Genomic DNA, 144,179 nt, shown 5'->3' on the forward strand with positions numbered 1-144,179 from the left:
GTTATTGAGTAGTCTTACTTACAGACATATATGAAAGAAAAACTAAGTGAGATGTGAATTAGAACAACATATTTGATAACAGGCTTTGGGCAAGGAAAAAAGGTGCAGGCTTTGGTATCTAAAAATGAGAGCAAAACATATTCGAAATGGAAGTAACTTTAATACATGAGGACTCAGAAGCAGAGTGGTAGGGATACTACGGTGAGCTTCACTTTTGCATGAGCCTTTTCCCAGTCTCACCTATGAACAATATAAGTCTTAGGCATTTATAATCTTTGCTGAACAAAGACAAGGGATTTGGACTCCTGTGAAGGAACACGGATATGAAAGGTTATGTCTCCCTCTGCCCATGATGTCAATGAAATACTGGTGGGGGCATTTCCTGTGAATAGAGGCAGAGGTTTTATACCTCATAGCATCAGCTGTTCAAGGGAGACAAAAGCCCATTGGTGTTAATTGGGGGGGGTAAAGGCTGTCACTTAGTAAAAGATGAATCTCAACTAGTCCAAAAGGAACTGTGCCCCTCAAGTAGCTAAATTCTTCCTGGAGAAGACAAGAGATGCTAAATAGGTCACAGGCAAACAGCAATCTCATAAACCCTTCAGCCAGATGAGCATGTTGAAAACCTCCTCTTTATCTGAGCCAGAAAGGAGCAAATGAGCATTCCAGAACTGTGTCCTCTTAGTCCCAGTCACCTGGATAGTAGGTGCAGAACACTGACATAAGAGTGATTAAAAGAAATATGGAGACACTGTCTCACTCCAACATCTCTTATATCCAATTTTTGAAAAATAGACAATCATCTCAAAAGCCTCTTCACCCAATACTGCATTCTTAATTTTCTTTACTTTTCAGTCACTGAAAAGAATGTGCTGTTTCCTACTTTTAACAGAATTGTGAGATTATATAGAAATTTCAAAAAGTAGAATTGTTAAAGGTTAACATTCACACCATGAGCTTTAGCATTAACTAACTTAGTAATATTAAAGCTTCAGTTTTCTTATCTATAAGTTGTACTTTAAGGTTTCCCTTAGTTATAAAATTCTATAATTGTGCACATATTTTCAAATACTCTTTTTTAAACTTTGAAAGAAGTCCAAGTGTTCATGTTTTGATACATAACTATTAAGCTGAATTAAAATTAGGAGTTCACAATTTAGGACACAATTTCAAGAAAACTAAAGTGTAAATAAGTAAAATTGGAAACAAAACTAGAGAATGTGTAAGTTGTTAAGTAAATAAATAAACATAAATATATAATTATTCTTATTTTTTGAATCAATCATCAAAATCTGAAATCAAGTCACAAATATATAAATATAAGAAAGCAAGTACTTCCTCAGTGTGAAATATGCTAGATTAGAATATTCAATATTGAGAATGAATAAACCATTATTCTTCTAAAAAATTATTAATAATCTCCCAGTTAGAACACTACCTGAATCACCTTAAATTCATAAAACATGTTTATGGTGTAATGTCATTTATCTAAGTGGAGTTGAGAATAAGCAGTGCATTAGCCACAAAATAACAATAATAATGGTAAAACGTGTGTATTTCATTCTCACAAAAACCCTAAAAAGAGGAAATTATTACCCTAATTTTAGAGATGAGAAAACCAAACTTAAAGAGGCTTCCTCAAGGCTTTTGTCCAAAGTCATGTAACTATAAATTCGGGACATATTTGGATTTCAGAAGTAAGTCTATTTCAGAAGTAAATCTATTTCTTACATGTGATACTATGATAGAATGTAATTATCTGTCATTTAATTTACTAAGGATGGATGAAATCAGTTTTTCAAGAGACTTCTATTACAAGAGTGGTTTGATTAATAATTCTCTGAATATCAACTCTCTTAAAATCTAGAAACACAGAGGTAAGTCTGGCATCATAACAGGTTCATGACCTGTATAATAAAACTAATATTGATTTTAATACAATAGCCCTGACTTATCTGCAGTTTTGCTTTCCATGGTTTCAGTACCCACACAGTCAACCCAGTTCCGAAAATATTAAGTGAAAAATTCCAGAAATAAATAATTCATAAGTTTTAAATTGTGTGCTGTTCTGAGTAGCATGATGAAATCTCATGCTGTCCCATATGATATGGGAATCATCTTTTTGTCCAAGGGGTGAATATTCTTGACTAAATAAGGAAAGAAAAAAATTGTATGCCGAGGTTGCAATCTACAGTAAGAATGAATCTTCTATCCATGAAGCTGTGAAGAAGGAAAAAAAATCCATGCTAGTTTTGCTGTCACACCTCAAACTGCAAAAATCATAGCTACAGTGCATGATAAATGCTTAGTTAAGATATCAAAGGCATTAAATTTGTTGGTGGAAGACATGAATCGGAAACATGTTCCAATTGATGGCAATGTGTTGCGCCAGGAATCACTGGGCCTATATAAAGGCTTCAGCAAAAGATCCTCTGAAATGAGAGATATGAAGCCATTTAATACAAGTAATGGATGGTTACAGAGATTCAGGAATAGCTGTAGACTGAAAAAGATACAAATTGCTGGAGAGGCTGCATCTGCTGATAAAGAAGCTGCTGCCACATATCCAACAGAGTTGAAGTTGATTAAGGTGGAAAAATGCTATCCAAAGCACATCTTCAATTGTAATGGAACCAAGGTCTTTTGGAAGAAGCTGCCCAATTGAACCTACATTCATAACAGGGCAAAAAAGACATCAGGGCATAAAGTATGCAAGGACAGATTAACTCTCATACTATGTGTCAAGGCTTATATAAAATTTGGTACCACCTGCTATTTCAGGCATCCCCTGGGGGTCTTGAATAAGTCTCCTGCAGATAAGGAGGGTGCTAGAGTTAACAAATACCTAAAAATGTGGAGTAGCTTTGGAATTTGGCAATAGCCAAGGCTGAAAGAATTTGGAGAAATGTGATAGAAAAAGAATGCCTTGAAAAGAAAAGTGTGATAGACAAAGATTGTTCATGAACATAGGGATGTCAATGACTCCATTGGTCAATACTCAGAAGTAAAGATCATAGAAAATAAGTACTATCTCAGAGAATATCTATATCATCCTGAACAGACTGATGGTAGAAAGATGAAGTTAAAGGAACTGAAGGTGAGGGCTCAGATGAATATTAAGAACATCTTACTGGAAACTAGAGCAAAGGAAATCTTTGTTATATAATGGAAGAAAGTACCTTTATAGGATTTAATGCCTGCTATTAAGTGTACTAAATTTGATTCCATTCTGTTGGTATGGTAAAAATAAAAAAAAAAAGAACTACATTGTGGGTATATCGTGAAAGTCAGGCCACAGAAATCATTCTACTACTGCCTAACAATTTCTGCCATATTGTAGGCATGCAATAATTGTTTCAGAAATAATCATAAGTAGGTCATTTTCATTCATCTTGTCTGGTTTATGGCAAATCCATTCACCTAAAGACTACAATGTAAATTGATTGCAAATAATTTTTTTGCCTTTTTTTATTGTTCTCTTGAATCTATGTGATTTCTGCTTCTAGAATTCTTACTATGTACAAATTGAAATTGATGTACCTGTTCCTTAGGTCTTAAGTTTTCTCTCTATACTTAGTGTTTATGTGACTTCTGGAAGAATTTCCCAAGCTTATTTTTAAACTTATTGTGTTAGCTTTCTACTTTATGCAAATTGTTGTGCTGGTGTCTCCACCATACTTTAAAATGTGGTCATTATTTTCAACATTATTAAAATCTGGCATCAGAGTGTTCCTTTTTCTCTATGCTGGTTCCAGAAACAAATATGCACCATTCCCTAAAATCTCACTGAGATAACAAATTAAGATTTTTTGTGTAATTCCTGGTATTTTTAAGATTAAATTGCTAATTTTTAATGTTTGATGATTTTTCTCAATGTAAATATTTAACGACTGAGTCAAAGTCATATTGTAAAAAAAGATTTAATGAGAAGACATTTGTCTAGTATTTGAACTTAAATGGATTCTGCACAGAGCATACGGATTTCTGCTCAAATCTTCCTTGCACAGCTGAAGAAGGAAGGAACTGTTTAGATCAGTTGTAGTTTTACTTTGCTTAACCAGAGATCCAGAATCCTAGGTAGGGCAGAGAGAGAGAGAGAGAAGACATGAAAGTAAGATATAGCTGTCACAGAGCAAATGTCAGTACCTTTAAACTTCATTTAGGGTTGGTTTTGGCACCTGATGGCCAGCTTGGAAAGCCCTTCACCTTCTCTTACTGGCACAACTAATGCCACTAGGATCCAGCTATTTAAGTACGCCCACTTTACTTGGTATGCCGTCTGTACTAAGCATATGCTAGAGGGCTATGCTTACACCATAGCTACACCTCACCAGTGGAATCTGGCACCTGGTGAATTATAATAGCTAAACTTCTGGGAGGTCTACAGACTTTGCTTTTCCTGTAGCTGACCTGCCATACCAATATTATCCTCATTTGCCATTTGGAGCTACTGGTGTTGAAGTTCTACAAGTGTTAACACTCACCACGAGGAGAGTGGCTATTGGAGGCATTCTGCTGAAGATGAAAGGGGGTTCTTCCTCCATTCCCTTATTTCCTAAGCACACTTTTCCTTTGCATGAGGTAAATTGTGGGTTGTTCATCTCCTCTCTCAAGTAAATCTTCCCTACAAAACAATTTACAAAATTCCTTTAAGTTAATGACAAGTGGAAATCCTAGTTTCCAATACCAGTGTAGATTTTACTATAATGTATTCTATGCCTTTGCTTTTTTTAAAGTAGATCTTAAAGGGCTGAGGAGGTAAATGTGAGGAGTCTAAAATACCACCTGAATTGATTATCTACATTTTGTTCAAATACAAAAATCAAAAATATAGTATCAATAAATTTTTATTTTAGGTATTTGATTACTAGCATAAATAACCTAAGACCATGAATGAAGTATACTCTGTGAAGGTATACATATGATTTATTTACCACCTGAGTAATCTTGTAGCTAATATATTCTGGGAATGGTAGAATACAGAATCTAACAATTTTACATGGAAGTAAATAATTCCAAAAATGATAATATCAAAGTTTTAGAGTGAATGACTCTTTCAAATGTATCCTTCCAACAGACTTATGTCTTTCTTTATTCACTGAAAACCATCAAAAACTGCTAATTTATCATATATTAATTATGAAAATCTTATAAATTTATAATTGTAGATTAACTTATAGGAGAAGTTAAATATGGTGTGCTTTCCTGAAGTTAAAAAAGATATACATTTACTTTTATTTGCAAGTGTGAATATTGATATTTAACATGGTAAAGGAAACTGAAATTATGTTAATTTTTAAGTTTCTCAGTATATAATATTTATACAATATTAATTTTAAATATAAAATAAATTATAATTGTATTTAATATAATATAATTATATATTAAACTACTTTAACAAGGCTTTATTTTTTGCTTATAAAATAGAAAATCAGACTATGATTCAAAGTAATTTTATAAAGGAATTTTCAGATCTAAATCAAAAAATTCCTATTTCCTTTCCCCCAAGTATACAACAAACATTTATAAATCAGTGATAAAGAAAACAAACTCTATAATTTGAAAGTGAAAACATACTTGGAGCTGCAGACATCACAGCTTAATTCACACAGGTATAAGTAATTTCAATAAAGAAAATAAAAATCACTGAGTTTTCCTTTTAGATAATCCCAATCAATAAACACATTCCAAATTTTCTGAGGAAACTTACATTAATTCACTACCACACTCCTATATTCTGACCTTTGCCTATAGTGCTTTCAAAAAACATGTAGTCCTGGAAAAAAACAAAAATATAGAAATGAGTTTTCAGCCACAAAACAGAGATTAATTTTCAGATGTAGAAATGCTAAGGTATCTGATGAAACACGGTGACATGTTTTTTAAATAAGAAAAGTTAACTGTAACAAGTAAAGTTGAGTAAAGTCCACAGCTATATAAGCTCTATCTTCAGCTTTCTATTTTAATAGCAATTAAATCCTGTAATGATGTTCATTTATTGACACTGCATGCATTTAATTAATCCTCTGGTAATTTCTCTAAATGTCACTTTTTCTCATCCCACTTGGAATCTTCCTCTTTCAATCTTTTTTCCTTAACATTTTATAGTTCTTCTTCTTCTTTTTTTTTTTTTTTGAGACAGAGTCTCACTCTGTTGCCCGGGCTAGAGTGAGTGCCGTGGCGTCAGCCTAGCTCACAGCAACCTCAAAATCCTGAGCTCGAGCAATCCTCCTGCCTCAGCCTCCCGAGTAGCTGGGACTACAGGCATGTACCACCGTGCCCGGCTAATTTTTTCTCTCTCTACATATATATGTTTTTAGCTGTCCATATAATTTCTTTTCTATTTTTAGTAGAGATGGGGTCTCGCTCCTGCTCAGGTTGGTCTCGAACTCCTGAGCTCAAACAATCCACCCACCTCGGCCTCCCAGAGTGCTAGGATTACAGGCGTGAGTCACCGTGCCCGGCCTAGTTCTTCTTTAGTAAAAAACTTTTCTTGTTGCTGGAATTCCATTAGAACAGATTAAGAAAACCGTCCCATTTATAAAAGCATCAAAAAGAACCAAATACTTATGAATAAATTTAACCAAGAAGGTGAAACATTTGCACACTAGAAACTGTAAGACATTGATGAAAGAAATTGAAGGCACAAATAAATATCCTTTGTTCATATACTAGAAGAGTTAATATTGCTAAGATGTCTATACTACCCAAAGTGATATACAGATTCAATGAAATCCCTATCAAAATTCTAATAATGTTTTTCACAGAAATAGAAAAAACATCCTAAAATTTGTGAGGAATCACAAAAGAGCTGGAATAGGCAAATCGATCTTGAGTGAGAAGAACAAAGAGGGAGGCATCACACATTACCTGATTTCAAAATATATTACAAAGGTACTAAAACAGCTTGGCATTGTCATAAATACAGGCATACTGACCAATGGAATAGGGTAGAAAGCCCAGAAATAAATCCACACATTTACAGACAATTGATTTTTGACAAAGGTACTAATATCACACAATGGGGAAAGGACAGCCTCTTCAATGAATGGTGCTGTGAAAACTGGACATCCACATTTAGAAGAGGGAATGTAAATCCTTATCTAACATCACATACAAAAATCAATAAAAATGGATTAAAGACTTAAATGTAAGACCTGAAACTATAAAACTACTAAAAGAAAATATAGGGAAAAGTCTCCATGACATTGGTCTAGGAAATGATTTCTTGGATATGACCCCAAAAGCACAGCAACAAAATAAAAAAGAGAAAAAGGGAATTGCATCAAACTAACAAGCTTCTGCACAGCAAAGGAAATAATTATCAGAGTAAAGAGACAGCCTGTTCATCGGGAGAAAATACTTGCAAACCATACATCTGATAAGGTGCTAAAATCCAAAATATATAAGGAACGCAACTCAATAGCAAGAAAACAAATAACCCAATTTAAAAATGGACAAAGGACATAAACAGACATTTCCCAAAAAAAAAGACATAGGAATGGCCAAAAGATATGTGAAAAAAATGCTTAAAATCACTATTCATTAGGGAAATGCAAATTAAAACCACAATGAGGTATCACCTCACACTTGTTATAATGGCCATTATCAAAAAGATGAAAGATACATGTTTGCAAGAATGTGGAGAAAAGGGAACCCTGGTACATTGTTGGTGGAAATATAAATTAATACAGTCATTACAGAAAATAGCGCGGAGGTTCCTCAAAACTGAAAAAAGAATTAATATATAATGTAGCAATCCTATTTCAGGGTATATGTCCAAAGAAATTTAAATCAGTATATCAAAGAGATATCTGCACTCCCATATTCACTGAAGCATTATTCATAGTAGCCATGATAAGGAAACAACCTCAAGGGTTCATCAATGAATGAAAATAAAGAAAATATGGTATATATACACAATGTTACACAAAGGAATACTATATAGCCTTAAAAAAGAAAATTGTGTTATTTTTAACAACGGGGATAAACCTGGGAGACATTAAGCTAAATAAAATAAGTAGAGCAGAAACAAGACTGGACAATTTCACTTATATGTGGAATCTAAAAGAAGTCAAATTCATAGAAGTAGAGAGTAGAATAGTGGTAACCAGAGCCTATGGTTGGGCAGGCGGGCGGGAGGCATTGCAGATGAGGGAGGGGAGATGTTATTCCAAGGCTCCAAAGTTTCAGTTAGGAAGAATAAGTTTTAATGGTCTATTGCACAGTATGGTGACTATACTTAATAATAATGTATACTTCAAAAGTGCTAAAAGAATATATTATAAATGTTTTTATCACAAGAAAATAAGTAGGTAAAGTGATGAGTATATTAATTAGTTTGATTGAATCATCTCACAATGTATACATATGTTGAAACATCACATTGTACCCCACAAATATATACAAATGTTATTTGTCAATTAAAACTAAAATAAGAACTGTGGTTATATTTAACATTTTATTACAGAAAATATTACACCTATCCCAAATTAGATAAAATAGCATAACAAAGTCCCAGTGACCCTTCTCTTAGTTCAATAATTATTGACATGACCATCTAGGTTGAGTAATCTCTTATGTGAAATGCTTGGGACTAGAAGTGCCCCAAATTTTGGACTTTTTCAGTTTTGGAATATGTGCATTTATACTTACCAGATGAGCATTCTAAATCTGAAACCCAAAATAGTACAGTAAGCATTTCCTTTGAGTATCATGTCAGTTCTCAAAAAGTTTTGGATTTAGAGCATTTTAGACTTTTGGATTTGGGCTGCTCAACTTTTATTTGTTTAATCTTTTACACCATGCCCTAGATCCTCCCTGTTCTTTCCCACATTATTTAAAAGCAAATCCACTGAAATACCTCAGTCTGTGCCTCTGAAAGATTTGGATACTGTTTTGCTCTTACATAACCACAATATCATTATCACTTCTAAAAGTATTAATAAGTCTTTAATATCATCAAATAGCCAGTCAATGTTCAAATTTCCCTGAATGTTTTGTAAATGTCTTTTTACATTGGTTTGCTCAAATCAATATCCAAACATAGTCCATGAACTGTATTAGGTTGAAATCTCTCAAGTCTCTCTCACTTTCTCCTTCTCTCTCTCTCTCTCTCTCTCTCTGTCTGTCTCTATTCTCCTTGCTATTGGTTTGTTGGGGGGGGTTGGTGGTGGTTGTATATTTTCTCACCTTCTATTTTTTTTTTTTCTGACTGCATCCCCAAATCAATGTTTAAGATATTCATCTAGTGCTTCCAAACCTTGGTTGTATTGAAATCATCTAGGAGCTCTAAACAGCTAGAAAGCTTGCTCCCATCTCCAGAGATTTTGGTTTAATAGATTTGGGTGCAATCTGGACACGGGGAGTTTGAAAAATTACTCAGGTGCTTCTGTTGTGTAGCTAAGGTTGAAAGCCATTGCTCTGTCCCCATAACCCTCAACTTTGGCTGCATTTTGGAATCATCTGGGGCACTATACAAATCTGATTCTGAACTTCTGATTTAATTGAACTGGGGCATGTCCTGGTATTTGAGGATTTTATTAACAAAAGCTCCCTTGGTTATTCTAATGTGCAGTCAAGTTCAGAATCACAGTTTTATCCATGTATTTCCTGTAAATTGGTAGTTAGAGCTAAAGGCTTGATAGGATGTATACTTTTATCTCAGTTTACATTTCTATATTAGATAATTTAATTTAGCAATGAGTCAAGATGAAATCTCTGTTTCAATGAGTTTTATTTCATGTAAGCCTAAATTCAAATTCTTCTCTTAAGCACAATCTTTGATATTTTTTTAATAAAAATCCTCCAAACAAGGGCCTCTCCTTAACATATAAAGTCTTTCTCTTGCCATTTGAAAGTGCATAGACTCTTCAGACCTGAACTAGTTACCTGTGAATCCAGAGTGTCAGGATCAAATAGAATTTCAGAGCTAGGATTAAATGGGATCCTTGTATAAAACCTATAAACTATAGGAAGTAATCTTAAAATGTAAAATTTACTGATATTTCAGAATGATATTAGAGACACTATCTATAACCAAGGTTAGCAAGAATAGACTTACAACAAGAAAACAAGCACCAAGCATCACTGCTTTCATTTTAATATCAAGGTCTCTAGGGAATTGTATTGCAAAGTTGTCAGCATCTGTAAATGCCTCTCTGAAAATCCCAGTCCACTTCTTAGAAATCTGGCCAACCACAATTTGTTCATCTAGAGATTTAATCTAAAGTACAAAAACAAACAAAAAAATTCTTAAAGATTTCTATAAAACCTATAACAAAAGTACTTTCAAAGTTGGAGTAAAATGAAACAAATATTATATTAAAATTACGCACCATATATAACTATATATTTAACATTTTTATTTTATATTAATACAGTAATAAATTATTTTAATTGATCCAAAAAATTTAAGTATAAAAGGATACACATATAAAATGCTTCTTTGATAAGATTTCTGGAAGCCATCAGGATGGTAATAAACACAACTCTGATTAGATGTCCTTTAAGAGCAACACAGATAATTTACATAGGCTTAAATTTTAAACATGATAGGAAGGCTTATTACCACCTACTGTCATTTGGAAAGCATAAAATGCTAAGATCCTAGAAAGAAAAGATTGGTTGTTATGAGTGAAGGAAAATAAACAATAAGTAAATTGATGGAATACTCCAGGTCAAGGGTTGGGATAAGATTGCATAACTATTGGAGTGTGAATAACAACGTACTAAAAGAAAAGATGTGTGGAAAAAAACTCCAATATAAAAAATTTCTCTTTTTGTGGAAAAAAAAAAAAGGGTAAACATTCTGTCTGAGGAAAGCTGAGGGTCATCATACAGAATTGAAAAGAGTGTGCCCTGACAAAAACATCTAGCCAATTGGGCAGGTAGGGGGTCAATATAGTCAACATTCATCATCCTATGTACATGGAAGGGTTATGTCAACCCAGGGAAGGAGATTTTTGTCAAATTTGAGCAAGGTACCACTTTTCTTAGTGACACCCTTTGAAGTCCTTGCCTCAGGATGGCCCCAAATAAATAAATGTGGGGAAACTAAAAACAATGGATTCATTTTATTTGAGTGTTGGTGGATGGCTTCTTAAAAACCCTGAAATAAATTTCTAACATGAAACTGTGATAGCAAAGATTACTGTTCATCAAATATTCATTTCATTCTCCCTTCCATTGTAATCTGAAATATTTCCCTGTTCCTTCATAATTCAGCTTTGCTTGTGGCTTGTTTGACCAATGGAATATTGGTAGATGTGACCTTAAACATGGCTAAATGGTTTGGTCTGGTTTTTGGTCTCAGGTAAACAGCCCCTAGAAAAACAAAACTTAGGTAGCCTCTGGTGCTACAATTTCGGGGTAAACACACCTAGATCAGACCTAAAGCCAGTTGTAGCCTAAATCAAAGCCCTCTAAATGAGTCTAAGTGTATCCACTGAAACAGAGTTGACTTGCAGACCAATAAGCACAAAAATAAATACTGGTTGTTTTAAGCCACTGAATTTTAGAGGTTCTTTGTATATAACACTATTGAGGCAAAACAGATTAACAGAAATCCCATCTTGTACATCTTAGTGCTTTTTCTGCTAATAGCTGTCATCTATGCATTTGAAGCTAATAATAAAAAGCTTACATTTAAAAAAAAAATTGAATTTTGAAATATTTATAAGAATGAAAAATGCAGACAATAACTTATCAGCCACCATAAACTTACCACTAGACTAAATAGATAATATTATGATATTTTCCATTTTGATTCCTACAGCCAGAAGTTTAAAAATCCACCTAAATTTATATAAGAAGTAGAAAACATATTTTATGGAGTATCAGAAATATAAATAATGACCTACAACTGAAAAGTTATAAGGTCTAGATAATTTTTAGCTAAATTCTAAATAACATTTTAAAAACAAAAAAAAAATCTCTATAGTAAAATGATCTAAACTTCTGGAAATAATAAATTGGTATTTGTGACACAATAAGAAATACATATTTAGCTTTTGTCCCTGCTTCCTGGCATAGGGCTTCTAAAACCTCTCTAGCTTTCTGAGTGATAGGGGTGATAGGAAAGTCTTTTTTTCATATTTGGTCTTTCTCCCAGGTTCCTTCCACACAGGTTCAAAATCCTTGGACCCTTCTGCATGATAAATCTTGTATACTGAGATGCCTGCTGGTTGGGGGCTCCTGACAGTTTTTTAGTAAGGGGGAATGGACACCAGAAAAACCAAACAATGGTTAGAGGGTTGGATCTTTCAGTCTCAACCTTATAATAAACCAGCAAACATAAGTAAAGTGTATTTCTAAATTTTGTAAGCCGTTTTAGCAAATTATCAAACTATTGTGAGAACCCCAATTTTTAGCCACTTTGTCAAAAGTAAAGAAGGTCCTGAAATAGGGGACAGTTTTATGGGACTGAGAGCATAAACTGTGGGGTGTGCATTAACTCTAGGGGTGAGTGTCAGAATTGAATTGAGTTGTAGGGCACCCACTTGGTGTCTGGAGAGTTGGAGAATTAGTTGATATGGGCAAAACAATCCACAGATTTGGTATCAGAAGTGTGAGTAAAAGAGTCATGGTGTATTATATTAGTACCAAATTTATAAATCTATAAATTTGATACCAATAATTGGTAAAAATATTCAAAATGAAAACTACAGACTCACTTGCAATGTAAATATAAATGCAAAAAATTCAAATAAAGCAGTAGCACAAAGAATCTATGTATCAAAATATTTACACCCCCATAATTTCATGAAATAAAAAATAATAAATAAATAAATAAAAGAATATACTATGATAAAGTGTAAAATACTAAAAAGTCTATATAATTCAGAACATATGATGGTATTAAGGTTGCTAAAAAGGTATTTTTTAAATTACAAATTTAACGTTTATATAAAATTTAGTGTATGCATTACATATAAAGGCTTTATCATTATTAATTTAAACCTCATAACAACCTTGCAAGTTAGGTACTATAATAATATCCAATTTTCATATAAAAAAATCAAGCAAAGAGGTTAAGTGATTTGTCCAAGGTCACATGGGTAAGAAGTCATAGGGGTGGGTTTGAAACCCAGATATTCTGGCTACAGAGTCTGTGCTTTTGTCCATTATGATTATTTTGTCTTTTAGAAAGTTAAGTCTTGAACTCCTGGCCTCAAGCATTCCCCTGGCCTCAGCCTCCCAGTAGCTGGGACTACAGGAGCACACCACTGCCTGGCCTCTCCTATAAGGACACTTGTGATTATATTTAGGGCCCCATAGATAATCCAGGATTATCTTCCCATTTCAAGATCCTTAATCATATCTGCTAAATCCATTCTGCCATATATGGTGACAGTCATAGGTTCCAGGTATAAGGACCCGGATGCTTTTATAGGCCATTACTCAGCCTACCACAAAGTGGAAAGGCAGTGCTGACCAATTCCACTGGCGAGTTAAGACTTTGTGTATTGAGGCAGATTCAATGAGACTTTTTTTAAATTGTAGTAATATGCACATAAGATTTAGCATTTTATCCACTTTTAGGTGTAAATTCAGTGGCATTACATATATTTATATTGCTATGCAACCATCACCACCACCCATCTCCAGAACTTTGCCATCTTCCCAGACTAGAACTCTGTCCCGATTGAATATTAACTCTGCAATCTCCCCGTCTCCCAGTCCCTGGCAACCTCCACTCTACTTTCTGTCTCCATGAATTTGCCTACTCTAGGTGTCTCATATAAGTGGAATCATATAGTATTTATCCTTTTGTAGACACATTTTCAAATGATTTTTTGAACTTGTAGATCTTAATACCAATATTCTCAAATCATTTAACTTTTGGTATATACAAGAGTCAGGACAACATTGAATGCGAAAGTTAGATGCCACTAAAAACAAGCACCAACATTCTTGGCCATTGGAGTTTCCAGGGATCATTGCTAGAATCAGCAGGAGGCCCTGCCTTCTATTATTCCAATAAAGAGCAGGAATATTAAAATTTCCTTTTGAAAAAAAGGATGGATGTCAAGATGTCAATGGAAAATACTGTTTGTGAAAACATTTCCAGGTTCCTCATACTCAACTTTTACTTTCTCTGATAAAAGAATTGCAGAAGGATGGGATTTACCTACGGCACAGGTGCAGAAAAAATAGCCGCAAAATAAACATACACTGCCCCATGTTCTTCGCACTCAATAGAAGTTTGGAATAATGATACAAGTATACATGTTCATGACAACCCGTGACAACTGTTTAGCTGGTGAGAAGAGAGATGGGCAAAATTCGCTTATCTTTTGACTAAACAGGTAGACTGAACATGTTTCCCCCACCTTGCCCTGCCCAGCAGGGCAGGCTTTAAGTGTTAAAGCTCCACAATAATCTCCTTAAAGCCCTGGGCAAGCCCCACCCCTGTGGCTTTGCTGGGCACAACCCACATGGCTGTTCAAATGGGCTGGAGTCTGGCACCTGTGGTTTTTTTAGGTTGAGGCTTCAAGCTGCTGATGGCTCTACCATTCTACGGTCTGGAGGGTGGTGGTTTCCTCCCCTTCCCATATATCCTCTAGGCAGTGCCCCAGTAGTGATTCTGGGTGGCGGCTCCAACACCACATTTGGCACTGCCCTAGTAGAGTTTCTCTGGGGGAGGCCTCTGCCTGGACACCCAGGCTTTCTCAAACATCCTCTGAAATTTAGATGGAAACTACCAAGCTTCCACTACTCTTGCATTCCTCATGCCTGCAGACTTAATTCCAGACTTAACAACATGTGGAAGCTGCCAAGGCTTACAGCTTGTACCCTCCAGAGCTCCTGCTAGAGCAGTACCTGGGGCCCTTTGAGCCTTGGCTGGAGCCAGAGTGGCAGGAGGAGGGAGCAGTCTCTCAAAGCTGCAGGGCAGGGAGATGGTGCCCTGGACTTGGTGTCCCACCCTCAAACCATTCAGTCCTCCTAGGCCTTGGGGCTTGCAATGGGAGAGGCAGCCTGGGAGATTTCTGAAATGCCTTTAGGGACTTCTTTCCATTGTCTTGAATATTAGCACTAGGCTCCCTTTTAGTCATGCTAATCTCTCTAGCAAAGGTTGCTCTGAAGTCTGCTTAGATTTCTAGCTTCTTATGCTTTTGCTTTCTTTACTACGGTCCAGGCTGTGAATTTTCCAAGTTTTTACACTCTACTCCCCTTTTAAGTACAAGTTCCAACTCTTGTTCATTTCTTTGCTCCCATATCTAATCATAGGCTGTTAAAAGTAGCCACATCATTTCTTCAACACTTTGCTACTTAGAAATTTCTTCTACCAGATACCCTACATCATCACTTTTAAGTTCAGCCCTCCACAAAGCCCTAGGGCATGGACGAAATGCCACCACATTCTTTGCTAAGCTGTAACAGGGGTGATCTTTGCTCCATTTCCCACTAAGTTCCTCATTTCCATCTGAGATCTCACCAGCCTGCCCTTTACTGTCCATATTTCTATCAGCATTTTGGTCACAACCACTTCATCAGTCTCTAAGAAGTTCTAAACCTTCTCTCATCTCCCTGTCTCCTTCTGAGCCCTCCAAACTCTTCCAGTCTCTGCCCATTACCCAGGTCCAAACCTGCTTTCATATTTTAAGGTATCTTCATAACAACACCCCACCTCTAGTACCAATTTATTCTTATTAGTCCACTTTGCATTGCAATAAAGAAATAACTCAAGCTGGCTCATTTAAGAAGAAAAAGGTTTATTTGGCTTATGGCTCTGAAGGCTGTATAAGAAGCATGGTGCCAGCAGATGCTTCTTCACTCTTCTGGTGAGGGATTCAGGGGGCTTCCAATCAAGATGGAAAGTGAAGGGGGAGCAGACATGTCACACGGCAAGAGAGGGAGCAAAGAGGGGAGGTGACACACTCTTTAAACAACCTGCTCTCCAATGAACTAATAGAGCTAGAACTCATTCATTACAAGGAGAAAGCACCAAGCCACTCATGAGCGATCTGCCCCCATGACACAAAGACCTCCTACTCGCCCCCACCTTCAACACCGGAGATCGAATTTCAACATGAGATTTGGAGGCGACAAACATCCAAACTATATCAGTGTCCATTATCTAATGAGTCAGGAGAGAAAGAGGTTTCTGTGCTTACATGTAAACTTGTGACAGGATAGCTCTGCAGAAGTTACAGGTGAAGAAGGTAGTTAGGAAGTTAGCCACAATCCATCCATATGAAGGTCACAGTGGCTGCATTGTGTACTTGGAAGACTTTCTCAATGACACTAACATAGGTAGCTGTTCTCAGGAGCAATCTCAGGTTATACTTCATGGCTGTGTGCCTAATTTCCCTGGCAGAACACTCCATCATTTATGCTAAGCCAGAGTGGCTAATGTCTTTCTCAGAGGCACCTGATAGCCTGTCTTGGAATTTTGCTGTGGGTACAAAGGGAATAATTCCATCCTGATTTCCAAATTTTCTGTCTAAACTCTCTTGAACAGACATGAGCAAGTAGAAATTAGAATCCCCTTCATATTTGAAGGGGAAATGGCCATAGCTGACATGATTTAGATTCTTCAGTCACTCAAAGTAAGATGGTCACTCCTCTGGCATTCAAGTAGAGATCAAAAATAACCATAATGTTCCTCTCCAGACAGATCATATCATCTTCTGAAGCTGTCGGCCTATTGGCACCTTCAGTGATGATCTTGGCTTTGACTCTGGGTGCACTGGATTTGGTCAAGTGCTTCTCGCTGGCAGCAAAAATCAGTATGTCACAGTTAGCCTCCAAGATGCTTCTATAACCAGCTCCATGTACAAATTTCAATGACCCCTATATGTTTTTTTTATAATCCTCTCCCTTAACTAACTACTTGATCTTTTGAGTTATTTCCCAGAAATGGTGAGTTTTCTGCAAGACAAAGGAGTTGAGATTCTGAAGGCCTCAGTGCAGACTTCCTGACACCAAGAGTCGCCATCCCCTTAGACCTGCCCCAAGTCACATGGCCCCACCCTAAAAAGCCCATGATCTCCATTAGTCAGAGAGATGGATTTGAGGCAGCTTCTCAGTTCTCACAACAAGATGTCTTTCATGTTAAAAATTCCCTTCTTCCTTGGATATGGTCCTTGTCTCAATAACTGGATTTTTGTGAAGCAAGCAATTGGACCTAGGCCAAAATACTCTTACAGTTTTGAAAACATTTCATTCATAGGTCTTTTTGCTTTGGAGAAGCCCAGAATTTATTCGTCAATTTCAGTCTTCCAATTCCTTCAGGTCAGTCATCTGAATTCCATACACTCCTGTGAGATTCACCAACACCAACCAAATCCCTGAACAAAAATTGCTTTAGCTTCAGACCCTGATGTCATTCCTAAAAATCTCATGTAAGAAGTTTCATTGATGAATTTTTCAGTCCTATGGAAAACATCACAGCCAGCAGCAGAGATGGCCCATAGATGCCTCCTTGACTGATGGGTTTACCAGTAACACAGTTACGTGCACTAATATCAAGTGCCCTATGGTGCTGGCATAGGTGTCAGCAATGCAGGACATCTCCTGCCCACCCATGCACATGTCCAGGGCAGGCACATTAATACCAGGACCAATAAAATTCTTGTTTCTAGCTTCATGGTGAAGCGCCTTGTGATCTTTTCCAATTCATTATCAGGTACAGTTTTGGGGCTTGATCTTCTTAATACTAGCTTTAGTGCCCCCAAATGACACATTAACCACTGCATACTTACATGTCATCAGAGAACCCAAAGCCTTTCCTTCATCTACACTCACATCAGTGCAGGGCATGCAATGCTGATTTTGCTGGGCCCCACAGCCCTGGATAACCTCCCAGGAGCCGTCACTGTGCTGGATGGGACGGGGAGGCTCAGCACATGGTCGCAGGGTTTGGTGATCCGCAGAATGCCACACACAAGGTTCGTTTCTCCTGTCCACTCTTTTGGGTCCTCAGGTCTTCCATCAGCTTATTCTCCAAGATGATGACACCACGGTCAAATAAGTCCTTCACTATCTTGAAGAAGTTAGGGCCGTCTCCTGCCTTGCTATAGTGGTGACTGGTGGCTGGTGTGAACCCTGGCTACAGTAAGTGATGGGCAGCTGGTGGGCCCAGCCCAGCAGCCTGGCCAAGTTGGCAGCCTCTGAGGCCAGGGCAGCAGGTCCCTAACAGCAGCAGCACTTTGTCCAGGTAGCAGGATGTGACAGCGGGTGAGGTGCCTGCAGGCTGCGGAAAAGGCCTGCTTAGGAGCCCTGCAAAGGAGGGAGCTTGTGTGGATTTTTGACAAGCATGCAAGGAGAACTATTTTTACACATATCCCAGTATAAACTCTTTATACAAACACAGTACATACACACACGCACACTTCACATATACCCACACACACATACGCATGACATAATATATATATCCCTTTAGAAGAGCCTTTTTAAAGTCCCTACATCACATGTGTTTTCTTAGAATTGCCCTTTTCTGTCATTAGATTACAAAGTCAATAAGGGGAAGGATTCATCTCTGTATAACCAGATTCTAACAGAGAAATTGAAAACCATATGATTAGAAAAGGCAGACAGATAATATAACAGAATGAAGCTGCATGGTGCAAAATTTGGGGAAGATGTGGGGGGATACTGCCAGAGTTCCCACATCTTATCATAAGGGTATAGCCCTGCTCAGCTTTAGGGTAATTTTTTCCCCATTCTGTGAAATTGTGGGCTCAGTTTGCCAGATTTACTAGATTTCCAAGAGCATCAAAAAATCAAGATTAAATATAAAATCTCCAGAGTTTGGATTATAAGGCTAGGCCATCTGTTGGAGAACTGCTATAATGAAATTCCTCCATGAATTAAATATACAGACATATTATGGTTTCCAATGACCTAATTTAATAAAGAGACAAAGGAGAGAACATTGAGCAGCATAATTGGGTATACAAATTATACAAACTTTCTCAAAACTATCTTTGCATAATTGGGCTTTTTATAGGAAGTCAAAGATGTCAGACCTTCTGAACATGGCCTACAACACTGGCAGCCTGTATTTCATATTAAGAAAGCATCCAGGCTTTGGCAATCACTTAGATGACAAGTTTAATGGTCAATTTAAAATGGATAATATACAGTGTCACCATACAGAAACCACCATGTTTAAGTGTTAGATATTTTACTTATTTTTATTTGACATAACTCAGCTTCTTTTGTTCTCATTTACCATAATCAAAACTGACCTTTAATCAGTGTAATTACTACCTCTCTGACCAAATATATGAGCATATTGTCTCCCTCTTAAGCTAACAGTATACAAATACTTATTTAATGCATCTGCAACATCTTGATAAATTATATTCTACTAACATTAGGAAAGCAAATCCTATAAACATTATGACATTTTTTACCTTAAAATCGATATCTCCAGCACAGGTGCACACAAAACACGGACCAGTAATTTTTAGTACATCCTCCCTTTTCTCATTTTGAACTGCAAACTTTGGCAGATATGGATGCCAGATCTGAGTAACATAACCTACTGGTACACCAGGAGGAGCTTGGATTTCTATCTACAAGAACAAAAGAATATATGTAAATGGAATAATCATCATAATAAAAATGTCCAGTAACAGCTCTCATTTATTGAGCACCTTCTAAATGCCCGACATTGTTCTAAATGCCACTTAATTCACAACACATCCTTACACATCTAAATTATTAAGAAACTGTTTTCTTAAACTCCTTTAAAAACAGTGGTTTATATACATGAAGAGAGCGCTGACCGCTGGTACAGTTCTTACATACGAGTGCCAATGGTGCTATAATAAAAAGAATACGGGCCTGAAATCTGGGCTCTGCTATTTATTAGCTGTGAAACCTTGAGAGTGTCTAGGTATGTTCATCTGTAAATGAGGACTTCCTAGGACCTCTATTAAAGACTAAATAGTGTAATGTATGTTAATGTGGCACTCAAGTTGCAGAGAATTTCCCATCAAAATCTCAGTTTTTCCTCAGGTATTTTTATGACTACATAATAATACCTAACCTAAATGGAAAACAAAGTATTTCATTATAAATAATTTCATTTATCCTCTCAAAATAAGTACAGTATTAGACTATAAATAACTATGTGCCTGTATCTCTATCTGTGTCATGCTGTCACAGGAACCTGCATGGGATGACTGAGCTACCCAGGCACAGCTAGACTCCAGCCAATGGGATCCAGGCAAAGCCAACTTTCCTATAAAGTCTCTGTGCTTTGGTGTCTCCTCTGAAATCCATATTCTCTAGGCTGCCAAATAGTATGAAACAGCGGCAGCTGGTCTTTACAGAGATAAAGATACTCTCACCTCAAGTATCCCTATTTGGATGACACAGATAATATAAGTTTTTATTTGAAAAATAGAAATAAAAAACACAGGAGATGCAATTTTTTGGAGAGGGATTTTCCTAGGTTTACCCCTTAGTAGGCTGGCCAAAATTGTGAGGTGAACACATCTGTTCTTTCCCTCATTCTTCTGTCCACATGCTCCTAGAAGAGCATTTTAGGATATTCTCAACTGTGTAACTCCGCTGGCTTTGGCCATGTTTCTCACAGTCATTTGCAGTAAGTGATTAGGCTGAGATGCTCTATCTGACCTTTCCTGAACGGCAACAATTCTCAGACCTTGTTGCTCAACCCCAGGAGGAAGACTACTCAGGGACTCGGGGCTAACCATTAGCTACTGTTCACTTGCCTTCCTTCCTATACAATTGACTCAGAAAACTAAATGTATAGTTAGTTGATTCATTTTCCTTTAAATCTAAATTGATTATATATATTCAATGAAAGGGAGAAAATTCTTGCTGAACTACTTTACATAGTGCCCTGGTAATTGCTCACAGACCTCCTGAAGGCAGCAGGGACAATAACAGCTGGAACATCTTAGTGGTCTCTCCAGAGTTATGACTTCTCGACACATATTATCCAGAATGTTCAAGGTAAAAGGTCTATTTGGCCCACAGCAATTTCGGTTACAAAAATTAGTATCTTCTGCTGCAATGTAAATCCTCTGTCCAAACTTGTTCTTGATTTCATACGTGTTATTGCTTTCAAAACCGAATAGGACTAAAAACAAAAAGAGGAAATCAGTCACCTCTATGCTAAAAAAAACATTAACTCTATTCCAAGATATTATAATATCTAGCTATATCAGATTTAGATGATATTTCAAAAAGCATAGGAAGAAGGAAAAAGAAAGGTGTTTAGAGATGATCCAGACCAGAAACAAAAGGCAAAAGCAAAGGAGGAGAATCTATTAAGGTATCAACAAATTAGGAGTTCTTACTTGAGACACGGAAAAGAAAACGAGTCATATCTTCCTTATTCCATAGAATTCTGTCAGAAAGGGAGACATTGCTGCTAAAGTTGGGGAGATGCTATAGGTAGAAACATTGGTACTAGGTGTATGGACAAAATGTCCACTTATCTGGTAGAATTTTTATAACTGGTTCCATGAACAAATTTCAATGACCCCTATATGTTTTTCATAATCCTCTCCTTTAACTAACTACTTGACCTTTTGAGTCGTTTCCCAGAAATGGTGGATTTTCTGCAAGCCAAAGGAGTCGAGATTCTGAAGGCTCCAGGGCAGACCTTTTGACACCAAGATTCAACATCACCCTGGACCTGCCCCAAGGCATGTGGCCCCTCCTTAAAAAGCCCATGATCTCTGTTAGTAGAGGAGATGTATTTGAAGCAGTTTCTATGTTCTCCCATCAAGACATCTTTCATATTAAAAATTCCCTTGTCTCAATAATTGGATCTTTGGGCAATGAGTAACTGGACCTAGGATGAAACCTCCTTGCAGTTTTGATAACATTTTCATGCATTATGGAGGGGAATATAAGAAGATTGCTATGCTTTTGATCTATGAAATATATTAAATAAAGTGGTTTGAGATTTTTGTTTCACAAGCCATACTTGTCTTATTTTTTACAATGTGTTTGAATGAAGGCAACAAGAGGGCTTACTCTGAATATGGTACTTTAAGGGAAACAGTGAAAATGGAAGGTGAATTAGAATATCACATTGGGCCCAGGGCACCCTTGCTTAGCTCAGAAGTAGTGCAGAAGTGGGAGATGGGTATCAGACAAGAATAGGGGGTGTTTGGTAACCAGACCTTCAACTCATAGAGTATCTAGACCACAGACATCTTAAGTGAACTCTGCACCTTAGATGCGTTAATCTCTTCATGAGGGAAACAGAAGGATGCTTAATTTTGACACCCACATGGTATCTTACCAAAGGGATTGGCATATTGATCTATACATTGGAACCCTTTCCTTGTTTAGAGCCAGGAAGGAACAATGAATGCTCCCATTTGTTTATAGAAGGGCATGATACATATATGTCCTTCACAATGGAAAGGAAAAATAAAAATCTCAGGATGCCCCAAAATTCATTCTGGCAAAAGAGAGAGCTGAGCCTAGGAACTGAGTTGCACAAGCACTACCATCCTCTCCCAAGTGAAGTACAGGAGTCTTCTTTTAAGAAATGAAAGTGTTAGAGGTAGATAGCAAGTGATTCCGGGTGTCCTAGGGACAAAAGTGGGTGCTATTGCCCGCATCTTGGTCCTGCTCCACCCTAATCCTCCCCTGAACTACGGTCATACCTCGGGGAGCACGGAATACCCTATGAATTTGCCAATCAGAATGTAATGCACCACCTGCAAAAGAATGCAGAGGACTCTCTAGCCCATGGCCAAGCAGCATAGGTACCACAGAGTCTAGAATTTGACCTAGAACAAATCGCATGCATAGTAATGCAACTTCCAACTGTCCAGTCAAAGTGGTTCCATGGTGACATCTGAGCCACTAGGGAGGTCCCAATCTAGGCACTATAAAACAAGATACAGACCATAACCAAACCCCTTTTTTGGGACCTTCATTTTGCTCTCCCTTTGCTGTGACAATGGGTCTGCTCGTATGTGTATATGTATCCTGCTCTGTAAACCTATATCTTGCTTTTGCCCTATAATCCTATCTTTCTCTCCTCAATAAACCTCATTTTTGTGTTTGTCTTACTTTGGTGTGTCTGGTCATTCTTCAGCCATGAGCACACTAAGAATCAACATTTCAGACTGAAACCTGACAAAAGGGCTTATAAAATGACTAAACAAGGTTTCTTTTTGGTGGACAAGGTATGTAAGGGAGAAAGAATGCCTGGCTGGCAAGGTGGTCTTATTATGCAGATAAACCTCATGATAATAGCCCTCAGGAAAACGTTTTTGTTCAGAACTTTTAGGGTGTCAGACTCTCAGCAAACCTGTCCCAGATCAAGTCGTCAGGGCCTGGCTGCATTTAACAGAGATTCTCTACAGAAGCAAATTTCTCCCCCAGCTCCTCACTTAGACAGCCTTATAGTATTATTCCTGTTTGCCCACAACCATCTCAAAATATCTCAAAGAAATGTATTTTGGGGTAAAATATTTCTTTATTTCCTTCAGCCCTAAAATACCCTTCAAGATACATAGCCCCTATAAAATGAGTGCATGCCAATTATAACCTTAGGACTGTAGCCTAAATAAACTCTTAAATGTTGATTACAAGTTTATCTCCACAGATGCAAACCAAGGAGGAGACATCATCACTCTTCTACCCACCCTGAGAATATCACAGCATTGACTCTTTCCTCCACCCCCTATTTTGAATGTTCACCTTATTGTATGTAGATTTTCTGAGTACCAACTAGAACTTCACAGCAATATCATCAACTGGCTCACTGCTCACCTCCTTCACCCCTCACCTTTTTTCTGTGTACCCTTTTTTTCCTTTAAATGTGAAGTTCTCAAAACCTTCTCAGGAGAGCCCAGTCCACAACAGAGACTTTGCAGGCTGTGCTTTTCCTAGGCACCTGCTTAAAATCTTGGCTTAATAAACCTCAGTTGAGTGTGACTCTTGTTTTCTTGTTACTGAAAGCTCGGCACCTGTCCTCGAAGCCACATCAGAACAAGAACAAGCAGTTTGAGGAGAAAGAAAGAGAAGTTTATTAATTTGCTGGCAAATGAGGAAGATGGAGACTACTGTCTATGATGCCATTATCCTAATAATAAGCAGAAATACAGAGCTTTTAGAAGGAAGCCATTCAGCTTCAGGCAATTGTTGTTCAACTATAGCTGATGGCCCTGATCCTTTTATCTCCAGAATCTGCTGGGAACTCTACCACCTGGACCTCTGCCAGGATGGCTCTGCTGGGCCATCCCCTGCAGTGCAAAGAACAAAAGATACTCCTTTGCCTCACTTGACCACTGGCCTGAGGATGCAGTCTCCAGTTACCAAAATGAGTGGGGGAAGCTTCAAAGAGACAGAAAACATTTTTGTGTTTTTTTTTTTTTCAAGCTATTCCCTGTGTTACATGTTGTTACTTACTGTTTAAGTTAACGACAAGTTATATCACCACAAACTCTCTTAAATGTCGCCAGTGGGACTCAAACAGGGCCTGGACTCTGCTTTTATAGGAACTATACTTGACTTCAATATCTGCCACAGCCAAATGTTTGTGAAAATATTTTAAAACTAATTAAAAAAATGAAATTGATTCCAGAGAGGGCATCTATTATCTGTCTAATTAATTATATAGCTTAATCTTGAAAATCTTAAACTTATTTATCTGCCAAATTAGATCATTGGGCTTATACAATTTCAAAGTTCCTTTACCATTACTTGAAAAATAAAAACAAACAAAAGAATTCTATGGTTATATCTTTAGCATCTATTAATTTTTCAACCGGGGGAAGGTATAAGTGCTTGTCCTAGTCCCACATGCTAAAAATAGACCGAATAATCTTTATCTTTTCATATTACTCAAATGTTAAAAAATAATATAAACTTTCAACTCAAGAATTAAAAAGTACTAACTGTGAAATTTTCCATTTCACAATGACACATTTATATTGCACAAATACCTAAAACTTAGAAGTCTAAAAAATATAAATGGAGTGCTATATAATATTTAGTATCTGGTTTTTTGGATTTTAAAATCTCAATAATGTATAACATATAATAAAGTATTTTAAATAATTTAGTATAAAAATTAACCAAAAAAATGCTCCTTTCCAGAGAAAATTTAGTTTAGAGAAACTACACAAAATCAAGACATTATAAATATCCAATAACGTACATATAAGCAATTTAAATGTAATAGTGACAATCACATTGTGAACTAAAATAAAATAATAAGCCCTTCCCAGCTAACTGAATGGACCACCTCTTGGCCAAGGGGACACAAGAAATATTCTAAAGCTGAGTTGCTGGCCATGAGAAGGGAGGTCAGACATGCCTCATCATGCTCCCTTCCCTTCCTGAAGATACCCTTTGTAATTCATTAACAGGCCTAAGGCTATGCAAGACAAAGCTTAACCCACACCTGCAGGTCCTCAATTTATGTAACAAATCACTTGAGTCTTGGTATATGGCCATGGCTTGTCCTTGGTTAACAGACTTCCTTATCTTAACTTAAAACATTCCAAGCCTTTAAACAAAGCTTCATTTCTTTAGCCAATTACAAATCAAAGAGTCTTTAAACCCACCTATAACCTGTAAGTCCCCACTTTGAGATGTCCCCCCTTTTTAGGACAAACCAATGTATGTCTTCCATGTATTGATTTATGACTTTACATGTAATTCCTGTCTCCCTGAAACATATAAAACCAAACTGTAACCCAACCACAGCGAGTCTACTTGCTCAAGGCTTCTTGAGCATGGCTCCAAGACATGGTCCTCAAACTTGGCTCAGAATAAACCTCTTTAAATTATTCTACAGAATTTGGCTTCTTATCCATTGACAATATATTTTAACATAATCTATTTCTCTGCTTGTACAATCATGTTCTAATTTCTACCAGTGAAAGAAACTACATATAGGTGAAAATGGATTTAACAGATATAGTCTAAAAATCAGCAGTTTTCATTATACCTAGCAGGAATATCTTAATTATATCTAGAAAGAAGAGACAGTGGTTCATAAATCTACCCAGGGTATCATTCCCTTGGCAGCTATTCTGAATCATTTAGTGCTTTCCTATGTTTATTTTTGCACCTAGGGAACACTGGACCCAGGAAAGCATCTGGTAGTATCCAGGCTTTCAGCAGGAGTAGCAGTGTTCTTCTAGGAAGCCAAGCCTGCATCCTTCATCCTTCAACACTCCCTGCATCCAAACTGGTAATCTACAGCCCACGGAACAAAGTTTTTATATAGCTCATCTGGACTTCCAAAAGAAACTCTAGGCATGAACAATAATTTTCCAAAACATTCCCATCCAAATTCAAAAAGTTCACTTGCTTTGTAAATGTACTAAGGTAACTAAACTATTACATGTGATTCTGTGCCATTTTCAAGATGATCACAAATTGGAGAGAAAAGAACTGAAGTGGTAGAAGTCAGGTAAAGTGATTAAATCACTCACAGTGACTTATAGAGAGAGGAGCAAAAGTAAGAAGTCTTGATCGTATTCCTTCTAAGTTAGCATCATAACATAAGGAAAGATGTCCATCATAATAATGCAGCCATTCCTCAGTGTCTGTGGGAGATTGGTTACAGAACCCCCTGTAGATTCCAAAATCCCAGGATGCTCAAGTCCCTAATATAAAATGGCATAGTATTTGCATATACTTTGTGTACATCCTCCTGTACACTTTAAATCATCTCTAGATTACTTATAATACTGTAACAGAAGTAAGGGCCTGAAAAGGGGCAAGACGTTTTATGAGTTGTTTCTTTAAAATCCTTTACCCTCTTTGGGAATTAAAACCTGCTTCTTGTCTGAGGCCAGTAATCAGAGGAACAAAGGAATGTTCTTTGTTGTCTAGCACCTTAAACTACTGGAGATGGTTCAACAGAATTGCCAGAGGTCACGAGATCATCTTCACAGGAGATGCTATAGTTAAATAGCAACAGCTCAAAGCTGAAAACACCTTTAAAAGCTCTGTGTTTCTGCTGAAAGAGAGGGTGATGGCTCTTTAAGATGAGAATCTGCTGTCCTCCTCATTTGCCAGCAAATGAATAAAATTTTCTTTCCTTTTCCTCAAACCACATGTCCTCATTCTTCATTCGGCCACAGGGACAGGTACCGAATTTTTAGTAACAATACCAAATATAATGTATATAGCTGCTATATTTGGATTATTTGAGGGAATAAAGACAAGAAAAAAGTCTGCACATGTTCAGTACAGATGCAATTTTGTTTTAACATAGGTGATCCATGGTTGACTGAATCCTTCCCTATAGAACACCAGGAGAAGGAGGGCCAACTCTGCTTTACCATTTGATTTCTGATTTTCAGAAATGAACTGCTGATGTCATTATTGTGAAGAAAGACATTTGTAAGTAATCAGGTTTACCACAGCACATCACTCAGTGTGTTATATTTGTGGTATTTGATGTGTCTTTACCTGTTTAAATCTTTTATTTCTAGAAATAAGATCAATACAATGAACACATACCTTCTGTAAGCTCAATTTGCTGATGAATCAGTATCAGATCAAGCTATCATAGTAAAAAGAAAATTAAATTGTATGTTAAATGTTTTTTAGCCAACTAAATTAATATTCATGTTTTTGTTTAATACTACATATATTCAATTATCAGCAATTATAATTATCAAATTTTAATAATAGTTTATATTACTTTTTAGTGTAAAACTACAGTTAACATATTTTTAATTAAAAATACTGTATGTCTATTGAGAATATTCACTATTAAAGTGGGAAAATTTAGGTCAATCCACTTATACTGGAATCTCTTTAAAAATCAGAAGATAACATTCCTTCTAAATGAGGCTTAGGAAGTATAGAGATATTTTTTACTCCATTTTACCACTTCTGCAAGTCTGAAAATTATTCTTTTCAAGTGTACTTAATATCATCATTTGTGTGGTAAGTAATAACTTCTTTGACATATTTTTTGAGACCCTGATTTTTTAAAATACCTATTTAGGGCATTTCTTAGAAAAATATGGACTACTAAATATTCTTATAGTGTACACTGCCCAGGTGCACTGTGGGAAATTAAGTTACAGAGAGTGTAGGAGAGAGAATTCATTGACTGAAAACTAGTTGAACATCATAAAAATATTTGTTTATAGATTGGACCCACAAAAACTTTATATTCCTATTTTATTTACCTGATCTCTAACACAAACCAAATATTAAACCTCACATTGCTGAGGAAGTCTATCATGTAGTATAGCAAAATCCAGGACTTCTTTTCCCCTTATTGGTGACATTTGTAAAATTGAATCTTCCAAAGAACAGAAGTGATGTCATAAAAATGTAGTTTTAATAATTATACAAAAATATTAGTCACCTGACACACAAAATATTAACTCTTTTTTGGGTACCACATACTAAAGCTGAACTCTATGCTTTACTAACAGTTTCCTTCACATGTCAAGGAAATTATTCAGTATTGAAATTTAAAAGCACAAAATCCAGAATAAAGGTACCAGGATTAAAAAGCCAGCTCTACTTCCTTAAGTTTTTATCATTGAGCAAGATATATAGCTTCTCTGGACCTCAGCTTCTTCTTGTGTAAAATGGTGATAATTATAGCACTCATGTATCATAGAGATTCTATAACCATTAAGGGAATTAATACATGTATCACGCTTTCTAGGACAAAGTATAGAAAATTGTGCTTAATAGACATTTGCTTTTGACTATTAACACATTATATTCAAGATCATAGAAAACAATTACCTATGACATTTATATTTTGAACTTAACCCAGAAGAATTAAGGATCTGTTAACAGAACATGATGTTTACCATTTCTGACTTTAATTACTTAATAATAGTAAGTAAATAGGTAATTACTTAACTATAATTCATCTGGTAAGTAAACTGGAAGCACAGTTCTGTTTTTTTATGAATATTTTATGTATTTAAGATTACCTGACTTAAATATTCCAATCCAAGTGGACAGTTTAATGGACGTGGTGGTGCTGGCATCCATGGTACTCCTGCAGGTCCACCTGCCCGATTATATACAGGCTGATTCTGAACAGCGAAGCCAGCTGGGCCAGCATGCGAATAGCCAGGCGGTGGGACTGGGTAGCCAGCCAGTGGGACTGGGCAGTCAGTTGGTGGGACTGGGTAGCCAGCCTGGGGCTTAGGGTATCCAGTATGTCCTGGGAGTCCTGAAATAGCAACAGGTAAAATAATTTGTTACTGCACAGAAAAAATTATCAACCCTTTTAGGATTACCCTAGCTATCTACAAACTGACTTCTCAGGTCAGAAATGCTGCATTTGTGAAGCTTAACGTCTGCTTTTATCTTCAGAGACTTTTCAATGAAATATCTACGGTTTCCTATCTACTTCCATTTTGAGGGTAGTGGGCTGTGAATAGAGTTCACCCACAGACTTAAACCTCACCATTCAAAATGCTTTAATACCTGAGAAAATGATAGTAAACCAACCATAATCTAGAGTCACCTAACATAAAGATTCTGGCATGCCTTCATGGAAAAGAGAGATGGCATGAGGTAGAAGGCCCAAAATAAAGGTTTTGAGCCAGCATTTTTAGGGCCAAGGCACCTGGGAAAAGTGATAACTCTGGAATTCTAATAAATGGAGCCTCCTGTATGTACAGAAGTAGGGGAGGTTTTGCCAGCCCCCATCCCAAAGGACTAATTGACAAGGTCTAGAGATTCATTTCTTGGTCACAACTGGAGGGAAGGATAATAATGGCATCTGTTAGGTAGAAGCCAGGGATGCTGCCTAACATCCTAAAATGCCCAGAACATTCCCCTGAAAACAAGGAACTGTCCAGCCCAAAATATTATAGTTCCACAGTTGAGAAACCCTAGTACAGTGGTAAAAGCATGTCATTTCTTCTTATAGGTTCCAGATATTTGTCTGGGTTAACAGTTTGCCTGGAGCTTTAATCCACGGTGTCTTAAGTTCCTCTCAATATTTTTCTTAAAACTGATTATGATATTTAGGTTACAAAATTAAATTTTACAATTTAGCATTCTCAGCTCTCTGGAATATATAATTTGAGAAACAAGGAAAGCAAAAGTTATAACGGTAAAAATTATTTATTAAGCACAATAGAGGAAGAAATTTAATAAATGTAATTTTTATGTTCCTTGTAAATGTGCATTGCAGTTAAACTTTGTGAACTTATTCGTATAGTCCAGAGTAATGGTTCCATAAAATGGAATATAATTTCAAGAGACTGTGTTCCACAATATTTTAACACTAAAAGCCATGAAAAATTTAATACTTATAATAGGCATTACCTTTAATTGGAACACTGATGACAGGCTCATACACCATTAAAAACTAAGATTTAGCAAACAGATTAAACCACATACAAATGACTTTAAATACAGTTTTTATCATTTATTCCTTTCACAATGAATGAATATACATAAATGATCTATAATGTGACTGGATCCATTGTAGAATCAGAGGATACAGCTATGCAAAAGGCAATCTGCTCTCAGAGAACTTACAGTCAACTTCTGAGAGACAGAAAATAAATTTTAAAAAAAGATTTTGTATTGTTGTAATGGAGAAAATATATGAGGGAGAGGGAAGAGTACAAGGCAGTTACTTTAGGTTGATATAATTTATGCTGAAATCTAAAAGATGAGAAGAGGAAAGCTTTATGTGAAGATCTGTTGAGAGATGCTCCAAGAGGAAGGAAAAGCAAATGTAAGAACCCTGATTTTGGAATGAATTTGGCATGCTTGTGAAAGAAGAATATCATAAGAGACACAAAGACTAGGAATGACTGTCAGTAAAGCAACAGGAAGCAGTTCATCTAGGGAGGCCCTTAGTAAGAAGTTCGTATTTTGTTCCAAGTGTGATTGGCAAGCACCGGTGGATTTTAAGCAGAAGAGTGAGTTCCATGGTCTCATTTATATCTTACAAAGTTTTTAGAAGTGCTGAAATTGGGATTTACAATGGGGAAACACAGATACAAATAATATTCTTTCATAAACTAAAAAAAATGACAAAGAACAAGTGAATAACAGATTTAATATTATAGGGAAGAAATTAAACACAAAGCAAATTACTTACTTTTTTGGTTCATCATTTAAATAGTTCTGAAAAAGAAGACCTGATATTAATAGGTTGTCCATACATTTATAGGTCCAATACAACTGGTGAAACAAGACATTCCATAATCATACATTTTCATTCATGGATATTCATTTTATTCATCTAGTGCAAACTTATCCAGTCATTTAAGCCCTTTGTGATTTACTCCATTTCCCTTTCTTTCTCGGTAGGAATTTAGACCTTGTTGGTCAGCCCATGATGATGAGCATTTTCTAAAAGCCTTTGGGAAGAGGGTCCAATGAGGCAGAAAGCCAAGAAGGAACACTGTAAGCCTAAAGATCCCAAAACTTAACCGAGCTAAAAACAGCCTTCACAACCTATGCAGCCTAAAGTTAGCAAGTAGTCCAGTGCCCGCCTCTCAGCCAGGCTCCAGGAACGGTCCAGCAGGAGAGTAAGAAAGGTTAATTTAAGGGCACACTGTTACAATTATCTCTGCAAATTCCAGGTCCTGTGGACCTGTTTTGCCCAACTTGAATAGCAAATCTGAGAGGGCTTGACACTCTCTGTTCTTTGCATCAAGACATGTTTTCTTTACTACAGAACCCACTCTCCAGAGCTGGCATAACTGTAGCACCTTGACAATCCAAGTGAAATTTTGTACTTGGTTATTTCTACAGAAACATAAATAACAATATTCTACTCAATACTTCTGCCTTCGAATGCCTTGATCCTATCCTAATATTTCCTACTCCTGTGCAGCCACTACTTTCTCTGTCTGTTGTAGATCCCAACCCTCTTCAAGCCTGTTACTTGCAATTAGCACATCAGGCAAAAACTCTGTTACCCAACTCTTTTACCTTGGACCCACACACTAATCCAAATTAGCCTTTCCCTTCCAGGTGCACCCCACTGTTGGCTGTACTTTTATAAACTCCCACTGAGCAATCCTAAATGTTATATAAGTTACCTGATTTCTTTACACCCTCAACTAAAATATAGTGTTCCCAAGAAGAAACTGCCTCCTTCTTCTTTGTTTCAACATTATTTTTTATCATTGCTGACTTCAAGCAGAAAATTTCATAATTAGTAAAACTCTTAAGAACATTGCAATTATATTTACCTCTGAATTTTAAATTGTGAACTAAAATAAAATCTTAAGCCCCCAGCTGACTCAATGGCCCCCCTCTTGGCCAGAGGACCCCAGAAATACCCTAAAGCTGAGTTGCGAGCCTAGCCATGAGAAGGGTGGTCAGACATTCCTCAGGAATGCCCCTCTCCCTTCTTGAAGCTATCCTTTGTAATTCATTAACAGGCGAAGGCTATGTAAGACAAAACTTAAATCATACCTGCAGGTCATCAATTTACTTAACAGATCATTTAAGTCTCTGTGTATGTCCAGTGGCTTGTCTCTGGTTAACAGACTTCCTTGTGGCTTGTCTCTGATTAACAGACTTCCTTATCTTAAAACATTCCAAGCTTTTAGGCAAAATTTCAATTCTTTAACAAATTACAAATAAAAGAATCTTTAAACCCACTTATAACCTGTAATGATCCACTTATAACCTGTAATATCCCACTTCAAGATGTCCTGACTTTTTGGGCCAAACCATTGTACCCCTTCCATGTATTGATTTATGACTTTACATATAATTCCTGTCTCCTTAAAATGTATAAAACTAAACTATAACCCAACCCTGGTGAGAGCATTTACTCAAGTCTTATTGGGTGTGGCTCTCTGGGCCATGTTCAAACATATTTGGCTCAGAATAAACTTCTTTAAATTATTTCACAGAGTTTGGGTTGTTTTTCATTGACAATATATTCAGGAAGTTCAGCAATGTTTGAATAATTCAGCATGGGTTTACCTGACCCTGGGATAAATCCAAAAATGTGTTTGTGTTACTGATTTAACTTACTGGATTTTCTTAGAACAAAAGGAACCCCAGTTTGCATTAATTGGTCAGAAATCAACTGCTGTGGACCTTATCAGACCAGAAGGGCAGAAACAGTAAAATTTATATTCCTCTTGAAGTAATCTATAAGGTGAACAATAAACGAATAAACACATGTAACCAAAGTCAACTAAAAGTTTTCAAGCTACATTAGTGTTTTAGGTTTTATCAGATGAAGAATTATATAAGGAAGACTAAATTTATACATATAAAAGATCATGATTATTTTTGTCAATCTCACACCAAAAGAAGCACATCTTCCAACTAGAAACAGCAATAATAATAATAATAACAATTTTACTGAACTGGAAGTTAAGACTTCTTGAGCCATTTTAGACTCTTCATGCCTTAAATCAGCAAGCAAAGAACCCATTTACTGTACTGGCTGGGGTGGCTGATTCTCACAACTCAGGTGAAATTGGACTAATATTCCACAATGAAGGTAAGGAAGAATATGCTGGGATACAGGAATTCTCATAAGGCATCTCTCAGTATTACCATGTTCTGTGATTAGAGAGAACGGAAAACTACAACAATCCAATCCAGGCAGGACTAAGAATGGCCCAGACCTTTAGGAATGAATGTTTGGGTCACTCCATCAGGTAAAGAACCAACATCACCTGAGGAGCTTGCTGAAGGCATAGGGAATACAGAAAGGGTAGTAGATGAAGGTAGTTATAGGCCCAGAACAGTGGCTCACACCTGTAATCCTAGCACTTTGGGAGGCTGAGGCAGGAGGATCTCTTAAGCTCAGGAGTTTGAGACCAGCCTGAGCAAGAGTAAGAGCCCCGTCTCTACTAAAAATAGTAAAAAAAAATTAACTGGGTGTGGTGCATGCCTGTAGTCCCAGCTACTCAGGAGGGTGAGGCAAGAGGCTCGCTTGAACTCAGGAGTTTGAGGTTGCTGTGAGCTAAGCTGACCCCATGGTACCCTAACCTGGGCAATATAGTAAGACTCTGACTCAAAAAAAAAAAAAAAAGATTGTTACAAATACCAGTACAGCCACATGACCAGTTACAGAAATAAGGACTGTAATTGTCATAATCATTTTCTCCTTATTTTGCTGTGTATAATGTGTGCATTTGTTTTCTTTTCTTAATTTCTTATCATGTAACATAAGACATTATTGATTTTATATCATAGTGTTTAAATATTTTTAATTTTACATCATAGTATTTAAGTTACAGGATAGCAAGGAGAATAAAAATCACTCAAAGACTTTACCTCCTCTTCTGGGGAAGGGATTAGTTTACAGTTGTGCTCAAGATAATCGTATTATGTTAGGTGGAATTAAAACCTTGTTTTCTCTTTATTGTAAGACGAAGTATAGTTTAAGAACATGCATATAGGTGCCAAGTTGATAAGGGGTAGACCTGGGATGGTGGATTTCATATGGCAATTTCACTGGCCACTGCATACTCGATTAAAGTTTGTATGTGGGTTTGTCTAGAGGGTGTTTCTGGATGAGCTTAGCATTTGAATCCATGGAAGCAGTAAAGAGGTTGTCCTCCTCCATGTGGATGTGGGTGGGCTACGTCTACTCTTTTTGAGGGCTTAAATAGAACAAAAGGGGGAAGTAAGAGAAATTCACGTCTTCCTGCTATATTCGTTGGGCTAGAACATTGATCTTCTTTTGCTCTCAGGGTTCCCAGTTCTCACACTTTTCAACCCAGACTGGAACCTACATCATTGGTTCCTCTGGTTCTCAGCCTTTGGGCTCAGATTGAATTATACCTCTGGATTACAGACTGCTGATTGTGAGACTTTTTAGCATACAAATTGCATGAGCCAATGCCTTATAATAAATCTCTTTTGTTCTATTTCTCTAGAAAACTCTGACTAATATGACGGGTCTATTCCAAGACATAACATTACTAAGTTTAGGAAATGATTGGGCTGTTCCTTGCTTGAATTAATAACTTGATAACTTTAAATAATTGCTTCCATTATTACTAAAAAACAAATTTTGTAACTACCTCAGGGAAAGAGAAAATCATATTTATGCTGTAGCAAAAAAAAAAAAGCCTGTAATAAAATCATATATTGTACCACTGGAAATTATAATTACTCTAGGACAAACAGAGAACTGCAAATTATAATCTGCTTACTCTATGATGAGACCCAGCTGTTTTACATCACTTTTCTATCTAACTACAGAAATCCACCCATTTCCCTTTTCATGTATTTTTCATTTCCTTGTACTTGTTCATTGTTCAAAGCTCTCCAATTTTTGTAAACACCGAGGTGGCATTAAGAGAAAGTTATGCTGTTAGGAAAGTTCAAGAAAAAGGAGCCTCTAACCCCTCTGACATTTCTCACTAAGCAAAAGTCACTTGTACTAACCATGTATTTCAAATTGCTAAATTAGAAGAAGCAATGACTGTCTGTTCTTGGAACTGAGAAGTGGCCATGCCAAGACTTTCGGGAGTAACAGTCATGAATAAAACCACGTAGACGGTGAGCTTGGAGAAGCAGGGACTTGTCAAATATTTAAAGTAATAAAAGCTAACTTTCACTGAGTACTTTCTGTAGTGCTAGGCACTGCTCTAACAACTTTACATTAATATCTGTAACATTCTGTAACTCTAATAATTACACAATTTCAGAGATGAGGCAAGGGAAGGAACATACATGAAGAAACCGGCTCAGAATCCACAGATGCGAAGTAGCACAGGCAGGATTCAAACCCAGGCACCCTGACTCGGGAGCTACGGGTCTCAGCCACTATGCTATGTACAGCCTCTACCTTTCTCACTGCTCTGGTATCGTAGAGTGCCTAGCATAGTTTGGGGCTCCATTATTCCAGTTAATACTTACTGTTAAAAGACAGCCAGTAGGCGCTATTAATCCTCCCTTTGAATACTCCCGCTATGCTGGCAGATGCCCTGAGCTCAGCGTCTGGCCCTGATTCAGGCTGCCTCTGCGGTCGAGCGGCGCAGCTAAGGGGAAGCAGGCCCTGCCGGGTGTGTTCAGGCAGGACACACTTCATTAAAACGGGTCTGCGGCAGATCAAGGGTACCGCTGGGCCGGCTGGGAGCCCTTGCTGAGTCCCCACTCCGCTTCCTGCGCCGCTTCCAGAGTCCCCACCCTCTACCGCAGCCACAGTGACCGGGTCCCAGCCCCTCCCCCACAGCCGCCCCCCCCCCCCCCCAGCCCGAGTCCGCGGAGAAACCGCCTGTGGCGCCCGGAGGGAGCCGAGGTCCCGCCCCGCGCGCCTGGCGCTGTCTCCCCTCCCCTCCGCCCCTTGGCTGCCAGGCACCGTTGTTGCACAACCTCCCCTGAAGTCAGCGGGAAAGAGGCCTCGGCGTAACCGTGGCGCCCACCACCCGCGGCGGCTCGGGGTTCGTTTTCTGCACCCTCCGAGTCCCCGCGCTGGAGCTTGGGACCCCGCGTTGCCGCTGGAGGGCACCGGGCTGCAGGCGGCACCCGCGCCAGGAGCAAAGCGAGTCGCCCTCCCCACCCCCGTCCCCGTTCTCGCTGCTGGGAGGCGCTCTGGGAATATTCTACGTTAAGGGCGGAGATCAACAAGGAAGTCCCCAGCAGCTGGAACTGGAAAGCCATCAGCCGGGGAGCGGCGTCCTCCAGGGCGGGGCCGAGTGGGAGGTGCCAGGGCAATTTCCTTGACTCTGGCTTTGACCTTCGCACCTCAGATTCCAGAGTGGGTGGAGGGGAGCCCAGGGGCTGTTAGAGTACAAATGAGGGCGGGGAGTCAAGGTTGTTTTTCTAGACGGCCTCTTTTTTTTCTAGCGCTTGCCCTCTTCCTTTTTCTTAACACCAAAAGCTGTTTTTAACTTTTTTAAGGGTGAAAGTAAGAGGATGTGTAGAATCTTTAACTTTCTGGCCTTGCGACTGGCGCACCTGTTAGAACCGGTTCCCCATTTGGCCCCAGGAACAGAATGACAGAGTCCAAGGCTGCAAAAGGCAAAGGAGTTTATTGGCTGGCTCGAGCCAGGGTCCAAGTCCCAGAGCACCAACGCAGTGGTCTCTTTACGAACTAGGACCCCGCCCTGGGGTAAAAACTAAGCTTTTATGCTTTTCAATAGGTTACATAGGCTGTGCACACCATTCCCCCTCCCCCCTTAGTTCATTTGCTCCTTCAGAGGTGGCTTGATCCAGTTGTCTCCTGATTGGTTGGCTCCAAGGTGCTCCACGTCCCAATACTTTTCCAGCTGTTTTGCAGAGCCATTGGGCGGGAAGAGGAGGACCCATCCCAGGAACTCGTGACTTAGGCCCACCCGTCTTGGGGAAACCGAAACTTAGGCCTGTGTGAGGAGATTCAGCCTGTCATGGAGTCACTCCTGCTCCCCCTTCTGCCCTTCACACCGACCTACAGTAAATAAATACTTGTTGAACTGAAGTTGTCACTTGTACGGTTTTAAGACCGGAGTTCACGGGAGGGGCGGCGCAGCTGAAAGTTAAAGCACCTTCCAAGGTTTCTGCACCAAATGTAAGGTTTTTTGGATTGGCCGGCGCCAGAGAAAGACAGACGAGCAGAGTTGAAAGGGATAAGTAAAGAGGCTTTATTGGGGCGCTCCTGGGTGAGGGTAAGGAGTCCCAAGAGAGGGACCTGGGTGAGATTTTTTGGGGGGGGGGAGGGGAAGAGAGCGAGAGACCCGAAAAGTTGCATCGCCCAGAAGTCTGAGTGGGTTTATGTATGTTTTTAGGGCTGGGGGTAGGGGTTTCTTTGTCAGGAAGATGTATGGTGGGGGACAGCAAGGAATTTTCTATTGCAGTTTTAGGGCGGGTATTGAGAAAGAGGAGGGGCTGGTGGTATGTATGGACTCCAGGAACTGAGACCCTTATCAGGGTAACCATCCAGGTGTGGTCCTCCTTTAACTTAGCTGGGCCTTGCAGGCATTGTTCTCAGCAGGTCTCCTGGGTTTCTTTTTCCATTAGGGAGGGGAGGGGTGCCTGCCACCAGCCTTACATCACTAATATTTTTTTCTTTTAAGAATTTTATTTAAAAAGTAACACATGATTTTCTGAACTGTAAAATCATGTATAAAGAAAAGAAGTGAAACCTTCGTCTCTTCCACTTTTCTCCCCATTACCCTGCTAGCCAAGGTTAACAGACACTTGAAGATTTAGTAAGAGAGGTGAGGGGAAGAGGGAAAAAAAGGGGTGGGGAGGGGATTGGAAGGGGGGAAGGTGGAGAAAGAAATTGAGAAAGGTGGAAAAAGGAGGTATGAAGGATAAGCCACCTGGGTTTTTTGTTAAGTTTAGTCTAAAGCTGCCTCCTCACATATTTTTTGGCCTAAAGGTTCAAAATGAATCTTTTAAAAAAAAGCTATTTATAATCCCTTTGTCTCTTTGAGGCTTCTGAATGCCAACTAAAAGATAGGAATCCCATTCTCTCTTCCTAATTCAAGAGGCTTTGGGAATCAAGTTCACTTCTTAGATGGACAATCTTGTTCAACTGGAACATTTCACAAATGGCTATTATAATTCTAAATTATTTTTAGGAAGTGAAAGGATGACTTTGCCAATGAAGTATCTCACAGAAAAATATAAACCATCTAACTTGCTGTCTCTAGCTTTCTGACTCCAAAATTGATGGCAGGGACATTAACCTTAAACTCAACTCCTGTTCTTGGGATTGATTACCTGTCTTCTTTTAAGATTCACTAATCACCTGATGAGACTGTTTTTTTAGCATCTGAAAAGAGCTGAGCAGATAGAAAAGAATTGTAAATCCTCCTTGCCAGACGGGTTAGGCCAGAATACAGATATGAACATCTCCACAGGGAAGGAAAAAGAAGAGAAAATCCAGACATGGTGGCCCACCACTTCTGTTATCAACTGAGAGCAATAACCATTTTTTTCCCCCTTCTCTTTGTCTCCATAAAAACCACGCTCACCTTCTGCTCAGGCCCGGCATATCTTTTCTTCTTTCCTATGCAGTGGCCTCTTGCCTCTTCCTCCTCCTCTCTCTTTCTCTCTCTCTCTTTATTTCTCTTTCCCTTCTCTTTTCTCTCTCTCTCTTTCCATCTCTTTCTCTCTCCCTTTCTCTCTGTCTCTCTTGCTAAGAAAGCAAAATAAAGTTTTTACATCTTTATATCCTAATATTTGTGTCAGAAATATTTCTCTACCTGTGCCATGAGAACCTAGTGAGTTCCACGCCCTTACAGTAAGATTTTGCTACTTTTGTAAATATGTACAGCTTCTGGAACCATAATTCATATACATGAAAAAGGCAGATATACCAAAAAGTGGACTCTCAGATCTTTAGAAACTAAGGATCCCATTTTCATGTTGGGTCTTGGGTTTCTCAGAGCTGAGATAAAAAACCTAAGAAGGAAATACTATGGCATTGGGTTGTGTGATGCTTTTTTGATGTACCTCACCTCACAGAGATTTCTTATAGCTGGTGGGCACCTAATGCCAACTGGCTGCTTCTATGACCAGCTTATCCTTTTACAGGACTCTCATTTTTGTGGTGGCAAGCACTCAGCTATTAAGTGTCCAACCCATGCCCACCAGTCAAATTGTGGCTTAGGCTATGAGATCCCTTTGACAAACTTAGCCAATAATTTTCCAGTTTCTGTTTGACCCAGTCAGATACCTTTCTTGCTTAAGAGTGCAAGAAAAAGAAATGAAGAAGATAGACTACAAATACCTGTTGAGTTCTGAAAGGCAGAGTTCATGCCTCCTGTAATAACAACCATTTATTGCAACTACTGTCAGTTACCTTTAAAACTATAGCTCTTGCCAGTGACTTGTCAGCTGGTCAAGTGCCCTCTGACTGCACAAACTAACCAGTGGTACCCAAAAAAGCCAAAGGGATTAGGGTGCTCAACGCAAAAAAGAGCAGAGCTTCAGACCTGACAGGAACTTACAACTCCTAGAGCTACATGAGGAAGACAGAGGACCTCAAAAAGGAGGTCAACCAGCACCTTTCCTGTGATCAAGGGGTCTCAGGGTCATCAAAAGTCTCCGTCAGGTCACTTCATGGTCACCAGAACTATCAAAAGACAAAATCATAACAAATTTAGTTATGAATATAATTGGTTTTTACTTAAAATTTATAATTTAGGGCAGTCTCCATTCTACAAAATTGTATGAAAGGTTCCAAACAGGCAATACCAGAACAATGTGTTATAAGGTAGGAACAAGGAAACAGAACAATAGAAAAATAACTGATTGGTTAACATTAGAATACTTCAGGTTACCTTTCACAGGGCTAAAGAAGGGAAGACTTTCTTATTAATACTGACCCAAGTAGACTAGAATCTCCTGTTTTCAAGAAAAACTGGTCTGTTTTGGGATGTATCTGCTTTCTTAAAGTTTCAGTTTGATTATGTGGCATTTAGCATGAATGATTCCATTTTGGTTTGGTCTCTTGTGACCTCGTGCAGAAACTCAGTCTAAAAGGATGGCCTCTCATAATTTTTGTTTAAAACTTTAAGGTGATTAACTATTCTCTACTCCTTTCTAATGCCAATTTTACCATCTTTGTAATCACCATACATATATAAAATCTCTAGCTTGTACCATTTTTTAACCTTTTTTCTAAAGCACTACGTACAATATTACTGTGTTTTCAATATTTATAGTAAAATGTTATAAAGTATGGATATCTTCATTGCTTTTATTTAATGTTAATATTGTATATTTTTTCATATATATTCCTCCACATACACTTTAAAATCAATGTATCAAGTTCATAACACACTAAAACATCTCTCCATTTTTTGACATCTTCTTTAATGGACTTCAGAAAAACATTATCATTTTAAGTTTAGCTATTGAAAACTTATTTAGGTATTTATTCTTGGGCATTTTACAATATTTGTGGTAAATATTATTTTATTTTATTTATTTTTTATTTGTTTTATTTCAGAATACTATGGGGGTACAAATTTTTAGGTTACATATATTGCCTTTGCCCCACCTGAGTCAGAGCTACAAGCATGTGCACCACACCCATTAGGTGTGAATATACCCATCCCCTCTTTCCCACTCCCACCTGCCCAACACCTGATGAATGTTACTACCATATGTGCACATAGTGTTGATCAATTAATACCAATTTGATGGTGAGTACATGTGGAGCTTGTTTATCCATTCTTGTGATACTTCACTTAGTAGAATAGGCTCCAGCTCCATCCAGGTAATACAAGAAGTGTGAATTCATCATTGTTTTTTGTAGCTGAGTAGTACGCCATTGTATACATATACAACATTGTGTTAATCCACTCATGTATTGATGGGCACTTGGGTTGTTTTTACGTCTTTGCAATTATGAATTGTGCTCCTCTAAACATTCAAGTGCAGGTGTCTTTATTATAGAATGTCTTTTTTTCTCTTGTGTAGAGGCCCAGTAGTGGGATTTCTCTATCAAATAGTAGCTCTACTTTTCTTCTTTGAGGTATCTCCATATTACTTTCCATAGAGGTTGCACTAGTTTGCAGTCCCACCAGCAGTGTATGAGTGTTCCTATCTTTCTGCAGCCACACCAACATTTGTTGTTTTGGGACTTTTTGATAAAAGCCATTCTTACTGGAGTTAAGTGATATCTCATTGTGGTTTTGATTTGCATTTCCCTGATGATTAGAGATGTTGAGCATTTTTTCATGTTTGTTGGCCATTAATCTATCTTCTTTTGAAAAATTTCTGTTCATGTCCTTTGCCCACTTTTTAATGGGGTTGTTTGATTTTTTCTTGTTAATTTTCTTAAGTTCTATATAGATTCTTGTTATCAGCCTTTTATCAGATGTGTAGAAAGCAAATATTTTCTCCCATTCTATAGGCTGTCTATTCGCTCTAATGATAGTTTCCTTGGCTGTGCAGAAGCTTTTTAATTTGATCAGGTCCCATTTGTTTATTTTTGTTGCGGCTTAATTTTGTCTTTTGACTATCTATCTATCCATCTGTCAATCAATCTAGAGTTGAAGGAATTGGCTAATGTGATTGTTGAGACTGGCAAGTCCAAAATCTGTGAGGTAGTCTGGTAGGCCTATGGAGACCCAAGGAAAAATTGATACTGTAGTTTGAGTCTGAAGACAGTCTGTTGGTAGAATTCCCTTTTCTTTGAGGGAAGTTAGGCTTTTTATATTAAGGTTTTCAATTGATTTGATGAAGTCCAAACATATTATATAAGGTAATCTGCTTTATGCAAAGTATACTGATTTAAATATTAATCTTATCCAAAAAAATACCTTCACAGAAATATCTAAAATAATGTTTGAACAAACATCTGTGTACTGTGATCTAGCCAAGTTGGCACAGAAAATTAACCATTACAAGTCTACCCCTTTGTCAACTTAGCACCCATATACATTTCCTTAAAGCATATTTACTTTCCAAATGAAGACAGTAAAAAGGTCATACTTCTCACTAACAGGATACAACTATCCTGTGTACAACCAAAAACACACTGCTCTCAATATGAAAAGGCTAACTTCCCTCACAAAAAGGGGAATTTTCCTAGCAGGCTGCTTTCATACTCAAACTATAGCATCAACTCTTACCTGGGTCTCCAGCCTACTAGACTACCTCACAGATTTTGGACTTGCCAAAAGAGAGTACAAAGTCCTTGAGTGATATTCACTCTACTCCTTGATATCCCATAACTTAAATACTATCATGTAAATATAACAATACTTAAATACTATGATGTAAAATCAATACATCTTATGTTGGATGATAAGGGGATAGGAGAAGGAAGAAAACAAAGGTATTTGGGATACACACAGACAGACAAACATATTTATAACAAAATGAGGAAGAAATACTTATAACAACTGCAGTTCTCAGTTTTGTAATTGGCCACTTGGACATAACTGGAATTTATAACTACTTTCTCTCACTATCCATTCCATATCCCCTTTTCCCTTAGCAAGCACCTCACCTAGTTGTGGTTCTTTACCTGAGAAGGTGGCCCAAACCTTCATTCCAAAGGGCCATTAGTAGTCCTGTTAGATTAAGTTGTAGTTTTACATTGACTGTAATCACCATGTGTGGTAATAGGAGATGCCCTAAGGGATCTTCTGTATTCTAGACATAGTCTTTCTTATCTCCATTGTGAAGTGGCAGTCCAGTTTCCCCATGGTAGTTAGGATCAATCACGCCAGCCAACACAGTAACTCTCTTCTTTCCCTATTGATTCAGAGGCATGAGGAGTCTAAAGTGGTTGAGTAGAATTGTTAAACATAAATAAAGAAGAATTTAAAGATTTGGAAAACTCTCAGCCTATCTGAATTGCAAAAAATGAGAATTCTGATTCTAAAAAGAATACTAAGGGTGTGGCCTGGAGGGAAATTAATTTCTTTTATAAAGAAATGTTATAAAGAGATTAATATGAGTGTGACTCACAGACCTAATAAGTTACCCCAGCAAAAATGTTGCCAGTTTGAACTAAAGGGAATGGAAATTGCATGAATTGAAAGAAAGCTGTAGGCTACTGGATCAGACCATGAAGTTTTTGTTTCCAGATGTGCTCTGTTCTTTAAGACAAGAAAAGAATATTCCTGATGGCAGTTCAGAGATCATCAAGTCTGCCTTGTTGGTTTCAAATGGGGCCGGGGGTGGGAAGGTGGGGGGGTGAAGGCGGTGGAGGTAGAAAGCCATTGTCTTGGCTTCATTAGGTTAGACAGTGGCTGCCTGGAGCTATGGGGCAGGAATAATGCCCAGCTGAGCCTTGGGTGCATGATTCCAACATGGCAGAACCTTGAAAATACAATTCCCGTGCAACAGAATCTTGGAGGAGGGACTGCTGCCCCAGTGGGGCTGGAAGACAGAACATCAAACCAAAAAGAATTACTTTTGAGCTTTAAGATCGCATGGTATTTGCCTTGCTAGGTTTTAGACTTTCTTGGGGGCAGTCGGCCATTTCTACCATCTAACTTCTTCATTATGTAATGGGAATGTCTATTCTGTTCTTGTCACACCATTGTATTTTGGAAGCACATAACTTATTTGGTTTCACAGTTTCACAGGTCCATAGCTAGAAAGAATTTTACTTCAGGATGAAGTGTACCTCGAATGTCACCCATATCTCATTTGGATGATACTTAGGTGAGACTTTGGACTTTAGAATTGATGATAAAAAGAGTTAAAAATGTTAGTACCATTGGGATGGAATTAATATATTTTCTATGCAAGAAGGACATGAATGGGCTGTGTGGGGTGGCTCATGGCTGTAATCCTAGAACTCTGGGAGACCGAGGGAGGAGGAGTGCTTGAAGTCAGGAGTTTGAGGTTGCTGTGAGCTAGGCTGACATCACGGCACTCACTCTAACCCGGGCAACAAAGCAAGACTCTGTCTCAAAAAAAAAAAAAAAAAAAAAAAAAGAAGGACATGAATGAAGGGGGATCAAAGGTGGAATGTCTTAGACTAAATATTTGTGATCCTCCTCCCCTAAATTCATATGTTGAAACACTAACCTTCAATGGGATGGTATTTGGAGGCAAGGCCTTTCAAAAATAATTAGGTTTATGAAGATGGGGGGTCCTGTGAGATGAGTGTTTTACAAGAAGAGGAAGAGAGACCAGAGCTTGCACGCTCTGCTATGCTGAGAGAAGTTGGCCCTCTGCAAGACAGGAAGGGGGCCCTCACCAGAAACTAAATCTGTTGGAACCTTAATCTTGGATTTCCCAGTATCCAGAACTGTGAGAATTAAATGTCTATTGTTTTAAGCCAGCCTATAGTATTTTGTTATAGCAGCTCAAGACGATGAAGACAAGACTGAAGAAATGTGGATGTTAATAACTCTGCTGGTATGTACTCGAAAGGAAGTGAGAAACATGGTAAAGATAATATGTATCATCTTACAGAATATCTGCATTATCATGAAGCCACTAATGGTAGAAATATGGAATTAAATTCATTGCAGGTGAGGGCTCAGATGAACAGGAAAAACATGCTATTGGAAACTGGAGGAAAGAGGATCTTTGTCATATAGTGGTAGACAGCTCAGCTGAATTTCATCCTGTAGTAACTGTAAAGTTACTATTTTACGCTTTTTATATTATCAATAAGAAGTATCTTATAGGGAGCTACTTTGAGACAATGTAAATACCGTATACTATTATTCCTTAAGCTTTCATCCACTAATTTTAGCAGCCATTAAGATTTCCTTGCTGGCATTAAATTGTTGTGATGATGATTGTGAAGTGGTTGTTTTCCAATTCCATCATTTCTTCTATGTTTTTTAGTTGGCTTCAACCTCAAACAACAAAAAAATCCTTTTCCTTCTTATTTCCTTTCCCCTTCCTTCCTTCCTTCCTCCATTTCTTTGTGGCTTTTTTCTTTGTATTTTTGAACAGGAAAGTTCTTGAGGGATTCTTGGATCATATCAAAAATTATCCTATCATTCTTACTGGATTGATGGTGACTATTGTCTTCATTGTCAGAGAATAATTATAAATGGTGTCAAGATAAACACTCTTAACTGATCTTCATTTACCCAACTCATTTTATTGGGTAAATGAAGATCAGTTCATTCTCTATTCTCTCTATAACATCTACTCATTAGCTCAAATTATAGTGAATACTTGTGACTAGTACATTAAGAGGGTCCCTACTGACTCTAGTTTCTAAGGTATATTTGCTCTCCCAAGTTCTACATTAATGAAAGTGATTTGCATTTATTCTTAAGCCAGTTGATGTAAATTATACCTATTATTATAATTACAACAAGTAAATAAATACATTACTTACTTTTATTAAATAGTAATATAAAAGAAATTGTTTCTATGGAAACTAAGCTGAAATCTTGAAAAATGCTTATTAGGCCTGGTGCAGTAGCTTATGTTTGTAATTCTAGAACTCTGGGAGGATCACTTGAGGTAAGGAATTGAGACCAGCCTGAGCAAAAGCGAGATTCTGTCTCTACAAAAATTAGAGAAGTTAGGTGGGCATGGTGGTGAGTGCCTGTTGTCCCACTTACTTGGGAGGCTGAGGCAGGAGGATTGCTTGAGCCCAGCAGTTTGGGGTTGCAGTGAACTATGATGATGCCACTGCACTCTAGCCAGGGTGACAAAGTAAGGCCTTGTCTCAAGGAAAAAAAATGCTTATCAAATCTAGTCAGTAAAGTTGACTGCTACTGAGTTAGTCAAGGGTGAAACAAATATGAAAGACTAGAAAAGAATAGTACAAATCTGGTATTCTGTGTTAAGATAACTTTTCAAGTGTCTTTGAATTCTGGCTCTGTTTAAACAAAAGTAAACTGTCTTTGAACAACAAAAACAAGGCAGAATAGCAGGTCCATACTTGGCCTTTGGCCCTACACCAAAAGATTGGTATGAATGAATGATATAATAATAATGATAATAATAATAAAATTTATCCTTAATTTATTTTAAAGAATGTATGCATCTTTAAAAAAGTGATTTCTCACCTTTTATTGATATTTTTACTTAAATAACCAATTGTTAATCCCAGTGTCCTCAGATAAATGGACTTTGGTTATTTTGAGAACTTTCAGGATGTGTGGCATGAATCAATTAACCCTGAAAATTTGAAAGATAGTTAATTCAACAATTTTAAGCCATCTATCATGTATCCAGTTTTTGGTGATGAGGGAAATATCAAATCACTATTAAGAAAATTTTTATGTACACAAAAGAACTTTTCTAGCTGAAGAGACTGGTCTATTCCTAGAAAACAATTAGTCAAGCCATAGTGCTGAAAAAAATCGAAAAGTACGGTTTCAGGGAAGCCCATCATCAAGTTTTCCTGGAGACTGAGAGAATGAGTGTCACTGGAGAAGGGGACATTGATACGGTCTTTCAGGAATGGTTGGAAGCTCTAAGAAAGACAATCCAGTCAAGAGGAACAGCATGGCTAAGCCAGAGGTAGCAATGATCATGGTGCATTTATAAGAAAGGGAATCAAGAATGCGCAAGTAGAGAAATGAGATAAAGCTGAATTTCTCACTAAATTCTCATATGGGCAAGAAATGGAAAATAAAACTAAGTGAATAATTATAGGAACAGATTTTGGTGGGTACTGCAATTTAGTTAAGGCATATGGAGCTATGATAAGGGAAGTTCTTCACAGTCCTTAAGAAGGAGCTCTTATTAACAGCCTTTATAAAAGTCATAGTGTAAACTCCCTTATCCTCAAAGAATATAAAAATACCTACTGTAAATATTTTATCTTCCATCCGGATGTGGAAGACATTTGGCCACTGGAGCAGGTAGTATTTCATTCCTCTTCTAAAAATCCTCCAGTTTTACTTCCCTTCTTAAAACCCTCCACTGCTGTTCTCAGGGTACAACCTGAAATTTTAATGTGGCTAACAGGGCATTGTGTGATCTAGTCCTTCTTCGCTTGTCCCACCCGCTCCCTGTTCGTCATTCACAGGGTACACGTGAACACACCTCCAGTGGTCCAGCCACGTTAGAGACTCCTGATGTGACTTTTACCTATGCTCTTTCCTCTGCCTGAAACACTCTTCTCCTCACTTCTTTTTGCCCAGCAAACTTCCCGTTTTAGTTTAAATGCCACTTTCCCTAATTTCCTGACCCTTAGAACTGAGTTAAGTGTCCTTACTGCTTACTTTTCATAGTACCTTGTACCTTGTACCCTAACATAAAACCTTCCACATGTGTGATTGGCCTGAAGCACCTTGTAGCAAATTATTTTTATTGTTTGTTTCAACCAATGTACCTAGCAGAGCCACTGGCCCAGCCAGTATAGCAGTTTTGTATGTATTTATTAAATAACGGATGACTAGTTTTAGCCTCTAAATCAATCAATTTTGTATATTTATATTCAATTCTAATACAATAAAAGCTATAAATACATTCATGTGAATTATTCAAGTCTATTTCAGAAAAAACAAAATAGATTGAAAAATTATTTTTGCAAGTAAATCTTCTGTTTGTGAATAGCAATATTGGGGATAGAGTTCTGGCAGTAAGATTGAACAGAAATATACTGAGTAGCTGCTATGCTTTATGTGTCCCCCAAATTCATATGCTGGAAAGTAAGACCCAATGTGTGTAAAGATGTGGGGCATTTAGAAACTGATTGAGTCATGACGGCACCATCCTTATGAATGGGATTAAAGACCTTAAACAAGGGCTCAAAGAAATGAACTAGGCCCCTTTTGACCTTTCTTCCCTTCTGCCATGTGAGGCTGCAGCAACAAGGTGCCGTCTTGGAAGCAGACAACATACGCTTCACCCTACACTGAATCTATTGGCACCTTGATCTTGGACTTCTGAGCCTCCTTAACTGTAAAAAATAAATTCATGCTGTTTATAAATTACCCAGTGTAAGATATTTTGTTATAGCAGCACAAATGGACTGAGATAGTAGATACATAGTAGACTAAGGCCTAATTTACTTTTTAAAGTTTGTATAACAGGGACTTTCTTTGAACTATTTTTAGAGGGCTTCAGTCTATTGGCAATGCTTGATTACTGTTGAAATGTTTCCCACCAACTGATTCACAAAAGAAATTTCTATTGCAAGAAGAAATCTGCCAATGTTTGTTCCCTATCACTGCCAGACAGAATAACCTCAATATGTTAATGATGGAAAACCAGAATCCACAGGCAGAAACAAATTGCCTTTAGTAGGCAAGCATATTTTCCAAATCTTGCATAATTTATAAGCTATCATTGGCACAAATATGACATTTACTATCATATAAACATGAAAAGTAGATTAAAGTTTAACTTGGATGTTTGGTATAGGGAGTGTCCTTCAATTTTACAAATCTAGTCAGCGTTCAACTTGGGTAAATTTATAAGCTACCTTTTGGACACAAATAGAACATTTTGTAGCACCACATAAACATTAAAAGTAGATTAAAGTTTAACTTGAATGCTTGCTATGGGGAGAGGTAAGTTCAGAGGTTTGTGACCAATTAACTCTGTTGCTTATCAACCTATGGCACTCTCAGCTTTTAATTCCAGAGCCTTGAGTTCAAGTTCTGCATTCAGTTATATCTCATCTGGTTGCATGGGCCATATTTTTGCTTCTCTCCTTCAATGGTTTGCCCCATTTTGAGACTATGAGGCTGGAAAACGAAGTCAATGTCACTGTGGCCAGATAACATTTCACCCTTCTGTGAGATGAGAATCATCTCCTCATTTGCCATCTTGTGTGAAGACATCTTCTTTCTTCTGAGGGGAGGCTCAGTATTCATCTTACGGTTCAGAATAAATTGTATATGCCATCCAAAGCCATAATACAGAAATCCAGTTTACTCAAAATCTTCCACATTGGCTTGACACACTTCCCTGTATTTTGAAAACCACTGATCATTACCAATATGCAGCCATTCTCATTTTCTACTCTAGTTCTACTGCAGGAATGTGTCCATGTTCCTGGACCAGTATTAGATCACTGAATCTTCACACTGACCTTATGAGGTAGATACTATGCTGTTGACAATTGAGAGAAATTAAGGCACAGGGAGGAACACAGAGCTTGAAAGAGACGGGGTCAGGTGCAGGAACATTCTCCTAGGAGAGTCAGCAGCTAGTACATGGTGGGCCAGGACAGGGGCAGGAGTGAGGCAGGACATAGACATGCACTCTTCTGGCACTTCACAGCACCAGGAGCAATTAATTGTGCCTGGAAGGATCTTAAAACATTCTTCACAGCACCAGGAGCAATTAATTGTGCCTGGAAGGATCTTAAAACATTCTTCCCTTAAATGACGGCAGATGTTCTCTATTGAGTTCTTTCTAACTACCCTAAAATTACAGTAGCTCTTTTTGAGTCCAAACTCAGTTAAAACTTGAATACTTAACCTACAGAGAACAGCTAACTATCCAGGAGACCAGAGAGTGATTTTCTGGCAATTTAACTGCCTGAAATGAAAGTAAGATGTAGCTGCCACAGAGATAATGTCAGTACCTCTAAGCCTCAGTTAGGGTTGGTTTTGGCACCTGATAGCAAGCTTGGAAAGCCCTTCCCTTCTCTAACTAGTGCAGCTAATGCCACTGGGATGCAGCTATGCAAGTACCCCCACTTTACTGGCATGCTGTCTATACTAAGCATATGCTAGAGAAAGTGCCATGGTACACCTCACCAGTAGAATTTGGCATCTGGTGAATTATTTTGGCTGTTGGGAGGTCATCTAGACTTTGCTTTATTCCTGTAGCTGACCTGCCATACCAGTGTCCTCCTCATTTGTCATTTGGAGCTACGGTGTTGGTGAGAGTTCTGCTGTCACTAACACTTATGAGGAGAGCGGCTGTTGGAGGCATTCTGTTGAAGATGAAAGAGGGTGCCCTTATTTCCTAAGCACACTTTTCCTTTGCATGAGGCAAATTGTGTTTGATCATCTCCTCTCTCAATTTAATATTCCGTACAAAACAGATTACAAAATTCCTTTAAGTTTCTGACAGGTAGAAATCCTAATTTGCAATCTTGCTACAGGTTTTACTAAAGGTATCATATGCTTTTTTTCATTTTAAAGGAGATTTGAATGGAAAGGACAATTAAATGTGCCCTTATTTAACTGAACGACTGTTTAGAATACCACCTGAACTGATTAAGTACATTTTGTTTAAAAACAAAAATCACGTATGCAAAAAATATAGTAACAAGATTTTATTTAAAATATTTGTTTATTGGTATAAATAATCTAATAGACTATTATTTAGATTTATACTCTGTGAAAAAATATGTATGTTCTATTTAATTAATGCCTGAGTAATCTCAATTACCTTGTTTTAGAAATGACACAATATAGGAGTTAAACATTCCACGTATAAATAATAACATCAAAATTCATTAAAATACCAAAGTTTTAGAGCCAGTGAGTCTTTAAAATATGTCTTTCTCTGAAAGAAAATCATGTCTTTTTTTCCTTAAAGTCATTTAAAAATGAGTAATTTATTGTCCTGTAAATATGAAAATATTTATAGTGATAGATTAACTTATAGGAGAAGTTAAACATAGTGTGATTTTCTGAAGATCAAAAAAAATGAACATTTTAATTATCCTGGATAAGATGTATATTGAGTATTATCTGAACATAATGATAAAAAACTTATTTTTTAAGTTTTTTGAATGTATCATATTTGCAAAATAATACTAGTTGGTATGTCTGAAATAAAGTGTAACTAGATTTAATAGAGTAAAATATAATTTTTATTAAGATTATTCTAATAAGGCTTTAATTTTGTTATGAAAATAGAAAATAAATCAGAGATTATAATTCAAAGCAGTTTTCAATAGGAAGTTTCATTTATAAATGTAAAAACTCCTATGTCTTTTTTTCCAAATTCTCAATGAATATTACCTTTATAAATCAGTGATACAGAAAATAAACTCTATAATTGTAAAAGAAGAATCATACAACTGGAGGTAAAGGCATCACAGCTTAATTCAGACAGGTATCAGTAATTTAAAAAAAAAAAAAAAAAGAGGAGAAACACACTTTTTCCTTTTTCCTTTTAGATAGTCCCAACCAATATATATACTGCAAATTTCTGAGGGGACTTTCACCAGTCTACTACCACAGTACTGATCTTTGTTCCTGGTTTCCAGTTTTTTCAAAAAACATGAAGTCCTAGATAAAAACAAAAATACAGAAATGAGTTTTCAGCAACAAAACATAGATCAATTCACAGGTGCAGAACTGCTAAGAGATCTAACGAAACACAGTAATATATCTGTTAACCAAGAAAATTAATTGTAATAAGTAAATATGGGAAAAGCCTACAGTTATATAAACCCTTGCTTTAGCTTTCTATTTGAACAGTAATTAAATTTTATAATTGTATTCATTTATTGATACTAATATGAGTTTAATTAACCCTCTGGTAATTTCTCTGTCACTTTTTCTCATCCCTCTTGGAATCTTTCTATTTCAATGTTTCTTCCTCAACTTTTTGTGGTCCTTCTCTAATAATATAACTTTTCTAGTGACTAAGAGTTTCACATACAACTTTAAGTCTTTTCAGAATGACAGAGATCTTAAGAGTAGAAAGCATTAGACTTAGAAATTTTTGGCTAGGTTCATCATTTCTCTTTCAGACTTGTCCGCTATGTTCCCCAGCTTTCATTCTATCAGTATCTAAATAGACCCTCTCCTCTATGACTTCAGTCAAATCCTATGAAATGTATTCCTCATATTTCTGTTATTTTCCTTTACCCCTTCAACAGAAAGAATTTAACCCTTATTACCAATCCTTTGCATTGCACTATTGCAATTTTACCTCTCTTCCACCCATTGCCCACATAGTCACCAGGATTTATCCTTCTAAAATTTGGATTTATAATTATTTTATAATACCTAGTTTAAGACCAACCAATTAATTAAAAAATTTTCAATCACTTAACCAGTGTCTACGAAAAGCTGCCTAATCTTTAAAGTTTCTTTAGAAGTCCACAGCCATTTCCTAATAATCCCTCCACAATTTACAGCCCCATTTTCCATCATTCCAAACACTCTAGATTGCTCTCTTTCCCCAAAACACACCATACCTTTCACATCCCCTGCCTTTGGTTAAACAGTTCCCTCAAAGTTAAGGTTAACGTTCACTTTTTATGTGAAATGAACACATTGAGAACACAATTTTTACATACAACTCTGATTATATTTAAACTTTAGTATAAGAAAATATTAAGCATATCCAAAATTAGATATAACAGCATAAAAAAATCCCAGCAACCACCTACCCAGCTTCAAAAATTATTAATATGTTTGTACCCTCATAATATCCTGAAATAAAAATAAATAAAAAAGAAAATAAATAAAAATTATTAATATGGCCAGTCTTAGTTCATCTATTACTCCATCCTCTAGGTCCTTCTGCCCTCACTGCCATTATTTAAAACTAAATCCCTGATTTCATACCATTTTATACTGAAATATTTTAGACTGTGCCTCTAAAAATATGGACTCTATTTTGTTTTGGTACAATAACACTATTGTCATCACATCTAAAAAAACTTTAAAATTCTTTCATATCATCAAATAGCCAGTCAATGTTTAAATTTCCCTGAATGCCACATTTGATTCATTTGAATTGGTATCCAAATTTGATCAACAAAATGTATTAAGTTGACATCTCTTAATTTTCTCTCTTTCTTTTTATCTTTGTCTTTTTATTTTCCTTGCCACTTGTTGAAGGAACTGGGTCCTTTTTGCTGTATGTTCTCTTATCTAAGTTTTTTCTGATTACATTCTCAAATCATGTTTAAGATATTCATCTAGTGTTTCAAACCTTGGTTGCACATTGGAATCACTTGGGAGCTCTAAACAGACTGAAGGCTTGGTCCCACCTTCAGAGATTTTGGATTTAATATATTTAGATACAATCTGGACATGGAGAGTTTGCACATTACCCGGGTGTTTTTACTGCACAGCTAAGGTTGAAGACCATTGCTCTGTCCCCATAATCCTCAACTTTGGCTGCATTTTGGAACCACCTGGGGCACTATACAAACTTCGGATTCTGAGCTTCTGATTTAGTTGAATTGGAGTATGGCTTGGTGCTTAGGGTTTTTTATAACTCCCTGGGTGATTCTAAGCTCAGATTCATTGCTTTATCCCATGTATTTCTTGTAAATTGGTAGAGCTCAAGGCTTAATTGATTGCATATTCTTATTGCAGTTTATACTCCTATATTAGATACTTTAATTTAATAATGAGCCAGGACAAAGTTTCCCTGTTTCATTTTTTCCCACATAAGCCGAGATTGAACTTCTTCCCCAGAGCACCAATTTTTTTTTTTAAATAAAAACCCCAAGACTAGGACCTCTCCTTAGTACATAAAGTCTTTCTCTTGCCATGTGAAAATGACTCTTTAGACAAAAACTAGTCATGTGTGAGTCTAGAATGTTAGGATCAAATGAAATTTCAGAGCTAGATCTAAATGGGAACACTTGTTTAAAACCTATATATTTAAGAAGGTCATTTTGAAATATGCAGCATACTGAATCATTTCAGAATGATAGTAGAGAAACCCTCTATAATCAAGATTTTTATATAAAAATAGACTTACAATGAGGAAACAGGCACCAATCATCACAGCTTTCATTTTAACATCAAGGTCTAAAGGGAATTGGATCCCAAAGTTATCAGCATCTGTAAATGCCTCTCTCAAAAGCCCAGACCACTGCTTGGAAATCTTGCCAACCACAATTTGTTCATCAAGAGATTTAACCTAAATTACAAAAAAAAAAAAAAAAATCGGTCAAACGTTTCTAGAAAACATATAGCAAAAGTACTTTCAATGTTAGAGTAAAATGAAATAAATATTGTATTAAAATTATGTGACCTATGTTAACTATGAACATATAATCCTCAATAGATACAAATAAGCTCCCATACCTATTTAATACAATGAAAAAACCCTCAAGGTGTGAACAATAAAAGAAGAGTGCATTAAAAAAAAAGCTCCAAAGTAAATATTTTCTAATTTCACAATTCCACCTGAGGAAAGTCCAAGGCCATCATATGGAGTTGAACAGATTGTGCTCAGACTAAATCAAATCCTTAACTGGGCATGTGGGAGCTAAGCATGGCCAACACAGGTAGGGTTGTGTTAATCAAGGAGGAGGAGTGTTCTTTTCAAATGTGCACAAGGTATCACATGTGCTAGCAACACTCTTTGAAGCACTTGCATTAGGTTAATACCAGCTAAATAAATGTGGGGAAACTAAAAACAGTTGACTCATTTTATTTGGGTGAAGGTGGATGGGTTCTTAAAAAACCTGAAACAAATGTCTAATATGAAACTGATAGCATGGATTACTGTCTATCAAATGTTCATTTCATTCCCTCTCCCAACTGTAGGTATATATATTATAGTATACTTTCTGCTTATTGATAATTAGGCTTGGTCATGTAACTTGTTTGACTAACGCGTGTTAGCCGATGCGATATGAGTAGTGTTCTTAAACATGGCTAAGTGCTTTGGGCTGGCTCTTGCTCTCCAGTGATAATCCACCAGAAAGGCATAATCCAGGTAGCTGCTGCTGCTACACCCCTAGAACAAATAAACTTGGAGCAGACCTGAGGCCAAAGTGCAGCCTAAGTCAGAAGCTAAGTATATCCAATGAAACACAGATGACATAAGCATGAACATAAATGCTTGTTTTAAGCCATTCAGTGTCAAGGGTTATGTGTTATGCAACACTATTGTGGCAAAACAAACTAATACAAATCCTTTCTCATCCATGTTAGTACTTTATCTGCTTATAGCTGTCATCTAAGTCCTTGAATCTAGTAATGAAAACCTTACATTTTATTTTTCAGTTGTGAAATATTTTTAAAAATGAAAAATGCAGCTGACAACTTACTAGCCACCATAAACCCAACACTACACTGATAAAGATATTACCATTTTCCCTTTTTGATGACTACAGCAAGAAATTTAAAAATTCACCAAAATTTATGAAACAAGTAGAAAATGTAGGTTTTTTATGGCAAGAATAAGAAGTGTAAATAATGATTTACAACCAATTATCTAGTCATTAGGACTAGATACTTTTTAGCAAATTCTAGATAACATTTTAAAAACAGAAAATCCCTATAATAAAATTTCAACCTTTGGTTGTAATAAATTGGTATTATATAAATGTTAAGCTTTTAAATCCATAAATTTAATATCAATAGTTGGCAAAAGTATTCTTAAAAAAACCATAGACTCATCTCACAATGTAAATATAAATGCAAAAAAATTATATATAATAATAGCACATAGAACCTAGATATATATTAAAGGAATATAACAAAGTGTAAATTTGATTGTATCAGTGGTTGCTGATATTTTCTTTATTTAATAATGATGCATTTATATAACATTTAGTAAATGCAAGACATATAAAGACTTTACAATTATTAAGTAATTTAATATTCATAACAAACTTACAGGATATGTGCTATTATTATACCCAATATTCATGAGAAAAAACTAAAGCAAAGAGAAATTAAATTTTCCAAGGTCACACAGCTAAGATGTTGTGGGGTGGGAATGGGTTTCAAACCCAGGCAATTTGGTTCCAGTTTCTGTACTCTTGACCATTATGATATTCTGCTTTTTAGAAAGTTATATGTCAAATACTAATAAAAATCTAGGTCAGGAGTCAGCAAAAAATAATCAGTGGGCTACAGTTGACTACATAAAAATAAATATTTTTATATAGCATGTGTATGTGTGTGTGTATAATATAAAGTCTAAAAACAAAAGGTAGATTTGAGGAAATATTTGCATATCAGAGGACAGACACGAAGTCAATATCTCCAATACACAAATTATTTAATAAATTGACAAGAAAAAAAGTCAACAACACAATATAAAAAGGCAGACAAATGCAGAAAAAGAGTAAATACCAGTAAACTTAGAGCAAAATGTTCTCACTCCTTAATAGTTAGGAAATTACATATTAAAGTAAAATTAACCTCCTCCATCCTCTGTTGCTTTTAAATTTTCTTTATTAGTTTGAAGTTCACAGTTAACCTAAGTTGTACCTAGGTGTCATTGCTTTTTTTTTTTTAATCCAGAACTACTTGCACTTTCTTAATCTATGACATCAAGTTTGCAAATTTTTAGCAGTTTCTCTCTTTGAGTATTATCTCAACACATTGTGTCTTCTTTTTTTATATATATATAATTCCCTTTGATATATGCAAGAGTAGTTTATTCTAGCTTCCATTGCCCTTTGATTTTATTTGTCCCTTCAAATTTATATTTCTTTTTCCTTATCTGTAGTTTCCTTATATATATCATCCAGTTTACTAATTCTTCCTTCACTTGTATCTAATTTGCAGTTCAACCTTTCCAACAAGGTTTTATCAATGACCATCTCTCATTTTCAGAGATGCTATTTGGCTTGTTTCCAAGTCTTCCTGTCCTTTATTTATAGTCTGATTTTTTATTATGGCTTGTTTTATTCTTCTTTTGTATGTTTAATATTTATGTAGGTATATCTTTTATGATTAGTTGAAGATTGTTCTATTACATGCAGTTTGTTTTGTCTGTTGACTTTTGTTCTTGAAGGATTAGTTCCTAAATTGTTATAGGTTGAGTAACCTTAATCTGAAAATCTGAAATCTTAAATGCTCCAGAATCCAAAACTTTTTGAACACCGACCTGATGCTGAAAGAAAATGCTCATTTGAGCATTTCAGATTTCAAATTTTCAGATTGGGCATGCTCAACCACTAAGCATGATGCAAATATTCCAAAATCTGAAAAAAATTCTCATTTCAAAACACTTCCAGGCCCATGCATTTCTGGAAAAAGGACATTCAAACTGTATGTAATTTTTCAATCCTTTCATGTGAAGATAGGATTTTGGGGTAGAAATAGAGAGGAGCCTTGGTGATCAATCTCTTTATAGTATGCTTTTGCATTGATTCTTCTATCTATATTACCACTCAATCAATTTCTATGTTTTATGATTTCTTAACCACAACAGTGGCATGAATTCATGCTTCAAACTCATAAATAGGGCTGACTTGGGATATCAGTTTCATGAGGCCATATTTTTTCCCCTATCAAGAGGCCTGAAAGGAGACAGACTCCCTTATCATCCACATTGGATAGAAGATCTACTTGGCTCTCTCCTATTCACCACTGTGATAATATTCTTACAGCTTTACTCTCCATATGCTGAAAACTCTCCATCCTTTTCCCCTACACAACTAAAATCCACCATGACCCAAGCACAAATCATGAGCTTCCCACAAATAAAGTGTTTCTCCACTAAGATTCTTAACTTGGCCAATGGTATCATTATTCATTCACCTGCTTGAACATCTGACATCAGAATAATAAGACATCAGAATCATCTCCAAGTTTTCTTTCATCCTCAACTGACATCAATCCATAAATCAGTGCCCCACAATACACCTATGAAATGTCTCTTGAATTATTGCTTTCGTTAGAATGACTTCTGCCCATGCTGTGGATCGAGTTTTTTTTTTTTTTTTTTTATCTCTTTTTAACTTCAGTGACACCCTGATGAAGTCCATGTTCCTCATACTGGCAATTTAATAAATCAGTGGTTCCTCATACTGATAATTTCTGCTTTAAGTTGCCAAACTTTCTATCATCAACCCTAAAGGAAATGATTCAAGTGACTGTTTATCAATTCTCTCCAAGACAGTATCAGATATGATCATTCTAGATGAACAGAAGAAAAGTTAATTCATTACATGTAATGGATGCTTTAAGGCATCCATCAAGAAAGCTTGTTGGATGAAATTTAATTTCTTAGCATCAAATGTAAGAATTTCACAATGCTTTTCCAGTGCTTTCACATATTTACTTCCTAAAAATAAACTATATGTCAGCTAAACTTCTGTTAATATTGTTCCTTGAAGGAGCAATTACCTTCTCACTCCTCTGGATCTACGATAGGTATGTCATCCACTACGCGGAGAACTATTGTTATTCATACCTCTATATAAAATCTGTATACATGCATATTACACACACATACACTATACAAATACCTTTACAAGAGCTTTTTAAAGGTTTCCACGTCACGTATGTTTTTTTAGAATTGCCCATCTCTGTAACTAGACTATGAAGTTAACAAGAGGAAGGATTCATCTTTGTATAGCCAGAGTCCAACAGAAGATTTGAAAACCATATGATTAAAGAAGGCAGGCAGACAATATAAGTGACTGACACTGTATGGTGGAAAATCTAAGGAAGTAGTGGAGATGGTGGTACAGTTCACTTGTCCTATTGTAAAGGGGCAGCTCTTCTCAACTTTAGCAGATTTCTGCCCCCTCTGTGGAAAGGTAGTTTACTCAATTTTCTGATTTTCCAAGAAAAACAAGAAATCAAGATTAATTCATAAAATCTCTCAATTGTTAAACATTTGCAAGTAAAAAACTCAGGTTTTAAGGCTAGGGCATCTGTTGGAGAATGGCTGTAATGAAATTCTACTATGTAGTAAATATACAGATATATTATGGTTTCCAACAACCTAATTTAATACAAGGATAAAGAAGAGGCTACATATAAGCACAATTGGGTAGTACATATTGTACTAACTTTTTCAAAACTGTCTTTGCTTAATTGATCTTTATGTAGGAACTCAATGATGTCAGACTTTCTGAACATGGTCTCAAGCAATGGCAGCCTATATTTCAGATTAAAGGAAGGATCCATATGTTTTGACAATCAAACTTAGATAACAAAGTTAATGATTTATTTAAAATGGATGATGTGCAGTGTCATCATACAGAAACCACCATGTGTAAATGTTAGATGTTTTGCTTATTTCTATTTGACTGCAGAGCTCTACTTCTCTTTTTTTCCATTTATTATAATTAACACTGACCTTTAATGAGAGTAGTAACCACCACTTTGACCAAAGTTAAATATATGAGAACATTATCTCTCTATTGAGATATTAGTACACAATACTTAGTTATTGTATTTGTAACATCCTGCAAAATTTTATTCTTCTTATTAGGAAAGCAAATCATATAAACATTATGACATCTCTTACCTCAAAATCAATATCTGCACAACAGCTGCACACAACACATGGACCAGTGATTTTTAGTACATCCTCTCTTTTCTCATTTTGAATTGTAAACTTTGGCAGACATGGGTGCCAGTTCTGAATAACATAACCTACTGGTACACCAGGAGGGGCTTGGATTTCTAACTATAAAGGCAAAAGAATATATGTAAATGTAATAATCATTGTGATATCTAGGTTCAATAAAAAGTTCAATGAAAGGGTGAAAATCCTTTACAAACTGCCCTGGTAATTGCTCACAGACCTCCTGAAGGCAGCAGGGGAAACAACAGCTGGAACATCTTAGCGGTCTCGTCAGAGTTATGACTTCTTTACCCATATTATCAATAATCCTCAATGTAAACGGCCTAGATGGCCCACAGCAATTTCTGGTACAGAAATCAGTATCTTCCACTGCAAAGTAAACCCTCTGTCCAAGACTGTTCTTAATTTCGTATTTGTTATTAGTTTCAAAACCTGTTAAGACTAAAAATATAAAAGAGAAATCATAATCACCTTTATGTTAAAAACATTGAATCTATCCTAAGATATAATATCTAGTATACTAGTTTTAGATGATACTTCAAGAAAAGGTGTTTAGAGATGATTGAAGCAGAGAAAAAAGGCAAAGGAAAAGGAGGAGGAGAGACTGTTAATATATAGAGGAATAAAGAGGGCTGACATGACACAGGGAAAAGAAAACAAGTCCTGTCTTCCTACTTTTATAAACTCCTGTTAAAGGGAGAATTGATGCTGGACACATTGGAGCTAGTTGTATGGACAAAATGTCCACTTACCCAGTATAATGTTCATGTATTATTGAGGGAAATATATGATGATTGCTGTTTATGCTCTATGAAATATATTAAATCAAGTGGCTTGAGATTTTGTTTCATAAGCCATAGCTTTGTTTTAATTTTTGTACCATGTCTGAAGGAAGGCCATAAGAAGGCTTACTCTCAATGCACAAATGTAAAAAGGGAGTGAATGAAAATGAATGTAAAATGGGAGTGAAAATTGAAGGTGAAAGTCGCATTGGACCCAGTGCAGTAGTTTTTCAGAAGTAATAGATGGGTATTAGAGGGGGAAAGTGCTTGACAACCAGGGCTTCAACTCATAGAATAACTAGGCTCTGGGCAGCCTAAGTGAATTTAGCACCTAAGATAGGCTAATCTCTTCATGGAGGGAATAGAGGGATGAGAAGTGCTGATAGCCATATGATATCTTACTGAAGGCTTCCCATGTGAGGCCACACATTGGAAGCCTCTCCCTGTTTAGAGCCAGAGAGGAGAAATGAGTCCCACTTGTCCATAGCCCTCAGTAAGTTGGGTCATAGAAGTCAGAAGCCTGAACAAATAATGAGTGATTAAAAGAAATATATGGAGGTGAAATCATTCTAAAATGTCTGTGTGGAAGGAATTTTAGTCAGATAGAGATGTCCTTCACAAGACTATCACCGTGAGCTCCCTTAAGGTCTTTGGTGGGACTTAGAAGGCCCTGGACTCTGCACTTATAAGAAATGTTTGGTGAGAAAAAAGTAAGCTGATTTTGAGAGAACATATATTATCTAACTAGTTGTTTTGTTTTGAGAAACTTAATCTCAAAAATCTCTAGTTTGTTTATTTGTAAACCAACATGGGTTTACATAATCCTTACATTTCCTTCTAGTTACTTAAAAATGAAAGCACACAAGACTTCTGTTTACATCTTTATTGTCTATTATGTTTTGAATTGAGGGAAAATATAAATGCTTGTTATATGCTCAGATGCTAAAAAACTGAATAGTCTTCATCATCTTTATATTACTTGTAATATGAGAAAATAATATAGACTTTCAATTTGGGAGAAAAAGAAAGCAAGAAAATTAGAGACATCTTTTTTTAAAAACTGCAGAATTAAAGACTAGTAAATTGGGAACTTACTTTCTATTTTATGATTAAGACATACATTTTACAAATATTTATATAGATCATAAATCTAAAAAATTAAATGGTTAAATGGTGAACTGTGTAATGTATGGCACCTGTCTGTTAGAATTTCATAACCTTAACAATATACACCATAAAATAAACATTAAAAAATTCCAGAATACAAATTATCAAACAACAAAAAGCTCTCTTCCAGAGATAATTTTGTTTAAAGAAAAAATTAAAAACTCAAAATCAAGAACACTACAGATATCAAATAATGTACATTATAAGTAATTTAAATGTAAGAGGTGACAATTGTATATTTTAGCCAAATCCATTACTCTGCTTGTACAATTCATGTTCTAGTTTCTAACAGTGGAAAGAAACTCTGGAGATAGATGAAGATGGATTTAACAGACATATTCTAAAAACCAATAAATAGAGTTTTCACTAAATCCTTTATATGTAGAAGACAGACACTAAGGTTCATAAATCCACCCAGGGTCTCATTCCCCTGGCAGCTGTCCTGAAGCATGTAGTGGTAGTGGCTCCCCAAGTTCACTCTTGCACCTAGGAGCACTGGGCCCAAGGAAGTGTCAGGCTCATTCAGCAGGAGAAGCGGTGCTTTTCTAGGAAGCCAAGCCTGCAGGCCTGCTGGTCCGCATCCTCCAATACTGCAGTACCCCTGCATCCTGGCTGGTAATCAATCTACAGCCCATGTAACTGTTAAGGGCCAAAAATTTCAAGACTACTGACTGTTATAACTTTTAGCCATATAATGTTAAAGGCTGAAATTTTAACACTGTCAAAACTATTTCTGTAATGTCACAGTGTGAGTTTCGTGCTGAAAAATCACTAACCTGCTATCTCGTTTCTGTAAAACTGCTTGCTAAAGACAGTGCCCCAAGTGTAGGAATGCAACACCCATGTTCTGCATGACCAAGCCCTAAACTGCCCAGATCCAGTTGCACCAGGACACGAGAGTGATGCTGCTTTTTGCCCCTGTAATCATGCTTGCTCTGCCCCACTGATTTTTCACCCGCTATAAAAGTTTTTTGCTTCAAAGGCTCAGGGCTGCTCTCTATGCCTATACTCTCTGCAGCACAGGAGTAGTCGCTGGCCAGCTAATAAAGACTCCTAATTTGGCTCAATTCAGTCTTTAGGTGGTCATTTCTTGCGTCTCAGACCATAACAGTAACAAAGGTTTTAGAGAGTTCATCTAAACTCCCAAGAGAAACTGTAGGCATGAGAAATAATTATCCAAAACATCCCCAAATTCAAATTCAAAAAGATCATTTCCCTTGGAACATGGCTTTGTGCTATTCTCAAGGTAACTGCAATTGGGGAGAAAATAGCTGAAGTGGTAAAAGTCAGGTCAAATGATAGAATCACTTGAAGTGATGTATAAAGAGAGAGAGAAGCAAAAGTAAGTTATGTTTTCCTTCTAAGTTAGTGTCTGTATCATGAGGACAGATGCCCAGCATAATAGTATTTTGGCATTTGACTACTAATTTTTAGAAGTGGATTGCTGACAATGTTCATAATTTCATTACTGTGAAGAGAGATGTTTGTAAATAACCAGGTTTAACTGTCCCACATTATTTAGTGTTGTATTTGTGGAGGTTGACGTGCTTTTCTCTTCATAAACCTCTTCTCTTTCTAGAAGCATAGTGAATACAATGAATACATACCTTCCAAAAGTTCAATTTGCTGATGAATCAGTACCTGATTTATCTATTACAGAAAAAAGAAAATTAAGTGGTAAGTATATGTTAAATGAAGGTTTTTAAGCCAACCAAATTAATATGCATATATTTATAGTTTAAAAAGTACAAGTAATTGAGTATCAATTATTTAATAGTTTATATTACTTTTTAGTGTAAATCTAAAGTTAATATTTTTAATTGATAAAAACATTTATTGAAAGTGTTCACCATTAATGTGTGAAAGTTTAGGTCAAATAAAATTGGCTTATGCTGAAATACCTATAAAAATTAGAAAACTGACACAAATAGGTAACAAATAAATGAAAAAAATGCTCAACATCAGTAATCATCAGGGACATGCAAATTAAAACCACAATGAGGTACCATCTCACCCCAATTAGATGGCTTTTATCAAAAAGAAAATAACAAACACTGACAAAGATGTGAAGAAAGGGGAACTCTTAGACACTGTTGGTAGGAATGTAAATTAGTACAGCGATTAGGGAGGACAGATAGGACAGAGATTCCTCACAAAACTAAAAGTAGAACTACCATATGATCCAGCAATCCCACCACTGGGTATATATCCGAAGGAAAGGAAATCAGTAACGTCAAAGAGATACCTGCGCTCCCACATTTATTGTAGCAGTATTCACAATAGCCAAGATATAGAATCAACCTAAATGTTCATCAACAGTTTTGAAAAATGCTTAAAAAATTCACGCTTTATACACACAATGGAATATTATTCAGCCATAAAATGGAATGAAATCCTGCCATTGGCAGCAACATGAATAAACCTGAAGGACATTATGTTAAGTGAAATTAGCCAGGCACAGAAAGTAAAAATACTGCACGTTCTCGCTCATATGTGGAAGTTAAAAAAGGTCATCTCATAAAAGTAGAGATTACAATAGTGGTTACTAGAGACTTGCAAGGGTAGGCATGAGGGGAGATAGTGAGAGGAAACAAAATTATAGCTAGATAGAAAAAATACATTTTAGCATTCCTTTGCACTGTAGGGTGACTACAGTTGACAAGAATTTGTTCTACATTCTCAAAACACAAAAAGACAGAATTTTTAATGTTTCCAACTCTAAGAAATGATAAATGTTTGAGGTGGTGGATATGCTAATTACCCTGATTTGATCATTACACATAGCTATCTGTACTAAAATATCACATTGTACAACATAAGTATGTACAATTATTATATATCAAAAGCAACAATAAAGAAATTAGAAAACAATGTTCCTTCTAGAATAGGCTTAAGAAGTATCATAATTTTTTATTCATTTAAAGATTTTTAACAAGTTTCAAATTTTTTAAGTGTATTTGATATCATCATTTGTAATAGGTGATAACTTCCCCTTATGTATTTGATGAAATCTTGATTTTTAAAATATCTATTTTTATGTGTTTCTTGGAGAATACAATAATGACCAAAAGTTCCTATAATATGTGATTTTTTGAGTGTATTACGGGAAATTAAGTTAGTACAGATAGTGCAAGGGAGAGAATTGATTGACTGTAAACTGGCTGCATATCACAGCAATCTTTGTATATTTACAGGATACACAGAGATTCATATTTCTATTTTACCTACCTGATTTCTAACACCAAATAAATGTTAATCATCATATTGCTGAGATTAACTATTATGTAGTACAGCAAAATCTGGAACTTTTTATTCCCCTATGGATGACATTTATAAAATTGAGTCTTCCGAAGAATAAAAGCAGCATAATAAAAATGTAGGTTTATTAGTTACAATAAAAAGGTGAGCTACAGTACACACAAAATACTAACACCTTGTTTGATGTCACTTATTGAAACTCAACAATAAACTTTATTTAAAGTTTCTTTTAAATTGCAGGGTAATTTTGCAGTGTTGAGATTAAAGAGCATGAGGTTCAGAACTGAAGTTCCAGGATTAAAAACCAGCTCTACTTTCTTAGGTTTTTGACGCTAAACAAGTTATGTAACTTCTCTGGACCTCAGTTTCCTCTTTTGAAAAATGGAGATAATTATAGCACCTATACATCATACATTTTCTATAGGGATTACATGAGTTAATATATGTATTAGGCTTCGGACAAATACTAGAAAATAGTGCTTACTAAATATTTGCTATTGGCTATTATCAGAGATCAAGATTACAGAAAACACAATTTCCTAAGACATTTGTATTTTGCTTTAAAAAAGAACCTGACATAGAAGAATCAGAGTAATCTGTTAGCAGGCAATTTTGTCTTACTATTTCAGACTTTGTTGAATTATTCATTTGTTAATTTGATTAAGTAAATTGGAAGCACAGTTTTGTTTTGTATGAGAATTTGAGTATTTTAAATTACCTGACTTAAATATTCCAATCCAGGTGGACAGTTTAATGGAGGTGGTGGTGCTGGCATCCATGGTACCCCTGCAGGTCCACCTGGCTGATTATATACAGGCTGATTCTGAACAGCGAAGCCAGCTGGGCCAGCATGTGAATAGCCAGGCGGTGGGACTGGGTAGCCAGCTGGTGGGACTGGGTAGCCAGCTGGTGGAACTGAGTAGTCAGCTGGTGGGACTGGGTAGCCAGCCTGGGGCTTGGGGTATTCAGTATGGCCTGGGGGTCCTGAAATAGCAACAGGTAAAATAATTTGTCAGTGCACAGGAAAAGATCATCAACCCTTTTAGAATTACCCCAGCTATCTACAAACTGACTTCTCACCTCAGAAATCCTGTATCTGTGAAGCTTAATGTGTGCTTTTATCTTCAGAGATTTTTCAGTGAAATATCTGTAGCTTCCTATCCACTTCTATTTTGAGGGTAGTGGGCTGTGAATAGAGTTGGCCCACAGCCTTAAACCATTCAAAACTTTGCTGGAAAATATGCTTTTAATACCTGGGAAAGTGATAGTAAACCAGCCATAATCTAAAAACACGTATGTAAAGATTCTGGTGTGCCTTTATGGAAAAGAGAGATGGCGTGAGGTAGAAGGCCCAAAGTAAAGGCTTTGAGCCAGCATTTTTAGGGTGAAAGCAGCTGGGAAAAGTGATAATTCTGGAATTCTAATAAATGGCACGTCCTATATCTAGAAGTAAGGGGTTTTTGCCCCTTCCATCCCCAAGGGATATTGGACAAGGTCTGAGGATGTTTAATGTGTCACAGCTGGAGGGGAAGATGACACTGGCATCTGTTAGACATAAGTCAGGGATGCCGCCTAACATCCTAAAATGTCCAGAACATCCCCCTGAAAACAAAGAATCGTTCAGATCACAATATTATCATGTTGAGAAACCCTGATACAGAGAAAAAAGCATGTCATTTTTTCTAGTATGTTTTAGATATTTGGGTTAACAGTCTGCCTGGAGTTTTAATCCATATTGTATTCCTTTCCCAAGTCACTCTCTATTAAAAAAATTTCATTATGATTTTTAGGTTAGAAATTTAAATTTCTCAATTTAGCACCCTTTACTCTGGAAAATATAATTGGAGAAACAAGAAAGGCAAAAGTTAGAAGAGGCAGAGTAGGGGCAAAAATTTAATAAGTATATGCTTTATAATCTCTATGAATATGTAATTACAACAAGGCTTCATAGGCTTATTTGTGTAGTCTATAGAGTAGCAATTCCACAGAAATCGAATATAATTCCGAAGGATTGTGCTCCTCAATATTTTAATATTAAAGGCCATGTAAAATTTTATACTTAGGCAATTTATAAATACTTTTAAATGGAGCATTTAGAATAAAATTCATATAAAATAAATAAGGCTTATAGAACAGATTAAACCTCATACTAATATTTTTAAATATAGTCTTTACAATTTATTTCTTCTACACTGAATGAATATGTACAGATGACCTATAATGTAACTGGCTCTGTTGCAGAATCAGGGATACAGCTCTCAAGGAGGCAACCTCCTCTCAGAGCACAGTCAACCTCTGGAAGGCAAAAAATAAATACAAAACAAAAAGATTTCATATTGTTGTGGTGGAGACAATACATAGGGGAAAGGGAAGAGTATGAGACAGCAGACACTTTAGATAAACATAATTTGCATTGAGATTTAAAAGATGAGAAGGTAAAAGCTTTATGTGAAGATCTGGTGAGAGATGCTCCAGGAGGAAGGAAACGCATATATAAAAGCACTGATTTTGGAGTGAATCTGGCATGTTTATATGAAAGGAGGAATTTCGTAAGAGACAGAAAGTCTAGGGATGGCTGTCACTAAAGCAATAGGAAGCAGTTCATCTAGGTAGGCCCTTCCCGATGAGTTGGATTTTGTTCCCAGTGTGATTGACAAGCATTGGGAAATTTTAAGCAAGAGAGTGAGTTCCATGATCTCATGTATACCTTACAATATTTTCAGGAGTGCAGAGCCCTGGGATTTACAAAAGGAAACAAATGCAATCTCTGCCATAATTACCTAATAAGAGAGACGGTTTTATATGCCTCCTTATTCTAGGGAGCCACAACATCTGTGTGATTAATTGATTAATTAGAAATGGAGACAGTGCTTTGAAGTAAGGGACCAGTGCTTTATGACTACATATGCCAAAGGAAGCTATTGAGATGGGGAGAGGGGGAGGGAAGCAGTAGGGACAGATTCCTGAGGGATCACCTTTCCACTGAGACCCGAAGGATGCACAGGAGTTGAGCAGGCCAGGAGCACAGAAAAACATTTCACAGACAAGTCTTGTGATAGAAACAAACATAGGCCTTTAAAAATCTGAAAAATAGCCAGTCTAGCTGGGCAGTAGTGAGCTAGACTTAAGAGACAGTTAAAGAGACAGCAGGAAAAAGGTGATCAAGGGTCTGGTTTTGGCCTTTATCCTAAAAGTAAGGGAGCTTATCAAGTAGGGGCTGAACACCAACTGTAATATGAAAAGATTTACATTTTTAAGGATCACTGGCTTCAGTGCAGTGACCAGACCACAGGCAAGCCAGTGGGGATGTGGAGATGTCAGTTGATTGGTTACATCATTGACATCATAATCCTCTCAGGACTCTCTGAGAGAGAGAATATGGTTGCTTATTCCTCAAATCAATGGATTAAACATATCAAATTACCTGAAATTTAGATAACAGTTTCATTTATATAAAGTTCAATTGATTTAACATAGTATTACTACTAATACGTTAGTTAGCAAATACTTGTCACTTATTATTTGCAAGCATTGTACTCAATGTTGTACATATACTCTCACTTAATTTCCAAAGCAATCTCAATTAGAAAATATTATCCCCAATTGTAGATAAGAAAACTCAGGCTTCAAGGTACTGCAACTTGTTTAAGGCAACCACACAATGATTAAGTACAAAAAGCAGAACTCAAAGCCTGATCCAAACTCTCTATGCCTCAGTTTTCCCATAAATGTAATGAGGATAATTAATATTGTTTACCTCATAAGAGTGTTCTGAGAATTAAATAAATTAATCGACATTAACTCCACATTTAGAACAATGCCTAAAAAGCATAGTAAACTTTTAATTTTAAGTTACCATTATTGTTAGTATCATTGTCATCTCGACTTGTGAGATATGTGGCCTTGGACTTGAGAAATAAAATCAAGCTATTTCAAGTCTGATTATATCTAAATTTAATTATGTGTATATATCTACTTTTAATTAGTTATGGAGTGAGTTAAATCATTCTCTACATGTCTTGGGTAAATTTTATAGACTTGCTAATAGTTCTCCAAACACCAATCCTATAAGAATTTAGAGCAGAGATATTCAACCCTGACTTCACATTAGAATCACCTGGAGTATGTAAAAATTACCAATCTCTGAGTCCCACCACCGGAAGTTCAGATTTTGTTTTTCTGGGATGGCACCCTGGCACTAGTAATTTTAAATGCTTCTGGCTGATGCTTAAGTGCAGTCACAGTTGAGAACTACCACCTTAGAGTTTTGGAGCTTATCTAGCTCATATTCTTTTAATTGCAAACATCTGAATAAGATCCAGGACCCATAGGGAAGTTTCTGGCTTGACAATGAAACAGAACACTCAGCTCCCAGCAGATTGGTTTGTTAAAAAAATATATATATATTTATATATCCTTCTTTCCAAACCCCATTCCTTTTGAATCAAAATCCCCAGGATGCTCTTTCAGAAGATGTAGATAGCTTGCCTACTTGCAAAGCAAATCTGGACACAGCATGGACTTTGCCATTTGTAAAGTTCTAGTAATTTTGATAACTGCATTTGTCTAAATAAAAATCTCTGAATTTTTCTATGCATTGGTTCAAAAGAAAATATGTACTCCCTAGTATGTAGTGATATGACTCAATTACTTTCCTTCTAAACACAAGGCATTAGTCAGCATATTAAAAAAAAAAAGCTTTCATATGTGATACAAAATTAAAATGAGAATTGTCCCCAGGTAACTACATGTTTATTGCTTCCAGTTTTAAGCAGTCTTATCATTTTTTTCTGTGACTCTCACTGAACACAATACCAACGACTATATTACTCAAAAACATCCAGGGATAAATTTCCTAAGTGTGATTAAATGATCACAATTTTCAGAACAGATAGAGGATCAATAAAATATTTTACTTATATCAGTATTTTCGGGTTTATATGCAGCTTTTACTAAATATAATCTCACTACTGTTTTTATGTGCTTTCCTTTACACCTTTATTATTCTCTATAAATAAAAATTATGTTTTTCTATGGAAAACAGGTAGTCAAATAAAAAATAATCAAGAACAGCTAGGCTGCCAAAATTTCATTAATGTGATTTTAAGAAAAAGAACTATTAAATAAAGACACACACATCCACCCTGGGAAATATCAATTGATTAATTTTAGTTTTTTCTTCTTTAATCAGATATTTTACCTTGTAATGCTGCTGGTGGATACTGAGGAGGATACCCAGGTGGCGGCACATCTGTTCTTGGATGAGGAGTGTTCATTAGCACGTCTGCAATTCAAGGAGAGGTAAATATATATCTGCTTAAACAAAATATACACTAGAAAGAAAAATGCATTGTCTTTAGATAATTTTCACTCATGTATTGAAATAGGTAAATTCTTCACTTAACATAAGCTGTGCCTGTCATCAGAACTAATTTGCAGTGGAATCCTGTTTCAAATAAATTCTCTTTTAGATAAAATGAGATAGCTGAGTTACTGGAGCTGAATTCACAGTTTTCAAATATGCTAGATGAGTGTTCGGTTCCATCCTTTGATTTTGTTGGTATTAGAAAAAATATAGTTTTAAAATCACATATAGACTATGAAGAAAGAGATAAATGAAATTAGTTGGATGTGAGTAGTGGTAGGATTATGGGTGATTTAAAGATATCTCTAAACATTGTTATATGAATTTTTTAAAATATTTAAGATAATGTATATACTTCAGTATTTTATTATCTTTTTAACGCTTACTCTGGAACTACACTAATCAGCTTAACTATATGAAATTTACAAAACATGATGGATTTTGACCTACAAAAACCATAACATTTAATTACAATAAATTAATATATTAAACTTTGTTCCCTGCTGGTTAATATGGCTTGTGTAATCTTGGTATTTGCACTAGTGATTCAGCCTCCTAGTTCTTCCTGTCCATGTCTCTCCAGTCATTTTTATTCACCCCAGCTGGTCTGTAAATATTTACCGAGCATCTCCTGTGTCACCCTTGAGTTAAGCTCTGGGGCTACAGTGGCTTTGCATTCATACAACTTATAGCCTAGTAGACACTACACTTAACTCCTCCTCTGTTTACTTATGGGCTACTAATTGTAAATTCAAAATCTCTTATTTTTCAACCATGGAGACATGATATCAACATAGAAGAATATATTGGCTAAACTTTCAATCCGACACATTTTCTGAATGTGTCTCTGTTATGAACTTCCAAAGCACACTCAACTCATTAATCATGTGGTTTTATCAGGAAGGCTGGGGTGTGCCCCATGGCCCCTTCCCCTCCATTCAACTGGTTTCATAGTAACTTCAGCAGAATGCAGTCTGTGGAGACTGTAAATTCAAGCAATAAAGACTCTCCTACTTAAATGAAGACTCTTCCCTGGACAGATACTGCAGGGACTTTCCCTGGGACAGACAGTTTTGGTACCAGAGCAATATTTTGGTTTTAGGAATTACAGGAGGAATTCATACAAAGAAAGTAAGCGAATGGGCAGGAGTTCAAGCAGAGCAATGAGTATATGAATTACAGGTTGATTTCTGTATTTGTGAATGCAACTTAAAATATTTAATAGCTTACAAAAATCATAGGACTATCACTTTGTCTTAAAAATATTTTATTTTTACTTCTATATGTGTATGCATATATATTATATACACATTTATTCTTATACATATACACATTTTATCTATTTTTGCACATATATACATAGACACATAAAACTACATATACAAAACTGAAGAGTTAAAAGGTAACTACAATCATGGCCAAATGAATATTTTTAAATTGAGTGGAAGCATCTTAGAGCTTGTAGCAAATAAAATAGTTTAATTCTATGTAAATTTACATTTCAAAAGCTTTGACTTTTATAAATCAAATGATCATAAAACTTCACATGGGAAAAGTAAGGAGTCTAGTTTTAAAGATTATCCAATATACCTAGATGGCTGACATTATAGTGAGAGATAAATATTTTTTGACTATGTCAAAAAAGATAAAAAAGAGAATAAAAAACATTTCAGAAGATTAGAATTTTGTTTTTCATATTTTTGCTATATTGTATTTTTCTCTTCCAAACCTTAAAATTTTAATAAGACAAAGTCTTTCAATACATGCTTGATAAATACCCATCTTATTTACAATTATCTTGAGAAAAAAAAGCCAGAACATAGTGATTGATATTTATTTAAACCTATGTAATGAAATATACATCAGGGTTTGTAGATATGGATTTAATTACAATGAACTGATATCTTAAATTTATTATCTGTCAATTAGTATGATTTGAATCATCTTTATGTATAGAAAATGCACAGAAAAAAGAAAATTGTTCTGGATGGAATATACTATACATTATACAATATATTTCCCAATACACCTAAAATTTCTTAGTTTTCCCTGAAGTCTTCTTATTTCAATGAAAAAATTAGTGATAGTAGATATTTGTGTACATCTCTCCATATTCAAAATACTGAATTACATATTGGATTCTGGAGTATAAACAGCACAAAGCAAATTACATATTTTCAGAAATTGAATTAAAACATGACAAGTAACAAGTTACCAACAGATTAACATTATAGGGAGAAACATAAAGTAGATTACTTACTTTGTTTGTCCATGATTTAAATAGTTCTGAAAAAGAAGATCTGATATTAACATATTGTCTACAAACGTACAGGTCAAATATGACAGCTGAAACAGGATACTCTAAAACTACACAGGCACACTCATAGGATATTGATCTTCATTCATCTAGTTAAGCCTTATGCAGTCATTTAAACCCTTTGGACTTGACCCCATTCCTCTTACTGTGTTTCTGAATAGGAATTTAGAAGATCTTGGTCAGCCCATGGTGGTGAACACTTTCTAAAAGTCTTTGGGAAGAGGCTTCAATGAAGCACAAAGCCATAAGAGAACCTTGTGAACTTAAGACCCCAAATAGGCCGGGCATGGTGGCTCACACCTGTAATTCTAGCACTCTGGGAGGCCGAGGTGAGAGGGTTGCTTGAGGTCAGGAGTTTGAGACCAGCATGAGCAAGAGTGAGACCCCGTCTCTACTAAAAATAGAAAAAATTAGCCAGGCATGCAGGTGTGTGCCTGTAGTCCCAGCTACTCAGGAGGCTGAGGCAGGAGGATTGGTTGAGCCCAGGAGTTTGAGGTTGCTGTGAGCTAGGTTGATGCCATCATACTCTAGCTTGGGCGACAGAGTGAGACTCTGTCTCAAAAAAAGAAAAACAAAAACAAAAACAAACAAACAAACAAAAAAACCAAAACCCAAATGGTAACCAAACTAAAAAAAAAATATATATATATGTATATATATATATATATATATATATATATATATATATATATATAGCCTTCACAACTTACACAACCTAAAGGAAACATGTAGTCCAGTGCCCAGTCTCTCAGTCAGGCTCCAGGAATGGTCCAGCAGGAGAGCAAGAAAGGTTAATTTCAGGGCACACTACTGCAATTATCTGCACATTCCAGGTCCTGTGGACCTGTTTTGCCTAACTTGAACAGCAAATTTGAGAGGGCTTGACACTCTGTTCTTTGCATCAAGACATGTTCTTTTTTTCTATCACAGAACCCACTCTCCAGAGTTGGCATAACTGTGGCACTTTGACAATCCAAGTGAAACTTTGTACTTGGTTATTTCTACAGAATAAATAACAATAAACAATCTACTCGATACCCTGCCTTCCAGTGCTTTGATCCCATCCTAATCATTCCCACTACTATCCAGTCACTACTTTCTCTGTCTATTGTGAATCCCAACCTGCTTCATGCTTGTTGATTACAATTTACACATCAGGAAAAAGCACTGTTCCCCAAATTGGCCCTTCCCCTTCTCAGGCACACTCCAGTGTTGGCTGCCCTTCACCAATTCCTCCTACTGAACAATCTTAAATGTTACCTAAGTCACCTGATCCCTCTACACTCTCAGCTAAAATCTAGTGTTCCCAAGAAGAAACCACTTTCTTCCTCTGTGTTTCAAAATTATTTTTTATCATTGCCAACTTTAAGCATAAAATTTCACAATCTGGTAAAACTCTTAAGACGGTTCCAATTATAGTCACCTCTGAATTATATTTACGCAGGAAGTTCAGCAATGGTTGAATAATTCAAATGGGTTTACTTGAACCTGGAATAAATCCAAAAATGTGTCTGTGCTACTGATTTAACTTCCTGGATTTTCTTCCAACAGTAGGAACCCTGGTTTGCATTAACTAGTCTGAAATCAACTGCTGTGTTCAAGTCAGAAAGGCAGAAATATTAAAATTTATATTTTTCTGCAATTAATCTATAAGGTAAATAATAAGTTAATAAACATGTGTAACTGAAGTAGACTAAAAGTTTTCAAAGCCATGTTTGTATTTTAGATTCCATCATCTAAAAAACTACAAAAGGAGACCAAATTTATACATACAAAAGGCCAAGTTATTTTTGTCAAGCTCATGTTTCCATCATCAAAGGATATACATTAAAATGAGTACCCATTTTCTTAAAACATGTTAAGAATACTTTAACAGATATATAAAAAAGACATAAATTCTGGAGTAGAAATATGTAGTATCCCTTAATTAACATGCTGGACTACACATCTCTCAAGTTTTTATCTAACCCATTTCTTACAGGACACCACTCCTTAACATGCTTAGTTTTAAAAAGAATTCTATGGCCTTTAACTATCATAATTTTAACAGCAATTTTAAGTGACTATTGTTTCAGTTATTCTTACATTGCCTACAATATCAGAAAGGCACTAAGTAACATCAAATGAAAAATCCTAAATGATATATCTAAGAGGAGAAATATAGCAAATGTTTATTTCTTACTTTTTACAAACATACCATTGAATTGGGAAAAAATTTCATAATTTCTAGATTGCAAATCTATACATTTCAGATGGACAATATTTTTGTTGTAATTTAAAAAATATTTCTCCTTAGCATTTAGCTGTTTTAGGCTGGTAAATCCAGTGCAAGACAGAAATAAAAGAATCTTTCTGCTAGGAAGATAGAGAATTCATAAACTAACACTATGCATAATTTTAAGAACAGGTGGAGGATCTTAACCATGGAGTGTCATAAGTTTCCAAGTCCTTGCCAAATGAGTACTAATTGTGAATACATACAGTATTTACTTTTCATGGGCTCAGAGGTCATTCTTTCCTTGCACAGAATTCCTAGGAAGGGGAACTAAGCAGATTATATAATAGTGCTCATTTGTTCATATTTGCTCTTTTTCTTCCCCTTTAGTTATATTACTTTAAGTCATATAAATATAAGTTAGTGAGGATGATTACCTATGACAAAACTACCACAGAATAAAATCTGGGTCCTCACTTTATTATAGGTTTTAGAATTTTAGCAATTACATAATATCTCAAGCATTGAAAATGGTATGTCATAAGCTCTATGCAAAATGTTAAGTGATCCTTGTACCTGTACCTGTGCCAAGTAGAATAAAGTACTATATACCAGATGAATAAAGTCATCCACCATGTGGATGCCTACTCTGTTTGCTGTTACAATGATCCTTTGGTTCTCTAAACTCTAATGAGCATATTCTAAGACATATGTCACTCAGTTTGGGGAATAACTTTATATGTTCTTGTTGAATTAATTAGTTAATTAATTTAACATGATAACTCTTTAACAATGGCTTCTACCATTCTTAGTTTTTCAAAAGTTTACAAATACTTTAGGGAAAGAGAAACTCATATTTATGCTGTCCCAAAAGAAAAAAAAAGTCTGTAATAATGTCATATTATATATTATACCATTGCAATCATAATTACTCCAAAACAACAGAATTTCAAAATATAATACAGTTACTAAATACTTACAACAGAATTTCAAAATATAATTACTACATGCTTTTCCTAACTCTGTTAAATGAGAGCTTTGGAGGAAATTGAGGCATCATACATTACACTTTATTTTAGCCAAAAGGTCAAGAAGCGATAGAGGCATCATATATTATATGTACTTTGTGTACATATAAGTACATCTCTATTAAAATCATTTGATCAGAAATCATAAGTCCCCATTGATGCTCTGGACTATTTGATAATTGTAAACCTCTACCACCACGGAGAGGGAGAAACAACACAGGGGATTTCCAGTTATGGCTTCAAAATTCATTGTTTTTTGTGGCTGAGTAGAACTCCATGGTATATACATACACCACATTTTATTAATCCACTCATGTATTGATGGGCACTTGGGTTGTTTCCACATATTTGCAATCATGAATGTGCTGGTATAAACATTCGAGTGCAGATGTCTTTTTCATAGAATGTCTGTTTTTCCTTTGGGTAGATGCCCAGTAATGGAATTGCTGGATCAAATGGCAGTTCTACCTGTAGCTCTTTGAGGTATCTCCATATTACTTTCCACAGAGGTTGTACTAGTTTGCAGTCCCACCAGCAGTGTATGAGTGTTGCTATCACTCTGCATCCACACCAACATTTACTGTTTTGGGACTTTTTGATAAAGGCCATTCTCACTGGAGATAAGTGATATCTCATTGTGGTTTTGATTTGCATTTTCCTGATGATTAGAGATGTTGAGCATTTTTTCATATGTTTGTTGGCCGTTAGTCTTGTCTTGTTTTGAAAAGTTTCTGTTCATGTCCTTTGCCCACTTTTCGATAGGGTTGTTTGATTTTTTTCTTGCTGATTTTCCTGAGTTCTACATAGATTCTAGTTATCAACCCTTTATCAGATGTGTAGCACGTGAATATTTTCTCCCATTGTGTAGGTTGTCTGTGTACTCTCCTGATAGCTTCCAACAAATCCTTATTCAATAAATGGTGCTGGGAAAATTGGATAGCAACCCAGCTATTTTAAATGCCACTTTTCTATCCAGCTGCAGAAATCCACTCATTTTATTTTTCATTTCCTTGCATTTGCTCATTGTTCAAACCCCTTCTATTGTTGTGTTATTAAGAGAAACGTCTACTGTAGGAAAGTTCAAGAAAGAAAAGGGAACCCCAAACCTACTGACAATTCTCATTAAGCAAGTGTGTCTTGTACTATCCATGTATCTCAAATTGCTAAACCGGAAGAAGCAATGACTGCCTGTTCCTGGAACTGAGAAGGAGCCATGCCAAGACTTTCAGGAATAACAAACAGTACCTGAATAAAACCACATGGGCAGCCGATAGTGAGCTTGGAGAAGGAGGGACTTTGTCAAATATTTAAAACATTGAAAGCTAACTGTCACAGAGTATTTCCTGCAGTGCCAGGCACCACTCTAATAACATTACACCAATACATATAATACTCTGTAACTTTTGTAATTCTCTTAACAGTTACACAGTTTCAGAGATGAGGCAAAGGAAGGAACATACATGAAGAAACTGGCTCAGAATCTACAGACGTGAAATACAGTAGAAGCAGGATTCAAACTCAGGCAGCCTGGCTCTGGAGCTACTGGTCTTAGCCATTATGCTTTGTAGAGCCTCCACCTTTCACATTGCTCTGGTACCGTACAGTGCCTAGCATAGTTTGGGGCCCTAGTCATACTTCCAATTAATACTTATTGTTAAACGACAGACAGTAGGGTCTATGAATCGTTCCTTTTAATACTCCCACTATGCTGGCAGAAACTCTTGAGCTCAGCTTCTGACCATGAATCAGGCTGCTCTCTGCCTGCAAAGCAGCGCAGCTAAGCGGAAGCAGAGCTCTGCCAGGTGTGTTCAGGCAGGACACATGTCATCAGAATGGTTCCAGGGCAGACTATGGGTACCGCTGGGCCAGCTGGAGCTCCACTTTCCCGCTCCACTTCCGAGGTCCCTATCCGATGCCTCTCGGACCCCTGCTCCCAACTTTCACCCCCCATTCTCCACCCTCAGAGCAAACACAAGCCTCAGGCTCCTTCCGCATAAACCGCCCCCACCCCCTGCGCCTGGCCCGGGGACTTGCGCAGATTCCGCGTAGGCTCCCTCGCCCCGGGAGGCGAAAGAGAAAGCTGCTTTACCTGCCTGCCCTGCAGCTGTTCCCGCGCAGCCCGGAGAGAGCCAGGGTCCTGGGACCTGGGCGCCGGGCGGTGACTCTTCTCCCCTTTGCCCTGTAACCGCCCGGCACAGATGTCACACAACCTCCTCCGAAGTCAGCGGGAAATGGAGTAACCTGACACGCACGGCTGTCGGTTTCGTTTCCTGCATCCTACGCGTAGGGCACGCTTTTCCTTCCCTGGTCTCTATGCTGATCCCCACGCTGGTCCCCGAGGTCTTGCGTCACTCCTGAAGGCGGCCAAGCTGAAGGGAGGAATGGGTGCTCCTCGCCCACCCCCATGCACCCCACCGCCTGCTTTCCCGCTCCTTGGAGAGATGCCCAAAAATGTTTGAACAGAGATGAACTGGGACCTCGACATCCGCTGGAACTGTGAAGTCAACAACTGGGGACCGGCATCCTCTAGGGAATTTCCATTACTCTGGCCTTGACCTGAATCCCTCAGACTCCTGTGGCTTTTCAAAGCAGGGGAGCAGAAGGCTGCTTAGAGTACAAATGAGCAGGGGTCAAGATTGTTTTTCTTTATATATATATTTTTTCTCTCTCTTGCTGTCTTGCTCTTTCCTTCCAATAAATTTATGTTTTACTGTTTTTTAATTTATTTTAATCACTATCTTAATTTTTTAAGAGCTCACTTCTTTTTTATAAATATTGTGCCTAAATACTTTTTAAAAAAAATAAATTTTACTGTGTATACTTAAGGTATACACACGATTTCATAAGATACACACATATAGTTAAATGGTTACTCTTGTGGAACAAATTAGTATATCCATCATCCTATGTGGTTACCCATTCCCTTCCTCCCACAGCAGCTATAATCTACTCATTTGGCAAAAATTCTGAATACAATACACTATCATTAACTATGGCCCTCATGTTGTAAATTAGGTCTTCTGACTTGTTCATCCTACATATTTGCTACTTTGTATCCTTTGACCAGCATTTCCCCATCACCTCCTCCCCCTTGCCCTGGTAACCACTGTTTTATTCTCTATTTCTATGTATTTGACTTTTCTTTTCTAGATTCTATATGTAAATGATATCATGCAATATTTTTCTGTGTCTGGCTTATTTCACTTAGCATTTAGCACAATGTCCTCCAGGTCCAACAATGTGGTGACAAATGTCAGGATCTCCTCTCATTTTTTTTTTCATGTACCCTAAGGAAGATAAGGATCTCCTCCTTTTTTTAAGCTGAATAATGTTTCATTATATATCTATTTTATATATATATGTTATATATATAGTCTTTATCCATTCATTCATTGATGGACACCTAGACGGTTTCCGTATCTTGGCTACTGTGAATACTGCTGCAATCAACATGGGAGTACAGATACCTTTATGAGGCGTTTTCATTTCCATTGGGTATATACCAAGAAGAGGGATTGCTGGGGCATATGGTAGTTCTGTTTTTAATTTCTTTTTTTTCCACCTATTTTTAATTTCTTTAGGAACCTCTATACTGTTTTCTATAATGGCTGCACCAATCTACATTTGCACCAAGAGTATACAGGATTTTCTTTTCTCTATACCTTTGCCAACACCTGTTATCTCTTGTCTTTTTGATAATAGCTATCCCAACAGATATGAAGTGGTATCTCATAGTGGTTTTGGTTTACATATCCCTGATAATTAGCACTGTTGAGTACCTTTTCATATACCCATTGCCATTTTTATGTCATTTTCGAGAAATGTCTATTCAAGTCCTTTTGCCATTTTTTAATGAGGTTATATGTTTTCTTGTTATTGAGTTATATGAGTTCTTTATAAATCTTGGATATTAAATCCTTATCTGATATATGACCTGCAAATATTTTTTTCCCAATCTATAGGTTGCCTTTTCATTTTGTTAATTGGTTCCTTTGCTGTATGGAAGCTTTTTAGTTTGACATAGAATTAATATTGTTAAAATGTCAATACTACCCAAAGCAATATATATTAATAGATTCAATGCAATCCCTATCAAAATCCTGATGTCATTCTTCACAGAAATAAATAAAAGTAATCCTAAAATACATAGGGAACCACAAAAGACCCTGAATAGTCAAAGTAATTCTGAGAAAAAAGTAGTCAGAGGAATCCAAATTTCCTAACTTAAAATTATGTTAAAAAGCTGTAGAAATCATAACAGTATGGTACTGACATACACATAGATCAGTTGAACAGAATAGAGAGCCCAGAAATTAATGAAAACATATATTGTCAACCAGTTTTTGAAAAGAGATCAAGAAAACACAGTGTGGGAAAGGATAGTCTCTTGAATAAATGGTGGGAGAAACCTGGATTTCTATATCCAAGAGAATGAAATTGGATCCTTATCTTACAATATACATAAAAATCAATTCCAAATGGATAAAAGTCCTAAATGTAAGACCTGAAAGCATAAAACTCCTGGAAGAAAACAACGGGGAATCCTCCTTGACATTGGCCTGGGCAAAAATTTCTTGGTTATCACACCAAAAGCTCAGGCTATGAAAGCACAGTTAAAAAACAGAAATACCTCAAACAAGGTTTTAGGAGTCAAACCTATCAGATTTGTTTAGAATATTTAAGTTTTCCAAACCCATAACTGTCACAGAAACATGTGATAAATAAATATTTATTGACCTGAAGGATTTATTGTTTTTTTCTTTTAAAATTTTTATTTACAAAAGTAACATGTGATCTTTCAAACAATAAAACTGCATATGTAGAAAAGAAGTGAAACATTATCTTCCCAATTCCTCACTTTCCTCCCCATTACCTTGCTTACTAAGGTTAACAAATATCTGAAGACATATTAGAAAAGGAGGCAGGAGAGAAGAAACACTGGGTTGGAAATGAGGGAGGTAGAGAGAAAAATTGAGAAAATAAGATGGAAAAAGGTGGGAGGAAAACCAAGTCACCTAGGTTTGAATCCTTTCTCTTCAACTTATCATCCTGTGCCCTTGTGAAAGTTACCTAGTTATTTCTATATCTCTTTCTAAAATCTGTAAGTTAGGGTAGTGATAGTATCTGTTAATATCTCATGATATTTTTATGAGCCTTCAGAGAGTTAAAATATATAAAGGGTTTAGAATGGTGCCTGCCACAGAGCAAGCTTTTGCTTTGTGCTTAGCCTCCTGAAAGCTGAACTTCTGTTTCAGAAGAGGCAGGAGGCTATAGAAATCTAGTACCTTTGATATTCAATGTTATTTTTCAACTTCCCCTTCCCTGATGAATATTGTGTTTTTGAATCCCAAGACTTTTCTGTTCAGTTTTGCACAGAAGAAATCTCCCATCCCACATTCTCTCCATGGAAGTAGTTAGTTAGGATGGACGAATAGACTTCTGAATATAGACCTTCAAGCATTCCTCATTTTATTTCCTAATTTTCAAATTTGTCCTCTTTTATATTTGACATGACTAAGTCCTCAATCTCTTTGGAGTTCTGTGGAATTAAGTAGGATCTCCTTAATCTTATATCCCTTTTTACACACTTTATGTTGTGACTTCCCACGTCTTGCAAAATCAGTTTCCATATGTGCCTCTTCTTTCTGGTTTCTCAAATTTGTTAAAATCTTACTCACTACAGTATATTCTCATCTTTTCATAGTCTTCGGGGATTTTAAAGCTTTTGAGTTCTTTGTTTGTTTTGTTCTAATTGTCTTGACTTTCATTTTATTTTAGTCTCTGAAGAAAAGTACCATCTTTAATTTGAAAACATTTACATATGGTATAAACTATTATTTGCCTAACAAAATCAGTCTCTGCCTTTGCATGGTAAAATAGCAGTTTTCAAATTTTAGCATGCTTAAGAATCACCTGGAAATATAGTTAAAACTAAATTTGCAGAGCCCTATCTTTAGGGTTTCTGATTCAGTAAATCTGGGATGACCCCTGGGAATTTGCTTTTCTAACAGGTTTTCATATGATGCTGACGATGCTTTTCTGCATTTTAAGAACCACTCATTAAAACAACCCTATTTTGTTCATGTATCATGGAACAACATATTTGTGGAAAGAGAGTCATAGCAAAAATGACCAATTTTGATTAGTAGACTATCATAATGATTCCATGATCTTTTCCCTGTGACTGGTGTACTTTGGGCATATTACTCATATCTGACAAAGGGAAAATCTTGAGGGCTTCTAGGAAAGGGTTTACTGGTTAAGCATGTGTATGTATAGATACATGTACATGTACTATACATATGCCTCCTCCCTTTTATGAGGCAGTGATATGTGGAACTGAAACAGCCATATTCAGACCAGGAGAGAATATGTCTTAAAGACGGTGGAACTGAAATGGGGAAAGAGCCCAAGAATATGATGCCCTGATGACCTGCTACATTGATCCTGTACTTCTGTATAAATAGCTCCAGATAACTTCATACATGAAGGCTGGCTTGTGGTTGTAAAATCTAATGATATTTATCTTTGTTCTTCACCTAATTTCATATTCAAGGCAAACAAGTTCATCATTTTCTACATGGTAAGATTTATATCTTTTAAATTTAATACTATGGTTATAGTTCTTTGTAATTCTGGTTTTTTGTTTAAGCTATTAAAGTTTATTTACAATCAAAAGCATTGTACCACTGAGAATATTAAGACTATGCCTTCTAAAATCCTCTTTACTGTTCTTATTTCATTTTTTGTTTGTTTGTTTCTTTGTTTTGCTTAGGCTAACTGCGATAACCAATAACTCCAAGACTCCCACAGCCCATGGGGAGTTGGTATAACAAGGCTTTATGAGAAACAGCAGCAGGATGATTTCACTGTTCAACTGGTCCTGACAACTGGGTGCCTGAGTTTCACCTAAATTAGGGCAAAGTTTTCTATTTTGAGAAACTAGTCTTAGCAAAGAATTTTAATTTTCACACATTCTTTATAATTAAACTTTAGGCCATATTATTTTGCTGAGTTCATTACCAACCTCAAGACTTTAATAACATAACAAAATAAAAAATAATTTAAACTATGGAAACAACTGAATGGAAGTGCTCCTCTTTGGTGGTGGGGGACTCTGCTTCACATCATTAAGGAACCCACATTCATGGAAGCTCTGGAATCTTTAATATATGGCTTCCCAGGTTATTCTGGGCTTTGACATTGAGTCTGTAGTCAGGGCAAGGCAGAAAAGGGTTGCATATAGGAGGTTTTTGTGGGCCAGACATGAAATTGACACATTACTACATGGACATATGGGAGAAATAAGCTTCTATTGGAAAATTTGTTATAGTAGCGAGCATTATTCAAACTAATCAACCCCAGAAGTCTGGAAGGGAGCCATTGGTATAAGGCCATATATTAACACTATTGAGAAGATACTGGATTTTATTTTGGAGGATAGATTGAAGAATTATACAATTTTAAGTATAAGAAATACACTATTAACCTCTAGTGTTAGAAAGACTAAATTATTGACATCGTGAAAAATTATTTGCATGATAGGAGAAACAAGCAATTAGGAGATTATTTTAATTACAATTCAAGACCAAAATAATGCAATACTGAACTAAAATATTGAGATGGTGTTTAGTAAAATTAGAAAGAAGGGAGGTCTTATAGGGATTTAAAAATAAAAAGAAAATGTAGTGCTTAGTGCCTGAATAGATTTGGGGGAGAGAAAGAAGAGAATTATCTTAAGAATGTTTCCACCTTTGGCAACTGATAGCTCAAATATATAAATAGCGATTGCTGAAGGAAATTTGGGGTGGAGTCCAGCTGCATTAATTGAGTTTGAGTTGCCTGTGGGACATGAAAGTGGGAACAACTGATAGATTGCTAAGATTATTCTGGCCTACCTCTTAGAAGTGAAACAGCCGTATGCACAGTATTTGAACCCATGGTAACAGACCTACACTGTTGAAATATTACAGCATGAGGAGTGGTTCAAGTAACACCCATATGTAAAGAGTGTACTTCTTCATCTTCTGCCTAAAGTAGACTGAAAGCGAAGACAAAGAAGGATGTGTAAAACTGAAGTGTGGTTTTTCTGAAATTACAGTGTGGGAAACTATTTATGAGGAAGCTATCAATGGTGTCATAAATTGCAAGGAAGTAAAAGAAGCTTAGGCTGTTATGTCCAAGTCCTGCCACTGAGGTCACAGTGTCATGTGCTTATGTTTGCACTCAATGTCAAAGAAAGAGTGCTGCCATATAACTTCTGGTCAAACAAAATGTCAAATTTATTGTGCCCTCCACCTCCCCAGTTCCAGAGGGAAGGAAAGTCACCAATCAGAAGATATCTGCCACAATCTCATGCCACAATCTGAAGCCTAGTGGGTGGATGTTATTATGGTGGAAAGAAAGTAGGTTCTCAGTGTGTAGGTTCAGGTCCCACTAATGTTCTAGTTCTCATTTTTATTTCTGGCAGGGGATAGAGAGAGAGAGAGCATTCTTTTCAGACAGCAGGGTGGGGGTGAGCATGCTGCTGCACCAGCCTGCCCTGGGAGGAGGCACAGGGCTAAATCTTTCTATAAGGCCATCCAGTCGTAGCTATAGTTTTATCAGGCACCACCTGATGAGGTTGGCTTTCAGTTGTTTACTTTGCAAAGAATTATCACTTATTCAAAATTTAACCTGCCCCCCCCAAATTAAACCAACAAAACAAAATAAAATGGTTAGATTTAGGGTCTAAAGCTTTCTACTTATTTAATCAATTGTCAAATGACCATCTAAAGAGACAAATATTACTAAATTTAAAAGAAAAATCCACAACATCTGAAAACAGAAATGTATTTTTTATAGGTATTTTTCTGGCTTTCAATTCAATATTTAACAGTTTCCTTGAGCTCTAACAATTAAAAAGCCATTAGCAATTTTAAAAAGGTCAATTTCACTGAAATGATGGTGTGGAAAACTATATTTCAGTGCTTTGTAGAATAAAAAGGAAGGGAACAAAACATAAATAGTGAGTTTAGAATTTTTTTTTAAAAAGGTAACTATAATTACTGCTAACCAAGCTTACTTTATAAAAATTATAAACAAATATCGAGATCACTAACCATGAGGATGTAATGAATACCCAAAAAGAGGATCACTTCACCACCCACAAATCCATTGTACTAAACATTTGCTAATTGGAAACATAAACTTTCCTGGAGATATCACAAACAAAAGCAAGAGAAAAGCCACAGTAATAAAGTTCTGAGATCCACTTGAAACCATATTAACTGAAGATCCTAATATTAAAATATAAGGTGTATTTGTCAGGGTTCTTCAGATAATCAGGACCAATGGGACACATATGGATCTATAGAAAGGATTTGTTATGAGGAATTCGCTATTGCAATTATGGAGTCTGAGAAGCCCCATAATTTGCTGTCTGTAAGCTGGAGGCACAAAAAAGCTAGTGGTGTACTTCCAATCCAAGCCTGAATGCCTGAGACTCAGGAAAGCCAATGGTGTGGGTCCCAATTAGAGTCTAAAGGCCTGAGAGCCAAAAGTGTTGATGTCCATCAGCAAAGGAAAATGGATGGACCATCTCAAGAAGAGAGAGCAAATTCATCCCTCCCTCTGCCATTTTGTCCTATTAAGTTGCTCAATGGATTGGGTAATGCCCATCTACTTTGGTGAGAGAGACCTTTACTCAGTCTACTGATTCAAATGATTATCTCTTTTGGAAATTTTCTCAGTCTGTAACAGGAAATACGAATTTGTTTTTCCTACTCTCACATATTACTCATCTCAGAACACTTCTGACACAGATGTGTGTGGGTTTTCCCTCACACACCAAGCAATTCCTCATCAGGACACCAACTGAGTGTTGTATATAATTCAGTTCAGTTCTAACACTATCTGACAAGGCTCACTGCACCCATTAGATGTGAATTTACTCATCCCCCCATCCTCCCTCCCACCTGCCTGATTTCCCCATGAATGTTTCTTCCATATGTGTACATAAGTGTTGATCAATTAGTACCTATCTGATGATGAGTACATGTGGTGCTTGTTTCTCCATTCTTGGGATACTTCACCTAGAAGAATGGGCTCCAACACCATCCAGGATAATACAAGAGGTGTTAATTCACCACTGTTTTTGTGGCTAAGTAGTACTCCATAGTATACATATACCACATTTTATTAATCCACTCATGTATTGATGGACACTTGGATTGTTTCCACATCTTTGCAATTGTGAATTGTGCTGCTATAAACATTCGAGTGCAGATGTCTTTTTCATAGAATATCTGTTTTTCCTTTGGGTAGATGCCCAGTAATGGATTTGGGGGATCAAATGGCAGTTCTACTTGTAGCTCTTTGAGGTATCTCCATATTACTTTCCACAGAGGTTTTAATAGTTTGCAGTCTCACCAGCAGTGTATGAGTGTTGCTATCACTCTGCATCCATGCCAACATTTGTTGTTTTCAGACTTTTTGATGAAAGCCATTCTCCCTGGCATTAAGTAATAATCTCATTGTGGTTTTGATTTGCATTTCACTGATGACTAGAGATGTGTAGCATTTTTTCATATTTTTTTTGGCCATTAGTCTGTCTTCTTTTGAAAAGTTTCTATTTTGCCATTAGTCTGTCTTCTTTTGAAAAGTTTCTATTCTTCAAAAATCATGTAGTGTTAGGATATAAAATAAAAATATTGTTTATTTATTGTGATTTACTAGTAGACTAAATGTTAATGCTAATGTTAATGCTCATGAGGGACCAGAGTAATAATGACATGAAGGACAGAGATGGTGGCAATCAAGTGATGATTCCAGGATGATATATCATAGACCTAAGATTTTCTCAAAACTTCTATATTCAGGTATTTCTAGAATGTTTGTGTTCAAGGAGATGTTAGGCCTTTTAGGTCAATTTTATTTTGAAGTTGCAAAATGGCTAATTTGTCAAGGTAATATGTAGAGTTAGTGGCATATGTATAAAAAGCAAACTAATGCTATAGATTAAAGTTCAGTTTGTAAAAAAAGTATCTGTTGTCTAATTACAAGGTAATATATAGAACTTTTATAAAATATATAAATAACAAAAATTACTAATAACTCTAACACATATTAATAACCACTCTAATATAATGTATTTCTTTCTAGTCTTCTTTGTGTACAAGTGTTTATATTTGTACTTTTAATAAAACTAGGTTCAAATTGTTAATGCAATATGTTTTCCTGCTTTCTATTAATGTATAGCAATTATTTTCTCAAAATTCTATTTCCAGGTTTGCATATTACTTCACCTAATAATTGTACCATGACATATTTAAACATTATTATTATTATATATAATGTGGTGAATAGCCTCATATATAAAATGTGTGAGCCTCTAGAACTATTTGGGCAGTTGAGAGTCCTAGATATGAAATTATTAGGTCCATCAGTGCTATTTGTTGTTGCCACCAAATACTGGTAAAAAATGTGTCTGGTCTGCATGGACAATGAATATTCTGGTATTAGACTTATGCATTATTTGATGATAGATAGAATGTAGGAGGAAATATGCAGGAAAAATGTTTCCTATATTTCCCCAGATAGTTTGGCAGTGACACTAGTTTCAGATAAAACATTTCACAGCATAGCCAAGGCTTATATTCAGCAATTATGTGCCTGCATGCTAGTTGTACTAATTGGTTAGAGATTTATATTAGTTTATCATTGCTGCTGTAAAAAAATACCACAAATTTAGCAGCAAGAAACAACATAAATTTGATAACTCACAATTCTATAGTTCAGCAGTCTGGGTTTGCTTGAGTGGCTTCTCTGACCTGGGTTTCATGAGGCTGAAATCAGGTGGTGGCCAATTGGCCCCTTAGTGGGAAGCCCTAGGAAGAAACCACTTCCAAAGTCTTTTGGGTTGTTGGCAGAATCCATTTCCTTGAGCCTTTTAGGAATGAGGTCCTGATATCCTTGCTGGCTGTCAGCTGGGCTCTGCCCTTAATTCCACATGGCTCCTGCATCTTAAAGCCAGCAACTGTGTGCCAAATACTCCTCATACTTGGAATTTGTCTGACCTCTGTCTCTGCAGCATCTTTCTGATGGTCGTGTCTGTTTTCTAGGTCTCATGTGATTACATTGGTCCCACCTGAATAATCCAGGATGCTATACTGATCTTATGTTTAGATGATCAGTAACTGTAATTGCATCTGTAGTAGCTTGATTAAATAACCAGGAGATGGAAAACTGAGGGACAAATTTTTAGAATTCTATCTATGGCAGCCTCTATTCTGATTGCTTGTCTTCCATGCCAGACCAGTAATATTTTTGATTATCATTCCTGAATATAAGTTAGTGGTGATAACAGTAAGATGTGTCAGAAACTTGTTTGTCAGTCTTAATCCTCTACTCAGCATTTATGATGAGGAGCACCAGTTATAACCTTTGTGTGACTGGGTATTGTGGTCCATACCCTGGAAGTGCAGCAATTTTATCATGTGGACCAATGTCTCTCTCAGCCTGATAATTTAAAAGAGCCCACAATCTTCATATAAAATTTCTTTTATTCTCCTCATTTCCTCTATTTGTTCAAAAATCTTTCATTTTGAAAGCTTTGATGATCAAAATCTGAGTATCAAGGTGTCCCTCATCACTGGAAAACCTCGTTTCTGGGTAATCCTGTCAGTCATTGATCTATAGCTGCTGTTGCTTGTTAAATCATCTCTAGTCTTCAGACCACCATGAATTTAATTTTCTCAGAAGTAAAATGAGAGATACATGATAGAAATATAACTTACAGAATTAGTATAATTAAAAAGGAAATTTGTATGCCAGAATGAAAAAAAGGACTTATTCCATTGGGAAGTCAACTAAGAACATCATGAAAAAAATTTAAACCTGGTCTTTCTTTAGAGACTTGTAACCAAGAAATAATTCAGGATTTAGTCCAAATTGCAGGAAAGTAATTCACACTCAAAAACAATGAACAAGGCTAGAATCTAATAAGGTGCACTACAGGTTTCTCATGAAACATAATTTTTCTCTCTCTAGTTCTCCATTTCTACCAAAGATAAATCTTAATAGGACCAATTTATTTGCAAAATAAGTTTTAGTATTATAGTTGGCCTGATTATTTGTATAAAGTGCAACAAGAATAGCATATTGGCCATATAGGCTCTTTTAAGTTTGCTTTATTGGAACTTTTTTATAAGGAATTTCAGGTTAGACTTTTAAAAGCCTTGAGGCTTAGAAGCCAAGCCAAAGATTTGCCATCAAACTGTGCCTGTAATAGCTGTATGAATTAGGTGAAATTCTTCTCTTCTTGAGGGCTCAAAATATTCTTATGGTGCTAGGATTGCAAAAAGGTGACATTCTTTATTTACCTTGGAAGTAAAGAAACCTCGTAAGCAAACCATGTAGACAAGGGACCAGGACAGTCTTTCGAAGGGACTATTTACTGGCTCCATAAAGTTAACCTCAATCCCTCAAAGCAATCTGGGCATATCTGAAAATATGCCTTTGTAAAATAACCACTGTATTGAATTGTGTCCTGTTACAAAAGAAAAACTATTCTTATTGAATTTATACATGCAAATAACTATATCACCATAAATTAAGAATACTCACATATAATTTCTGAATTCTAGAAGAATCAGGTAGAAAGAAAGGTAAATGCTTCCACTTTTGCTCACAAAAGTATACTTTACCCAAATTGTAGTAAGCTGTAAATAGCTCAAAAGAAAAAAATAATTTTTGACTCTGGAAAACAAAACATAAAAGGAATCAGCAATATTTTGAACAAAAAACATAAGAACAAATCATTTCAGTCCTCTAGTAGTTTAGTCCCATATTATTAATTATTGCTCCACTTGATGTTGGGTTAACGATCCTCATAGGTGCATCAACTTTTTAAATTAGAGTCCTGGAAGTTTTTACCTAGTCCAATGGTATGATCTCCAAAGTTATAAGAAACCTGTATTCAAGAGTACTTGCCAGGGTCCTTTCTGTGAATTTCCTTGAAGAAGAAGAAAATTTTGGACTGTAACTGATTATAAACCACTTTTGGAGAAGCATCAAAGTGAAATATTAATAATACTCATAATAACCATTCACTGTGAACAACTGCTGTCAGCCATCTCCAAAACTGCAGCTTTTGCCAGTGATTCACCAGCCATTATATACACAAAGGTCAGGTGTCACAGTTAAGAGTAATCTCTGCTATCCCTCCAAACCAAAGAGGTCAGGTAACAAAATACAAAAGAGAGCAGACTGGCTCAGCCTCTTGCATATCTAAAACTATAAGTGGTGCTACCATGCCCAGCTAGGCCTTATTTATGGGATGCTTGCGAAGAAGATGGAACTGGCTTGTATAGGATTTATAGAGTAAATAACTCTAGGATGTGTGGATTTATGGGGCACAGCTCTCTGGAAAATGTCAAATAAATTGTGCAGCTACCTAAGAATAAAATGGAGATGTTTCATGGCCACAACAGATCCATTCTGTTAAGTAATGTAGCCACATGCATTACTTAGCAACCTCTGATTTTAGTTCAGGCCAGAATGTGTCCCAAAGTGGCAAGAAAAGATCTGAGGAGTTGTGTCAATGTTTCTGGACATCTTCCTGTGTCACCTCTCTGTTGAAACATGACTACTTATATTTTGAAATTGTTAGCAAAGCTTTATACTGAATAAGATCTCTTGTCTGAGTCCAGGTGCCTTGTCCACCACCCAGTGAAGGCTGATATACTGAGATAGCAGGTGTTAAAGCAGGGAGAGTTTTACTTTTCAAGGTAACAGGTGAGGAGGTGGGAGTAATTTCTCAAATTCATCTCCCCAAGAATTTGAGGGCTAAGGTTTTTAAAGTTGGTTTGGGGAACAAAGGCTAGGGAATGGAGTCTGCTAATTGGCTGGGGATGAATTCATAAGGTTGGGAAGCAGAAATTATCTTCTCGGTTGGGAGATTTCTTGGGTAGGGGGTCTCAGGGCTCTTGGATCCATTCCCATGGCTACCTATGGATCCTGTTGATGTCGTTGATGTCAGTGGATGTCCCTGAAATGCAGAGTCTGAAAAACATCTCAAAGACCAGTCTTGGGCTTTACAACAGCAATCCTATCTATAGAAGCACAAGTCTCAGGCTTTACAATAGCAACATCTAAAGAAGCAGTTGAGGAAGTCACAAATGTTGCACCTGTCAGGGAGGATAGTGCCTTTAAGCAGTAAGCAGTTACAGTAGTAAGGAAGTTAGAGAACAATGGCTGTTTAACTTCTGGCTGTATCTCTACTTTTATAAAAATCAGACTTCGATTACTATTTATACCATATGGCTCTACATTATTTTAATGTAGGCTGTTTCAGTCTGGTTTCCTATTTAGATTGTGTTATCACATTTGAATATCATCAGTGACTATAATTTTATAATTTAAATGAATATAGTCTGTCCCCTAACTACTCATACTCCTACATTTACCTCTTAAAAAGCACAGTTCAGCAAGCTGATTTAGGATGAACTCTTATATGTTGAGAAACATCTTAAATTATGGCTAAATCTTCACTTGCAGGACTTGGAACAGAACAGCCCCGGTAGGTGACTTTCCAGTTCCCCTCCCACTGGGTGTGGTGCTGAGCATCCCAGAATTTGTCTAGATATGCCTCTCCAGTCTCAGGAATGCTGAGCAACAAAGCCTGCTGAGGATGAAAAGCAATATTTAGGGGATGAGAGAAGCTTTCCTAAGGAGGTCTCAGTCCTGTCTGAAATACTGAACAATAAATACAGTGGCCCAGAATTAATCCAGACAATAAGGATCCATAGATGGGAGTATTCTCCAAGTAGCCACTGCCTGAAAAGACTGAGGCGCTTCTCATGACAGCCTCAGGCTAGATTGGTCCCCTTTCAAATTCAGAATTTACATCAAACTAGGTTATATGGGGGTTTTTCTGCATTTGACTCTTGCAATTTTAATCACAGATAGGAGAAAAGATGTTGTCTTGAGCCATTTTACTGAGGGTAATGTAGATAGCAAAGATGAGAAATGTATTTTTAGGTGGGTCTTTAATTCTTTGTTTCCCTGGAGAAGAATAAAACACCAAGTCATTTTACAATAGCCACATCAAAGGTCACTTGATCACATATCACCATAACTGATATAATAATGGCAAAACTTGTGATACTGTGAGAATTTCCAAAATGTGACACAGAGATGGAGTGTGAGCACCTGCTGTTGGCAAAATGGTGCTGATAGACTCACTCAAAGCAGAGTTGCCACAAACTTTCAATTTGTAAAAAATGCAAGTCATTTTACTTACTTGTCAGAAGAGAACTATAGTCATGTTACCAGTTTTTTTTTTGTCTTCTGGAAATATCAAAATCATGAATACATATTGTTCAGTTCTTTCATATGTCAGTCAACAACTTATTTATGTATTGAGTAGAAATAAAATCGAGCAGTTAAACATCTTAAGATATTTTTAAGTTACAGATTAATACTCACATTTTAGTATTGCCCAAGTGCATTTTATGTTGTATAATATGTGTTATATTTGGTTTTGTTTGGGGGCACTACGAACCACATACGTATCAAACTTAATTTATAAATGTTACGTGTGCTTTGCTCCACTGACTTGCCCTTTCCCCCACTCCTTTGGGCCTCTATATTCCCTGAGTCACAACAATATTGAAATCAGGCCAATTAATGACCCTACACTGGCTTCTGAGTGTTCAAATGAAAGGAGGAGATGCATATCTCTTACTTTGAATTAAAAGTTGGAAATGATTAAGCTTAGTGAGGAAGGCATGCGGAAAGCTGAGATAGGCCAAAAGCTGGGCCTCTTGAGCCAAACTCTTAGCGAAGTTGTGACGCAAAGGAAAAGATCTTGAAGAAAATTCTAAGTGTTACTGCAGTGAACAAACAAATGATAAAGTGAAACAGCCTTATTGCTGAGATAGAGAAAGTTTGAGTGGTCAAGATAGAAGATCAAACCAGCCACAACATTCTCTTAAGCCAAAGCCTAATTCAGAGCAAAGCCCTTACTGTCTTTGGTTCTAGGCTTCAGAAGAAAAGCTGGAAGCTAGGAGAGTTTGGTTCATGAGGTTTAAAGAAACAAGTCATCGTCATAACATAGAATTCAAGGTGAAGCAGCAAGTGCTGATGTAGAAGTTGCAGCATGTTATCCAGAAAAAATAGCTAATAACATTGATGAGATTGGCTAAACTAAAAGATAGAATTTCAGTGTAGATGAAGCAGCCTCATATATGGGAAGAAGATGCCATCTACATCTTTCATAGCTAGAAAGGAGAAGTCAATGTCAGGCTTCAAACTTCAAAGGACAGACTGACTCTCTTGTTATGGGTTAATGTACCTGGTGACTTGAAGTTGAAGCCAAGGCTGATTTACCATTCCAAAAATCCTAAGGTTCTTAAGGATTTTGCTAAATAATTGCTTTAAATTATCATGCTAAATCCTGTGCTTTATAAATGGAGTTACAAAGCCTGGATGACAGCCCAGCTTTTTACAGCATGGTTTATTGAATATTTTGCACCCACTGTTGAGATCTACTGCTCAGAAAAAAAGGTTCCTTGCAAAATATTACTGCTCATTGGCAATTAACCTAGTCATCCAAGAGCTTTGATGGAGGTATACAAGCAGAGTAACGTTTTCTGATTGTTTGTTTGTTTGTTTTGCCTGCTAACATATCATCCATTCTGCAGCACATGGATCAAAGAGTAATTTTGACTTTGAAGTCAGTATTATTATTTAAGAAATATATTTTGTAAAGCTATAGCTGCCATAGATATTGATTCCTCTGATGGATCTAGACAAAATAAATTAAAAACCTTTTGGAAAGAATTCACCATTTTAGATGCCATTAACAATAACAGTCCTTGTTCACGGGAGGAGGTCCAAATATCAACATTAAATAGGAGTTTGGATGAAGTTTATTCCAACCCTCAGAGATGACTTGGAGGGGATCAACACTTCACTAGGGGAAGTAACTACAGATATAGTGGAAGTAGCAAGAGAACTAGAATTTGAAGAGGAACCTGAAGTTGTGACTGCATTGGTACAATCTCATGGTAAAGCTACAATGGTTGAAGAGTTGCTTCTTACACATATCAAAGAAAGTGGTTTATTTAGATGCAAACTATACCTGATGAAGAGGCTGTGAACATAGTTGAAATGGCACAAAAAGTTTAGCATATTACATAAACTTAATTCATAAAGCAGTTGCAGAGTCTGAGAGGACTGACGCCAATTTTGACAGATGTACTGTGGGTAAAAGGCTATCAAACAGCACCCCCTGCTACAGAAAAATCTTTTGTGAAAGGAAGAGACAATTGATGTGTCAAACTTTATTGTTGTCTTATTTTAAGAAATTGCCACAGCCATCCCAAACTTCAGTAACTGCCACCCTGACCAAGTCAACAGCTATCAATATTGAGGCAAGACTCTCTATCAACAAAAAAAAAACTCATTGAAGGCTCACATGATTGTCAACATTTTTTAGCAATAACATATTGTTTCATTAAGGTATGTACACTGTTTTTTTGTGTGCATACCTTTTGTGTGCTATGGAATACTTAATAGACAACAGTACAGTGTGTTTAAACGTGACTTTTTATATGCACTGGGAAACAAAAAAATTTGTATGATTAGTTTTATTGTGATATTTATTTTACAGTGTTGGTTTGGAACTTATTATCTCTGAGGTATGCCTGTGTATTGTTAGAGATTTAAAATTGTGTAAATATAATTGAGGTTTAAATGTTGTTCATAACTTTTAAGTTTTTAAAAATTATTTTATTTTTGAAAAAGTAGACTGTTAAGGTATTTAAATAACTATGTAAAACTTTCACTGTTAAACATGTAAAAGCATGCAAACTTCTTTTGACACTCCTGCTTAACTAATAAAGTATAAAGGTGTTCTTTAAAAAGCTAAAATCCATGATCTTTATTATTCTGATTGCCATTGAGATTGAATGCATATTTATAGATACATTGTTTAATGATGACTTACTTTAATCAATTGATTTTTATTTTTATAGATTTCTAAAAATTTCAGAGCTCATTGATATTAGTATTTTCTTTGAGTTTTTTAACTTTAGTTTTAGAAATCCCTCCCCCAAAATATAAATATTCTAAATTTTTAAGTTGTTAAAATTTGGCAGTATTTTCCTAATTTTTTTCATTGGGACACCTTCCTCAAAACAATGAGTATAAATGCAATCTTTAATGGCTTCTCTAATTTTTGTATAGGTTTTTTTTTTAACAGTTTTTTATTTCATGTGATATTTACTGTTGTATATGATATATAGGAGGGTTCTAACTTTTTCTTTTCCACATATTGCCTAATTATTCTAATGTAATATAAAGTAACTGTTCTCCAGTGCTTTAAAATACCAATTTTGTCATTTGTAATTCCCATCCGTTTATGGATTATCTCATTTCTCCCATTGATCTTTTTACCTTTTTTCTTCAAGCACTTGTACAATAATGCTGTGTTTGTATGATTCATTTTATAGTATATTTGAATCTCTGCTAGAGTAGTCCCTTTAACTATTCTTTTCAGTTATGCATTTTTTCATATATATATGCATCCAGATAAACATGAAAATCAGCTTATCCAGTTCAAAATACATTAAAATATCTATTTATCCATATCTTCTTTAACGACCTTGATCAAAGTTTTATAATTTTTTAAAATTTAGCTCTTGCACATATATTAATATTATAATTATTCTTTGTCATTTTGTAGTATTTATTGTAAATTTTAAGTGAAATCTTTTGTAATTGACTTTCCAGATGGTTATAGCTGGTTTATAGGGTAATAGTTGATAATTTTTTATTGAACACCTTATTCTTTTTCAGTTGTTCAGTATTTTCTAAAAGTAATAATTTGAAATTCTGACAATTTTTTATCTTCTTTTCAATATTCATAAGCTTATTCATTTTTTTCATGCCTTACTCATTGGTTAGATCTTTGTAAACATTGTTGAATAGTATCAGCAATTGGAGGTACATCCATATTTTATTTTTAGCTATAAGGGGCATGCCTGATTCCAGTGTTTCATAGTCAAGTATGATACTTTCCTATAGACTTTTATAAAACTCTAAAATAACTTAACTTGGAAACACTACCTAGAAGACAGGATCTAAGTCATAATTCTCCAAAATGGTAAAATGTTACTTGATTATTATTTGAATTAATAAGGGAAAATTCAAGTTATTACCAAATATAATACTCTCTATTTTTTTCTCATGTAATAAAATTTGGCTTCAGCAGACACTATTGTGTACTAAGGAAGTTGGGTGATGAACTACAGGACTTTCCTTTTTCCCATAGAATTTTTTAACTTTTAGTTTTAAGGATAAACTGTTTTCCTCTTCAAATAAATTCTTTCTTCATCCATATAACTACATTCAAAATATTTCAACAAAAACATACGAAGTTATCAGTTACTTCAATGCTATTTTATAAAGAATGTTCAGTTTTCTCTTCATAAAAAGGAATTTATGCCTATTTACAGCAAACATCACATGGCAAATAAGACCCAGGGTTTCTGATGAAGACTATAGAACACTAGGACTTTATTTTTAATCACTAAATTGGTTTATCTTTTACTTTAAATAGCTTCTGTAGGAAACTTGGAAACTGATAATGGTGGGAAATAATGACATGCCTTCTGGTGTCTTTGGGAAAGAAAAATAGGTCTGTGTCTTCTCTTTTATGTAGCATCTATATTACTCCTGAAGGCCTCAAACTCTATACTCTGCGAGCGCTTGTTTGTGTTAACTTATGTCAGTTTCTTAGTTACAACAATTTTTGACAATTGTTGACAGCAACAGTTCTATGGTCTCTATGTAGCACAGATCATTTAAATTCCAATAAAAACCATAATTACAACCCAAACAAATGGACCTCATGTTCATGGCCATCTCTAATTATATCTGGATTGAAGTGAAACCAGTAGTCTTCAGACACTGTAAAACATAGTTGTATTTTGCTTCCACTGTTTTATGTTCATATCTTACTTTAAAATTAATTATTCCCCAAAGCATCAACCCTACCAGTATATGAATAGAAAATATGGAAGGAGAAAAAATTGAAATAGCTTGAATTTTTCTCAGCATCGATGACAATACCCTCTCTAATAAATCTGATACACCCTTTCATTCATTTTATAAATTCTTAATTTCTTCCTTCCTACCTTTCTTCTTATCCCACAGTTCCACACATATCCTGCACTTGCAGAGGTCTTGAAGGGTTTGGGCATTGTTTCTGAATTCCTGATCCCCCTGCCACACCCTCTGGCCTTCCCTCCAAACCCTGAAAACTACCTAATATCCTTTCATACATTTATTTTATGTTTAAACTATCTAGGGTGGGTTTTGTCTTCTACAATCAAGAATTCTGTTATATAATTCAATGTATAGAAGATGTTGTTTAATTCAGTGAACATTCATAGGTATTATAATAATGTAGAGACTAACAATTGGTTTAAAAAATTAGGGAGCTAAATGATGGGTATGCATGGTTATACAGAGTGACATAATGAACATTGGAGACTCAGAAAGGAAGTATAGGAGGGGTGTGAGGGATGAAAAATTACCTATTCAGTGCAATGTACACAATTCTGGTGGTGCCCTGACTTCACCACTATACAATTCATTCATGCAACAAAAACTATTTGTACCCCCTAAGTTTATTGAAATAAATTAATTAATTTTTAAAAAGTTGTGGTGTTTGCCAAGTATAGGATGGGAGAAAACTGATTTGACATCTTTCCATGTGCAAATAACTGATTAATTTGAAACAGTAGGCTTTAGAGTAATCTAAATTAAAATCTATAGTGAAACTACTGACCCTATGGACGTGGAGAATTTCCTTTATGAAGAATTGCTTGGGTTCACTTTCTTAGTGCTATGAAGAATCCTGGTATGTCATGTCATTTCTTTTAGTATAGAATAAGTACAGAAATATGGAAAATGAACATATTCTCTGCATTCTTCTTCTTACTAAGCAAAATATTAATATACATACACATAAAATGAAGTACAACAGCACATAGCCAGTCCTCAACATCCCTTTGTAGATTTCTAGGTGGAAATAAAACATCATTAGATTACTCTGGCTGGCTTTTTCCTATGGATAAGCAGAATACTTCAGGCAGATTAAGTAAATCAATGTCATATTTTCAAACTATTCACTGCCTTTGCTTAACTAGTAAAAATGAGGTGTATATTAGCCAAAGGTGTGAAGATGAAACTTAGTGCCTAGCTTTTTTTCCTGTGGACTTCTCCCAGACCAGTGCCTTCATTGTTCTTTATTTCTAAAGAATCATAATTTTAGTGTCCTGTACATATGGTCATAAATCTCACCACGTGCACACCCTCACCAACATAAAGAGATTACTGATCGTAAATGTGTGAGTAATTCCAGCCTGGCCTCCTGGGAGGAAAATGAGGAATGTCCTGACTATCTGCAAACATGTGTAGAGTGCTCACTGGCATCTGTCCTAGTCACTTTGTCATTTGTAGTTCCACCCATGTTTAGCATATCACTATTTCTACGTAGATTCTAGAAAGTCATGAAGTTTAATTTCTTCTCAAGTCTCAAATAGTCTTCATAACTTCTTCCGTGAAAGGCATCTAAGTTGAACCACTTAACTGTTTTGAGTTTGGAAAATTCTAATGATCATAAAGCATTTTATTTATTTATTTATTTTTTTGAGACAGAGTCTTGCTCTGTCACCTGGGCTAAAGTGCTGTGATGTCAGCCTAGCTCACTGCAACCTCAAATGCCTGGGCTCAAGCAATTCTCCTGTCTCAGCCTTCCAAGTAATTGGGATTACAGGTGTGTGCCACCACACTTGGCTAATTTTTCTATTTTTAGTAGAGATGGGGGTCTTGCTCCTGACTTCAAGCTATCCTCCTGCCTCGGCCTCCCAGAGTGCTAGGATTACAGGCATGAGCCACTGGGCCCGGCCATGAAGCACTTTCTTATACATAGAAAAATCTTTCTGTGTTAATCATTGTTGCTTGTCCACTTGGGAGGACTAATAATGATATTAATGATAGTATCAACATTTTTTATAGTGTTTCCTATGTTTTAGGAGATAGTCTAAGGGCTTAACAGGTGGTGAGTTACTTAAGCCTCACAACAACCCTATGAGAAATATGCAATTATTATACTAGTTTTACAAGTGAGAATCCTGGGGCATTACAGAGTAATTCAGAATAATTGTATCTCACCTTCATATTTCAGTGCCCACATTTTCCCTTCTTGGTGCTGTATACCATTATTTATTCTTCATAGAACATGGATTCCACACCCTTCATCCTTTTTCTTTTTGAAACAGAGTCTCGCTTTGTTGCCCAGGCTAGAATGGGTGCCATGGCATCAGCCTAGCTCACAGCAACCTCAAACTCCTGGGCTTAAGGGATCCTACTGCCTCAGCCTCCCGAGTAGCTGGGACTACAGGCATGCCCCACCATGCCCAGCTAATTTTTTCTATATAGATTTTTAGTTGGCCATATAATTTCTTTCTATTTTTAGTAGAGACAGGGTCTCGCTCTTGCTCAGGCTGGTCTCAAACTCCTGACCTCGAGCGATCCACCCGCCTCGGCCTCCCAGAGTGCTAGGATTATAGGTGTGAGCCACTGCGCCCGGCCCATCCTTTTAATCATTCTTTTCTAGATGCCCTGTAGTTTTCCTTTAAATTCCGAAAGTTTGAATTTATTACTATAGTGTTCATAACATCTAGGAGGGAGGGTTACTGACACATGCAGTGCCATAGCTACCCCTATGTTATGGACAGACATTTCTGCCAATCATTTCAGTACATCTCTGGCTTCTTTAGTACTTACATGAGCTTACAGTAAAATAAAAATAAAACTCTCGTTTGTTTGTTTTTAACATGAAATGTTCACATATTCTCCATTTTGAAATTTCAGTCAAGTCTGAAATGTGACAGGTATCTGCTTAAAAGTTTCATTTGTTCCACAACAAGAAATGTTTATGGAAATCAACAATATGGAAGGCACAGTGTTCTTGACACCATATGGGATATACACAAAAATGGTTCAGAGTCAGAGCCTGACCAGAATGAGCTGACAGTCTAGTATAAAAAAAGTGTCAGAAATAGAAAGTAAATAGCTATAGTATGGTGCAGAACATGATAACTTCCATCATAACCTTACCATTATATTCTATTGACGTGAAATGAATGGAGAAGGTTTTACAGATGGAGCAAAAATTAGAGAATAATTTTGAAGCAGAAACAATTTTGGCATTAAAAGATGAAAAGGGTTTGGACAGGTAGAAAAATACAAAAATGTACTAAGGGAGAGGGAAAAGCATAAATAAATGCATAGAAATCGGAGTTAAATTTGAATAAAGCAAGTCAGGCTCAGATTATTTAAAATCTAGATATTGTTCTTTTGCTTCAAAATTAAATTTGAAAGTTTATACTTATGCTTTGACTTTTTAAAATAATTTTATTTTTTTATCTCAAAGTATTATGGGGTACAAATATTTCTGGTTACATATAACAATTTTGTTATGCTTGAGTCAGGGTTATAAGTGTGCCCATCACCCACATAGCCTGGATACTGTTCATTGTACCTGTTAGGTAGGTTTTTGCCCATTCCTTCCTCCCTCCTCCCCCTGCTTGATTTCCGCTGAGTTTTACTTCCCTGTGTGTACATGTGTACCATTGGTTACTTCCAATTTAATAGTGAGTACATGTGGTGTTTGTTTTTCCATTTTTTTAGATACTTCACTTAGGAGAATGGTATCCAGTTCCACCCAAATTGTTGCAAATGCCCTAATTCATCCTTCTTAATGGCAGACTAGTATTCCATAGTATACATATACCACATTTTGTTAATCCACTAGTGAACTGATGGACACTTGGGTTGATGTTTTGACTTTTTAACATTGGGGTTTCACTGTTTCTCTCCCTTGTGAGGCTAATAGCTGTGCAGGTTTGTTTTTGTTTTTATTTTTGCAATTATACAGAAATGGATGAAGGAATCTATCTGCATTCTGTGTGCCTGTTATTGATGCTTCCTCAGCCCTTATAGGTGTGTTATTTGCTGTTTGAAAAATTGCAATATTCCATCCTGCAAAGAGATTTACATTTTAGCATTCTTTGGAAACTACAACTAGGCATAAAAGTGATGTGCCTATGTAAATGTTTTTTGTATTCATAAATGCATGTAGTGGACTCTATTTTATTGGAACAAAGGAATAGAATTGTAAGGTATCAAGAGGGAAATATTTTTACTCCTCTTTGTAGAAAAGAGTTTACTTTGAGAGTCATTTACTATATTTTTTTATAAATATTGAATACAGTTTTTGAATCTACTCTACTTTATTTCTGGTATTCAGTTTTGTAAAATGTATGTTAATTATAATATAAGGAAATACAATAATTTTTTTGTACATTTGACTCACATAATACTTGCATAGTTCATTTATAATGGTTATTAAAGACTGCGGTTCAGAAGGAGAGAACATTAATTTTCTATAGGCTGAATTTTTTTGATAATATTTTTATTTGATAGAATTTTGCATTTGTTTCAGAAAAAGTAATATTAACACCTAAGAAAAGAACAAGCAGTTTGTCAGTTGTTTGTAACCATTTGTAGATCATTTATGTGGATTACACATTTATGTAATTTTCTTTTTCTCTTTTATAGTACTATGAAATAAAACAAAAAAATTAAGACTACGTTCTTTTCTTTTTCTAATACACAAATCTGGCTCATAATTCTGCCAAAGTACACAGTGATTGGTGTGTTTATTAAGCACATGCAAGCAAAACAGTCAAGTGATTATATACTGTATTTATGTATAATCCTCATCCCTTTAATTTTTTGTTTTAGTTATTAATATCTTTATTGCTGATATTTACCTTCATCTGAGAATTGAAAAATTTAATATTTAAAATTTACCGATTATGCTACTTATTAAAACTTATGAAATATTTTCTGGAAAGGTAGCTAAACTCTCACTTCAAATAGAATATTCAAATTTTTGTTGGATTATTATACCAAGTTATAGTGGTCTCCGGAATGTAATTATATGTTTACATTTTATGTGTAATTTACATTTCCTTTTATTTATTTTTTCATGGGCTTCAGTTCCTTCTTAATGAATTCAAGAACGAAGTGAAGGAATGTATTACTTCAAATTCCTCAATATACATTCAGGGTTTTTTAAAATTTTTTTCTGTTGCCTGGCTTATATTTGTTTCTTTGTTGGCAAGCTGTTTTTTGGTCATCTTGGTGTTTTATTTCTCATATGTGTAGTGTCCTGAGTTCATTTATATTTAAGAATAGAACACCGGCAATTGTTGTCCTTTTTCTTTGCTGTATATACCCATTTTTCTGCTAGGGCTCTCCCACCAGTAGGACTAGGACTGGTAGCTCAGGTATCAAGAATTCTTGTCACCATTAGGGTGAGCAGGTGGGGACACCATTCTTTGGATGTTAAAGTGAGGAGAGCTTTAGAGGAGACATGATGGCTGACTACAGATCCTGGTCTCCAAATCGTCTCAGAAAGAAGAAAAAGCTTCCGTTGGAAAAAAAAAAAAACAAAAAACTAGCTCAGGTGTAACTCTGAGGGAAAAGTGCAAGAATCTACTGGAGACTGCACAGGATGAAGTTGCAGAATGGAGCAAAAAGGAGTAAGATTTTGCTACAAATCAACCTCTGAGAGGCTTCGATCCCCGTGAAAAGGCTGTTGCCTGCATCTCAGGGGTTTCGGGATCGCAGTGCCCGGCGACCCGCAGCGGAGGCCGCCTGAGCCCCAGCCCCAGCCCTGTCCCCAGGCAAGCCCCGCCATGGCTGGTTGGCACCGCCGGCCACGCGGCCGCTGCAGGGAAGGAAGTCAGCGCCAAGCGAGTCGCCAGCGCACCTCTCCGCCCCAGGACAGTTTCCCCCCGTGGCTGCTGTCGGGAGTGGGCGCGGGCCTGGCTGCTGCCACTGAAAGTTTATCTTGCAGACATCATCAGAAGGGGAAAAAATGGCCGATTAAAAGCGGCCCGCAAACCCACAGCTTCCAAGGAAAGAAGAGTAAATAGGAAGCAGGTGCCTACCTACGGACAGCTATTCTCAGAAGGAACACTGAGAAACCACAAAGAAGCAGTGCAGCACTATCAGTGTGTTGGGGGGGGAAAGGTGATGAGGCGATACATGTGATAATACCAAAGCATGCACACGGACAATTAGCAAGAGAGAGCGCTGGGGCACCAGGCTCACCCTGCAGGCACTGTGGCTGAGTTAGTTGCAAGAGGGCTCTCTCTGCTGCCACAGATAGGGGACCTGCCTGGAGTCTGTACAGAGTTATTGCACCAGACAACAGGTGTGGTGGGGATCCGGCAGTAGCTACAGCCATTCTGAGCTCTTGGGTGCACAGCACCAGGTCAGCATGGGACTCAGCTTTGTGACTGTGGCCTTCACATTGCCCCCACTAGGCTGGGGAGGGGGTGGACAGATGAGAGGTTCCTCCAAGCTGTACCCAGTTGCTGAAAGCCAAGCACTCCTCCCCCAGCAGCACAACGGGATCTGAGCACATAGGCACTTACAACCACTGCCTGAATAGCCTCACCCAGTTGCCACTGTCAACTCTGTGGAGAGACTCCAGGCAGAGCAATCCCTACAACACCAGCCTCAGTGAAGAGGGTCTTGCCCAGCTCCCAACTTGAACATGGTACAACTATCTGGTGAATAGTCCAACACCCAGCACAAACAGCATCCAGCACAGGCTTGAGCAGAGGCAATCACAGGAGAACAAAGCAAATCAGAATAACTGCTTACAGGCTTACAGGCTTCTAGTGCACATTCCCCTCCTTTGTCACATCAACATTCCAGAGTAGGGACAAAAAAGCACCATTTAGGGACCTCCCATTCTTCTACTTAAGCAGGAGAGTTCCCAGTAAAGAATAGGTGCTCTGTAAACCTGTCAACAAACTAGGTATAGAAGGAAAATATTTCAAGATTATAAAAGCCATACATGAGGTGGCTCCGTGGCACAATGGATAGCTTACTGGATTTCTAGAGGCTGGAGGCATTCAAAAGCCATACATGACAAACCAATAGCCAACGTCATGCTGAATGGGGAAAAGCTGAAAGCATTCCACTGAGAATGGGAATAAGACAAGGGTGCCCATGGTCATCACTTCTACTTAACGTAGTGCTACAAGTCCTAGCTAGAGCAATCAGGTAAAAGAAGTAAAGGTTAATCAAAGCAGGGAGGAGGAGGTCAAACTATTGCTTTTTGGTAACGATATGATCTTACATCTAGAAAACCCCAAAGACTCTACCAAGAGACTGCTTGAATTGATAAATAAACTCAGCAAAATCTCAGTTTACAAAATCAATGTACACACAAATCAGTAGTATTCCTATACACAAATAACAGTCAAGCTAAGAGTGAAATCAAAGACTCAATACCATTCACACTAGCTACAAAGAAATAAAATACCTAGGAGTATATTTAAACAAAGCAGTGAATGATCTCTACAAAGAGAACTATGACTCACTGAGGAAAGAATTTGCAGATGACACAAACAAATGGGAAAACATATCATGCTCATGGACAGGTAGAATCAACATTGTTAGAATGTCCAAACTACCCAAAGTAATTTAGAAATTCAATGCAATCCCCATCAAAATACCAATGTCATATTTCACAGATCTAGAAAAAATAATTCTGAACTTTGTTTGGAACTAGAAAAGAGCCTGAATAGCCAAAGCAATCTCAAGGAAAAAGAACAAATCTGGGGGCACCACATTACCAAACTTCAAACTATAGTACAAGGCTATAGTACTCAAAACTATATGGTACTGGCACAAAAATAGAGACATAGACCAATGGAACAGAACAGAGGACCCAGATATAAAACCATCCATATATATCCAGCTGCTCTTTGACAAAGCAGACAACAATATACACTGGGGAAAAGAAGCCCTATTCAATAAATAGTGCTGGGAAAATTGGATAGCCACATGCAGAAGAATGAAACAGGATCCTCACCTCTCACCTCGCACAAAAATCAACTCATGATTGATAACAAACTTAAACCTAAGGCATGAAACTATAAGAATTCTGGAAGAAAATGTTGGAAAAACTCTTCTAAATACTGGCCTAGGCAAAGAATCTATGAAGAAGACCCCAATGACAATCACAGCAACAACAAAAATAAATAAATAGGACTTGATTAAATTTAAAGGCTTCTGCACAGCTAAGGAAATAATCAACAGAGCAAATAGGACAACCTACAGAATGGGAGAAAATATTTGTATGCCATATATCCAATAAAGGGCTAATAACCAGAATCTACAAAGAACTCAAGTAAATGAGGAACAAAAAATGAACGACCCCATTAAAATGTGGGTAAAAGACTTCAACAGAAACTTTTCAAAAGAAGATAGACAAATGGCCAAAAACATATGAAAAAAATGCTCAATATTATTAATTATCAGTGAAATGCAAATAAAATCACAATGAGATTTCACCCTACTCCGGTTAGAATGAATGGCTTTTATTAAAAATTCCAAAAACAATAGATGCTAACATGTATGCAGAGAAAAGGAAACGTGTTAATACATTGTTGGTGGGACTGTAAATTAGTACAACCTCAATGCAAAACAGTATGGAGATTCCTCAAAGAAATAAAAGTAGACCTACCATTTGATCCAGCTATTCCACTACTGGGTATCTACCCAAAGGAAAAGAAGTCATTTTATCAAAAATACACCTGCACTTGAACGTTTATTGCAGCACAATTCACAGTTGCAAAGATGTGGGATCAACCCAAATGCCCATCAATTCATGAGTGGATTAACAAAATGTGGTATATGTATACTATGGAATACTACTCAACCATGAAGAAGGATGAATTAAGGCCTTTTGCAACAGTTTGGATGGAACTTGATACCATTCTCCTAAGTGAAGTATCTAAAGAATGGAAAAACAAACACCACATGTACTCACTATTAAACTGGAACTAACTGATCATCACACATGTGCACAGAGGGAAGTAAAACTCAGTGGAAATTAAACAGGGTGGAGGTAGGAGGAGGGGATGTGCAGAAAAACTACCTAACAGGTACAATGAACACTATCCAGGTGATGGCCACAATTATAACCTTGACTCAAGCATAACAAAATTGATACATGTAACCAAAAACACTTGTACCCCTGTAATATTTTGAAATAACAATAATAAAATTATCTTAAAAATTACATTAAATTTAAAAAATGAGGAGAGCTTTATCCTGTGGCATGGGAAGCAGTTCCAGCAACTTCCATAACCTTAGTTCTTCCCATGAAATTAATTACAGTTCTTTTAGAGTGTTTCTTTTGCATGCCTGGGATTATAATGCTCAGCTTTCATTGGGATAAGGAAGAGGTTAGAAATGAGGTGGGTGTGGGACACCTGAGTAGCATAATATTTCATTCGACAGTCTTTCAATTAACTCTGGTTTTAGCCATTCTTCCTACTCCCGCCTTGCACAGTACTGCTGTCTTTGAGTCAGGTAATTCCGTGGGATAAGAGTTTGTCTCCATTGTAGATTGTTCACCTGTATACTGGGCTACTTTTGGCTGGCTCTGTTTTATGCAACAGCATCTGCATTTGCTATACGTTTTGTGGGGACTTAGAAGAGAGTGGAGACAAGTTCTTATTTTCAGTGTGCTATTTGAACTGGAAAAGACATTTTTCAGACACTTGGTTTAAAAACTTTAATTTAATGATTATATGCGAGTGGATAGTAGGAAGAAGAGGCTAGTGTCCGGGAAAAGAATAAGCAGGTTTAGAAATAAGAAAGTGACTATATAAATGGAGATGAAGAGAGAGAACTAAGACGTAAAAAGAAGAAATAATTTATAGCATTTGTTGACTAATTAGTTCATCACGTGCAGTTGTGAACACATAAGAAGAAATATTTTCTTTCCTAGCATGATAAATAGATATAATTTTAATTTAAATGTAGCATGTAAAACTCCAGTGTACATTCTCTTCTAAATTATTTTCTAAGTTTATAATTAGGTTTATAATTAGGTTTTAAGTAATTAAAATTTGATCTACTGACTTTAATTGAAAAATTACATTTACTAAAATCTAATATGGAATCATTATGTCTGAATTTATATGTACTCAATATGGAGGAATTCAATGAAAAGCTCAAATCTCTAATTCAATATCTAATTCTTTATTTTTCTTTGTCTTTTTCTATAACCATAGAAAAATAATATGTGAAACTCAACTTTTTAACTCATGATTAATCAAATGTTTATGCTTTCGATTGTGAAAGAGCTACCCTACTTTTATCAGAATAACAAGTTTAAATAAAATTTGCACTCATTTTGTCTTCTTTTTTGCTTTTCATTTTGCCCAAATGGATTAAATGAGGACCCTCAGCAAAATCCATTTAAACTGCCTTCTCCAAGGCCTAATAATATTCTAAGGCCTACATCCAAAAACAATAAATATTAAATAAATCAAACCTTTTTACTAACTCACTGTAGCATTTAGTATGATTAATTACTACTTACCTTATAGAAATCTCTCCTCTCTTGATTTCAATAGCATCATTTTCTGTTCTTTTTCTTCCTCTTCTTAATGTTAAAGTATGGTGTCCCAAGGCTTCCTTTCATTTTTGACACTGGTCTCTTTTCCTGCTATATAGTTTCAATGGGTTATGTTGTGCACTCATGGCTTCAATTCCAAAGCTTAAAACTTTAATTTAGAACATTTTCTGACAAATACTTGCCAATTTTCTTTACTTTGATGTTCTATAAGCACCTCAAGACCAATACTTTAAGAAATGAACTCTTTGCTCCCAAACTCTCTTCTTACTGCCCTTCTTATGTGGATGGGAAAAAAACAGTAATAAAAGTATTATAATATGCATTAATGGTAAATTAGACACCACATAATTTCCGAGTATAAATTTTGTCCTGTTAGTATTTTGACAAAAGGGTGTATATTCTTTCCTACTCTGAGTACTCGTGTTCAATTGATGCAATATCAAATCACTACTGAGTTATATGCAAGGAAATAGGCTGGGATTCAAATATGTTAAGCAGTATAATAAATCCCAGGAAAACTTGTACATCTGTGTAAGTTGAACATTATGACAAATAAATCAATAAAAAATAGAAATAAATATGCATCAGAGGTAGACTCATTTAGAAAACAACTGAAGAGAAAAGTTGGCAATAGTAATAAAGAAAATAGAAAGACATTATTTCTTAAAATTTTATTCTTAACATTTTTTTGATGAATTCAAGGAATGTCACAACTTTTCCCTTATGAGGCAAATGTGAATAATGGTTTTTAAAGGTAGTTGTACTTTAGCCATTGTGTGTATATGTGGGGGGTGTGTGTGTGTCCATATCTATTTTTATGTCTATCTATCAAATATTTTAAAAATACAGAATTATATAAAGTAGTATTTAATCCCTTCATTATATCTGGCCCTATTTTGAAATAACTACTAACAAAATTTTGATATGTATTCTTCCAGATTTTTAAATTTAAGAATATCCTATTTAGTGTATGTGTAATTATTTTTGTTTTCTTAAGTAATGATTCATAGTTTGTATTGTTTGAAAAATAACTTGCTTTCCCTTGACCTACAAGGGAATTTCCATCCCTATTTTCCTCCCTCCTTCTCTCCATCTACGGGCTATCAAGCTATCTCATTTTAAGGAGAGAGAATTCCATTCCTTGTTTGAACAATCGTTTATTAACTAAGTCACCACTGGTGAATGTTTAGAATGTCTCTACTAATTTTACTGAGAATATTAAAACAATATTGGAACAAATATCCTGGTACATATGTCTTTGAAAGCTTTTGAAATTATTTAGCATATCTGTAGGATGAAATTTAAGAAAACAAAATTTTTTGCTCAACTAATATGTATATTTAAAATTTTTACACTTTAAACCAAATTTCTTTCCTGATTAATTATACCAATTTACCCTTCTGCCAAGAGTGCATAAAAAGTCTGACTTTGTTGAGGCTTTGATAACAATGGGTAATTCAGACTTCTGGATATTTTTATTCTGATTCATTCTTCATTAGATAATTTGAACATAATTTAGTTTTACTGGCCATTAATGTTTCCTTTTTAGTGAATTTTATGTTCATGTGTTTTGCCTATTTTCTGTTAAAATATTTGTCCTATTATATTTGTAGGAGCTCTTTCCTCATTATGGATAAGCACTGTGTTTTACTTTATGCTACAACTTTTTAGATCAGCCAGGCTTGGTGGCAAGTGCCTGTAGTCCCAGCTACTTGGTAGGCTGAGGAAGGAGGATTGCCTGAGCCCAGGACTTTGAGATTGTAGTGAGCTATGATGATGCCACTACACTCTAGCCCCAGAGACAGAGCAAGACCCTATCTCAAAAAAAAAAAAAAAAAAAAGAAAGAAATTGCCTTAGTTCATGTTGTGTTTTGCATAAGAAAAATGTTGATATTGAATTTTGTGTTTTTTTTATTTTAGGTTTACATTTGTGTGTGGCCTGAAATCATATCTTAATTTTTCTAAACGATTGTATTAGATAAGAAAAGTCTCAGCTTCATGTTACAGTTTACCTGAATGCTAGTGACTTAAGCAATAAAATAATAAAATCACTAATGTTCTCAGTAAAAGAATTTTGGAGAGAGGTGCTCCAGGATAGGTAAAATAACTTCATCATACCATCAAAAACATATGTTCCTTCCATGTTTTTGAGTTTTAATCCTTAGAGTATTGGCTTGTTTACTCATTGTCACAAGATCAGGGCTATATTTTCAGGTGTCAGATATATCAGATCAGGTTCCCAGAAAGAAGAAGTGGGCAGAAAAATACATCCAGCTACAACTTCCCCTTTTTACAGAAAAGTAAATACTTTCCTGGGAGCCCTCAAAGACTTAAGGATGTGTTTCATTGATATAAGATCTGACTTACAAGGGCCCCTATTGGATACAATTAAGCTGAGAAAGCAATAATCTAGGCCTGTAGAGTAGACCTATTCTGGCTGTCATCCTTTTAAACATACATTTAAAAACATTTTATATGGCTTTTTGATGGCTGTGTAGTTGTGCTTCTGCTATAACAAACAAGAAATTTAACTTTTTCATATCCTTTTTTCTCTCTCTCTGTCTGTCACATACACACACAGACCACACATTTAGCTTCTGTAGTTGACAGCGGCAAAAGGTAGTTTGGAAACGCACTAGCTAAACACTGGTGGCTCTATATTGGCTAGTATTTTCCTTAGCAGAGTTTATTGAATAATTATTCAATGAATAATCACTTATTTATTATTTTCTTTCTTTGAATACACCCTTTTATCACAAATTAACTTTCCATATAGAGTAAGCACCATTATATTTCTGGACTCTACATGCCAGAGTTTTGGTGTTTTTCTTTTTAATTTCTACTAAGAACCAAACTGTCTTAGTTCCTTTAGTTCTTCTATACGTATTCTGAGAATTTATGAGAGCCAATAGTGCACCTGTGGTTTTGGAATTTGGTAGCTGAGAATCACGAAGGTACATATTTCTATTTATGGTTGCGTGTCTGTTTCTTTCAAATGTGTTTTGTACACCAGTCTCTCTCTCCCTAGCTAGACTAGAATAATCCCACTCATTAAGGCAATCTGACTAACTTAAATTCAGGAATGGCCCTAAGGAAGAATTTTTCCACAAGAAGTATCTAATACTGTTCTGGATTTGATCACAATTTGGTTTCCTCAGTTAGATTGAGGAGCTTAACACTTCTTGCAATCTTCACAATATACTGTCATACAGAAAAGTTAGCACATGCTTCTAAAAGTGTAAACTACAAATTTAAAATATCTTAGAGTAGACCTATATCTTGGCTGTTACCTATTACACATTTATCTGAAAACATTAATATGACTTTTAGATGATTTGCATACCTGTGCTTCTGCTATAGTAAATTTGAAATTTAACCTTTTCTACTTCTCTCTCTTCCCTATCTCTCTCCTTTCTCTGTCTTACACACACACACAAACACACACACGCACACACATCCACATCTCATATGTGATTGTTTTTGATTTTACACGAAGTGCATCATAGTTCTTCACACTTATGCAAAGTAACTTGCTTTTCATTTACCTGCTATTTTATAGGTATTTTCCATCCTATGTAGGTATTCTATCATTTATATATTAATAACAATCTCATTTTAAAAAGAAAATTCCATTTTATGTGTGAACCATAATTTATTAATCCATTGACCATTTTGAACATTTTATATATCATGTACAGTCTTTTATAATATACTCTGGTATAGTAAAAGAACCTGTGGACACAAAGCAGAAGAAAGTCATTTAATTTTTCTAGTTCTCATTTTCTAATTCTTCAGTATATGGAGGTTGTACCTGGTAATCTCCAACGTTATGTACAATTGAAACCCTCTGTCTTCTTGTGAGGTCCATCTCAGGTCATTCATATGTGTGCAAGTGCTTTGAAATACCCTAAAGAATTCTAAAAGTATAAGATTATACCAGTATTATTACTGTTGTTTTGCCATCATTCAGCACAGTTGAAATATAGGTTAAAGAGAACAGACTAGGGATTTGCATGGGGATCCCAGAGGGACATTATTGTACTATAAGGAGCTCAGCCTAACAGAATGTGTATATAAGTAAACCAGGAACTGATTACTGAAGCTTTTCAATGCCAAATTTGGGATTTGGGCTTAAAATTTATACAATTTTGTCATCATTAAATAGGCAGTTTTTTATGGTGCTGGTTGCACATTAGAATTACCGAGCAGATTTTACAAAAACAATAAAGTGGCCCAGGAGACACTCTGAGGGATTTTGATTTAATAGCTGTGGAAGGAGACCTCAGTATTGGTATTTAATGAAATATCTACCCATGTGATTCAAACATTTAAACTGAGTTGAAACTCACTCATATGGGATAAGGTCAATTTCTCTACATTGATGTTGCTTTTCCCTGCTTCTGTCCTCCGACCCCAGTTCTAGATAGAATGTTTATTATGGTTTTGTATTCTTATCACTTTATTATCTTAAAAACCTATCTTAAAAATGGTGGGGGCATTTATATCCATGGTCAGACCTATTCACTCTTACTTGATGAACTTGAATCACCAAACCAGAAAGATTTGACTCCATGTGTCTCAGCTTTGCCTATATGTTTCCTTTGAAGGTGATCAAGATGCCACATACAAATGATCAAAGTGAAGAGATTTTTCTGCATCATTTTAAATTTTTCATAACAATTGTTTATCTCTTAAGTGATGAAGACAAAATCAGATTTGAGAGTCTACTTTCAATTATATTCTTTATGGCTGCTTTTATTTAACTATTTGATAAGGCTGTATCACTAAGTTTCCTTAAAAAATGTTATATGCATTCACTAAATTGATGGAAATTGTATTCAATCAGCTCACTAAAAATAGTAAGCAATTACTAAACTTTTGTGTTGTGCACAATACATCAATAAAAATAGTCTATTTCTCAGTTGATAAAAAAACGTCAAATTTCACATACAAAATCAATGTATTTTCTTTCCCAGATTACAGAAAGAACAAAGTGAATATTCAAGAAAAATCTGCATGTCCATGATTCTGCTGGAATAGCTAAACAATGCCATCCTAATGTGATGTGTTGCTGCCATCTGCAGCATGAAAGACTTATTAAAAGTCTGTATTACCTATACATATATAACTGGATTTTAAACACCTTGCTTGTGTAAAAAAGTAAGAACTGTATAATTTCTCTATTAGTCTATGTATTTTCCGTGGCAAGCCTCCAATATACTTAAAAATATGATAGATTTTAAAATATTCAATGTGCTTGAAAATATAGGTGCAAAAATAAATACTGACATTTATTATTGTTTGTGCTAAAATTAATTTTGAAAAGGCAATGAAATGGAAGACTAAAAATGGCCTTTGTCATTTATTGATATAAGAAAATATTTTCCAGATCTTTTATGTTTGCTAATTAAAAAAAAATTCTCCAATATAATTTAAACCTTTTTTTCAAGGAGATTTTTTTCAGGCTTACACATTGGCTGCTTCATCTATTACATAGAATAGTAACCACACAGATATTCACCAAAATGATACCATAAGCATACTGTCAGTGGGTAAAAGATTTTAAGTATTGTTTATATGTTGCTTTTCCAAATACATAGCACATAATATTGATGAAAATATTGTGTATTCAGGTCTTAAAGGAACAAAAACATCTTTCCCCTAGGTTTCTGATTCTTGTTCTGTTATTTTGAAAGTTTGTTTGGCAAGTTTGTTGGCAAGTTACTTAACTTTTCAGAGCATTGACTTCTTCATCTGTACCTTTGGGCTTAATAATCATTTTGTGTGTAGCATTGAAATTAGATGAGAAATATAGATAAGAAATCTAGCCCAGTGTCTTAAGATGCTCATCAATACTAGGTTTTATGTATTCCTGATACACATATAATAGTCTCATCATATTTTAGTTTTAGTTCTAATAAAATATCAAATTTTAATGTTTGAAATCTCTTGTAGTTTTATTATAATTGATCTTTGAAAACCAGATATTTATAATTAAATGGAAATGTCTAGAAAATTCATTTTTAATTATTTGATAATAATACTTGGCAGTCAGTCATAAAAGAGTGGCTCAATCAGCAAAACCTACTATGGTTTTCTCCTCTGACAAGATTTTAATCAATTTTTTTTCTTTTTAAAATATATTATAGATTCCTTGAATTATTTAATTTTAATTTTAAAAACCTGTGATGCTTAAATTTAACACCTGGACAGTTAAGATGAATCACAATACATGTCACTAAGTACAATTCCCATTTGTTGTAATGTCATAAGAAAGTTATGGAATAAGAAATAGAAAAAAATTCATTAGCATTTGTTTAGAAAATTTTTATTAAAAGGATCTTTTTCTTCTAATATAAGCCACAGATTCCAAAACAAAATATAAGGAGAAAGGATAAAAATAAAAGTTTATAGGCCGGGCGTGGTGGCTCGCGCCTGTAATCCTCGCACTCTGGGAGGCAGAGGTAGGCTGATTGTTTGAGCTCAGGAGTTCTAGACTAGCCTGAGCAAGAGTGAGACCCCATCTCTACTAAAAATAGAAAGAAATTACATGGACAGCTAAAAATATATATAGAAAAATTAGCCGGGCATGGTGGCACATGCCTGTAGTCCCAGCTACTCGGGAGGCTGAGGCAGGAGGATTGCTTGAGCCCAGGAGTCTGAGGTTGCTGTGAGCTAGGCTGACGCCACGGCACTCACTCTAGCCCAGGCAACACAGCGAGACTCTGTCTCAAAAAAGAAAAAAAAAAAAAGCTTATAGAAGAGAAAAATTGCTTAACTTGAGAGTCAAAATATTATAAACAGTAATTTTGTTTCCCCCTAATTTTAACAGTTACAGAAACTATGACACAGAATTAAAAAAGAGAAATAAGAGTAATTTGTGAAGTAGTACAATTTTGTTATTTCCTCCATTTATTCTCATTTTGATAATAAAATATAACATCTAAAAATATATGTCTGTGAACCTCTAATTAAGGCCCAAATGAATCAGAATTTTAGTAAGCTGCTATAAATGCCATCTGGGCTGTAATCTGACTTTTCAGATCATCTATCAAAACCTCTCTTTTGTACGAAAATATAAGTGGTTTATCTTGTGAGTTTTAGTTTCCCTTCTTTAGCATATTATGGGGTGGGAAAAATACTCAGTTTCCCACTCCCTCAATAAATGTTGGTTCACTCAGATGAAGTTTCTGAGTTTCAATCCAGATTGTAAATAATTTACAAAGTCTCCAGAGGATGTTTTGGCCAAGCACAGGCAAAGTATATAAATCCAGGCTAAGAAAATATCATTTGAATCATATCTAGCACCATTACTTGGAGGATATCTGGGGCACAGTTGAATGGGAAGAGGTGGGCTCCTTTGTGCAAGAAGAGAGTCCGACCTCATTAGACACATTGTGAATTCATAGGGCCTCTTTGTATTGGTGCTAACTACTGTTGATACCTTTCTCATTTCTACGCCTTTGTTTGTTCTATGCTCTTGGTTTCACTTATTTCCCAGCCATACACTTTCAGGCTTTGACCCCACCTAGGCTGGAGGATGTATATCCAACTCATACGTTGTTTGTAACCTAATATCTAGGAATTCTAAATTCCCACCCTAACTGGTGTTGAATGCATCCTCTTTTGTGCATGTGTGATACATTCTTTTTATTGTAGCACCTGTAACACTGAATTACACCTGTTCTGGTGAGTGGTGTAACCATAGCTTCAGTTTCTCACAACAGAAACTGGGGCTTTACCCTTGAGTTCTTAATATCCCTGACATCTCGTATCCAATTAAATGCCAGGTTTTGTCAGTTCCTCTTCCTTACCTTGCCTTGTAAGACTCTATATGATCTAGCCCCTGGCTGCATTTCCTACTTCACTGTTTACTATACTTCAGTCACACAGGCTTCCTGCGCTTCTCAAACTTGCCCAGAATGCTCTTGATGAGAGCCTTTGCATTTGCTTTTCCATTTGCCTGGACCGTACTCTTCCTAAATATTCTTACTTCCCTTTCTTTGGTCTATGCTCAAATTTAACAGAAGCTCTATTTCTTTGTCTTGAATTATTCTTCTTAAGAGGTTTGGGAATATAAAGTTCTCACCTTCCTAGGAAACAACTGGTTGCTTGTTGGCTCATTGTAGCAACAATCAAATGAGAGTAACAATCAAAACCAGTATTAAACTTGCTTAATCAATGATTGGTTACAATGTATGCACATTTATGAAAGACAATCAGTAATAATCCTCTTACATGATTTCTGAAAATCAGATAACCAGCAATAGCTTCAGTCCAGTGAACAGATTTCTGAGAATTAGCCAGTCTTATTCTGGCAAACACATTCCCATAGCTCAAGTCAACACGCCAGTTTCTAAACTCCATGATTTCCCTAAATCCTACATTATACAATTTCTCTTCTTTGCTTATAAACTGTGTCTCTACCTTGACTGAACAAGCAATAAATTCAGCTTATTGTTTTACATCTTGAATGGTAGATTCTTTGTCATTATTCATGATCACCTATGATTATATTGTATTATTGTTATTGGTTGGGTTATGATCAACTCTAATAGATGTACACTGCATTCGGGCAGGCACCTTGTTGCTTTTGTTTACTGCTATAACTTAATGTTGACATCGACACCTGGCACTCTGTATGTACTCCAAAAATATTTGTTGAAAAGATGTTTAGAGTAGGGACGATGTGCCATTGAACCTGAGGTTCACATGCCTAATCCAGAACATAGTACATAGAAGTAATTCCATGAAATAATTAGCTAAATAAATTAATAGGAACAAGTTCAAGAGATCTATTGTATAGCACGGTGACTATAGTTAATAATGATGTTGTATATTATTGAAAATTTTTGATTTTAAGTGTTCTTACCATAAAAATGATACGTGAGATTAATGTGTATGGTAATTAGCTCAATGTAGCCATTCCACATGCATACAAATTTAAAAACATCATGTTGTACATGATAAATATATATGATTTTTATTTGCCAATTAAAGAAAATAAATAAATAAGAAAGAATAAATTCATTGTCCATATATTTCTTAAAAATATTTTTTAGGAACATCTTTGAAGTAAATCAGAAATTATTTGGATCCCTATGGTTCTCATAAAGTCATAGTTCTCAAAAGTCATCTCTCCTTAGAAATATATTATACTAGATGAAATGATACCCACTTGCCCATTTCACATCTCCTCTTGAAAGACTTAAAGATCTTACAAATTCAGTGTCAAAAACTGAACTCATGTTCTTTCCCCCAAATCAGATCCTCTTATAATGTTCTCACCATCAGTAAATGGCATAGGTCAGAAATCCCCTCTCTTGTGTCTCTGTTTTCAACTCAGCCTCAAGTATTGTTAATTTTACCTCCTAAACATACTTTGAATCTGCTCACTTCTCTCTCTTTCCATGACTGCCCTATTAATCTAAGCTACCATTACCTACTCTTCCACAGTAAACTACTAACTGGTTCATGAACATCCTCTCCAGCCCTCTCACCAATCTAATCTTTAATCAGTAACTTCTCTCATAAATTTTTACTGGATGTGTTGCTAATGGGACAGCATCTGAAATCTTTAACATGGACTACAGGCCCTATTTATCCTCATCTTGTAGCATATTCCACCTCATTGCCTGAACTTTATTCACTGGCCTTCTTCAAGTCACTTCAAATTCTCAGATCTGCCTCTTCCCGCATCACAGAATTTTTACAGATGTTAGTATCTCACCCTAAAATGTTCTGTTCTCCACTCCTATTTTTTTCATATATTAAAGCCAACATCACTCCCTCACTCCCTGAACAAGTCACACATCCCTAGCTTAGCACCTTGTCCATCTCCTTGAAACAATTTTCATATTTGAGATCTGACTTGTTTTTGTGTCATTTTGGAATTAAAAGCTATCTCTTCAACTAAACTGTTAGTGCCGTAAGAGAATGGACTATATTGTTGGCATATAAGAGAGAATCAATAAATATTTATTAAATGAATGAATGAATGCATGAACAAGAGGTATGTGAATCTGGTCAAGTCTTTCCCAGTACATCTTAGAGTAAACAAAGTCGGAGGCTATGTTCTGAGGGTGTTGTGGATGCAAGGAAAGGTAGTAAACCAGGAGCTGCATGCTTTTCATTGAAAATCAAAGGGTCTTGTCAGTCTCTCATGGACTTATGTTTGGTGGAAAAGGAAATAGTAGAGCATAAAAGAGATAGAAAGATCAATTTTAACTTTAATGAGGAAGGAGAGATAGGATGGGTCTCAGTTCATTGGAATATGCCGACAGAAGGTTTTTATTTAAATGTAGCCAACTTTAAGGTGAGTGCTATATTCTGAGAAGGATTTTTATCTTTAGTGAGTCTCCATTACATGTGGGTGTTGAATACTCTTTCCAAAAGTTTGAGGGTCTATTTAAATACTTTTTAAAACTTCTTGTTTGTCATATTAAAATGAAGCATTTACAAATGGTGTTTTCTGTTTCCCATTCTTGCTCCATAATGAAAGTCTCAGCCACTGCTGTTGTGACATTAGTTTCAGAAACCCGATTTTAGACATGAATAGCAAAGGACAAGAGAAGATATGAAAGTAGGATTATCTCTAGGAAGAGAACTTAGGACATGAAGCAGGGGTGCAGGCTGGGAAAGGGGCAAAACAGGCAATCATCCACATACTGCCTGATTTTCCTTTGTTAACATCTCATTTTTTTACCTCATCAGGAATTCATTTGAAGCATGGTGCCCGGCATGTAATAAGTCCTCAAAAAATGTTCTCCATTTGATTAGTTAATAACCATCAGCTTTAAAAATGTCATTTCCTTTAGCTGGTTATAAAGGACCATAAATCACACACACTTGAATTGACATAGATAAAGGGGAAAAGGAGGAAATGCTGAGTTACCTTTCACCATCAACACGGCTCTACAAGGTAATGTGGGAAACACAAAGAGATTCGAAAAGACTGCAGGTTTAAGGCTGCATGGCTAGCAATCAGCAAAGCTAGACTCAAGGTGATGTCTGTCACAAACAGGACTTTTGTTCCCTTCTATGACTGCATTGCTTCCAGTATGCAGGCGGTACCGGTTATGCTGAAGAAATGGATGGTATGACTGAGAGAAGGTTGTATGTGATTTGGAAATATAGTCATTTTTTAGTGGCTAGTAAACTATTCTGCCTCAAATAGAAAATCTTTTATGCTTGACTGAGGCAATGTCTACTTTTTGCATGCCAAAGGGGAGTGCTTTTAGAAAAGGTTAAGGTGTAACGAAGGATAAAGAAACTGAAGGAAACTGAAACAGATTATGGAAGAAAGATTCTTTTCTTTTCCACACTGCACAATATAAAGCTCTTATCCCAGAGCCCACAACTAAATTGATACTTGTGGGCTATTTTGTGAACTTAACTACACCTATAATGCTATTTCTAAGAGATGATTGGTTCCTAATTTCAAACAACTAACTTGACTAACTTAGTAACAGATGCTTAGAATACATTCCTTTTTCTAAGTGGAAGATTGCCTGGACTTTCTCCAAACACTATTACATGTACGTGATAATTTGGGTAGTATATGTGCAACTCTGAAGTAGAGCCCAAATGGCTACATGATACTTTGCTTAAAAGAAATGTGTTCCATTTGGAAAAGGGGAGAAAGACTATTGCCATTCACAACCAATTTTCTTCTCATGTGGGCTTTGGAAATATGTTGATAACTAGGGTACAGTAACGGAGAGAACTTCAAAAATGTTAAAGTGGAAGGTATTAATTAATTGAATTTACTGTACTCCCTTACTTCTGCATTTGCCTCATGGATTACAGTTTTATTTGTTTGATTTTGTTGGCTTGTTTTTAAGTCCTGGAGTTGTCCATTTTTTAGAGACTCGGATCCCTTATTGATTGAAATTTCAGTGGAAATAGATAAAATTCCTGCCAGATAACACTGTTTTTACAAACTTAGATGTTTATTTATGTGTTTATTTAATTATTTGGCATAAGTATGTATTTAAAGCGTGCTTTGGTTTGTAAATATTAGTTTCCTTATGAAATGTAACTGTGCCTCTTGCCATTGAAATGAATTGACACTATCTAACTTTCTCATCTTTACACATATTACTTATTCAACTTTTAACTTTTCGAATATAAAAACATCTCACTACAATAAGAAAATTAATAAACAAAGTAAAAAGGGACTACTTTTGAAAAAATATTTCAGAAATTCAGTCCTTTTGATTAGTAACCAGCCTCAGTACCAGAAAAACTTCAAAGTGTTCTCTAAACATTGAATTTTCATCAGTGATGCTGCAAGCCTTAGTTCTCATCTTTCATGCTTACGATTGCAATAACTTCAAAAGGATAAAAAGAAAGAATTGTAATCTCTCAAAACAACCTTGTGCTCAGGCCAGTAATAGTGTATTTAGCTATCATACATTCACAACTAGATAATTGCCTCATTAAATTATGTTTTAATAAATATAATAATTAACATTTTGTTACAAAAAAGCAAATACTCAAACCATTCAGAACTGAAATCCAGAGCCCAAGGGATTTCTAGAAGAAAATGAAAAAGAATTAGATAGCGTCAAATATAGACATCTTCAAAGGGAAAGAGATCATTTAAACTTGCTTTTTACTTACTGAAATATGTTCTGCATATTTTATTGTTTTCATTATCGTGCTTGTTATAATCCAGCCAGTGAATGTTCAAAGAACATAAAATCCTACAAATAAATAAACTGAATATGAGTGAATTTACAAAAAGGCAACAATTAAGATCAAGAGACTGACATAGAAACTTTGATTATGAAAAGCAATTATATTTCCTGTGGTGGTCCAGCATCATATGATTTATCAGTAGGAGAAAAATGGAAAAGTTTTAAGCTTCATGCCACTTACATGTTGAATTTTCAGAGCATGGATAACCTTATCTGAATCAGCATGGTATTATCAGTCAAAATTTTGGGTGATCAACACCTTACAGAATTAGATTGTGGGGCATTCTGGGTCAGTGCAGGAAGTTGTGATAGACATTGACCTTTGAATAAAACTTCGATGTATCATCACAGACAATGTGTTCAGCAATTAGGTAGTTATCTGAGGAAGTACTGAAAACTATACCAGAGGGAACTCGGAGAGTGGAGTGAGTAGAGAGAGTTGTGGGTTGTGAATGGTCACCTAGAACCAGAAGAGACCAAAAATTAGTTTGCATTTGTGAATTTTTTTCTTTAGATCAGGGCGTACCCTCACACCAGCAGCTTTCTAAAGCTATTTCACCATAAGATAATAAAATGGAGACAGCATTTAAAAATTAAAAACATGATTCTTCCTATCAAATTACATATAGAAAAAAATAATTTATCTTGGTAATACACATGAGAAATTGTTTTAAAAGCTATATTGGCAAAAAAACACAAGTGTTTTATAATATGATGGTAAAAAGAAAAAAAGAGAAATGAATGGGAACCATTAACTATTCTCAATGAATATATATCTCCCTTTTTGCTGGAGTTTAAAAGCTATCCTTCCAGATGATTGATGTGTTATCTATAGTAGTGCTTCTTAAATTTATATGGCATAGAGAAATCATTCGGGGATATTGTTTGTCTGGGATAGGATCTGAGATTCTGCACTTTGAACAAGCTTCCGGATGGTGCCGATGCTGCACTTTGCACCACACTTTGACTAGGGCCTAGATAAACTTTTATTAAAGTGACATCCTCTCAATCCCTCAAAGAATATGGGCTAAGAATAGGGCTCTTTCTTTTCAATAAGAACATATTTAAAGGGTTTCTGAAAACAATTAGTAAGAAAAACAAGTAAAGGTTTTTCATAAAGGTTATACATAAATTATAGTTCTGTTTTTGACAGTACTTTTTTTTTTTTTGGTCCTCAGTCTGTTACATAAAATAGAGCAGATTAAAGAGGATCTGATTTGTAATATAAACAGTAAGTGTGGGGCTTAAACAGAAAGGCCTATTTAAGGTCTTGGGAAAGGGGTATGCGTGTTTAGAGGGGTTGGTGTTGAAGTGGAGAATGATAAATGTGAAGGGTGAGCAAAGGAAAGGTGACAAGTCAAATCACTGTCAAGTGATTTTGAGAAAAGTGAATAAAAGAAATATTAGGTGACAAGCAAGGTTGACTGAATTGGTTAGATTTGTAGTTGAAAATGGGAATTGAAGGTAAATGATGACTTAGTACAAAAACCCAGCTCTCTAAAAGTATTAATTCTACCTTCTATCGATGAAAGAGGACCAGTAACTTAAAATAATTCCTCTAAAGTGCTAGAGAAACAACCCTGATACATATACATAAGCATTTCTATGCTAAACTCTTAAGTTGCCTTCAGAGAAATCACCAAGGAATAATTTTTAGCTTGTACATTTATTTCCCAAGTGTCCTTAGGAGAAACTCAGTAAATAGGGCTGATTTTATTCCACAGAAGCACACGCATTAATATAACCATAAGATTTAGGATCCTAAAAACTCCAGAGAACGATAAAATATGAGGAAGAATTTAAATTTATTTAAAAATCCCATGAGTTTTTGTGGGTGCATTGAAAATGGTAGGAAGTGAAATAGGTATTAGAGGGGAAGTTAGGAATAGGGTTAGCCAAGCATTTTGGCGCAGGTATTACTTGACTTCTGTTCGTCTATCACCAATCTGCATATACCAAAGAAGAAAATATTTTCAATAAAATGGTAAGTTGAAAGTAAGAACAAGGACATAATACTTTGTAACAATGGAAACTGCTACCTATTAACTCATTGGTGTCATCTCATGAATCTATGTTCATATTGGAAAGGCAAGAAAGCTGCACTTCTCACATTCTGAATATCACCTAGCTCGTTGTTAGGCAGGGTCCTGAACTTTACCCAGGATAAATCTTGTGATATTTATGCTTGCTTATTTCTCAGTTAAAGTGAAAATAAGCCAAAAATCTAAATTGAAGTTGAAAGTGAAGGAAAACTCGGTTTTTGAGGAAACGATGACTAGGATGCTATGGGGGATCAATCTTTAAGGAAGAGAGGGTATGAGATCACAGGAGAGTGGCTGCCTAATAGAAATGCAGGCTTCTAAATTCTGATTTTTGAAGAAAGTTTGTCCCAAACTAGCTTTCTATGCATAAAACTTACTCTTTGGGAGTAAAAACTGTGTAAATTGGGATTGGCTCTATAGTAATTAACAAGTAAGAAAGAGAAAAATAAGTCACCCTTATGCGTACTTACAAAGAGAAAGCAAGCACCAATCATTGCTGCTTTGACTGTCACATCCAGGTCTGCTGGCACATGAATTCCAAAGTTGTCAGCATTTGTGAAGACATCATTTACAAATCCTGACCAGTACTTTGAAATCTTCCCAATTGTAAGTTTTTCATTAATGGTTTTCACCTTCAAAAAGAAAATAAGAAGTATTAAATTTGAAGATGAAAAAAGATGGTTTTACACTTCTGAGGGTATTACTTCATGAGAGCTTTCAATTATTTTATTCATCATTTCCAAATGACAATTTTATGTTATTTATTCTTTTATGTAAGAGTAGGTTTATAGATTTAACTTTCCAGTTCACTTTTCAGACATTTTGCTTTTCTGAAAGTTTTCTAATTCATCATAATTCTTTTTTTTTCTTTTTGTATGCAGATGGAGAATATTATAGCAATAAATTATTAAGTCCAGGCTACCACAAGATGGCAGCAGGTACATAGTTCAATTACATGCTTTAACCATGAAGATAATTCCTTTACCTGAGGTCTAGATTTTAAACCTGAATTCTCCATTTAAAAAAATATGAAAGAAGATATTAGGAATTAAATTAATTTCTAGGTACAATTTGTAAACTTTCAAACTTTAATTGCTAATATTTTATAATTATTAAAACATTTAAATATTACCAATAATTATTAAGTCACATTTTAATATTATACTCAGATATTTGTTAGGCATTCCTTTCTAACTAATCCTAAATCCTATTTTTTTTACATCAAAAAACCCTCTGGGCTAATGTACCACAAAGAAGTTCAGACCAATTTGACACGAAAGTCTATCAGTCCTTCTTAGCTAGAGGGAGTCTATAGTTCAACTTTATAAACCATTCATTTGCATACCCTGTTTCCCCTTCTGATGCTGAAAGTGATTCAATATAAACTTTCACTCTCCATATGGTGGAAAAAGATAGAAAATGGAGAAAGTTACTTAGGACATCTCCATACTCTGGATACTAACACTCTTATGTTTTAAGTTCTCCTCAATCATATTACTCTTAGGAAAGCCATGGCAAATTCTTTTGGAATAGGATGAAGTTAGAACAGCTCACTTTGTAAAATTTACCTTATATTCTATAAGTTTAATGTTCCTTTAAGTCCTGAAAACTGATGTCCTAGGTAAGACATATATGAATGAATGAATGAATGAATGGAAAATAAATATACACTTTAATTTAGTTCATCATCTCTGCCTACGATGTTGTCTAGGAGAATCTGTTAAGATAGTTCATATTGCTACAGATTAGATTTGCAACTACATATTGCTTTTAGCATTCAATTTACACAAATATGAGAGTTTATTGTTTTATAAAACAAATTTTAAAAGTCGTATGAACATAGCTTTCTAAGTTAGTGATATTTTAATGAGTATGTTTCTGAAATAAGATCTGAAGTGGGAAATGTGACCACTGGGACTATAGAAAAGAAGTTATATAATTTAGGTGATTCTAAACTATATACCATGTATTCTATAATTCCACATAAGTAAGACACACCTAAAATTGAATGCACTGCTATTTTTCAAAATCAAAAAATACTGATTATCTAAAAGAGGCAAAACTATATGTACATAAAAAGCTTGATGTTCAAACACTTGGATACATTTAAAATAATAAGAGGTTTGCTGTTTTGTCCATAAAACATATAAAATTGTATCTAGCTAAATATACTTTCAGGAAAAGTTTTGATAGCCATCATTATATTCTATTTGTTAAAATTACTTTGAATAATACTTATACTAGCCTATGACAAATATGACCAAGGTGGTACATTTTGTAATATTATTTTTAAAAAATTCTCAGACTTAGTATCTCTGGAATTATAAATTCTTATTGCATATACAAAATAAGCTTATTACATTACTTCACAAATATGTTATTTTCTAAATTTATTTGATATTAAATTAATTTGAACATTTTAAGAATTGAATTATGTTACAAAATATCAGGATCTAAGTGAAAATTTCCTTCATTTTTCAATCATACCTCAAAATCCACATCACCAAAACAGCCGCATGTTGCACAAGGACCAACAATTTTCAAAATATCTTCTTTGTTTGCGTTTTGGATTGTGAATTTAGGCAGAAAGGGGTCCCATTTCTGTGCAACATAACCAACTATAGTACCAGGAGGGGCTTGAATTTCTAACTGTAAGAAGAGATAATAATAAAATAAGATTTTCTTGTTACTATATTTTAATGTTACTATAATATCAATTTACCTATAAACAGTATAGTTATGAAATTACTTTAATATTCTATAAATCATCCTAAATATCTGCTTGTAAGAATACAAAGCAGTGGGGGTTTTTTTCTATTTTATAGAAACAGAGAAATTCGCTATATAGATAAATGTTTGGTACTGTGCACTGAAAGCCCATATCTTATTGTCCCTAAGAAGAATCTGCCCCAGGACTGTCTTCTGACTCTGGGACGCTGGCTTCTTTGCCATCTTATTCCCAGCACAACAGTTGGTCAACCATTGAAGCTGTTCCGCATGCGCTAACTCATATCTACTTCCTCTCAGTTGTAGCCACAACATATATCTAAGTCTCTTTTACCAATTATTAAGTGTTCATGAGTTTTTTTCTCATCATATTGTCAACTTCCAGTTTCTCTGTGTGTAACTAAAAACAAATTCTTTTTGCAGTTACAGTGATTAAACACCAGTTTGACTGCTGTTTCATGTTTTCCAGAGTATTACAGACTAGCAGTTGCATTTTGCATTTTCAGGTGCAACGTTAGTATTTGACCCCATTACCCTTACATATTTACGTAAGCCAAACCAATTACTTTTCTAAGATAAGTTGGGAGCAGGTATAAATAAAAATAAAATGTTTGCTTTTAAACCAAGCCATCTCTCTATTATCTGATTTTGACTTTTCTTATTAAGTTCATAGTCCTCTGTGTATGTCTGTAGTATTCTTAGGTAGACAAACGTCATTTTAACTAGACTGCTTAGAACTATATAGACTTGTTTTGGGATCATTTTAAAAGTCAGTGATTTGATTTTCACCAAACTTTAAAAAATTACTAATGAGTATTATGATATATCTTATGTTTAATTTGTGACACTGGGTTACTATTAAATAAAACATTGATTATCAGAAGTTTTCAAATGGGCATACATTCTATAATTGTACTGACTATACTGTCTTGGGGCACACTAATATTAAATCTTCAGTAGGTGGATGGAAACTCTTGGGCTCTGTGTATGATTACTTGAGCCATCTTGTCACTTAGGTGCTTGCCTATAAATATTAATACTTGGAGAATTAGCTTCAATATATATTGTTAGAAATGTCCCTTCTATATTAATATTTATTTTCCATTGTTTTAAGGACAGTGCTTATACACAGGTACTCAATAGAGAAGCTTGGGCTTGGATTAGGACTCCCGGATCAAGTCCCACTTATATTTCCTGAGTGCGCGATCCTGGGAAACTCACCTCCACTCTATTTCCTTGACTGCAAAACGTGGAGAGTGAAACCTACTCTTTCTATCTCATACAGATGTCATAATATGAAAGTCAGTAAAGGAATTAAAAGTTGTGTCAATTTAATTGCATTATGTCGATGAAAGTTATGATTACAAGTTTATTAAAAAATAATCTATTGTATATTAAAATAAAAGAATTGAATTATTCCCTCTAAAACAGTAATATTATCTTTGCCAAACCTTGGGGTTTATCATAAGTAGGTAAATATAATGTGAGATTCTGTATTAAATAATAATATCTAAACAAGAGAACACCTTAGAGGGGTTTAATATCACTTAGCACTTCCTGGACAGAGAAAACAAAGGGTCCATTTGCCCAATGGTGGAACTTGTAGACATTACAATTATGTGGCTAATGTAGAGATTCAGGAGGATGTGTCTTATTTTCATGATACATGAGCTGTCTCCACCAATTAACATCACGGAATCCACTGTAGTTTTGGGTTGGAAAGGAAAAAGGTTTAGTGAATCACCAAATCCTCAAACTATTCTGATCCGAAAGAAGCATCATACTAAGGCAAACAATTGAAAGGTTAATAGGCCCATAGCTCCAGATGAATTCCATTTAAAGAAATAATTGCTAATTTAAAAAAATAAGACATTCAAAGCCAGTGACTAACCTCTTGTAGGTAGCAAGGACACCAGCAGCTATTACACCTCAAAGGCCTGTTTACGGTAATCACCTCTCGACCCGAGTTATCTGTGATCCTCAGGGTGCAAGATCGCAGGGTGGAACAGAAAGTACGATTGAAACAGATGCTTTCCTCCACTGCAAAGTAAATTCTTTGTCCTGAGCTGTTTTTAATCTCATATTTGTTGGAGGTCTCAGTGCCAAGTATCACTAATGGAACAAAAAAAATGTCATAAAATAATGCTTTGCTTAGTATCAAAATCTTCAAATAAGTAAAGGAGGAGTGTTAACTAAAACAGAGTAGTTGATTAATTATTAATTATACAGTATCTTCTTTACGCAATCTATTTCCATGCTCTAAATTTTTGAGAACTTAGCCATGGAAATCAAAGTAAACGCTGAGAACAAAGCTATGTAATTAATTAATTTTGATTCCAGATATATGACCTACTTGAAAACATGCAGCATCACTTTTCAACTAAAGATCCAATGCTCAGAAGAAGAATCTATTACTCAAATAATAAATCTATCATTGCTATGGAAATTATTTGGACAACTTACAGTGATAGTAATGATTTTGTCTAAAATCTCTATCTGGTAGTACATCTACAGCTTCATGCTATTCTATTTAATTTTGACTTATTTTAGGAATAATGTAGAACAATTACAAACATAAAATACTCAAGTAATTTGAATCTGGTTAGTCATTCTTGTAAATTTGTGTATTGTTAAGTAGTTTGCCTATTTGGTGAATCACTGATAAAATGATAAAACAGTGGCATTTTGTTTTGACAGTTTTTATGTCTCAATCCTGACTTCCATTTTTGAAAGTATTAAGAAATTTAAATGATTAACATTCATGGAAATGATCAAATAGCTTTTATTGTTTTAAGATTAAATATGTTAGAATTTTAATGACAATATCAATTCAGAGTTTTATACAAATCAGATTAATAATTTTACTTTTAGCTTTTATTTAAAAAATAGTGTTCTTTTTGACCTAATTCTATTCCACACATTTAACTTTATTGCTTTTAACATATTTTTATGTAAAGAAACTTCTGAAAATGAAAATATTTTCAACAGTTTTAATAAATGCAGAATATAATGTACTCACTTCCAAGAAGCTCCACCTGCTGGTGTATAATTATCAGGTCTAACTGTTAAAGGGTGACATAAAGGAAATACAAAGTATTACATCACAAACTTCAAAAACCTTTGGAGATGTTACTATTAATATATTTACTATGCTATGTAAAATTAGATGATTTTCATGTTCTTTATTAGGAAAAAGGTTGAAAGCAGCTCACATTTTATAATGCAACAAAAATGACTTTTATTCAAGTAAAAATTTACAAGACCTCTGAAAATTCTAAGGAAGAATTGCCCAAAATAAGAATAGGAACAGTGTTTAATTCTGTGCTAACTCTTTCTGTGATAGTGGAAAATAAGAGTAGGTCTTGGAAACAAGAGTTTGAGAAGATTTTCCAACAATCTTTGAATAACAATGCGCAAGATGTTTTAAAACTCCCAACATTTCTTTTTTAAAGAAATGAAAAAACACAGTAATGATTTGAATCCCTGGACTCTCCTCTTCACCCCTGCCTAATTCTATTGTCACTCTGACAGGCTGCAAATCATTCCTTTCGGTAATGAAATGTCTTTGTTAAGGCTGAAAGATTATTCTATAAAATTTTCTCATTCACATTTTCCTTTGGACTAGAAAAAAACGGAAACCCTCTTGGTGTCAACAAAATACAAATTTAAGCAGAATGACAGTTATGGCACTAAATACGTGATATAAAATTTGCCTTATGTAATTAAAATTAAAAGTAATTTACATAAAGTATCCACCAATGTTGAGAAATGATTATATTAAAAAGTATACAATTCAAATTGCCATTTTAAAGGAATGAGGAAGGACGTGTTCTTAGAATAAAATTTATTTGTGTGCATTTTAAATTTGATAATCAGTGCTTGAAGATCCACTGAGGCAAAATCATGAACACTGAATATACTGCTGATCATTGTGTTTTCTAATATTTCATTTTAAATTTTACCTTAAATTTTTCTTCACTTTATTCTCCCTTTACATTACTAACCTCACCAATAACTGTTAAACTGAGCCAATTATTACTAAAATTTGGTATTGATTGGACACCACAATCTCAGAAAATTTGAAGCTACATTATTTCCTTTATTCTCCTTGTATAATCCTGAGGGGGAGATAAAACTAATACTATTTTCTCTATTTAAATCTTATTATTGATTAAAAAAAAAAAGGACATGTGGGCTCTTTTTTTAAAGATTCAACAAAAGTATTTTTCCAAAAATATTTTATGGTCTGAGATATTCTAAAAGCTATGTTAGCAATTATGGCAAAAGATTTTTTTTTTAATGAGAATGAATCTTTTATAGTATGTTTCATTAGTTCTGTTCTATTTTCAGGAAAATGGGAGGTTATGGGAAGAGAAAGGTATATCCTTAAGAAGCACAGACTTGATTATTAAGCAATGGATCTACATAGAATTAACTTAGAGATGGAGATCTATGGGTCCAAGACGAAGTCTGAGTTTAGGAACTTTGAGTATTGGTGTCATGGATCAAGCTTTAGTCCTGAACTTTAGAAACTATCAATTGAGATCTACTCAGAAAAGGGAAGTAGTATCTCTCTAATAGTCAGTAATAGCAGTTGTTTATTGAATAACTACCATGAGGTAGTCACTGGGCTAGGCTAGACATTTTGACATAGTATATTATTTAATCCTCACTAAAACTCAGACAGATGTCATTAATTTTAAATGTGAGGAAACAATCCCAGGTTAAGTAATTTACCCACAATCACAGAGCTTGTAATAGGCCACCGATTCTGACATGCTTTCTATTCTGGTACTTTACTGACATCACTCAAATAAACTTCAGAACTCGAGGAAACGAGTTCTTGTGACGGTACAGAACTTGAGTGTCTTTCTTCCCTGTTTTCTGTACTCTTCTACTCCCTTTATTCGCTGTAGTAACATTTGATTTGATTGCTGAGGCCAAACCTCCTGGACTTGAGGGTCTTGTTTTTGGTTGTTCTTGTAGTTTCCTTGAAGTAGCCCTAGGCTACTTATGAACTATGGTCCAAATGTGCTTATCCATCCCTTTCTGTTGATTGATGGACTAGGAACTGTTGGAAACTTTAAACAGATTGAATTATATATTCAGGTGTCAAGGCAAGTAAAGTGCTCTTAAGGTATGAAAGTAGTAGAAATGAAAATACAGTGGCAACCTTGGATGCAGCTTAAGAATTAATGCTTTTCTAAAATCAGATTTATAGGTATCAGTGATTCCATTTTATATATGTGTTTCAAAATAAGTTGGATATTTACATGTTTTTGTAGACTTTGACTACTGTTACCCATAAGTGACTAAATTATAATAATAAATTATCCTTAGACATTATAGGGTAAAATGCCATTGACTGTTATAAACATGTAAATCCCTATGGAAAGTATGTATTGATTTTATTCTTAGATTTAATCTACATGATATATATACATATATATGCATATATACAGCTAAGCGTATATATATGTGTTTATTTTCAAATTGTTTATGGAAACAAGATTCTCAGTAGTCCTTGGATGGACTTAATTAAAAGAGAATAGATGGTTTTTAAAAATTTTACTTCATTTTTTTATTAATAATTAAGAAGGATTTTTATTATATATTTTCCTGTTTATTGATAAATCCAATGTTCATGATTTTATTTAATCTTATGGCTTTTAGATAAAAGTTAACATCTGAAAATTCACTTTATATTGTGTCTCTTATAGACTTATTGTATAACACTTTTGAAATGTTCACTCATGCTTTTATGCATTGCTTTAAAGTAAATGTGTTCTTTTAGTATAAACTGAGTAAATTATCTTTCCTTTTAGCAGTAAAATATTCAACAATTGGTGGCATATTTTTGTTTTGTGAGAAAGACTAGCAAAGGTGTAATTTTGGAAATTTTTCTCCCTTTTAGAATTTAAACCAAGGTGTTCATATCTCTATTTATTGAATGTTAAAAAAAAATGTATTCATGTCAAGCATCTGGTTCCGGGTGTGTCATCATTCATGGGTGGAAGAAGAATATGTGATGACCATATGTGATCATCAAACCTCAGCCCTCTGGCACTGGTATATCACTTTTATACTTGGCAAAACCTTGTCTGACAACATTCCCAAACAGCTTGCAGCAGTTAATCAACTCTAGTCAGCTGTTACAGCTGATCCTTTCTGCAGATGGAAGATGGTAGGTTCGCTTTTCCAGCTCTTTTACATATCTCCCTGAGCTCTCCGGTCTCTAAAGTACATTTGTCTGCCAGTGGGTTTCTGGAGAAGGCATCTGCAATTACAAACATTTTCCCAGGAACATATGCTGCATGCAGCTTAAACCCTACCAGGCATAACAGAAATCTCTTGTACCTTAAGGGAATTAACACAGAGATTTGATTTTGATAAAGGAGATAGACTTTATAGATTGAAAGGATGCCAAACAAGCTGAAAATTGCAGCAGATGTGCTGACATCTCAATATTAGTGTAAGTGTATTTCTAATCATTTGTAGGATAAAATACAAGAGCAACAATAATATTCATATATGAATAGCAATAGCTATTTATGTGCCATGTAGTTCAGATGTTGATATTTTTGATTGATTTGTTATGAGGCTTGAATCCCTACCTACCCTACAATGACTAAAACAGCAACTATACCTAATCGTAATATGATCTTTCAAGCAAATTGTCCTGGAGATGCAGCAGGATCAGAGGACAATAATGTTCACTTGACAACTTGCTTTCTCTTGGGTTTCCATCCTCCTTTTAAGATTCAGTTGAAGACATTGGACTCTCAGCTCATAGCAGAAGTCTCTCCCAAGTACTTTGAGCCTTAACAACCTTTCTCTCCTCTACATACCTGCACAAATTACAATTGTGTGTTTAGCTGGCATTTGTACACATCCTTGCACACTTTTTTTAACATTTTTTTTGTCTTTCCAATTAGGTTGCAAAATGTTTGGGTGAGAGGGGGTAGGTTTTATGCTTTTTATATGCCCTGAGTATAGCAAGTACTCAATAAATATTCTTTAATTAAATAGCTGTAGGTGACTAGTTATATTAGACAATTCCTCAGGGATAAATTTACTGACACCTTGAGCAATGAACAGAAGGTGGATAAATGTGCTAAACAGCTCTATCAAAAATACTTAGTCTTGTCACTCTGTCAAATACATAGGAAAATAACAGTAGCAATGAAAGACAGCACATTTTTCCTAAATAATAGAAATAAATAAAATCATTGTTTTATGATTTATAATGCCTTTGTCACTTCTGTAAATGGTTGAAGACTTACAATTTTGGTTGAAAAGCAAGAAACCAAATTTGTATTAATTTTAAGGAGAAAATATTTGTAGGAATATAAAGATAAAAACACCTGGCTTAAATATTCTAGACCAGGAGGGAGACTGACTGTTGGCAGGAAACTTGGCGGAGGGAGACGCAGCTGCCATGCCTGGTTTTCTGAATTGGAAGAGGAAGCACGAAGGCTTTGGTCTGGGTCTGGAGTTCCAGGAAGAAAACCAAATAGACCTCTACTTCTTTGTTTCTGGGCATCTGCAAGAGAATGAAAATCCCAGTCTATATTTAAATTTAGGCCTTTCATTTAGTCCTTAAAATATTTGTTACTTCTCAATTCAGGGGGTAGATTATCTCCTGCTGCCTCTCATTTTAGTGCCCTTTCCTTCATTTTCTCTACTCACTGCCACCACCACTTGACCCCTGAGTCAGACAAAAAGAAATGTGAAAGACTGCTGGTACCAGTTGTGAGAAAAAGTTGAATAATTTGACCAAAATAAGTGACTAAATATATATAAATATATTTAGGCAAGTAACATCTGTTTAGAGATATGAAGAATCATAAACACAAAAGGAAAAAGAATGGTAAAAGGCATTAGATACTCTGTATTCATAAAAGGCTAATCTTAGACTTGGATTTTAATCATAATTATGACCATCTTTCAAGGCATATTTTCCCCTTCCCAAATATTATGGGGGTGCCTTGTGATTTCTGAGGATATTTTGTATCATTTTATCAATAGTACTGTTATGGCTCAGTTTAACTTAGTGTTTTTTATATTTTAGCTTTAACAGAATCACCTAGAGGATTTATTAAAACACAGATTGCTGGGCCTCACTCCAGAGTTTCTGATTCTGAGTGGAGGAGGGAGAGAGGACAGGAAAATTTGCATTTCTAATAAAGTGCCCAGATAAAGCTAATCAAAATGGTCTGAGGATATACTTTGACAACTAATGGTTTAATTTCACATACTGTAAGAATATTCATAACTAATTTGTGAGCTTCTTAAGGGCAGTATAATATCAAACTTAGCTTTGATTTCCAGTGTTTTGAATAAAAGCATCCAGTGATATTTTGAGAGTATGAATCTCTTTGTAGCTCATCCAATATTATAACAGATAAAGTAATAAAAGAATTCCATAAAGTTTGAATTTAATTTTTTAGAGAAATCATCTGTTTTCTATATTATTCTCAGGTCAATCTGTTATTATTTAAATCATGTCTCAGTTTGAAATTTGGAGGTTTGCTAATTACCTTGCATTATTCCTTGTAATATGCATAAGCTCTAATAAGTGGTGGTGCAAAAGTCTTTTAGGTTTAAAAATATAAATGATAGCTTTTCTACTATTATTTTTTCTTTTTCTTCTCACATGACTGCCATATAGGTATTTCCTTTCCAGAGATCCTTTTTTTCCAAAGAATATCAGTGTTTTCACTTCTCATCTTTAGTAATCAATAAAGTGTTAGAGTTTTCGTAAGTGCCTTTAGTTATTTTATCAATATGATGCTATTGAGTGTAGGTGTGGAACAAGGCTTGTGACAGGTATTTTCAAATATGAGAGGGACCATTATGAAGACAAGTAATTCAGATCATTTTAAAGATATATTAATAAGAAGAACAAGAAAAGTGGTTCTGGATTCATACAAGGAGGAAATTTATGACATCTGTACAAAGATTTGAATAAGGACTCTCATTACACAGATGCTAAAACTGAAGTGGCATCTACATCATTTACGCTAGATTACAATGATTTCACTTCAGCAATGACAACTGTATTTATGAGAGTTCATATGTGCATGTGAGGGGTATTTTTTGTATCTCTAAAAAATAAATTTAAAACAATGAAATGGGTTTCCTTTGAAGATAGTAAATTCCCCATCATTAAGAAAAATCAAGCATATCCTCAATTCATTCATTCATTTATTCATGAAATAAATTTATTCATATATTTATTTCACCTTAAGGTTCTAGGAATGGACTATGTTTATCATTATTATTATAGGATCATGAAGTTTGTACTAGTATTTGACATTTAGAATTCAGATATGCTTTTTGGTTAGCACCACATGGAAAAAGTTGTCATATGTCTCCACTAAAATAGAGTGCCATATTGATAATATTATAGCAGTTTGCTTTCCACAAGAACTCCAACCTGAACTCTTCTTTTCTTAGATCTGGGACAGACACAAAGGAAATAGGCTAAGAACTCCGTTTGCCCTGGAGAAGAGTCCCCAAATGGAATTCCAAGCAGTAAATTCAGAAGAAGGCTATGTAACACCATGTTACATTTTGGAGAGGAGCTAATGGCCAATATAGCAGTAAGAACTAGAAAATTTTGAAAGGTAATAAACATTCCTTCTTCAGCATTAGTGCCAAATGCACTTTTGTCATTAACTTTCAGAAAAACATAGAGGCAGTGATAAAATTCAGAATAGTGGTTCACCTTAAGAATGAAGATGCTTGGCTTATTGGCCAGAAAGAGAACTTTACGGAAGCTAGAAATGTCTATGTCTTGATCTTGGTAGTGGTTACATTAGTGTACCTTTATTTTAAAAATTATGTAGCCTAAGTTTCATGCTCTTTATGCACTTTGCATGTGTTGACCCTCAATTAATAAAAAACAATGTGGAGATCAATTTCTAACAACAGCTGGTAGAAAATTATTAGATTCTCTCATTGTCAATTTTATTATTAAGTGGATTGGCAAATTACCACAATTTTACCTTATAAACTGTGTTTGTTGTAACAAAATGCAGTGGTTTATTGAGTGTCTGGCAAGTAACTACACATTCCTAACCCAGATCTTGAGGTCCTTAGAACTTGCAGCAGGTCCAGAGGCATCAATGCACTTGAGGCCTAGAGGATATCGTGTCCAAACTCTACTTAGAAGTAGAGTATGGGTGAGTCTCTGTCTGAGACCATTGAGAGAGAACACTATTCGGAGATCACTCACTTCCTTTCCTGGGATTTTAGTATCTTTTAAAGATAACTCTTGTTCAGTTTAGATCATCCTGAAAACTTTTTTCCTCAAACTTGAAGTTTGAGACGAATCTGTTCTTAGATTGTGTCTATTTATGCTAAACCAAGAGGCTCCAGATCACACAAATGTTTCTTCAGTTCTAATGGCATCCAGTATTTAGACTGTCCTTTGGTTTAGTAGTGCTGATTGATTTGCCTAAGAAATGCACAAAATGCCAATTAGCTTTATTCCCTGGGAAAATGCTAATTGCCAATACAGTTTCATGGGCCAGGAAACACAATGTTATAAATAGTGTCTTTACAAATATTTGAAGAAAACTGTCCACAAAAATGTTTTAGGTAAATAGTGATGATAACCTGACATGCCCTCTCAAACAAGATTTCTAATAGAAAAGAAAGCTTCATTGTTATTTAAATTCTCTTAAGTAGTATAGGGTCTCTAATAGGTGTTTTACCCACTCCATGTGTTAAATATTTTGAGTAGGTTGCAGAAGGAGTGTCATTTTCCATCTGAAGTTTTGCCTCTAAGTTTAGTCTTAAGTACTTATCATTACTGAACATCACTACTTTTCGGTAGATTAATCATATTTTGATCATAATATTGCTTTCTAGTCACAAGTTTCTTCAAAGACTCAGACCACCAGATGAAGAAGGAACTCCTTTGAATTTCTATCTGGCTTTGAATTTCTATCTACTCTTTTAAAAATGTATAACCAGCTTATAAATATTTTACACAGTCTGCAACTCTTTACCTTACAGGCTTCAGTGTTGCTGTTAACTCTTATTTTATAAAGTGATGAAGTGTTTTGGACTAAGTGCTAGTATCAGTCTTAAACGAAAGAAAATACTTGCCTAGGTTTTTTGTTTATTTGTCTTTAGATATAGAGAATGAAGCACACATATATTAAAATTCATGATTTTGCTGGTTCATGTACATGTTTTACAATTTGAGTGTTCCCAGTGATTCTCAGGGGACTGGTCTATATTAAATGTTGATGCAAAATGAAAAGATTACTTCATTTGTTTCATAGTAAATAGTGTCCCAAAGTGTGTTTTGATAAAGGAAGTAAGTAAGCATACACATTTCTTTGAATGGATCATTAATTTAATTTAAAATATTATAAATTGATTAACTATATTATCCTATTATAATTAAGTTAAAAGGTTTCCACCAATTACACTAATCATAATTCTTCATGCTAAAACTTTTCATTATAGCCTAGAGTTTAGTGGTTCATTCTGAAAATGAAATGAAAACACATTATAATTTTATTTTGTATACAAGTTGCACAAGTGTTTTTAGTGAGATTGTAACTTATCACCTTAAAAAACAACCACATTTCTTGTCTTTTGGGGACGTCTTTAAAAACATCAGTAATGGTATTTCTACAGTTTTAGGGATTTAAGGAAAAACTTACCAGCTCCCTCTTCCCAATTGTACTTTAATGCTTTCTAAATTATGTATGAAAACTTTTTTTCAAATCTCTTTAAACCTGGGACATCAACCTGTCCTTGTGTTTAACATTAAATAGTCCCATTCTAAATTTTGCTATGCAGCTTTTCTTATTAATTTACTGTGTTTATGTTCAAGATCACTAAAACATTGTTTACATCTGAACTTTTATATTTCATCAGATAGAGTGGTTTACTTCTTTTAGTTAAATGCCACATGCTTCTTGGAATTAAATTTTTAAAATTTCCATGTTCAAAAGCGGGAAATGAAAGCTGTTAAAGTACCAATCTTACTGTTTGTAACACCTCTGCAACTGTATATTTTTAGTCATAATATAAGGAAAATTTATTAGCTGGTTATATTTACTCTTACCTTTAGAGGCCATGAAGATGTCTGAGTCACTTCTTCAAAGGCAGCCAGGTTAAAACAAGAAAAAAAAAAAAAAGGTTTTCTTGTTGCAGCAAGGAGAGAAAACACAGTATGCGTAAAACTTCAGAAGGTGTCTGTGTACCTCACCTCAGCTTACAAATAACACAGGAAGGGAGAGCCTTGCTGTTTCTAGAGTGCTGGATTTTATCAGTTTGGACAACAGAGGGAGATGAAACTATCACAAAGGTAAACACTACTTAGAAACCATCATATAACTTTGCTGACTGAAGGAACAATTTAAAAATAATAAAAACCGGAAAGGAAAGCACACAACATTGATTTTAAGAGTCTTATTTCCACTTAGTTGTTTCTTTCTCTTAGAATATACACTTTTGCATTCACTCTTTCTAAGTTTTAGAAATATACTTGCCAGAGTCTTTGATAAAGCATCCTATCATATGTAACTTTTTAACAGTTCTAAATATAATTGTTTACTTGTTAAAAATATTTGAACACCATTATTCTTATTTTTCTCTCAGGATTTCTCTCCACTCCCTCACCCCAAAACAAACAAGAAGAAGACATATTCCCTACTGTAATATAAATAAATATTTTTATTTTTAATTGAATTTGATTAATCAGAGGCTTTGGAAAATACACATCTTCAATAACCTTGCAAAGTTAATCAAAACTTACAGGTGATATTTAACTACATGGCATATAAAGGAAAACTAGAGATGCCGTAACCTTGACTGGATAGCTCATTTGCTAGCTCAATTGCCGTACGTGGTATGATTTGCAAAGGTTGAACGTGTAGGATGTATTGCCTTATCAGCAAAACTGTCTATTTCTAAAAATGGTAAAGTGGCCTCAGAAGGTATAGATAGTGATGAAAAATTATAAAGTCAACCTCAAAGACTATAGATTGCCAAGAGTTTACATTTTTCTTATTTGATAAAGATAAAGGTTTTTTTTAATGTTTGGAGTTGAAAAAAATCTGCCATTATTTAAATTGTCATTTTACAGAAAAGATGTATAAATATGATTGGCATTTTTTACTTAAATTATATGTTTTCTAAATTTCTTGATGTTTGTCACATGCATTTGAAAATACTGTACTCCAAATAAATTATTAACACCATCAAACAAGATACTTTAAATTGTTGTCATAATTGATAATTATGACTATTCTACAGAGTACCAATTTTGGTATAAAAATAAAAATCTAAATGAATTAAACACATTTGACCTATACAAGGCCAACCATCTATGTATTTGGACATGGCCATATATACAAGTGACTGACGGGACCTTTAAATATCTAATCTGCAATGGAGACTTTCCAGGCTATCCAGCCTGGTAAAGCTATTGGTGAGGGGTAGTCACTGTTTATTTCTTCCCCTGGGCATTCTCTCTGTCCTTCCAAAAACAGCACCAACGTTATATCTCTTTTTAAAGGCCCAGCATTTACCAACCTGAGGTCTCCCTTCCCATCATTTCTGTTTCTCAGCCTTTTTCAGGAAGAGGTTCACAACCCCTTCTTAATGGAACTCTCATGTTTCAAGTGTCCTACTGCTGTGTGTTCATGCAACCAGGAGATGCTTCGCCACAAGCTAACCCCATCTTCTCTCCTGCTGCTAATGCTGCTGCCATTCAACTTCACCATCACTGTACTAAGGGCGTGTCTCCTAATACCTGCTGCCTTCACAGAAGAACCAGGACCACTTTTATCATTCAGGATCACATCCTTTCAGCTCTATGCTATGAAGGACTTTACTTTTTCAAGAAGCATCAGTTTCACTTTGCCATCAGGCTGCAGTTTTTGTGGTCCCGTCACTTGATTCCATGAAATAGAGCCAAGACAAGGTGTGCATGTCTAATAGCACCCAAGACTTGAGATAACACAGAAGGATTGGTGTGCAAAATAGGAAACTTGAAAATGAACATCAGAAAACATAGGACCAATGATACTTGCTTCCTCCCAGAACACTCTTGGGAAGGGAACATGTCTGTCTCCTGAGCCTCTGGTCTACTGTATGGGCTTGCTCATCTACTCAGGATGTTCGACCTTGCCAGTCCTGTCCCTCCTGAAAGAAGAGCCTCTTATACCCCCTTTTCTTTAGTTCCAGCCAAAAGAAAATGAAAAAAAAAAATATTGCACCATAATCTGCACAATTACTCTCTGCCCATGGCCTACTTACAGGACATATCACAGCTGTTTCTGAAGGTCTGGCCATTCAATATTGCATCAATGTTCAGAACTTTACCCACTATTGAATGGTCAGTATTTGACTTACATTTTCATGACAGAAAGGCTCTTCAAAATAGTTTCTCTCAAGGGGAGAGACTGTCAATTTATTTAAATTTATATAGTGACAGAAAAGAAATGCTTCATGTTATAAAACAAAACAAAACAAAAACTGTAATATGTTACAGAATGGGGAATGGAATAAGATGTTATCCTACAGGTCTGGGGCAGAACCAAGGACTGGGTTGAAATGGCTTTGGGAATACTCCATTAGGCTTATTCATATGCTGCCTCTGGTTTTACTATAAAAAGTATGTGCCTCTAAAAATTATATACTTATATACATATATAAACATATACATATATATGGAAATATATATGAAGTGAAAGAGAGAATTACTTGTTTTTTGATTTATATAAGTATTATTTTAGGTATAATTCCAAAGCATATTTTACTCACTTAAAACTATGTTTTTTAAAAATTCATGATAATGCAAAAAATTACATTCATTTCCAACCACTGCATGTTATTTCATAATAATGAACACATTTTTTTGGTCATTGCCCTTTTAATGGACATTTAAATTGTTTCCATTATGTAAAATAATGATTCTTATGCACATGTATAGCAGTCCTTTGAAGGTATATATTAAGAAATGAAATTGTTGGTTTATGGAGTATGAAGATCTTCAATTTTACCAGATACCACTGAATCAATCTCCAATGTACTTGTCCTAATTCACATTGTCAACAGTAGTGGATAAGAGTGCCCACTTCCACATATCCTTTCCAAACTGGCCTGGTCAGTATAGTGGAGAATTAATTAGGAGAGTTCTAAGTATTAATTTATGAGAAGGCAGCATCCAGAGGTCTTAATTACACTAGAGTAATATAAACAAGTGTGTATATTTTTGTTTTTTCATCTTTTCCAATCATACTGTGTCATGTAAAATTAATAGCACATTTTGTGAATAGCTGGTTATAAAAGTGACTGCTAAAGGTAGGGAATGGTGTATAAGGGACTATATTTCAGTGATAAAATAGCTCCTTTCATGCAGTGATGCTCATGGCATGATGTGTTAAAATATGAATCCACATAAGGATTCAACCATGCACCATACCTAATGCATGCATTTCTATGCGTAAGTCTTATCCCTGGATTTATAATTTCCCATATTAAAATTTTTTGTGGAACTATACAGGGCATATGTAAATAAATAAATAAAGGAAATAAAACAAATATGGGTAGAAATATCATTATAATAATTTTTTTCAGAGTAATATGACTTATAACTACCATATTAAACGGGGAACATCTAATACCATAAGGTAAACTTGGATATTTCTTCTCTGAGACCATGCTATTCCATTAGCCATTTATTCACACTTAGCAAACTTCCTATAAAAGTGCATTTTTTATTATCTCATTCAAACCTGACTTTTTGACACAGTGATTCATTCATTTATTCATTTAATAAACACTTATTAAATTTTTACTATGTGCATAACATTGTGGAGCATACTGAGATATAATGATGTGAACTCCACTATGAGGGAAAGTGATGTGAGTCAGTTACTACATCCAGAAAATAAATTATGTAACTCATCCTCTTTGAAAAGGAAAAGTAATTAGAATCAGTAATGTATCATTCAAATGAGCAACTTACTGGGAAAATTCCTGTTAAATTTTCCCTTCCACTGTTACTTTAAAACAGGAAAGTAGTAAGTATTAAAATATTCTTTCTTAAGTAATGAGGATAGTAAATTAGATCATCCTTTTTGGCTGATAATAACAGATAGATTTTTTATCCTCTCTTTAGAGGATCACTTAAAATGATATTGATCCAAAGGACTAGGACAAAAAAAAAAAGAATCCTGGATACATGGTAGAATCTGTCTGAAACTAAGAGAAAGATGGTTCTGGAGCAAATATATCTAGAAGGGTCCCCATTCAACAAGATGGCATGGAAAAAAACTCCTAATTTGGAGTCCTGTGCACAGACACATCATGGGACAAATGACACTCCATTATCAGTAAATTATAAAATCCAAGACAGAAGCAAACATTTAGTTTGTGTATAGAAGGTTTTTTTTAATTTTCAGTTTTATACATTTTCTTAGGGTAAGACTAAATACCTTAGTCTTTTGGCATTTGCCTGATTTGTTTTGCACAATACAAATTTTAATAGTTCATAATGGTATTTTCCTGTAAAGAGTCTAAAACATGAGCAAATATTCTGAGAGGTTCTGGCTCATGTAAATATTCTAGGCTGTATCACAAGAAAAAGAGATGGCAATTACAAGCAGAAAACTGTGCTCTACAAACGTATGACATATCAACAACTATTTATTTAGCTATCCTTCAGAGTGTATGTTATACATGTGTCTGAGAGACAGATGAAGGGAGGGAGGAAAGGAGTAAAAGATGGAGGAAAGAGAAGAATCTGGAGCTACTAAGGTAGATGGAGAGGGAAGAATTAAGAAGACATTAACAATCTTCAGAGACCCCAGTACTCCCCACCAAAAACTGTTTTACTGTTTTGCAAACAGTATTTCTCTTTATTTCTACCTGTATTTAAATTATATTTACCTTGTGCCTTCGTTCTTGTGCCTTGCTAACGTCGTTACTTTGTCTTCCCAACATCTGTCTGTATCTTCAGATATCACTGAAATACTGCAATAAGCCCTTCGGTATCTGCAGCCGACAGCCCAGCAGTGCTCTGCATACAACTGCCTTCATTGACAGCAGCCATATCATGCACAGCCAGTGCAGCTGCAATTCGGTACCAGCTAGAGTACACCAATTGTTTTCTGCAGCTCATTTTCTTTGCATTTCCAGCAATGAAAATAAGTTTCCCTGAACATGGATCCCCCAAGAGCAAAGTTCCCAAGAAATTAAGATAATTATTATAATAAATATACATTAAATATATAGGCAAAACACATTAGAGCTAATTTATGCTTAATAGTGCATGTTTAGTGTTTACTTTTAATGCCATTTATAGGCTACCTCACTGAGAAAATATTATTGAATTTGAAGGCATGCTTTGCTAAGCGGTGGCTAACTGGGATGTGTCCTATGTGCCGTGTGGAATATTGCTTCACTGAACGGAAGGTTAATTTTGGTGAAAAAGGAAAGTCTGTTTGTATTATCTGTGCATTTTTTCGTTGTTGTTGTTGCCTGATGGACAGAAGCTGCTAATACAGGTCCTGATCCATTATCTGCTTCCCAGAAATGTTCACTGAAAAAATGATGGAATAGATGTCACCGTAAGCATTGCTTCTGGTTTGGGTCATCTTCCCTTAATATTTTGCTACAAGCAAATGTGTGAACTATGAAAAATGGATAAGAACATTGATCTTGCACCTGACTTCAAATTATAGTCAGTCATGATTCAAACAAGATATATACAAGCATGCTATTGCATTTTTGACACGCTTAGAAATATAGACTGTTACAATTTTTGGAAAACAGGTTATTAAGATGTTCTTTGCAGAATTAAAAAAACGATCAAATGGGCATGGCAAAAAATTAGACTTGGAGATTTTTCAGCTAACTTCAGATTCATATTCTTATTGCTTCTTAACGACACTTACAACTCAGATTAATTTTCTAACATGTCACATTGACACATAGCACTTAAGAGGTATCCATGAAATATCAATTCAAAAACATTCATTAAATCTTTTGGAAGTACCAAGTACTGTACTATGTTCTGGGGCTAAGAAGATAAATAAGAAATGCAAAGAGCAGTCCAGTTGAGAAATAGCTATGTAAGCAAATAATTATGATGCAAAGCATAGCATGTAAAAAGTCCTATAATTAATGTATGTATAATATAAAAAAGAGGACATTAAGAACTCTCTTTCAGGCCAGGCACAGTGGCTCATGCCTGTAATCCTAGCGCTCTGGGAGGCTGAGGTGGGTGGATTGTTTGAGCTCAGGAGTTAGAGACCAACCTGAACAAGAGTGAGACCTTGTCTCTACTAAAAAGAGAAAGAAATTATATGGACAACTAAAAATATATATAGAAAAAATTAGCCGGGCATGGTGGCACATGCCTGTGCATGCCTGTAGTCCCAGCTACTCAGGAGGCTGAGGCAGGAGGATTGCTTGAGCCCAGGAGTTTGAGGTTGCTGTGAGCTAGGCTGATGCCATGGCACTCTAGCCTGGGCAACAGAGTGAGACTCTGTCTCAAAAAAAAAAAAAAAAGAACTCTCTCTGGTGTTGGGGCAGACTCCTTAAAGAATGAGATGTCTTACCTTGTTTCTGAATAATAACAGTGTGTCTACAAAGTGGAGTGAAAAAAGAACAACACTCTCAGTTGAATGAATGGCATTGCTAGGAAACACAGACATGAAACTACAGTGGGCTTATTGTATGAAATAAGTGCATTCATAAAAAGATACATGAAAATCAATTTAAAATATATTAATCACTCAAACAAATCACTGTTGCTTGCTTTAAAAAACAATTCATAAATCTCTAGTTTCTGTGAACATTGTGTTCAAATTCTGTTTTGGTTCTAGTGAAATATGTTTATGCTTTGTGTAGTTTTTTTTTTTCTTTTGAAACTACCTTAGTCATGTTTTTCTCAATTTACTAGATAGATCCTAGTGCAACACAGTCAGTAGAAATATATTGTGAGCCACATAAGTAATTTAAAATTTTCTAGAAACCACATTAAAAATAAAAAGAAACAGGTAAAATTGTTTAAATAATATATTTTATTTAACCAATAACCTAAAAATTGTTGTAATTTCTACATGTGTCATGAGTCACATTTGAAGTCCTCAATAGCCACATGTGACTATTGGCTACCATACTGGACATGGAAATCCTAGTGTGTTGATCTAGCAAATTACTTGGCTGTGACAGAATAAAAGTTATTTGATAACCATATGTGTTTGTTTAAATATAGGTATTTGAAAATAATTTTTAACTTCAATTTTAAATTTATATTTTAAAAATAAAATTAACACAATGATATGAAAAATTAATTTTAATTATACTGTAAAATAAGAAATGAAAATTAAAAGATTATCTTTTCCCCATATCAGTTTTTCCCCCAAATAATTACTATGTATATATATTTTTTGGGGGGTCAAAAATATGCTTATAATTATATATGAATATATTTATTAGAAATTCTACCCATATGAAGTCTCATACAAACTGATCTATACAGTACTCAGCTTCAACAGGAAATAGAGATAAATGAAATGAGATACCATTAAATGCTACTGGAATGG

The 144,179-nt window shown here is 35.5% G+C and overlaps 3 protein-coding genes across 13 annotated transcripts; all 3 read right to left on the bottom strand.

The window, feature by feature from the left end:
- Positions 1-3,901: 3,901 nt before the first annotated feature.
- On the bottom strand, positions 3,902-36,065 carry LOC123630145 (phospholipid scramblase 1-like). 3 transcript variants are annotated; one of them, XR_006732600.1, is made up of 10 exons: positions 35,779-36,065; positions 31,028-31,053; positions 28,890-29,134; positions 27,442-27,484; positions 20,847-21,067; positions 19,368-19,529; positions 10,064-10,225; positions 5,711-5,776; positions 4,485-4,624; positions 3,902-4,073 (listed from the first exon to the last, which is right to left on the bottom strand). XR_006732600.1 is itself a non-coding variant. In XM_045539413.1 (9 exons), the coding sequence occupies exons 2-8, from the start codon at positions 31,041-31,043 to the stop codon at positions 5,720-5,722; spliced, it is 906 nt and encodes a 301-aa protein (XP_045395369.1). In that variant the 5' UTR covers positions 31,044-31,053; positions 35,779-36,065; the 3' UTR covers positions 3,902-4,073; positions 5,711-5,719. The 3 variants fall into 3 exon arrangements, 1 of the variants encoding a protein (XP_045395369.1); XR_006732601.1 differs by lacking the exon at positions 10,064-10,225; XM_045539413.1 differs by lacking the exon at positions 4,485-4,624.
- A 14,431-nt stretch (positions 36,066-50,496) lies between these two features.
- Positions 50,497-78,016, bottom strand: LOC123630148 (phospholipid scramblase 1-like). 8 transcript variants are annotated; one of them, XM_045539419.1, is made up of 9 exons: positions 77,638-78,016; positions 72,245-72,270; positions 69,820-69,903; positions 65,338-65,603; positions 62,969-63,011; positions 59,633-59,853; positions 59,353-59,514; positions 53,884-54,045; positions 50,498-51,443 (listed from the first exon to the last, which is right to left on the bottom strand). In XM_045539419.1, exons 2-9 carry the CDS (start codon positions 72,255-72,257, stop codon positions 51,387-51,389), a joined length of 1,008 nt encoding a protein of 335 aa, XP_045395375.1. In that variant the 5' UTR covers positions 72,258-72,270; positions 77,638-78,016; the 3' UTR covers positions 50,498-51,386. The 8 variants fall into 8 exon arrangements, with proteins under 8 accessions (XP_045395378.1, XP_045395377.1, XP_045395379.1 ...); XM_045539418.1 differs by lacking the exon at positions 77,638-78,016 and adding an exon at positions 73,012-73,054; XM_045539417.1 differs by having other exon boundaries at positions 50,499-51,443; positions 77,634-78,015.
- Positions 78,017-110,827: 32,811 nt separating this feature from the next.
- On the bottom strand, positions 110,828-136,839 carry PLSCR5 (phospholipid scramblase family member 5). 2 transcript variants are annotated; one of them, XM_045556068.1, is made up of 8 exons: positions 136,682-136,839; positions 131,991-132,133; positions 127,610-127,652; positions 126,482-126,702; positions 124,351-124,512; positions 122,334-122,495; positions 119,745-119,827; positions 110,828-111,037 (listed from the first exon to the last, which is right to left on the bottom strand). In XM_045556068.1, exons 1-7 carry the CDS (start codon positions 136,692-136,694, stop codon positions 119,789-119,791), a joined length of 783 nt encoding a protein of 260 aa, XP_045412024.1. In that variant the 5' UTR covers positions 136,695-136,839; the 3' UTR covers positions 110,828-111,037; positions 119,745-119,788. The 2 variants fall into 2 exon arrangements, with proteins under 2 accessions (XP_045412024.1, XP_045412014.1); XM_045556058.1 differs by lacking the exon at positions 110,828-111,037 and adding an exon at positions 119,553-119,657 and having other exon boundaries at positions 131,955-132,133.
- Positions 136,840-144,179: the final 7,340 nt, after the last annotated feature.

Source organism: Lemur catta, chromosome 1 (genome assembly GCF_020740605.2).
Source record: "Lemur catta isolate mLemCat1 chromosome 1, mLemCat1.pri, whole genome shotgun sequence".
NCBI lineage: Eukaryota > Metazoa > Chordata > Mammalia > Primates > Lemuridae > Lemur > Lemur catta.

Excerpts from the sequence above, each read along its gene's own strand:
- LOC123630145 (XM_045539413.1), bottom strand. Across the intron at positions 27,485-28,889 it reads GATTGGAATATTTAAGTCAG|CTTGATCTGATACTGATTCA; the intron begins GTAATCTTAAAT and ends TTACTATGATAG. Across the intron at positions 19,530-20,846 it reads GTCCCTGCTGCCTTCAGGAG|ATAGAAATCCAAGCTCCTCC; the intron begins GTCTGTGAGCAA and ends TTGTTCTTGTAG.
- LOC123630148 (XM_045539419.1), bottom strand. Across the intron at positions 65,604-69,819 it reads TCCACCAGCAGCATTACAAG|GACCCCCAGGCCATACTGAA; the intron begins GTAAAATATCTG and ends TTGCTATTTCAG. Across the intron at positions 59,515-59,632 it reads TCCCCTGCTGCCTTCAGGAG|TTAGAAATCCAAGCCCCTCC; the intron begins GTCTGTGAGCAA and ends TTGCCTTTATAG.
- PLSCR5 (XM_045556058.1), bottom strand. Across the intron at positions 126,703-127,609 it reads GCAGGTGGAGCTTCTTGGAA|TGATACTTGGCACTGAGACC; the intron begins GTGAGTACATTA and ends TTGTTCCATTAG. Across the intron at positions 122,496-124,350 it reads TTGGTGATGTGGATTTTGAG|GTGAAAACCATTAATGAAAA; the intron begins GTATGATTGAAA and ends TTCTTTTTGAAG.